The sequence below is a fragment of the Tasmannia lanceolata genome, unplaced genomic scaffold, assembly GCF_043159265.1.
Source record: "Tasmannia lanceolata isolate RefF3 unplaced genomic scaffold, GAP_Taslan_0.1 ptg000013l, whole genome shotgun sequence".
Classification (NCBI taxonomy): domain Eukaryota; kingdom Viridiplantae; phylum Streptophyta; class Magnoliopsida; order Canellales; family Winteraceae; genus Tasmannia; species Tasmannia lanceolata.
In genome coordinates this window covers 7,185,517-7,292,938 of record NW_027518690.1, presented here as the reverse complement: position 1 = coordinate 7,292,938, position 107,422 = coordinate 7,185,517, and the positions used below count along the sequence as shown (strand labels likewise).

The following is a 107,422-nucleotide window of genomic DNA, read 5'->3' as shown; positions in this document are numbered from 1 at the left end:
ATCTCATTGGACCACATCATGAAGGCCAAAGTCATCGAAGTCCAAGACGAATGAAGACTTGAAGAATTGCATTGAAGATCGAAGTTAATTTAGATTGTAAAATATCCAATCTTAAATTAGATTTTAGAGGCATAAATTAGTAATCTCACACACCCCTAAAATGTATAAGTGATTGTACTTGTGGTGTTCCAACACTTTGGAACCCTCATAACAATCCCAAGTTGGTGAAATATTGGAAGCCCAGAAACAAGAGTTGAAAATCTGCTGCTGATAGGCTTCTCGGATCTCGGAGCTCCGAGATTTTTTCTTGGAACTCCGAGAATTTCTCCGAACTCCGAGAAATATTCTTGGAACTCCGAGAACACTATAACGGCCAGAATTATAGCCGTTGGGAATTTTTGCAGGAATTACCACAATGCCCCTGAACGGTCATATTTGGGTTTTTCTATAAATATGGGCATTCTAAACTTCAAGACTATCAATCCTAACACTCTTAAACTCTACTTGAACATCCTAAGAGTGAATCAAAAGCTTATTTATGCCTCTCATCATCCAAGATTAGGATTTGGATCATAAGCTCTATTTGTACATCTTCTACAAAGTTGTAAACCCTTGTGAGGAATTTTTTGTTCTTTCTTTCTTACTCAAAGAACTTGTATTGGGTGAGTGTTCGGAGAAGCGTAGCCCACTCTCCGTGGTGAAGATTGCCACCAAAGTTAAAGAGAATCGGATTTGTAATCGGCATTGATCTTCGCCGAAGTTAAGAAGATCACATAGTGAAGCCATCAACGGGTTTGGTTGGTGGAGTGGAGTAGGCCTCGCGTTTTGAGGACCGAATCACTTTAAATCTCGGGTGCACTCTCTCTCGAACTCTAGCTCTTTATTTTGCATTGCACCTTTAGATTTAACTTGTGTGCTTGAATTTCATTAATGATCTCTTAATTTCCAATTTAGGTTTGAGTTTTTCAAAAGGCTAAAACTTGCTAGCAACCTAATAATTTTCACTCCTCATAGTTGCCGTACTCGGGACCACCCTTGGAATTTCAATAGGGGAGAGTTCACAGAAAGGAACATACCCACACAATTTTAGCTCTTCTTCGGCTGACTAATGGACTTTCAGAGTGTTAGATTCAAAGACATCCGTGATTTAGCACTTGCAACTTGGTGTGCTAACATTCAAGCTCCTTCCAACTCTGCCACAACTGAAAGCATTTTTCGTTCCTTTGTGCAAAGTAACATGCACTAGAGATGCATTAATCATAGCCGCGAACACTGCAACTTGCTGCAACTATGCCAGCACAGACACCAACTGTATCATAGCTCCTTGACAAACACTTGCATTCACAACCTGCTCTGATCTGACACTTGATACCATCTGATATCAACTGTCACGGGCCAAATGTTTGAGCAGCGGAATAACCCATGCGGCGCCCCAACATTCACGAATGCTAAGGCAAGCCTTCAATCTTGAAAGGCTTTAAAGGCCTTACACGCCAACACCCCTTGATGTTTCGACTGTGCACACTAACTCTAAGCTATTTAACAGGCTACTTGGCTCAGATCTTGACATGCGCTTCTAGATACCCACACTCATGATCAGCCTGCATCACGAGTACATCAAATATAAGGCTTTGGAGCCCAATGCAAAGTCCATCGAGTACGAGGCATGACGATGCCACGCACCAATCCGCCAAGCGCTGGGGCTTGGTCATCCAAGGAGCAAGATGCCCCATGGACTGATCCACAAGGTGTACATCTCGCGAGGACAACCAAGGTCACCCCGGCACGAACTCATAAAAGGCCCAGAGATTGGCCTGCCCACAAGACGTACCGCGGTGTAGGAGGCAAACAGTATAGCTAGCCCCTTGCACCGGTCCGTACGCGCAATGCATGTGGAAACCCAACTCAACATGCACTGTCTTTGACCCTCATCCTCGACCAAAGAAACTGGAGCATCCCTGTAGATAGCTTGCAGTCCGCACCCAAAGCTCCCTTAGGGCACGCCTACGAGTTGAAGTATGATTTCCTGCTGTGTGCGTCCATGCACAAGCAAGTCCTCTTGCAACCCATAGGCAAACCGCTAAGGTTCCGGCCCACACCTTCTAGGGCTAACGGGGGAGGAGTCAACAGGTCACGGGGCCAACTCTCCCTATAGAGTTTGGCCAAACAACCCTCTCAACCACCAGTGGCAACCAAAGGTGTTGTAAATGACGACTTCCCAAAACACAATGAGACAAGGTAAGTTTGGATTTTAATACCGATTGTGGCTTGAACTGTTTTCCCGTGACACTAGTCTATTCTCCTTGTAAATCTTTCCACAACCCCTTCTTGATTTCCTCTTGTAGTCTTTACACTCAATTTTGGGTTTAGTCGGTCATAGAAAGACCGAGTTATTGACTATCAGATCATTTGGACTTGGTCAACGAAACTATCTGCCACGCTGGCATTTGATGGACGTGAAGAGCAACATGGATATACTGAAGCCTAGAAGGGTGGGCAGCTTTTGAAGATTTTCCCATCAGAGCATGCTTATTTTTAAAGTCAATCGGTGGAGTGGGACCGAATTATCAAAATACCATATGGTTGGACTGATTCAAGGATGTGGCACTACAGGTGCCAATCGTGGGAAGGTGGATGATAACCACTTGGAAAATGGAAGATGTGAGAATAAAGTAGCCCAGCATGTAGACCTAGCAAACGGGTGGGTTGGGTCGGGTTGACCCGCAGGTTTGCGGGTCAAAATGACCCGCATTCCTACGGGTCAGCAGCCGGTGACCCGTACCCAGTGCGGGTGGGTCGGGTCGACCCACGGGTTGACCCGCAATATTTTCTAAAACAATATTTTTCCAAAAGTATGAATTCACCCCCTAATTTTCAAAATGGACGGTACATAGTACACCATAGGATGATCCAAACCGTCCATTTGATGTCCCTGGAGGATTGCTTAGGTTGGTTTTTATAGAGAAGGAAAAATAGACGTTAGGGCGTATCAATCAAAGGGGATTTTGGGTTTTCTTTTATGGAAAATCAGGTTGTAAATATGATATTTCTTGAGGGGTGACAAGGGATTTGGGGTCTTTGGCGAGATTCGGCCATTTGCGGAAGGAATTTGAGGGAAAAATGGGTTCTTGGAAATTTTGGGGAAAAAATACAGTGGAAAGAAGAAGAGCTCGTTTTAGGGCTCAATGGCATGCATTTATAAATATGGAGGTATTCAAGTATATTCTCATACTTAAATGAGGCAGATGTTGTAAATATGAAGGAAATAAGGGCATTCTTTATTTGACTTGTCAGATGAGTTCAAACGTGAAAAAAAGGCATCCTTACACTCATTTTCTCTTTTAAAATTAAAAAACGTTAAATAAATCCAAAAACATGTGGGTTGACCCGACCCGACTAGGGGTGGTTATTCGGTTATAACTGAACCGAATAAACCAAAATTTGATAACCGAAATAATTTCGGTTATCAAATTTCGATAACCGAAATAATTTCGGTTATCAAATTTCGATAACCGAAACCGAACCGAAATTCCTAAAACTGAACCGATTAACAATTCGGTTATAACCAAATAACCGGATTGTGGGAGAAAAAGAGGGAAAAAGGAAAATGTTGGTTTGGATCGGAGGGCTAGGATCATCCGATCGAAATGATTTTTGAGCACAACCTAATTAAGTTGTGATCAATCAAATGGACGGTTTTGATCATCCTACGGAGTGCACGTATAGCACTTTTTTTGGGAAAAAAATGGTTTTCATACATAATTTCGGTTATTCGGTTAACCGATTTTTTTTTGAGATAACAGAAAACCGAAACTGAATAACTGAATTTCCAAAAAAAAAACGAAACTGAACCGAAAAGAAAAAAAAACCGAACCGAACCAACCGAACCAAATCTGTTCGGTTCGATTTTTCGGTTATAACCGAATAATGAACACCCCTAGACCCGACCAGTGTTTTTGCGGGTTGGGTCACCCGCGGATCGGTTTTGACGGGTCACTAAAAACCCCACCCATACCCGCAAATTTGCTGGTGGGTTGGGTCGACCCGCGGGTACAGGTCGCATTTGCCAGGTCTACTAGCATGGGCTGTAATACCCGGCCCTACCATTGGGAAGTTATTTTCTTCTAAATGGGTGTCCGTATAAAAAAAATGGTAATAAATTAAAAACCCAGTATGGACTATGGAGTAGGGGTGCAACTCGGGTCGGGTTGAGGCCAACCCTAACCCAACCCGAGATAGCATTCCCTCAACCCCAACCCGACCCGACCCGAGCCTCGGGTTGAGGATGGTGAACCCTAACCCAACCCACCTCCAAATTGGGTCGAGTTGAGTCGGGTTGGGATCGGTTTCATGTAAGGTCAAACAGAAAAATACAAAAAAGAAAACATAATCCTTAGAAAATCATGATAAAATTAGAAGACGGAGGTCAGGTTCGGGTTGGGTTGGGTTGCCAAGGCCTCAACCCTAACCCAACCCGAATTTAAACCGGGTTGGTTTTTCCCAACCCAACCCCAGAAAATGCCAACCCAACTTGAGCCAAAATCAGGTTGAACCCGAACCAAGTTGCATCCCTACTATGGAGTGCCATTTTCAAACCGAGCTTAAGTTTATAAAACTTGTAAGAGGTGTCGTTATCAAAAAGGGCTTTTGACTATTTTGGGTTTTTGGAGATAAGTAGTAAGGATTTAAGCTTTTGAGAAGTTTCCTCTAATTAGCATACATCACAAACATCAACAAAGCCTTCGTCCCAAACTAGTTGGGGTCGGCTAAGTGAATTTCCTTCAATTAGCATATCTTTCAAAATTCAAATCCTTCAACTAAATTATATCCATCTAAAACGAAATGGGTGGGGGAATAAGAGATTCAGAAACTTGGTAAACTCTCTTGTGTTTTGATGTTAGAGAGAAGGAGGTTTTAGTTTAAAAGAAATTGAGGACTTTAGTTTTCCAAAATCAAGGGGCCATTCACAATATTTTAGGTGGTAACCCAAAAGACGAGAACGAAGGACGAAGAGACAAGAACGAAAGACTAGTCTGTTCTGGTGTAGAACTCGTTGGAATGTCAATAGGAGGCGAATTGGAATTGGAATTCGAATGGGGCACTTTGGCCATTTTCGCTGCCGGAGATGACGTGAGTTAAGGTAAATACCATGATGGCCGCCTAGCATTCGCGGGAGATGGGAAAGGGAGAGCTTGATGCCTCTCCTTGTGTTTGTGAAGCATCTGATCTTTTGAGCCTTTTTGTGGTTGATTTTTGCTTGTATCTGAGTAGTGCTTACGCGGAGGGCTCTATGTGCAGTGTTATCCTACGCGGCCATGCACGTGTTTTTAGTGGGGGAGAGTATTCAAGATGGCGTTTTGAACGTTTTTTTAGGGTCCCTTTGGAGTTTGGACTACGGATTTTTTGTCCGAGTAATCTATTCCTTTGTTTGGAGGATAACGTAAGCAGTGTGAGGACCAACAAAGTGGTAGTTTTGGACGTTGTAGCTACTGATATTGACGCTACCATGTTTTAAAGGATTTGCTAGCGTCCATGGCATAATGCATTTCGCGGAGCGTCTGTTGAATGAAAGAGACAAAATCTGGGACTATTTTGCTGCTCTCTTATGCAACCCTCATGTTTTAATAATTGCACAAATTTAGCGTAACTTTTCTTAATTAATTGGGAACCTTGACAGCTCTTTAAATAATAAAAGAGAAGATGAGTTAGTACAATTAAGAAAAACATGGTTGTGTTGATATCATTTCCCTTTATATTGGGTTCTTGGGTTCTTGACTAAGGGTGCAACTCGGGTCGGGTTGAGGCCAACCCGCCCGAGCAACCATTTGGTGAACCCGAACCAGACCCGACCCAAGTTCCAACCCGACAAGGTTCAACCCGACTTCAACCTGAGATTTTTAGCTTAAAAAATTTTAAAAAATATTAAAAATGTAGGGTTCACTCGGGTCGGGTCGGGTTGCCCAAGCCCTCAACCCGAACTCAACCCGGGTTGAGAAAACCCAACCTGAACCCGACCCAAACTCAACCCAACCCGACTTTTTCCCGGGTTGAACCTGTCGGGTTTGGGTTGAGCCCGCCCAAGTTGCACCCCTAATTAATCTTGACGTCATATTTTTGTCTCCCTTTTCTTCCCTGAGTAAGCCCCACTTTATTGTATTCATGAGAATCATGACTACACATTTAGACTACAATTGGGTCACCCAAGCAAGAAAAAGCGTGCCTTTGTGAACTTAAATGACTAAAAAAAAGGGCTTTGTACTGACTATGACATGGCAGGAAGGGTGTTTTCTAAATTACCAATTTGAAGTGATGTTGACAGGTTTGGGTGGGTTTCGAACGAAAATGCTCTCAATTTGAAAACTCAAACGTCTAAACGTTAAACTTAACGTATATGGCGTGTTTCCCAACCTCTCTCTCTCTCTCTCTCTCTCACCAACGGGAACAGTTGGTGGGCCCAATAGGAAACCGGAAACGTGCCATGCCCATACTTTTCAAAATGAACGCCACACCATAGGACGATCAAACCGTCCATTTGATGGCGTACAACGTAAATAGGTTGTGTCCCAACATATAATTTTTATAGGCTGATCCTACCCCTCTGATCTAAATAGAAACTACATATAATGCAACCTCTATAGATTGGAGGGTTGCGATCATCCTATGGAAATGATTTTTGGGGCACAACCTATTTACATTGTGGCCCATCAAAGGGAGTTTGGATCATCCTATGGAGTTGGTCGTATAGTAACATTATGGCCCAATCGTAGACCCCACCCATATTTTTCAAATGAAGTGTACGGTCCACACCATAGGATGATCCAACCCGTCCATGGTTTGGATCATCCTATAGTGTGGTTCGTGCAATAACATTAAGGTCCAATTGTAGGCCCCACCCATATTTTTGAAAATGAAGTGTATGGTCTTGTAGACACCCCATTTTGACTGTGCCCTAAACCATCCAATTTTGTGCAAAATTCAATCAAATGAATGAATTAGGGTCCCAAACTTCACCCTAAGCTAGGTTAGGGTCCCAGCTAGGTCCCTGCAAAATTTTGTCGAAATCCATGCGTGTTTGCATAGCGAACGAGTTGAGCAAAGTCGTAGTGCAAATTCAGAAAAAGGGGGGTGAATTATCCTGGAACGGTGTATATCAGGGTTCGAATAGGACACGATTTGGTTGTGTGTTTATCAAAAATTCGCGCAAAAACCACGCGCCCATCAATTAGTTGTGCCAATATCATTTTCCCTTTTTGCCTATAAATATGAACTTAAGTTTATTTTTATTTTTTTTAAAATTTCAGAAAGAGAGAGGGAGAGAAAACCGAACCGAAACCCTAACTCTTATCCCTTCTTCTCCGGCCAGATTCTATGTTTTCCGCCAAGATCGATTTCTGATCAGCCTATTTTCTTTGTGCTCATGTTTATCCTTCTCACATACTTTGATTTTCCAATCCTATTTGATTCTCTTGAAGTTTTTTTTTTAATTCAGCCATAGAACCATGAATTGGTTTAGAAACCCTAACTTGTGCTCCGATCAAGTCTTTTCTTCTCCGTTTTGTTAGATCCAAGAGATTGCAACAGTTCAAGAGCTTTTATAGGAGATTTCAAGCATAATCCTAATCAGATCCAAAAGGAATTGCAGAGAGAGTTTTGGATTTGGAAAGATCCAAGAGGAATAAATAATTCATCACCTCACAGCTTCAGATCTGTGCTTTGTCTTCTCAATTTCCACTATTTCATCTCCATTAGCAACCCTAACCTTTTCCCTTAGCTTTACCCTATTTCTTCATTTTCCTTGGAGGATTACACGATTTTGTGGTGGATCATTATTCTGTAATAATCAAATTGAAGAGAGTAGAGGAAGGAAGGAGAAGAGGTCTAGAAGTATGATTTCTTATCTCACCAGAATTTCAGCAAGGTTTTGAAGGAGAATTGGCAGATTTGTTGGCTTATAAGCAAGTATACAAGGTTCAAGGTGGAATCAGTTGTTCTTCTGATCTACAATCAGCGGCGAAAAAAAAAGGAAAAAAGAAAAAGAGGATCAAACATTCGGAGGACTTTTGGTGCCAATTTCATCATCTACGGTGTATTTGAGTTAGTCCTTTGCTCTATCACTCTGAAAAGAAAGGTAAGTACTCTGCTTTTCTGCTTTTTCTCAGAAATTCTACTGGATTCTTATTATTTCTCAGGTTTAATGGTAATTTCTGAATAATGCTTGTTTGATAAAATAAGATCCTGATCTTGTTGGAACTTATGATGATTTTCTTAAACAAGATGATTATGATTTGCTTGAATTTTGTTATAATTTTCAAAAGATCTATGCAGGTTTATGATCTCCACTTGCAATTTGTCAATAATCATCCTTGGTCAGTTCATAAATTATAATTTTGATTGTATAGGTTAGGTGTTTAATGATACTATTGGTTCTTGCAAAAAAGGGAGGGAAGGGCATATAAATTGGATATTTGTCTCACAATGTAGTGATAAATCATTCTCAAGTTCAATTCCTGTTTTTGTGCATTTTATGAATTGGGATAGCATTTTGGTCATTAGTGTTTGCACTGTCAGGCTTAGTTGTTCATGAACAAGTCGTTTGCTTTAATTGCCATAACTACTATAAACTAGAATTTTCTTGTTAAAATGATAGCTATAAAGATAAAAAGGAGGGGGAAGAGGGGGAAAATACAGTTACCCCATTTTGGTCAAGCTTGTCCATTCAGCTCACCCTACAATAGATTCCTCATATCCCTAATTTACCATCTCTTTCGCCCTGCTAATATTTTCACTTCTACAATCATTCGATCCTCCTTAAAACATTCATCATTTCCTTCTCCATTTCAAACCCTTTACCATTATCAACCTAACTAGCACCATCTTCATTTCCTTCTAATAATTATAAGAGAACTGCTTTGAGATTTCAGTATGAAATGAGGTACGAGTTAATGAAAAATAGAATTATTGTATCTGACTATGGTTTCTTGGTCATGGTCGTACCTTTTGTGAGATGAAAATATATTGCTTCTGTAGAGCTGTGATTGTAGCTAAGGTTTGGATTATATTGGGGTTAGGTGTCAAGAAATTGAATTGCTATTCACTTTTCATCTGTTAGATAATACGCCATTCATATCTTTGACGAGTAGTATGCATTTGGAAAGACCAGGTGTAGAAATATTTATTTTGATATATTAATATTAACTGTTGCTGTTATCTAGTAGAGAGCATATAATTGTTTGAACATTTGCCAAATTACTTAAAAGCCTAAATGGATTGATGTGACTAGCAGGGTATGTGATTAGATTAACATAGTGATGGTTACATGATTGACTCTTTGTGAATTTTGATCTATAAAAAATATATTAGTAAGAAGGTTTGCCTAGTCAAAGTATGAAGATGATTATAGTAGCTTCTTCATGGGTTTCTATGTACTGTTGAAGTTACATAAATGTAGTTTATTATTTTTGTATAAGGGAGTGGTACTGCAACTATATTTTTCCTTTACATGTTTTCTTAGTTTTCTTAGAATGTCTTAAATGGATAAAAGGCCAAAAGAATTAGAATGCTACGAAAGCTTGGTAGTAGACACATCCTTCTCTTGGATCAATTGTTGTAGATTAATATAACTGTGTTGTCTCTTACATTTGTGTGAGCATTGAAATTTAGGAGCCTGATGTTTAAACTGTATTCCTTTCATATTTCTTTTAAGAATTTTTTTTAGTGGTGATAGTAGAGTGGAGTAGAAATGGAATTTATGTATTTGAATTTATTAGAAAAGGGCGATGAAGGCGCTAGCCCAAGCCCATCCTTTAGAGAAACCTACATAGACATGGTAGTGCTCTCTTCCTTCTTCTTTTCTTTAGATAGAGACCCCTTATCCTCTTAGGTACCTTAGATTGTAAAAGCCTAGTCATTGCAAGGGCAATGAAGGCGATAGCCCAAGCCCATCATTAGGGGACTTGCTTAGTCCAAGTAGCACTCCCCTCTTCTATTGAAAAGACTTGCCCAGTCTTTTAGATGAGTATCCCCTAGACATTAGATCCCTTTGTTCATTGCAAGGGCGATGAAAGACTCATCTAGAGCTCTTTTTTAGGAGACACGCTATGTCTCGTGCAGAAAAGTTTACTCTCAGGGAGACAGGTTATGTCTCATGCAGAGAAAGTTGTATCCTTTAGAGACAAGCTGTGTCTCATTAGTGAGTCCTTTCCTATGAGACATGTCATGTCTCGTTAGCGCCTCTCTTAGAGTCACTAGTCTGAAAGTCAGTCCATTAGCATAGGAGTCTGTCCTTAGCTAGAGAGTCAATCTTTCAGGAGTCTGTCCTATCATCTTAGGAGTTAAGATTCTGTCCAACCTCTCACCAAGTCATGTGATTTTTATCCACTCCTGCAAGGTATAAGATGTTGTCCAACCCTTACAGAGTTGTGATTCTATTCCCCCGCAAAGCATAGGATGCTGTCCAACCTTTGCGGGATATTAGGAGTCTGTCCTACCCTTATGATGATAGGATTCTGTCATCTTGTGTCAAAAACACTTGAAAAGCATCTGAAAAACTAAAAATCTAAAAAATCTTGAGTCATTAAGAGAGTAGTTAGGAGAGTCTGAATCCGAACTACGTTGACTTGATCCCTTTCCACAGGGTACGTAGTGCAGCTTGGGATTTTTGTCCCAGGTCCAGCCAAACCTTTCAAAATAAACATTTCAAACCTTTAAAAAATAAACATTTCAAAACCCTAAAAAGTGAAAAACTCTTAAAAATCAAATATTTTTCAAAACGATCTTCCCCTAGAGTTAGGAGTCTGTCTTAGATGTTTGGGGTGTTTTATAGTTAGGTGGCTGTCCTATTTGTGTTGATATGCTGTGTCTTGTCGTGTGAGTATCCCTAGAGTTATGAGGCATCGAGTCCTGGTCGGTTAGACATTTACGCGAACCGATGGCTAGACTAGGAAGCATATAGTCAACCCATGGTTTTCTTTAGAATGCACAGCCTAGTTACACATAGGATGTAGGGCTCACCGGCATTATCTTAAGGCTAATCAACTTGCATTAGTTAGGGCATATAGAGAGTCCTAAAAGTTACAATTCACACGAACTTAAGCAATTATACAAAAAACTTTAAAAATCAGTCGAGTCTAGTGGATCGAGTCTAAGATAGCAGTTCTAGATGGTTAGGCATCGTAGTTTAGAATAGGTCATCGAACTATGTTGATCCTGATTCTTCCCGAGGCCGGGATACGTAGAGTAGCCAGGGTGGATGGCCATTCTGGTCCGAGTCAAGTATTGTATTAGAGTTTTAGGATTCGTCTTGTCAAGTCGTGTATAGAGTTGATTTGTGTTGTGTATTTTGTTGTGTTTTCTTACTTTCATGTACAGACCCTATACCTTTAGCTGTAGCATGCATGTGCTTGCACACCAGAACTTAGACACCAATTAGGTATGACACTCATAACCTAGCTATTTTTAGGTGATACTTTTTTCATTTCTTTTATGTGTCCTTACTTTTCATCTCCGAGACATGAATGATTAGGTAGACGTCTTCTCGGAGATATGTGTTCCAATTTCACATGACTTTCACCCAAAACTCTTCAAAATCAATAAGTAAATGGCATAAGAGACCAGGTGTTTGCTCTTCTGACCTTCCAAATTCGTAACTAGGCACGAACCTTATTTTATATCTCTGGTTATCCGTTGCAACAAAGCATAGTATGGGATCCAGGGCCCACTTCCTTGGATGACGACTCTTCTTCGTTTAAGGTACGCCTCAAATCTGGGCTGGTCCCCGAATCGAGAGGTATCTCATCTTACATCGCCACTCATGCTGTGAGAGGCATTCTTCTTTCGAGAGTTCCTTGGTAGAGCTCTCCATTCACGTGGATGATTCCAGAGAGACATTCTCGTGGAGGCTCATCCCCCACCTCTCTCGGATCGGGGTCCACAGGTCTAGACCATAGAATGATCCAAACCATCCATGTGAGATCCCACATCGGTTTTGTTTTTCAGCAGAAAATGCGTCTACACAGGGAATGGGGGCCTACACATATAACCCAGGAACTTTCTCTCTCCGCTTCCGATGTGGGACTATTACAATCCATTTGATGGGCCACAATGTAAATAGGTACCCCAAAATATCATTTGCATAGGATGATCGCAACCCTCCAATCTATAGAGGTTTCCATAATAAACAGTTTCCCTTTATATCAGAGGGTTATGATCATCATATGGAAATGGTTTTTTGGGACACAACCTATTTAAGATGTGGCCTATCAAATGGACGGCTTGGATCATCCTATGGTGTGGGCCATAGTTCATTTTGAGAAAAACTGGAGAGAGAGAGAGAGAGAGAGAGAGAGAGAGAGAGAGAGAGAGAGAGAGAGGAGTTGCATAATATGTAGTTGCTATTTAGATTGAAGGGCTAGGATCAGCCTATGGAAATGATATTTTGAGATATATGTGTAGACACCCCATTTTGACCGAACCCTTATAACTTTGTTTTAGATAAAATCCAAGTAAATTAGTGAACTAGAGTCCCAAATTTTAATATAGAGTAGGTTTGGATCCCAGGTAGGTCCTTATAAAATTTTAGAAAGATCGGATTAGAGACGGATGTAGTTTGTAGTGTAGTTTAGTGTAGTGCAACAGGGGGTTGATATATCCAACAGGGATGTGCCCATACCAATTTTAGGAGGCAACAATAAGAGTCAAATGACCTTCTCATATTTTTTTAACTCAAGCCATCACCCCTGTAGTGAAAAGAAGTGGTTAAGTTGTACAAGAGTGTGCCCGTACCAAATTTCTATTTACATCTAACAAAGAGAGGGATGGGGTAAAATTATCAAGGTGAGTGGTGTTAATAATACGGACGTGCCAATATGGAATGAGAAAGAGTGGGTGCCATTACCATTTGACCGCCGAAAGGCAAAATAGTAGTACAAAGTACACATCAAGCTGGCTGTCCATGGTGTAAAAAGGGGTGAATTGACTAGATGGAGGGGTTGACTAAGGAAGAAAAGAAAGCCATTATATCTTTGATTTTTACTTACCCTTGTATTTTGCTAAAACCCCCTTTATAGTGTAAAATGGGTAGCTAAGATTTATTTAAGGTGGCTATACATGGAGGGAACAAGGGGGTGCCAATTTAGCACTTCCTGTAAAGCCATCCGATTAGAGTTGATACGAGGGAAAGAGGTTTTCATTTGGAGATTAAAAAAAAAAAAAAGGGAAAATTATCAATGGGGGACAAACATTAGACAGAATTATCAACTGGACCCAGGCTTTTCAGAAATTACAAATGGGGGACAAATCTGTCTTTTCAGTAAAAGCTGGACGAAAATACCCTTTGGCATATAAAACACGTTTTGACTTTGGAAGGGGGTTTTCAAGTTTCTACGATTGGGGTTATTAGGTATCAAAATGGGGTTACCAATTTCAGAACGGGGTTTTCAAGTCCCTGAAAATTGACCGAGAGTTCTGGAGTTTTGGAAGAGGGTTTTCAAGTCTTTAGGATTGGGGTTATCTAGTATAAAAAAGGGGGTTACCAATTTCTGAATGGGCTTATCAAGTCCTTGAAAATTGGCCGAGGGTATTGGAGTTTTGGAATGGGGTTTTCAAATCTCTAGGATTGGGGTTTTCAAATCTCTAGGATTGGGGTTATCAAGTATCAAAATGGGGTTACCAATAATCCCAATCGTAGAGACTTGAAAACCCCATTCTGAAATTGGTAACCCCATTTTGATACCTAATAACCCCAATCGTAGAGACTTGAAAACCCCCTTCCAAAGTCAAAACGTGTTTTATATGCCAAAGGGTATTTTCGTCCAGCTTTTACTGAAAAGACGGATTTTGTCCCCCATTGGTAATTTATGAAAAGCCTGGTCCAGTTGATAATTCTGTCTAATGTTTGTCCCCCATTTGTAATTGGTCCAAAAAAAAAAGTTGAACGAGAAAAAAGCAGTAAAGCACGTATGTATACTGGAGGGATACATTTCAGCTATACACCCTATTTTGTGAAAAAGAGTAGTCCATCAATATAATAGGAAGGGCTGTCCAATAAAGAAAGAAGGGGACCAATACATCATTTCTTTTTAGCTACTCCTTCCATTACCGAGCCACCTTTTTGCAGGTGAAATAAGTAGTGTCAAACATGTAGAAGGGGGTTGAATTAGGTAGATTGGGATGACTCTTGGCTACAATAATACATGATAAAACAGGGGTATGCTAACATCAGCCCCCATCTATAATCTTACTCGATTAGAGATTGAAAAAGAAGAAATATTTTTTAGTCTCTCATTTGGGCGAATTACATAGAGAAAGAAAAGGGGAGTGAATTATTCATAGAGGGAGTTGTCCAAGTGGAAAATGGGGTGCAAATATGTCATCTCCCTATAAAAGAAGGGTTGAGGAACTCATCAGGGGGATTTTTTTTGTTTAAAAGAGATGAACGGGGTGCAATTACCAGTGTATGGGGGTGCTAATATTAGCACACCCCTCTTGCCTATAAATAGCCAAACGATCAGGCATAAAAAGGGAGTTTTCATTTCAGATTTTTAGAAACAAGGAGGAGGGAGAGAGTAAGAGAGATCTCATTAAAACCCTAACTTTTACTCCTTCTTCTCCGGCAATCCGGTCAGGTTCCGGCCAATCTCCGGCAACATTTCTATTGTGGTTGTTATCTGTGCTTTCATCTCTACTACAGATCCGCATTGAAGCTCGTTTCCATTATTTGTTTCAATTTTAAAACCCTAACAGAGCTTGAGAGAGAGAGAGAGAGAGAGAGAGAGAGAGAGAGAGAGAGTTGAGCTCTAGATACTAAGTTTTTGGACAAAAGGCATCTTCTCCGGCAAATTGTCCGGCCAGATCTTCCATTTTTAACCCCTGTTATTGTAATTTTAGTCTTTTACACCATTTGTATCTCTAAAACCCTAAGTTTACCCTATTCTCATGCTATTTTCACACAAGCCATTGAGCGGACCTAGATCTAGCAAATTTTGAAGAAACAAACCCTAGCTAAGGTTTTAACATCGTCCAACCTCAGATCAAATCCTTATAATCATAGACTTTTCTGAGATCGGAGGCTTCTCTGCAATTTGGATAGCCGAGTAAGATAAGAAGGGGAATAAAAGCGGAGAAAGAGGATCTTTGTTCTTCAATTCAAATTCTGCCTGTGGTTGCTAGTTCAGTTGAAGTGAATATAGGAAATTCCTCCACTTTCATTCCCATCCAATCCTCAAATTCGTCCATCCCAGGAAACTCATTCTCTAGCTGGCTTTCAAGTATTACCGGTGCCTGTAATACTTCAAGATTAGGATGTTCATAAGGCAATCGCTATTGTTCTTGCTCTTGCTCTTCTTGATTATACTGTTCTTGTAGTGGGTTTTCGGGGAAAGGAAAATTGAGCTTCGGGGCCACGGAATTCGATCGCCGCATTATCATAAGACCTAGCGGCATCTTCCGCAGTGTCAAATGTGCCTAACCAGACTCGAACTGCTCTACGGGGGTCCCTAATCTCGGCAGCTCATTTACCCCACGGCCTCTGTCGAACGCCCGATACTTCTCATTTTCTGTGAATAATTGGCAACCCAGGCAACGATCGATACCGCAATATTGACAAGTCTCAGCTCCGCCAGAAAATGGCAAAAGACTAGTAGAACTTCCAGCATTGTCAGTGCCGGAGATAACCCGGGTGAATGTGGATATGATGTCTCTCCTTGTGGCTGTGAAGATTCTCATCTTTTGAGCCTTTTGGAGGTTAGAAGTTTCTATCTTAGAAACTTGCTAACCTTAGGTGTGGCCTTGCATTTAAGCAAGCCTTTAAGTTGGAAACTAATCATCTCGGTTTGGAATGAATCTTAGGCTCCAAAATTGCATTAAGTGGCTTGCTATTATTGTGCCTAAGATGCCAAATGAATTTGGCTAAGCTTAGAAAGTTCTATGGGAGCTCTCTTAGCCTATAAATATAGACTATCGGTCCCTCTTCCTCTTACCATGAAAAGTGTTTTTCTCTTTGATGAGAAAATACATAAAAGGAGGTTTCCCAGAAGCCTAATGGTAGGGATAATGAAGAGAAGAACAAGGGGCGTTTCTGGGCCCTTCGCCGTGCTCGGAAAAGCTACGATGATCCTTGGATTACACACCAAGGAGGAGCGACAATGGCTCAAGGAATTTTTAACCCATCTCGTTTAATTCGGATTTTTCTTTGTTTTTCATTGCCCAAGATCCAATGGGATCATTAAGTTAATGTTTAAAATAACATTTGGTATCAGAGTCACAGGTTGTAGGTTTTGAATTTCAAAGAAAATCAAGTTTTGGGTTATTTGTGCTCGTTTGGAGGCTGCCGTAAATTCATTGCCGCCAGCTAACGGCGATATTTTCCTGTGATCGGCCTATAGTTTTGTATTCCTCTCCCACCAATGATTCTCCCACTAAAGTTTCGCATAGATCTGACATTCATAGAGTGAGAACTGAGCTTCCAAAGTCGATGGCATTTTTGGTAATTTTCAAAATTAGTTTCAGGTTTAAAACTGGATAGTGAAGAAGACGACTAATTTATGAATTTTAATATTAATAAGTAATTTGCTAGCCAACTTCTCTAAAAGCTATTAAGGCATGGTTTTGAATATGTTGAAAGCATGTCAGTTGAATTAAAAGAATAAGACATGTGTAATGGCATATTTTGAAATTAAAGAAGTATAATGAACTGGTATTTTTAGTTACATACTTTTTTAATCGTAAGTGCGTCACCCGTGAGAACGGGTCATGTTTAGAATGGGGTGATTTATCTTAAAGAGAAAGAACGTTCATAATGGGGGTGATTTATCCTGAAGAGGAATGACGTCTAGAAGGGGTGAATTTATCCTGAACAGTTTTCTAAATTTTTTTTATGCGGCCAGTTCGGCCTTCTTCCGTCCAACTCTTGGCGAACTGAAACCGGTTCCGGGGCCCTCTAGGTCCCCTCTATCTTTGGTAAAAAGAAAATATTTAGGGCCGTAGCCTTTTATTTTCTATGAAATCTGAACCTTTTGGCATATTTAAGTTCCCCTAATACAAGATTTTTATGCCGTTTTTAGAAATTGTTTTACAAGATATGATTGTTTCCTAAGGTTTTCCGGCGTTCCGGATCCATTGGTGTAGGTTTCGAAGCCATCTGAGTATCGGATCTTATAGCTCATGTGTAAATATGCTTGTAGGCCTCCCTTTGTGAGTAGGTTTTGGACCCTTTAGAGTTGCAGTTTTTTGTTTCTCACAACTGATACTTATTTGGTCTTACTTAGATGCATTAATTGCAAATGTCTTTTTGTGATATGCATGTTTAGTTTACCTCAAACACATATTGTGGATGTTTTATATGCCCCTAGATCTTTTAACCCTTTTGATTCCTCGATCTTAAGCTTTTCAGGCATACTATTAATTGTGTGCATCTTGGTTTTATTATTGGATATGAATCTAATATGAAGATATGCTTTCAAGCTCCTTTTAATATCCAATTATATTTTATGTGTACTTTTGTGTTTGGATTTAGTTTGATTACTTAGAAATATTTGTGCATGCTTACTGAATGAACTTTGAATGGATTGAAATCTTGTGAGTTGCATTATTGGTTGGCCGTGGATTAACACTGTTGTTTCACGTGTATCTATTTAGTTTTCCTTGTGTACCCAACTATAGTTTATGCATGCTCATTATTCACATAAAAGATTTTTGTGCCTATATGTAAATGATTCTTTGGATTCACGCAACAAAGTTTTCAAAGGATCCTAATTGGACGTGAGGCACAAACTGAGAGGCTTACATATGTATTACACAGTGAGAGCTAGTTTGCAATCTTGCAAATTGCGTAAGGGTTTTGATCGGCCCAACGGAAGGTCATTGCTCATATGTAATTTTGTGTATGTGTTTGAAAATTTTCAGAATTATAGCCTCTAAGCATGTGAATGAGATGTTGTATTTTATAATATAAATACTTTGTTGGATCTTATATTTAGGGAGCTGATATTTCTGCTCCACTTTTAGACCAATCCACTCCAACTTGGAGTGGATTGGTCTAAAAGTGAGTTGGAGTGGATTGGTCTAAAAGTGGAGCGAAAATATCAATTCCCCTATGCTTTGGATATTTCCGCTCCCCTTTCAGACCAATCCACTCCAACTTGGAGTGGATTGGTCTAAAAGGGGAGCGGAAATATCAATTCCCTATATTTAATGGCCAACTTTAATTATGTAATCTCCTTAGATTGTTGTTTTGGGTGGTATAAGGAAGTTGCAAATAAATAATCAGGTTTGGAATTCTATTATGTCCAAAAGTGATGGAATTCCTAGTGCCAGGTTCATTTTCACTTGTCTCGTTGCGAGAGCTCACTGTGTGTTGTGGTTCGGCCCAATAGAAGTGCCACGATGATACTACGAGTGTCTCGACATAATCACATAAGGATATTTTGAGTGATCTTATAAAGATCTAAGAAATCATGGAATAATAGGTGTTAAAAGTAGACAACTTTAATGTTTTTTGACGACAAATGACGTTATAAAAGGGGCGAATGTGTACTGAAGGGGGGTGAAAATATCATCCCCTGGAATTTATCCTACAAGGAGTGATTCCGCCCAAAATGTTTGTCTGCCAAACGATAAAACAACGTAAATTCTTAATTTACTTTGTTGAAGAATTTAACTATTTGGTGGTCGGTTTAAAAAGGTAAGAGATCAAACTCATTTTTAAGCGTTCTATGTGTGGTGGGGTTGAGGAGCTTGGGAAACCAAGGTTAAAGTCCAAAAGAAAGAAGATCCTATTTATGAGATTTATCTCCCCTATTTATTGTGGACATGATAAGGTTGGGATATATGTGGAGTGTGGACCGATCAAAAACCAGAAAAGGATCTCTCAATGACATGGTAGGATATACGTGGACCATCAAAAGCCAGGAAAGGGTCTCTTGATGATGAGGACAAAGGGTGGTTCTTGGAGAAAATGTGTAAGCAAAAAGCAAGAGGGGAGGCTCTGGGCTTGATCGACAAGCAAGATTTTTGTCCTCCTTCTTGATCATGAGGGTATAGTATGTTTTCTTTCTCTCTTTTTGATCTATGGTTGGAATAGAAACCAAGCTAGTCTAGTCTAGGATGGTGATTTTGCTTTCATTTTTTATGTTTTGAATCTCTTAGCATGGTTAGATCGTTCATTTATTTTGGGTAAAACTAAGGAGAGGGATCACACCCATGATCCAGATTCTTAGGTTCCTTTCATTCGAAAGAAATCCCCTTTTTCTTCTGAAACTTAATTATCTTCCTGTACTTTGTTGACTTCATCTAGAAACTTGACTTTAAACAGAGAAAAGAGTAGAGAAGAAGCGAGCTGTGACTCCAACCATGGATAATTGTCAAAGAAACTCTTTTTAAAGCACGAAAAAAGACTAATTTATCATTGATTTAAAAAAAATAAAAAATAAACTCTTTTTATTATATAATGAATTAAAATATATTCCCATAAGTGAAACAGTTCTCATGCAGGCTAAAATAAATAAATAAATAACTTGTCATGGAGGGTGATGAACTATTAAAAATTTAAAAATGGAAGCTCTGTCATGCAGCCATTTTAGTACTATGTAGTTGCAGTAGTAGCAGCAGCAGCAGCAACAGTAGTAGCAGCAGCAGCAGCAGTAGCAGTGAATATAAGAAATTCTTCCACTTCCATTCTCATCCAATCCTCAATCCTCAAATTCATCTATCTCAGGAAACTCATTTTCTATCTGGCTATCAGGTATTACCGGTGCCGGCACCACTGGTTCTGGCACCGGAAAGTCGATCTGAAAAGGAAAAGATACTTCAATATTTGGATGTTCATTAGGCAATGTCTGATTATACAATTCTTGTGGTGGGTTTTCAGGGAAAGGAAAATTGAGCTTTGCACGTGGCCCACGGAATTCAATCGCGGCATTGTCATAAGCCCTAGCGGCATCTTCTGCGGTGTCAAATGTGCCCAACCAAACTCGTACCGCTCTTCGGGGGTCTCTAATCTCGGCAGCCCATTTGCCCCACGGCCTCTGTCGAACGCCCCGATACTTCTTCTTATTTTCTGCTTGGGCTGTGAAAAGATGGCACCCCAAGCAACCATTTATACCACATTGTTCACAAGTCTCGGCTATGCCGAAAAATGGCAAAAGACTAGTAGAACTTCCGGCATTATCTCCGTCGGAGATTACCCGTGTGAAGGCAAATACCATGATCTCTGCTTCACGCTCACTGGAGATTGGAAAGGGGGAGTTTGATGTTTCCCCTTGTGTTTCTGAAGATTCTGATGTTTTGAGCCTTTTGGTGGTTGATTTTGCTTTGCCTTTTGCTTTCCTCATTGCTCTCTTTCTTTCCTATGTTGGAGAGAGTGAGGTATTCTTATGTTGGAGAGCGAGCTATTGGAATAGGGTAATGAGGGGTATTTATAAGTAGAGAGTGCTTCGGCGTAGGATGACACCGCTTAGTTGGCACTTGGGGACTGCTTAGTCAGCCCTTTGAATTTTTGGTCTTACACCACTTAGTTCACTTGGGACTGCTTAGTTGGCCCTTTGCACTTTTTGTCTTAGTTACCTATTCCTTTTGTGGGAGGATTATGTGAACAGGGGGACCAAGGACGCGGTCCTTGACGTCATATTTTTGTCCCCCTCTTCTTCCTTGGGTAAGCCCCACTTTAGTGTATTTATGACTACACTTTAAGACTACAGATGGGTGATCCCACGAAGAAAAAGGGGACCTTCGTGAACTTTTATAATTTCAAGGTCGATTGCACTCAAGGATTGGTGGACTGGTCCTTGTTTTCGAAAGGCGAGCCTTCATTAACTTTTATTTGGAAAAAAGGGAAGTGATATTTCCCGCGCGCGCACGCTCCCCTACGAGGAAAAGGACTATTACCGACGTTCTTATTCCGGCGTTTTAGAAAAAAACGGCTATATGCACAGACGTTCGTACATGGAACGACAGTGACGAATTATTCCCGGGCCCCGGCCAAAAAGAATATGCCTCGGGTATTTTACCAACGTTCCGTGAACGTCACTAAAACTTTTTAATTACCGATGGTTTTCTAAGGCCCTGTTCGTTTAAGATTATTGGACAACTGATTGCAATTATTGCAACTGATTGTGACAATCTCTAATTATAAAAATAATCTCTTATAGTATAATTGTGTTCTGCTTCATCATTTTATAATAGATTATTTACATATCTTATAATGACAAAAATACCGTTTCATAAAAAATTACAGCTTTACAACCACTGTTGGCATACACGCTTTGGCTAAAGATATTGGCCCTACCATGTTTTGATAAGTGCACAAACTTATCTTGTCTTTTCTGTTTTATGTCCACTGATGGCGTGAACCCTTTGGCTAATAATATTAAATCCCTAATTTATGACAAGGAAGATTAATATTTAATTGTCTTTAGAAAGTTAATTATCTTCCTAAAAAGAGTAGAGAAGACCATGGATAAATGTCAAAGAAACTGTTTTTGAAGTGCGAAAAAGGAGGAATGACAGAATGAAGGGCGCCCTTTCAAAAATCAGTTTCAAGGGCGCTTCTGTTGGCGGTGTCCGCTTTTTTAGGCGCCACCATAAATGCACTTTTGTAGAAATTAACCAATAGGGGCACCCTTGAAGCTATTTTTGCAAGGACGCCCTTCATTCTATCATTCCTTCAAAAAAATATTTACTTAGGGTGACGATAAATTCGCACCCCTGTATGTATGTAGGATGATTCACACCAAGGTGAATGTGGCAGACTTTGACCCTTCTTTACTGGTAAAATATGTTCCCATAAGTGAAACAGTTCTCATGCTGGCTGAAATAAATAAATAAATAACTTGTCATGGAGGGTGATGGACCGTTAAGAAATTTAAAAATGGAAGCTCTGTCATGGAGGTGGAAAGCCCATTCCAGTACTACAACTAGAACTAGTAGTAGAAGTTGAAGTGAATATAGGGAATTCCTCCACTTCCATTCCCATCCAATCCTCAAATTCGTCCATCCCAGGAAACACATTCTCTAGCTGGCTTTCAAGTATTACCGGTGGCTGTAATACTTCAAGAATAGGATGTTCATAAGCCAATCGTTGTTGTTCTTGTTCTTGTTCTTCTTGATTATACTGTTCTTGTGGTGGGTTTTCAGGGAAAGGAAAATTGAGCCTCGGGGCCCACAGAATTCGATCGCCGCATTATCATTAGCCCTAGCGGCATCTTCCGCAGTGTCAAATGTGCCTAACCAGACTCGAACCGCTCTACGGGGTCCCTAATCTTTGCAGCCCATTTACCCCACGGCCTCTGTCGAACCCCCGATACTTCTTCTCATTTTCTGTGAATAATTGGCAACCCAAGCAACCGGTCGATACCGCAATATTGGCAAGTCTCAGCTCCGCCAGAAAATGGCAAATGACTAGTAGAACTTCCGGCATTGTCAGTGCCGGAGATAACCCGGGTGAAGGCGGATAACATGATCTCGGTCTCGCGCTCGCTGGAGATTGGGAAGAGGGAGTTTGATGTCTCTCCTTGTGGCTGTGAAGATTCTGATCTTTTGAGCCTTTTGGTGGTTTGAAGTTTCTATCTTAGAGACTTGCTAACCTTAGGTGTGGCCTTGCATTTAGGCAAGCCTTTAAGTTGGAAACTAATCATCTAGGTTTGGAATGAATCTTAGGCTCCAAAATTGCATTAAGTGGCTTGCTATTATTGTGCTTAAGATGCCAAACGAATTTGGCTAAGCTTAGAAAGTTCTATGAGAGCTCTCTTAGCCTATAAATATAGACTATTGGTCCCTCTTCCTCTTACCATGAAAAGTGTTTTTCTCTTTGATGAGAAAATACATAAAAGGAGGTTTCCGATAAGCCTAATGGTAGGGATAATGAAGAGAAGAACAAGGGGCGTTTCTGGGCCCTTCGCCGTGCTCGGAAAAGCTACGATGATCCTCGGATTACTGTTAGTGAAATAATTCTGTATCTGTTGGAAAGAAAAAGCAGTAACCAGTTTGCTTCAAGGCGCGAAATCGCTTTCCTTAAGACAGATTTCGCCCCCACTAGAAGTGTGCAAAGGGGATCCGCGAACTGCCTCCAAGATACAATGAAGCCAGTAGGAATGTCCTACTAATTTGACGACGCTATGCACAAGCGGAGTCAAATCCGAAATGCCCTTAGAATCTTACAAGCCTGAGAGAATCAGTCTAATTTCTGTTACTGCAGTATAACAGTAATTAGATAAACAATAAGAAAATAGTTTAGTAAAACGAATTTTGGTGGGAGCAAGAAAGAGAGTATAATGCACTAGAAGTCTTAAGAATTTATCCAGAAATGGGTAAATTCGATTGTTTTTTGAAATGGTTGGGTTCTGCAACTTTTATAGAGCCTCTGGTGTCTTTTCAGTGTGAAAAGCACCCCTGTATAGAGTCTTTCCAGATCGGTTTGAATTCTGGCCGTTAGATCGCGCCCATACGCGATTCAACGAACCAGATCAATCCTAGAGAGTCTGTTGGGATATTTAAATTCTCGTCTTCCCATCTAACCGTTAGATGATCCATCTATGGTACAGATCGCACCCCTTAGATCCTTGACCGTTGGGAAGGGACACAACTCAATGGATCGCACCCACTGACCGTTGGAGCACTGGGCCCGTTGGGCCGACCGTTGTGCTCGAATCAAAGCCCAACCCAATCGAACTATTCGACACTGGGCTTGGGCTTGATGGGCCTTTGAACTATTCGGCCCACCCACTAGACCGATCCACAATCGTCTAGATCCAACGGTCCAGATCAGATCTGGAAAAATTAAAGGCTCCAATCGCTCCTCGCTACGATGCGGCGTGCGAAGTGCAAAGTGCGCCTAAAAAAGTGCCAATAAAGCGCCACTATGCGCCCTATAGCCCATTGCCCACGCCGCACGTGCGCGTGCGCGTGCGCGAACGGTGCGTTGTACCGTCCCGCGGGTCCAACCATGGGTTCAACCCAATGTCCAATCAAACAAGTAATAGAAAAGTGTAGTGCTTTATAAGCCCTTCTCTTTCTTTTCTCTCATCCGATTTGGGACTATCTTTTCAACTACATTACACTATTCTCTTTCTCTTGCAAAAAGCAACTATTTCCAAAGAAAAGTTTTTCTTTTTCCAAAACACACTTAAAGAAAATATTTTCCAAAAATTGTTTTGACCAAAAACACTTGATTTTGAAAAATCTTTAACAATCCCCCACCATTTTCAAAATCAAAAAAGATTTTCTCATCAGGCTTGGAATTTGTATGCATAAATAAAGGTATCTTTCGATTTGAACCTTTACTTAGTGAAAACATATCAAAGTTAACCAGAATTGCATAGTAGACATGTCTTTGAACTAGCGATTCTATTTGGTTAACCGGACACATCTCACACATAAGAATTTATCTCTTTAGGCAATTTCTAAAAAACCGACACATGAATTGGCCTTGTGTCTATATCTTGGTTTCATGAGTGCTCTAGAAACTAGCCAGGTCTCATAGGAAGCGGCACCACTCCCACACTCACATAGGTAGACTTATCAAGAGTGCCCCTGTAACTATAACACTCCAACACTTTGTTATAAGTCTATTAAGAGCTCAAATGCTCAGCCTTTCCCTTTTATACATTACAGGTACCAAGCACTTTACCTTGGGATGGAAATATAATATATATTATAGTGCTTGCAATCACTCCATATGATGTACTTTGACTCATTGAACTCAAGACTTGATATTTATTCAAGTGTTGAGTCGAGGTTCCATCATTGGTGACTATTTGGTAATGGCTTTAACTCCATCCCTAATGATGTTTTACACACCATATCTCTCGCAAGAGCTTTAGTAAATGGATCAGCCAAATTTTGGCTTGATCTCACAAAATCAATAGTTACTACTCCATTAGTAAGTAACTCTCTCACAGTACTGTGTCTAAGTCCTATATGCCTGGACTTACCATTATAAACATGATTATATGCCCTTGATAGTGTGGCCTGACTATCACAGTGGACATAAATCGATAGCATAGGATTAGGCTATAACGGAATTTCCAATAACAAATTCCGAAGCCATTCCGCCTCTTTACAACATGCTGCCAGAGCTATAAACTCTGCTTCCATAGTGGATGTTGAAATGCATGTTTGTTTCTTAGAGGCCCAGGAGACTGCTCCCCCACCAAGGGTGAAAATCCACCCACTGGTTGATGTATGATCTATACGCTCAGTTATCCAACTAGCGTCAGTGTATCCTTCTATTACAGTTGGATACCCACCATAACATAAACCATAGTCTATAGTTTTCTTTAAATATTTTAATACTCTATAGACTGCATTCCAATGAGAGAAATTTGGATTACTGGTAAACCTACTAAGCTTACCCACAGCAAATGCTATGTCTGGCCTAGTACAGGTCATAGCATACATAAGGCTACCAATCACACTAGCATACCCTAGTTGAGAAATAGTCCTTCCAGAATTAAGATATAACTTCCCACTAGGATCAAAAGGAGTTGAAGCAGGTGAACAATCAAAATGATTAAACTTTTTAAGAACTTTTTCAATATAATGTGACTGGGTTAGAATCAAACTACTGTTATGTCTTATGATTCTTATACCCAAGATCACATCTGCTTCACCCATATCTTTCATATCAAAGTTTTGAGATAAAAATAATTTAGTACTTTGAATACATTCAAAATCTGTACTAAATATTAACATATCATCAACATATAAACATATAATAACACCACTACCACCTTTAAAGTTACTATATACACATTTATCTGACTCATGAATTCTATAACCATTAGAGACTAACACCTTATCAAATCTTTCATGCCATTGCTTAGGAGCTTGCTTTAGGCCATATAAAGATTTGACTAATTTACAGACTTTATGCTCTTGACCAGGTAAAATGAAACCTTCAGGTTGTTCCATATACACTTCTTCATCAAGTTCACCATTTAAGAATGTTGTTTTAACATCCATTTGGTGAATGTGAAGTTTGTATATGGAAGCAAGAGCAATCAAGACTCTAATGGTAGAAATCCTAGCAACGGGTGCATATGTATCAAAATAATCAATTCTGGGTTTTTGAGTAAACCCTTTGGCAACTAACCTAGCTTTAAACTTTTCTATAGTTCCATCTACTTTGATCTTCTTTTTGAAGATCCACTTACACCCAATAGGTTTAGATCCAGGTGGTAGATCAACTAAATACCAAGTCTTATTACCCATAATAGAATCCATTTCGTCATTAATTGCTTCTTTCCAAAAAGCGACATCCTGTGACTTTATGGCTTCCGTATAGGTTTGAGGGTCACTTTCTACATTTAAATCTAACATTATAGAAGATTTGAGTTTTTCTCTTGTCCCTTCTACTAGGTAAGTAACAAAGTCAGGACCAAAACTCTTTTCACTTCTATCTCTTTTACTTCTTCTTATTTCACTAGGTTCACCATCTTTTGTTTGTGGTTCTAAAGAAAGTTCCACAGTATTACTAGGCTGAACTTCTTTTGGAATTGAAGTGAACATATTCTCATAGAAGAAGGCATCTCTAGATTCAATTATTGTATTAATTTGTAGAAAATCATTAGGTTCTATAACTAGAAACCTATATGCCTTACTATGGCTAGCATATCCTAAAAAAAATACACTCTATACCCTTCTCACCTAATTTTCTTAATTTAGGTTTAGGAACTTTAACAATGGCTCTACAACCCCAAACTTTAAGATAATTCAAGTTTGGTTTTCTTTTCTTCCAAAGCTCATAAGGGGTTACATTATTCTTTTTACTTGGTACCCTATTCAATATGTAACAAGCAGTAAGTAATGCTTCACCCCAAAAACTTTTATTCAAACCAGAATTAACAAGCATAGCATTAACCATTTCAGTTAAAGTTCTATTTTTTCTTTCTGCTACACCATTTTGCTGTGGTGTATAAGGGGCAGAAGTTTCATGAACTATGCCCACTGATTCACAGAAAAGAGGGAAATGGTATTCACCACCCCTATCAGATCTAAGGCATTTAATGCATGTTTCACATTGGTTTTCTACTTCTGTTTTATAAACCTTAAACTTTTCCAACACTTCATCTTTATGACTAAGTAAATATACATAGCAAAATTTAGTAAAATCATCTATAAAAGTAACAAAATACTTTTTACCTCCCTTGGTAGGAACACTATGTATATCGCATACATCGCTATGTACAAGGTCTAACAGATTAGAAGTTCTATCTACTGAGGGAAATGGTTTAGTTATTAATTTAGTTTGCATACATATTTTGCATTTATCTACTAAATCAATTTCACATTTTGGAATTAAATCTAACTTAACCATATCATGCATTTTCCTAGTATTAACATGTCCTAAACGATTATGCCATAAAGATAAAGAGTCAACAACATAAGCAAAGACATTCACTTTATTGATATTGAGTTTAAACATCCCTTCATACATATATCCCTTTCCAACAAAGGTACCCCCCTTAGAAAGAATGAATTTGTCAGATTCAAATACGAGCTTGAAGCCATTCTTATTAAGAATGCTTCCAGAAACTAAATTCTTTCGCACTTCAGGTACATGAAAGACATCGGTAAGAGTGAGGCGCTTGCCGGATGTAAATTCCAGTTCTACTTTGCCTCTTCCTTTGACTTCTGCCGTCGACGAATTGCCCATGTAAAGGACACTTCCATCTTCAACCGTTTCATAGGTCGAAAACAGATTCATGTCTTTGCAGACATGCCTCGTCGCACCCGAGTCAATCCACCAATCATTGCCATCTTCAAGAATATTTGCTTCTGAAATCATGGCCACAAACTTGTTGTTGTCTGTTGGTGTTCCCGACTTCTTATCTTTAAGAAGTCGACATTCACTCTTGTAGTGGCCTGGTTTGCCACAATTGAAACAAGCACCCTTCCTTTTCTTATTCTTATTATTCTTCTTGTCAGGGTGTTTGTTTCTCTTCCGATTGCCTTTCCCTTGTTGGTTTGGTTTATTGACATTTTCCACCAAGTGTATCTTAGAGGAAGAATTCTCATGATCATCTTTATGATCTCTAATCCTTGACTCTTCCTCAATCCTGAGGCATAGAGCCAAGTCATCAAGAGAAATCTCCTCTTTCTTATGTTTAAGACTTTTTGTAAATTCTTTCCAACTTGGGGGAAGTTTGTCAATAATCGACGGAATTATAAAGGAATCATCAAGTAAAATGCCTTCCAAATGAATTTGACTCACCATGTGTTGGATTTCATGCAGTTGATCAATAACAGGTCTATCATCTACCATGCGATAATTCAGGAAACGACTCACAGAGAATTTTTTGCTGCTAGCATCCTCCGCCATGTACTTCGCTTCGAGTGCGTTCCAAATCTCACTTGCCGATCCCATTCCCTGATATATGTCGAACAAAGTATCCGACATAGCATTGAGGATGTGCCATTTGTAGATGTAATCATCTTCTTCCCATTTCATTCTTGCACGAGCCTGCGCTAATGTCTCATTTTCAACTGTTGTCGGCCTTGGGGATGTGAGAACTCGAACTACTTTGAGCGACGTAAGGATGAAGTGCAACTTCTTCTGCCATCGCTTGAAATTCCCTTTGTCAAATCGCTCAAGTTTGACAAAGTCTTGGGACATTTGACGGATTGAGTACAACGCCATTGAAGCAAAGAAAAATCTGTCTTAAGATTGTTAGTGAAATAATTCTGTATCTGTTGGAAAGAAAAAGCAGTAACCAGTTTGCTTCAAGGCGCGAAATTGCTTTCCTTAAGACAGATTTCGCCCCCACTAGAAGTGGGCAAAGGGGATCCGCGAACTGCCTCCAAGATACAATGAAGCCAGTAGGAATGTCCTACTAATTTGACGACGCTATGCACAAGCGGAGTCAAATCCGAAATGCCCTTAGAATCTTACAAGCCTGAGAGAATCAGTCTAATTTCTGTTACTGCAGTATAACAGTAATTAGATAAACAATAAGACAATAGTTTAGTAAAACGAATTTTGGTGGGAGCAAGAAAGAGAGTATAATGCACTAGAAGTCTTAAGAATTTATCCAGAAATGGGTAAATTCGATTGTTTTTTGAAATGGTTGGGTTCTGCAACTTTTATAGAGTCTCTGGTGTCTTTTCAGTGTGAAAAGCACCCCTGTATAGAGTCTTTCCAGATCGGTTTGAATTATGGCCGTTAGACCGCGCCCATACGCGATTCAACGAACCAGATCAATCCTAGAGAGTCTGTTGGGATATTTAAATTCCCGTCCTCCCATCTAACTGTTAGATGATCCATCTATGGTACAGATCGCACCCTTTAGATCCTTGACCGTTGGGAAGGGACACAACTCAATGGATCGCACCCACTGACCGTTGGAGCACTGGGCCCGTTGGGCCGACCGTTGTGCTCGAATCAAAGCCCAACCCAATCGAACTATTCGACACTGGGCTTGGGCTTGATGGGCCTTTGAACTATTCGGCCCACCCACTAGACCGATCCACAATCGTCTAGATCCAACGGTCCAGATCAGATCGGGTCGAGTTGAGTCGGGTTGGGATCGGTTTCATGTAAGGTCAAACAGAAAAATACAAAAAAGAAAACATAATCCTTAGAAAATCATGATAAAATTAGAAGACGGAGGTCAGGTTCGGGTTGGGTTGGGTTGCCAAGGCCTCAACCCTAACCCAACCCGAATTTAAACCGGGTTGGTTTTTCCCAACCCAACCCCAGAAAATGCCAACCCAACTTGAGCCAAAATCAGGTTGAACCCGAACCAAGTTGCATCCCTACTATGGAGTGCCATTTTCAAACTGAGCTTAAGTTTATAAAACTTGTAAGGGGTGTCGTTATCAAAAAGGGCTTTTGACTATTTGGGTTTTTGGAGATAAGTAGTAAGGATTTAAGCTTTTGAGAAGTTTCCTCTAATTAGCATACATCACAAACATCAACAAAGCCTTTGTCCCAAACTAGTTGGGGTCGGCTAAGTGAATTTCCTTCAATTAGCATATCTTTCAAAATTCAAATCCTTCAACTAAATTATATCCATCTAAAACGAAATGGGTGGGGGAATAAGAGATTCAGAAACTTGGTAAACACTCTTGTGTTTTGATGTTAGAGAGGAAGTAGGTTTTAGTTTAAAAGAAATTGAGGATTTTAGTTTTCCAAAATCAAGGGGCCATTCACAATATTTTAGGTGGTAACCCAAAAGACGAGAACGAAGGACGAAGAGACAAGAACGAAAGACTAGTCTGTTCTGGTGTAGAACTCGTTGGAATGTCAATAGGAGGCGAATTGGAATTGGAATTCGAATGGGGCACTTTGGCCATTTTCGCTGCCGGAGATGACGTGAGTTAAGGTAAATACCATGATGGCCGCCTAGCATTCGCGGGAGATGGGAAAGGGAGAGCTTGATGCCTCTCCTTGTGTTTGTGAAGCATCTGATCTTTTGAGCCTTTTTGTGGTTGATTTTTGCTTGTATCTGAGTAGTGCTTACGCGGAGGGCTCTATGTGCAGTGTTATCCTACGCGGCCATGCACGTGTTTTTAGTGGGGGAGAGTATTCAAGATGGCGTTTTGAACGTTTTTTTAGGGTCCCTTTGGAGTTTGGACTACGGATTTTTTGTCCGAGTAATCTATTCCTTTGTTTGGAGGATAACGTAAGCAGTGTGAGGACCAACAAAGTGGTAGTTTTGGACGTTGTAGCTACTGATATTGACGCTACCATGTTTTAAAGGATTTGCTAGCGTCCATGGCATAATGCATTTCGCGGAGCGTCTGTTGAATGAAAGAGACAAAATCTGGGACTATTTTGCTGCTCTCTTATGCAACTCTCATGTTTTAATAATTGCACAAATTTAGCGTAACTTTTCTTAATTAATTGGGAACCTTGACAGCTCTTTAAATAATAAAAGAGAAGATGAGTTAGTACAATTAAGAAAAACATGGTTGTGTTGATATCATTTCCCTTTATATTGGGTTCTTGGGTTCTTGACTAAGGGTGCAACTTGGGTCGGGTTGAGGCCAACCCGCCCGAGCAACCATTTGGTGAACCCGAACCAGACCCGACCCAAGTTCCAACCCGACAAGGTTCAACCCGAACCCAACCCGACTTCAACCTGAGATTTTTAGCTTAAAAAATTTTAAAAAATATTAAAAATGTAGGGTTCACTCGGGTCGGGTCGGGTTGCCCAAGCCCTCAACCCGAACTCAACCCGGGTTGAGAAAACCCAACCCGAACCCGACCCAAACTCAACCCAACCCGACTTTTTCCCGGGTTGAACCTATCGGGTTTGGGTTGAGCCCGCCCAAGTTGCACCCCTAATTAATCTTGACGTCATATTTTTGTCTCCCTTTTCTTCCCTGAGTAAGCCCCACTTTATTGTATTCATGAGAATCATGACTACACATTTAGACTACAATTGGGTCACCCAAGCAAGAAAAAGCGTGCCTTTGTGAACTTAAATGACTAAAAAAAAGGGCTTTGTACTGACTATGACATGGCAGGAGGGGTGTTTTCTAAATTACCAATTTGAAGTGATGTTGACAGGTTTGGGTGGGTTTCGAACGAAAATGCTCTCAATTTGAAAACTCAAACGTCTAAACGTTAGACTTAACGTATATGGCGTGTTTCCCAACCTCTCTCTCTCTCTCTCTCTCTCACCAACGGGAACAGTTGGTGGGCCCAACAGGAAACCGGAAACGTGCCATGCCCATACTTTTCAAAATGAACGCCACACCATAGGACGATCAAACCGTCCATTTGATGGCGTACAACGTAAATAGGTTGTGTCCCAACATATAATTTTTATAGGCTGATCCTACCCCTCTGATCTAAATAGAAACTACATATTATGCAACCTCTATAGATTGGAGGGTTGCGATCATCCTATGGAAATGATTTTTGGGGCACAACCTATTTACATTGTGGCCCATCAAAGGGATGGTTTGGATCATCCTATGGAGTTGGTCGTATAGTAACATTATGGCCCAATCGTAGACCCCACCCATATTTTTCAAATGAAGTGTACGGTCCACACCATAGGATGATCCAACCCGTCCATAGTTTGGATCATCCTATAGTGTGGTTCGTGCAATAACATTAAGGTCCAATTGTAGGCCCCACCCATATTTTTGAAAATGAAGTGTATGGTCTTGTAGACACCCCATTTTGACTGTGCCCTAAACCATCCAATTTTGTGCAAAATTCAATCAAATGAATGAATTAGGGTCCCAAACTTCACCCTAAGCTAGGTTAGGGTCCCAGCTAGGTCCCTGCAAAATTTCGTCGAAATCCATGCGTGTTTGCATAGCGAACGAGTCGAGCAAAGTCGTAGTGCAAATTCAGAAAAAGGGGGGTGAATTATCCTGGAACGGTGTATATCAGGGTTCGAATAGGACACGATTCGGTTGTGCGTTTATCAAAAATTCGCGGAAAAACCACGCGCCCATCAATTAGTTGTGCCAATATCATTTTCCCTTTTTGCCTATAAATATGAACTTAAGTTCATTTTTTTTTTTAAAAAAATTTCAGAAAGAGAGAGGGAGAGAAAACCGAACCGAAACCCTAACTCTTATCCCTTCTTCTCCGGCCAGATTCTATGTTTTCCGCCAAGATCGATTTCTGATCAGCCTATTTTCTTTGTGCTCATGTTTATCCTTCTCACATACTTTGATTTTCCAATCCTATTTGATTCTCTTGAAGTTTTTTTTTTAATTCAGCCATAGAACCATGAATTGGTTTAGAAACCCTAACTTGTGCTCCGATCAAGTCTTTTCTTCTCCGTTTTGTTAGATCCAAGAGATTGCAACAGTTCAAGAGCTTTTATAGGAGATTTCAAGCATAATCCTAATCAGATCCAAAAGGAATTGTAGAGAGAGTTTCGGATTTGGAAAGATCCAAGAGGAATAAATAATTCATCACCTCACAGCTTCATATCTGTGCTTTGTCTTCTCAATTTCCACTATTTCATCTCTATTAGCAACCCTAACCTTTTCCCTTAGCTTTACCCTATTTCTTCATTTTCCTTGGAGGATTACACGATTTTGTGGTGGATCATTATTCTGTAATAATCAAATTGAAGAGAGTAGAGGAAGGAAGGAGAAGAGGTCTAGAAGTATGATTTCTTATCTCACCAGAATTTCAGCAAGGTTTTGAAGGAGAATTGGCAGATTTGTTGGCTTATAAGCAAGTATACAAGGTTCAAGGTGGAATCAGTTGTTCTTCTGATCTACAATCAGCGGCGAAAAAAAAAGGAAAAAAGAAAAAGAGGATCAAACATTCGGAGGACTTTTGGTGCCAATTTCATCATCTACGGTGTATTTGAGTTAGTCCTTTGCTCTATCACTCTGAAAAGAAAGGTAAGTACTCTGCTTTTCTACTTTTTCTCAGAAATTCTACTGGATTCTTATTATTTCTCAGGTTTAATGGTAATTTCTGAATAATGCTTGTTTGATAAAATAAGATCCTAATCTTGTTGGAACTTATGATGATTTTCTTAAACAAGATGATTATGATTTGCTTGAATTTTGTTATAATTTTCAAAAGATCTATGCAGGTTTATGATCTCCACTTGAAATTTGTCAATAATCATCCTTGGTCAGTTCATAAATTATAATTTTGATTGTATAGGTTAGGTGTTTAATGATACTATTGGTTCTTGCAAAAAAGGGAGGGAAGGGCATATAAATTGGATATTTGTCTCACAATGTAGTGATAAATCATTCTCAAGTTCAATTCCTGTTTTTGTGCATTTTATGAATTGGGATAGCAAAGTGCAAAGTGCGCCTAAAAAAGCGCCAATAAAGCGCCACTATGCGCCCTATAGCCCATTGCCCACGCCGCACGTGCGCATGCGCGAACGGTGCGTTGCACCGTCCCGCGGGTCCAACCATGGGTTCAACCCAATGTGCAATCAAACAAGTAATAGAAAAGTGTAGTGCTTTATAAGCCCTTCTCTTTCTTTTCTCTCATCCGATTTGGGACTATCTTTTCAACTACATTACACTATTCTCTTTCTCTTGCAAAAAGCAACTATTTCCAAAGAAAAGTTTTTCTTTTTCCAAAACACACTTAAAGAAAATATTTTCCAATGACCAAAAACACTTGATTTTGAAAAATCTTTAACAATTACACACCAAGGAGGAGCGACAATGGCTCAAGGAATTTTTAACCCATCTCGTTTAATTAGGATTTTTCTTTGTTTTTAACTGCCCAAGATCCAAAGGGATCATTAAGTTAATGTTTAAAATAACATTTGGTATCAGAGTCATAGGTTGTAGGCTTTGAATTTCAAAGAAAATCAAGTTTTGGGTTATTTGTGGTCATTTGGAGGCTGCCGAAAATTCATTGCCGCTGGCTAACGGCGATATTTTCTGGCCATCCGCCGATAGTTTTGTATTCCTCTCCGACCAATGAATCTCCCATTAAAGTTTCGCATAGATCTGACGGTTGGAGAGTGAGAACTGAGTTTCCAAAGTCGATGGCATTTCTGGTAATTTCCAAAAATTAGTTTCAGGTTTAAAACTGGAAAGTGAAGAAGACGACTGATTTATGAATTTTAATACTAATAAATGATTTGCTAGCCAACTTCTCTAAAAGCTATTAAGGCATGGTTTTGCATATGATGAAAGCATGTCAGTTGAATTAAAAGAATAAGACAAGTGTAATGGCATATTTTGAAATTAAAGAAGTATAATGAACTGGTATTTTTAGTTACATACTTTTTTAATCGTCAGTGCGTCACCCGTGAGAACTGGTCATGGTTAGAATGGAGTGATTTATCTTAAAGAGAAATAACGTTCAGAATGGGGGTGATTTATCCTGAAGACGAATGAAGTCTAGCAAGGGGTGAATTTATCCTCAACAGTTTTCTAAAATTTATCCTGAACAGTGAACCATTCTCATAGAAGCCGTCAAACCGTTAAAGGTGGGGATTTTATCCATTTAGGTTTAAACCCTAAAAATCAGATTAAACTAAAATAATTGTGGAAGTTTAGAAAATTGACGGACAAAGGTCCGACCAAAACCCGAAATCAAGAGCAGGGTAAAACAAGCACACAATAGTAACCCACAGAGAACACACATTCGATTTACGTGATCTGACATAAAGTCCTATATCCAGGGGAGATCCAGATACATATTTCACTTATCAAGAAGTAAAGATTACAATAGGCACCTCAATCGATCCAACACTTGATCGATTTCCAAATCACTTCTTTACAACCATTTCAACAACCCCTTCTTGATTTCCTCTCTTGTAGTGTTAACACCCACTTTTGGGTTTAGTCGGTCATAAAAGACTGAGTTGTTGAGTATCAGTTCATTTGGGGTCAAAAACTATATGTCATGCTAGCATTTGATGGACGTGTAGAGCAACGTGCATATATTAGAGCCTAAAAGGATGGGCGGTTATTGAAGATTTTCCCATTAGAGCATGTTTATCTTTAATTCTAATCGATCGAGTTGGACCAAATTATCAAGACAGCCGAATTATCAAAACACCATCTGATTGGATTGATTCAAGGATGTGGCACTATAGGTGCCAATCGTGGGAAGGTGGATGATAACCAAGTGAAAAATGGAGGACATGAGAATAAGGGAGCTCATCATGGGCTGTTGTGGACCCCGATCAGAGAGAGGCAGGGGACGAGCCCCCAGAAAGTCTCTAGATCATCCACGTGAAGGAGAACTCCGCCAAGGAACTCTCGAAAGAGTGCCCCTCACAGTATGAGCGGCGATGTAAAGTGAGATACCTCTCAATTCGGGGACTAGCCCAGATTCGAGGCGTACCTTAAACAAAGAAATAGTCGACATCCAAGGAAGTGGGCCTTGGATCCCATACTATGCTCTGTCGCAACAAATAACCAGAGATACAAAATGCCCGTGCCTAATGAGGAATGAGGAAGGGGTTAGGCTCCCCCAATTCGCCTAAGTGCAAGCACCTGGTCTCTTATGCCATTTATTATTAACCTTGAAGAGTTTTGGGCGAAAATCATGTGAAATGGGAACGAATATCCCCGAGATAACGTCTAGCTAATCATGCATGTCTCGGAGAGAAATAATAAGCACACACAAAAAGAAATGAAAGACATGCCACCTAAGAATAGCTAGGTTATGAGTGTCATGCCTAATTGGTGTCTAAGTTCTGATGGGCAAACATATGCATGCTAAAGCTAAAGGTATAGGGTCTGTACATGAAAGTAAGAAAACACGGCAAAACACACAACACAACACGACTCCACACACGACTCAACACGACAACCCTAGACTCTAATGTGATACTTGACTCGGACCAGGATGTCCGTCTATCCCGGCTGCTCTACGTATCCCGGCCTCGGGAAGAATCAGAGTCAACGTAGTTCGGCGGCCTATTCTAAACTACAATGCCTAACCATCTAGGACCGCTATCCTAGACTCGATCAACTAAACTCGACTAGTTTTTAAAGTTTCTTGCGTGATTTCTTAAGTTCAAGGGAATGGTAATTTTTAGGACTCCCTATATGCCCTAACTAATGCAGGTGGGCCCTACACCTTATGTGTGACTAGGCTGTGTGTCCTAAGGAAAACCATGGGCTATCTAAGTGCTTTCTAGTCTAGCCATTGGATCGACTAAGTGTCCAACCGACCACGAGTCGAGGCCTCTTAACTCTAAGGACATTCACACGACAAGACACAGCAAATCAAAACATCCAGGACAGACTCCTAACTCTAAGACACCCCACACTTCTAGGACAGACTCCTAACTCTATGGGAAGATCTTTTGAAAAATGATTTGCAAGGTTATTTTGAAGAATTTTTTTATTTTTAGAAGGTTTGAAAGGTTTCGAAGCTATAGAAGTTTTTGAAGTTGTGACTGAACTCAGGATGCCAGCTGCAAGCCTGAGCTGCCTACGTACCCTTCAGCTAGGGATCAAGACATCCGTAGTTCAGAAATTTTCTAAACTACGAAACTTAGGAACATGCAAAGACTGACTCTGAAAGATGAAATTACAGAATCCTAAACTCTATGATGGTTGGACAGACTCCTAAATAATATAGAGGGATAGGACAGACTCCTAAACTCTATAGGGGTAGGGCAGACTCCTAAATTCTATATGTGGGGGGGGGACAGACTCCTAAACTGTATAGGGGTAGGACAGATTCCTAAACTCTATGGCGGCATGATAGATTCCTAAACTCTATAGAGGGTAGGATAGACTCCTAAACTCTATAGGGGTAGGACGGAATCCTATAGCTCTATGAAGGTTGGACAGACTCCTAAACTCTCTACGACAGACTCTAAAGAGGAAGAAATCCCTTAACCTGTGAAAACTCTAAGGCAGAAAGGGAACGAGTTGGCTCAAGAAGCATTCCGTCATAGCCGTAACCCGACAAGAAGAAGGTGTACGGAAATTGATAGAATTCTTGAGTTCACACACATCTGATATTAAAACAAAGTTCGGGAGAGAATAAAAGAGACAATGACATGGAGTAAAGATTTGAAACAATCTCATGCAGACCAAATAAAAGAGGGATAGTGGGATGAAAAATTCAGTTCATGTAATTGAAGATAACAATTATAGACTATATCATTAATTGACATGCCAGAATACCAACATAATTGCTATCATGCTCTAATTATTTCATCAAAACCATTTCTTCATGATCCATCTTATATTAAGTTCTAATAATGATCTTGAATTCTTTAACAGATCTACGCAAAGGACTGATGGCTAATCTTTACTATTCTAAAAGCCTAAACCTAGAAATTTTGTCAACCATCTTTAGTCAAAATTCCATCTACGTCCTGCCTTTCATTTTGTAAACTTCCAAATATGTCCCACTTTTGCAGGGTATTCTCGTCATACCAGCCTCCTTCTTTGCCCCTCCACATGCATCCAAAAAACTTTGGATGATGAAAATTCGTCAGGTGCTTTGTTCCTTCCTATTTCCGTGTGTATCCCATAATGAGTTTTCCTAAATCTTCCATATGTCCGATTTCAAGAGGGCATTTACGCCATTTTGCCTTCTGAAAGATTTGTGTAGAAATCCCGCCAGCTGTGTAGTCTCCCAATGTCACGCGTCATGTTATGTTTTTCATGTGCTTCCTTTGGTTTCTCCGGCAGCAGATACGTGTCCCACACTCCCACTTTCTCATTGAATGAATCCATTACAAACGGATTTTAACAAAACCTCCACCTGGGTGTAGTTCTTCTTCTCAAGCTCTCTTCCATCTTGCGAGGGTTTTTTAGCTTCCGAAGCTCTATTCCATCACGGTAGGATTTTTGAATGTTTGGCATTCTGTGTACACCGCCTGATCTCCTTGGCATTTGCAAGAGGGTCTATTTTTTAATTGGGGTGCTTGCCTTCTCCCTTTTTTCTGTTTTTCTTTCTTTTTCCTAACCTAATTTGATCTCTGTTTTGAATTTCTTTCTATGCAGATGATTTGGTGGAATATTTTGATTTTTTCCTTTTTATATTCTTCATGTGCCACTGCTGCTCCATCTCTCCAATCTGGAACTTTCGATGTAAACATCAAGGTTAGTCAAGTCTCTCTGCAACTGTAAGAGAATCAGAGATGAGATGGGAATGGAAATCTGTGTTGACCTTTTAATGAAGAGAACAATAAGTAAGGAGTGGAGAAAGCATACAGAGAGCATGAGAAATCCCACTAAATTTTTGCATTTTTCATTTTGTTGCTGGTTTTAATTTTGAGTTCTTTATCCCATTTATTTTGACGAATTTACCAAATTAAAAAATAATTTCAATGAAATTTGAAGTATCAGCCACCTGAAAAATGTATAAACTGAAATAATTTGATTTCTTTGTCTACAAGATCTTATCATTTTGAGTTATGTACATATGACAAATTCCTACACTTTAGTGGTTTTTTTTTTTTTTTTTGGCAAAAGACAGTTTTAGGATTCCTACACTTTTGTTTCTACGAAGGAGTTGCATATTTTATCTTTGAGGTTTTATGTAAATGTTGTTCTCCTTTCTGATATTTAGTTGACAAAATGTTTGTGAGATAGGAGCCGAGGAGGGGGGAGGGGGTCAAACTTGCGGAGGAAGGAGTGAAATTTGATATATTGTATCATACTATTCTGCAATTGGTTGATAGGAAGTTCTTTAATTTTTAATTTCTGCAGTTGGATTGTATCATATTATTCTGCAATTGAATTGTTTTGCCTTCCATGAGGGGTTTATGATTTTTGTTTACTAGCTTACAGACATGGTTGATGAACAATGTATTATATTTTCTAAAATGGCTCTTCAGTTCATTCCTTTGTATCAATTTTAACAAACTTATTTCAAAGTAAAGTAGCATAGTTTGCTTACATATTGTATGCTTTGTTTTTCAGGAAAGACAATCCGATAGAGTATGCACCGCCAGCATCCATGGACAAGGGATCATAAAGACCCAAGGAATTTCCATTCTGGTAGTTGATATTTGCATTTCGTAAATTCACATATATTGTCGAATAGTTAGGATAGCAGACACTATTATTTTCAAGACCTGACTTCATATTATAAATCTTCATCTTATTCTCATCTGGTTTATGATATTTAGTGGAGCTACTACATCTTCTGCAATTATTGGCAACTGTTTCCCATGAGATTAGAGCCATAATGAGTGGTGTTTTAGGCGAGTTATGAAAGCTCTGTATTGAACTATGATTATTTGACATCAAAGTTCTTAAGTTTGGAGGTTATGGATGAATTTGTTACTGTTATGATCATATGATGTTCGAAGTCCTTAATTTTGGAGATTATAATCAAATTTAGATTGATATTCGAACGCAAGTTTGGGAATACATAGCAGCTCTTCAACGAAGTGAAGTGTCCATTGTATACTAGTTATATTCCTAGGTATGTTACATTTCATATTTACAAGAAATATGAAATCAAAGTATCAGGACTAATTGGGTTGAATAAGTTTTCATTTCTTTGAAAACATATTTCTTTGAAAACATTCTTAGTGATGGACAGGTTAGCGTTATTGGCTTTTTACTAATCTATAATTCAGATGTAATAGAAATTTTGCAAATCGGTTATCAAACTCCTCATATTCATATTCAGCTACAATCTATAGGAGACCCTTGAATGATTCATGGCAGAAGAGAGAGAACAATTTGGGTTCTTGCCTTCTTTGCGGATTTCACTTCTGAGGATCAAATGAAGATTTCATTTCCATAAAAAAATCCATTTTTTGTTAGAGATATGTATGGTTGTTCGTTGGAGCTAAAGCAAAGTTAGCTCTATGGAGTGGGTTTTCTTCATTTGATTTATGTATGTAAAAGTGTTTGCTTCAATGTGAAACTGTATATAAGATGATTGGTGGGTGGCTTAAAAGAGGCCCTTTGCTGCAATGACAAGCTTGTTAGGTGTTTTTCCAATGGCTCCATGGGCAGCAGATTATTTTGGAGAACATATCTGCAGTTTTGGAAACTCTAGATAGAAATAGAAAATAAATCCATCATTTTAAATATTTTAAAATAAAACTTTTAACATTATTGGGAATCTTGCTGTCCTAGGAAAAATAAAAGGAAGAAAAATTAGTCTCGAGAACAACATATGCAATTTAGAATGAAGGTAGACCAGGACGTGCAGATTTCTGAAGCCTATCATATTTATGATTATGGAATCATTTCCTGTTTAGTACTTACATTAAATATAAAACATGTATTTTTAGCTCTTGACATGTTTTCTTATTCGGTTGTTTCCCTTTGTTCTCACAGCAGAAATAAGTTCAGCATGGATGATTATATCCTATTCGATGCAGCTTGCAACCTTGCCATTCTACAAGTATATATGTTTATATTTAGGGAATTGCTAGCGTCCATCGCAAAAGGTATTTCGTGGCTGGTCCGTTGCATGTCAGATCAGCCACCTCGTGAATGGAGACAAAAGCCGTTGTCTTCATTCATGAGATGGTTGTTTTGACATGCGATAGACCAGCTGTGAAATGCCTTTTGCGACGGACCCTAGCAAATTCCTTATATGTATGGTTTCCTAAAGCTGGTTCTATTCATCTTAAGGATATCTTAAGGATATTTGACACCAAAAAGCGATGTCTATACCTTTGACAATATATTAATGGACATTTTAACTGGTAGCAGAGCACTAGACCAGAACATGACACCAGAAGACAGGTCGTTGGTCAGATGGGCCACACCAATTTGGTCTAATATGAATAAGAGGTTCAGCATCATGGACAAGAGGCTTGGTGATCACTACTCAAAATCTTCCCCCTTTCTTCTCCATCTGTATCATTGTTATACCTCTTTCAAAGAGGGTTTTACACTATTTTCATCTGTCATTTTCTTCCATCTCTATCATTACGATGTTAATAAAACCCGCGAACCATGCCTGCTGACCTCACATTGGAATTTATTACACTACATTACAAGACAAAAGCTTTAGAAACTCCCACCATTTATGAAAAACTGTAAACACAATCAAATTCATGTGAAGCTCAGATTTCAATTTACATGATTGAAAAGTGGCTTCAACTGTCAAATAACCCCTTGTGCCCCTTTAATGCCATGCTTTTATGTATTTGCAGACCATATTGGACATGGTTTTTAAGACCTAAGGACAAGTGAATTCATAGAGCTTAGAAGATTAACTAGCTTTTAAGCAAGTTGTGGGCTGGACATTTTTCTTTTCATTTCTTTACTCTGCTTTGTTGGTCTCAGCTTTGTTCGTTAGTCCAAATCTCAGTTGTAGCTTTTAAGCAAGTTGTGGCCAGATACTTTGATCTCACAACAAATTTTTATAACATTGGATAATACCATGTTAATGTTGCTGTCACAGGTACATGCCTTTGACTAGTATGATTGCTTGAGGGATTGAGCAGAATTTAATTTTGTCTTTATTTAATTATCTGTTTGTTTTTTTAAGGGATTGATTTCTTATTTGGACGGTTTTAGGTTGTATTATGCTAAAATTGAAATAGGGACTCCTCCAAGCGGTGTCCAAAGAAGTGTGACCTCACTGCATGTTTCAATTTTGACTTCATTATATCTCGGTTCCCAAATTCTTCATCCATATCATGTGAGATTTGAGTCCGAAAAATATCCTTTCGAATGCAGATTTCAAAATGAAGATCTATGACTTTGGGATTGCACATGTATCTTTCAAAGATGCTCCTTTAGCTATCAACTATTTTCTGGATTGTATGTGTCTCTATTTCCTTTCTTAAATTTGCATTCACTATAACTTCCCCTCCATTTTGTTTCTTGTATTCTATTTAATTTTATTCTCTGTAACTTCAAACCTTTACTGAGTTAACTTTGCACAAGCTAATTAAAAAAGTTCAAGAAGCAGCAAATATGCCATTAAAGACAAAATGCATCTCCTTAATATCATATGACATTCGTCAAGAGGCTTGATGAATTCATAACTTGCCAAAGCCTCATCGTAAGAGTATCTACTTGAACTCTTATGGTAGTGTTGAATATGGTATTTTCTATGGATGGCAATGAACCGAAAATTGGCGCTCATTATAATTCAATTCTTGGTTCGATATTTGGAATTTGCTTCTTGATCCGCAGTCATGCCATTCTCTAATTATTTAAAATCAAGAAAATTTGAATTTCTTTTCACTTTATTTTTTGTTCATCGAGTTCCTACCCTTGGATAAACTTTGAAAAGAGTAAATCGTATGTTACATCCATTGACGGATTACACATGGTGTTTGAATTGAGATAAAAATTTTCATTACATGACCTTCACCTCATCCATTCCTTCAATTCAAAGTAAAACAGATATCAGAATAATGTTATGAATCATTTCACATTTGTTGTCTTTGTTGACCGTAGGGGATTATGTTGGTTGTTGGGGATTATGATCACCTATATTTCAAAGGAACCGATATGTTACCAATGATGTCACCTGTGTTTCTATTCTCTATCTTTACCTTGAATATCTCAAGATGAGAGATATGAAAATTAGAAGAGGAGCTACTACTAAAAGTTAATTTGTATAAATTCGCACTTGCAAAACATCGAGAATTTATATCACTAATATTCATATTTTCATAGAAGAACAGACATCGAACAAGCAAAATTTCGGTGTTTATGCTTTATGCAAAGTTCCATCTTTATGGAATCTCAAGGTTTATTAACTTGCTTGGTGACCACTGATACATGTGCAGGTTTGCTTGCAATCAGCTTCGCATATTTCCTAGAAGTATACATATGTATGATTTTCTTCTTTCTTTTTGATGTCTAAAACTTCTCTATTTGTTATATTGCCATCAGTCCCACGTGCAAGGCACATGCACTTTTAACTAGTAGTCTAAAGATTTCATCCCAAATACCCCCACACAAAGATGCAAGAGAGTACATTAGCATGACTTTAAAATTGAATATTTGCACTTTATTTCCAAAAGCCCACAACCCAGACAATGATATAAGCAAGGTTTCAAAACTCAACGATATAATCAAGGTTTCAAAACTCAACAGATTAAATGGATACACCTGTGGACCCCGATCCTGAGGACGATGCCGAGGGACGCGAGATCCCTCCTGCAATCCTCTAAGATCTCCACAAAGTGAAGGAGAGCTCTGCCAAGGAACTCTCGAAACTGATGCCACCCTCATAGCATAGCTCGAGTGGCGATATAAAAAGAAAGAGATATGTCTTGATCCGGAGCCAGGGCTCGAAACCGAGACATACCTAAAATAAACTCAGAGTCGCCATCCATGGACATGCCATGGAACCAAAACAAATGCTCTGTTTGCAATGGATAACCAGAGATACAAAGGGTCCGTGCCTGATGACGAATGGGGAAGGGGTTAGGCGCCCCCAATTCGCCCAAGTGCGAACACTTGGTCTCTTATGCCATTTTTCATTAACTTCGAAGAAGTTTGGGTAAAAATCATGTGAAATGGGAACAAATATCCCCGAGTGAACGTCTACCTAATCATGCATGACTCGGGGATGAAATAATAAACACACATAAAATAAAATGAAAGATGTGTCACCTAATGACAACTAGGTTATGAGTGACATGCCTAACAGGTGTCTAAGTTCTGATGTGCAAACACATGCAAGCTATAGCTAAAAGGTATAGGATCAGTACTAGAAAATAAGAAAAACACATCAAACACACAATAACAATACAACAAATCCTAAGATTCTAAATTATTAGCCCGAGTCCTCGGATGGTCTGGTATTCATCCAAAGAAGCCTACGTATCCCCGCCTCCACGAGAATCAAGGCAACGTAGTTCTTCGTACCTATTCTAAGCTAGGATGCCTAAGACACCTAGACCTCTATCCTAGACTCGATCTAAAAGACCGGACTAATTATTAAAGCTTCTTGAACGATTATTTAAATTCCAGTGAATTGTAGATTTTAGGACACCCTATATGTCCTAGCTAAATGCAGGTTAGCCCTAAGCTAATGCAGGTGGTTCCTACAACCTATGTGTAGCTAGGCTGTGTGTCCTAAGGAAAACCAAGGGATCGCTAACGTATCCAAGACCTAGTCATCAGTCGGCGATGTGAATCGCCAACTGACCGGACGGAGGCGCTCCTATAACTCTAGGACAGACCCCTAACTCTAAAACAAGCACACAGCAAACAAACAATCAAACAACCTATCAAAAGAAAAACCCTAACTCTAAAACTCTCTATCTAGGAGAAACTCCTAACTCTAGAGGAAGATCTTTTGAAAACAAGATTTTAAAGGTTTTTGAAGAAGGTTTAAAACATTTATTTACAAAAAAGTTTGGCTGGACTTGGGATGTAAATCCCAAGCTGCACTACGTACCTCGGAAGAGGATCAAGCCAACGTAGTTCGAAAATCGAACTCGCCTACTACGCTTCTAAAAGAAACACTCAACACTTAAGATTTTTTAAAGGTTTTTTATGTTTTTCAAATGTTTTTGATATTTTTAAAGTTTTCAAATGTTTTTGAGATTTAAATTTCTAATGTTTTTGGATTTTAAAGCTTTTCCAATGCTCAAGACCTTTAAATGTTTTCAATCTTAAAGGGGACACGCAAGTAATACCATAAACTAAGGCAAAGCCTTAAAGCAAAAAGGGGAAACCCCAAACAAGCAACAAAGGTCTCAAAGAGACGATCCACAACAAGAAACTGGCGTCTCAAAGAGACAAACCACAACAAGAAAGATAGCGCCCCAAGAACAGAGAAAACAATCTAAGATCCTAAGCAAGGAAGGCTCTATATGACTGAGTTAGTCTCTAATGGAAAAACTCCTAACTAATAACACTAGGGAGGAAGTACAAATGAGTCAGAGACTGTAATAACACTACAAATGATGAATGAGTCAAAGACTCTCTAGTCAGGGCTGACTCCTATGCGAATGGACTATCGAATAAGGAGAAGCTCACAAGTAAAAAGAATAAAAGACCATGTGCATAGTTGGCAAAGGTGAAACACCCAGCCGGGCCGGACAGCTACCTAGCCCTAGGGTGCAACAAATGTGCAACCAGATACCCATATAGGATAGGGGTATGAAGCCAAGCCGAGTAGGGTGTTCTCCCAAAACCAAACGACGCACAAAGAGGAGGGTTAGCAAGAGAATGAGACTGGGCAAGTCTCCTATATACAAAGGAGGGGTATGCAACTTGGACTGAGCAAGTCCCCTAAGGATGGGCTTGGGCTAGCGCCTTCATCGCCCTCGCAATGAGAGGGGATTCTAGTATCTAAAGAAATTTAACAGAAATCTATAAGACTGTGTTAGTCTATCAAAGAGAGAAGAAAAGGCTACTAGATGATCACAAATTCCATTCTATTCTTATAAAAATAAATCAAGTGCTAAGCAAAGAAGAATTTTCAATAGAAAAAATACACAATCTATAGCAATCGTAAAATGATAAACAACATTAGTTAGTCCAGACCAGCCGCTGGATAGCCTAATAAAGCAAAAAAAAAACAATATCAAACACTTCTATGCCCAACCACAAACACCACCCCAATATGGGGATGAAATCAGATGATGCTAAAGTAATCATCTGATATCATAATACACATGATAATATTTCTACAAACCGCCTTGAAATCAAACAGTACTCATGTCGATAACATCGAATAGAGTAGTCATCTGATTTCCTTCTTCAATTAAACCATTTATTCAAATAAAAAAATAAGTATGATAAGCTTCAAGATAACCTCACCTGAACAGTCCATTCATTATTGTCTTCAGAACCTAACTCAATGCTTAAGATAAGAAGAGTATTAGAAATATCAAAAGATTATGATAATTCCAATTAGTAAAAATTTCAGTGCATACAGGGGACATCAACTTGTGCAGATTCAAGTGCAAAAAAAAAAATGGTGAGCCACAAAGCACAAAGATGGGCTCCAAGTAACCTTATCATTGCCCAGAGAAGCATTAGAATCAATATAGGCTCAAACAATCTAAAAAAAAAAAAAAAAAAAAAAAAAAAAGAAAAGGTGAAATTTTCACCCAACATGTAATTTTCACCACAAATGGTCAAAAATATCGAACAAATCATGGGAATGATTCAATATATGATTTAAAACTTCCTACCAAGCTCTAAACATCCAAAACAATCATTAAAATTGAATTGAGCTCAAGTTATTCATGATTTTCAAGAAATAGCACAATTATGACATATAGTGTGAAAAATGCAACTTTACACCGACTTTTAGACCCCTCAAACATCAAAACCATCAAAAACTCTACTAATCAAAATTGTAGATCTCAGCATAAGAAACATTCTCTCAGTTGACCATTTCGCTTGGATCTGGCCAGAAGCGGCCGGAAAATGGCCTCTTCCGATCCATCGCCATTAAAAGACATATTAGCGTTTTTAGTGAAAGTCCGGGCTCAGTTTTGACACTTAAAACATCGTTTCTGGAAAAGTTCACTCATTGACAAAGTATTAGAAAATCTTGTGAAGAACACTTTTTCTTTGTATGGTTTAGGACGAAACAGACCTGGAATAGCCTAAAAATGGCCCACAAGCTGCTATTGCAGAAATGACAATTTTTTCAGAAAAACCGAAGCTTGTAAGTATTTTTTGACATATTAAAAAGCCTTTATGGAAACATTTGCTCAAGAAGACAGTTTTAGGAAACATTATAACAAACACTTTTCCAGTTGACAATTTTGAACAATCCCGATCAAAAGCAGCCCGAAAATTACCCGACACGATAATTTCTAAAAAACTTGGACCAAAAACATCATTATGAACTGAAAACTTTAAACGAGCATAACTCTCTCGTCTTTTGGCGAAATTTGGGCCGCCATATGTCGAACTGACCGGCTCGACGAGATCTACAAGATTGAAATGTATATTTTTGAAAGTTTTGAGTATTTGAGGTCGAAAAATGAAAAATTCATAACTGGACAGTGTAAGGATCACCATACCTAGGAGAATACACACATACACTCACTCACACTCGCATACACACACACACACACACACACACACACACACATGTATACGCATAGACATATGTTCACAGACATACACAACTCACTCACACACACAGACACACATACATTAGTCACTGAGAAAAACGAATTGCTAAATGCATGCAAAACCATTCCACAATTCTCTATTAAAGGCAAAGCATGAGACCAAAACTCATTTGACAACACCGTGGAAATCACAAAGTGAATCACTCAAGGACAAGCACAATATAATTTTCTAGATGGACCGACCTTGATTTTGATTTTCAGTTCAAGCACAATGGAAAGGAGATACAGTACTTGTCAGTTTAAGATAATGAAGATGAACGATAACAGTTTTCCTTTCAAACACAATAAAAACGAACTTCCAGTGGGTTAACAAACAGCTCTTACACCAGTGTAGTAAACTAAATATGTAAACGAATGCATTACCAGTGACTTATTCACCCCTTGGACATAAAACTGAATTGGTGGAATAAAATGAGATGAGTTTGGTTGATGGGCTAAATAGTGCTTAAGACAGGGGTTGAAATGTGTTTAGGAATGTGCATAAAACCGAGGCTGAACTATGGGACAGATTTGTGCCAAAACTGGGACAGCAACATGGAATGAATTTATCCCAAAACAAGGGCAGCAACATGGACTGAAGTGGGGACATAATTTGTGCTAAAACAAGGGTGAGTTGTGAACAGATTTTTGTGCTAAACATGGCTGAATATAGGGACAGATTTGTGCCAAAACTGGGACAGCAGCATGGACCGAACTGTGGGCAGAATCGTGCCTCAAATTGGGGCAGAGATGCGCTTAAAAATGGGGTGAATCATGGGTGAAAACTGTGCTGAAACAGGGAGCAGCAGTATGGACAGCATTTATGCTAAAACAAGGGCAGCAATGGGGCTGAAATAGAGGTGAATCTGTGCTGAAACGGAGGTAGCAATAGGGTGCAAACCTGGGGCAGCAACATGGACCGGGTTGTGAAAGAACTGGGACTGATTCGGGAGGGGAACCATGGACAGAATTGTGCTAAAACAGTGGGGCTGAAATGAAGTGAATAAACTGATTTTTATACACAGAAATAGGAGCTGAAATGATGTGCAAACAACTAGTCCTCCCTATAGATCTGCTATACACAGTTCACACGTATGAGAACAAATAATGCACAAGTACCCTACAAACCAGTACATGCAGCAGAAATCTGTTATAAACAGTCCATACATATGAGAATAACTCATGCACAAGTACCCTACATACCCCAATATGTGCAGCAGACTAAACGATGAAGTAGTCGCTGTGAATAGAGATTACCAGATGCACGGAGTCTCGCCGGAGTTAGATCGGGTTGTGAATTTTTTGCCGGATTCAATCAGCCCCCTAGTGATGACAAAATGGTGGAGGACCGGAGGTAGGAGTCGGAAGTAGAAGAAGAAGAGGCACGGTTATGGGTTGGGGCAGATTTCCAAATTAGAGGGTAGCTCAGGTGGCTGTTATGGAATAAAGTAGAAGAAGAGGGTTTTGGTGTTAGAGATGAAGGTGGAAGAGATGGTGGTAGAGGGTTTAATGGATATCGGTTGAGATAGTGGGTTTCGGGCTATGCTAAGGAATGGAAGGGAGCCCAGTTAGGCCATATGCAAGTGGGAAGGGGATCAAATTTTTCTAAGGTAGGAAGGAGTGGGAATTCCTTTGTTTTTTTTTTATCTCCTTCCCTCTGTTTTCTCCCTACGAGAATGAGTTCTCTCTTCTGTGTTCTATCCCTCTCCTCCATCCTTCAATTAAGGGTAGGTTCAATTAAGAATCAAAGCCTCTTTCCATAAAATATTAGTTGTTCCCTAAATAGTGTATAGAAGATGCCATCCACATTTTGCAAAGCAATTTTTTATTTTAGCAAATGTGATGCAATCATTTTAAAATTGATATTTTAAGCATGCACTCATCATTATACTATTTCTCAAATTGAAAACCGTATGGCTCCATGCAAGGGAAGAAAAAAAATACTACCTTTCCAATCACCATGCTTCTCTTTTCTTTCTTTTCTTTTTTTTAAATTGCTATTTTAAACAACACCACACCCATTCCCATGTTCAAAACCATGTGGCTCCATGCAAGGGAAAAGAAAAAATGCTACCTTTTCAATCACAACATGCTTCCCTTTTCTTTCTTTTTTCCTTTTTTTTTTTAATTGCTATTTTAAACAACACCACACCCATTCCCATGTTCAAAACCGTGTGCCCTCTTTCAACAAATTTTTTTTTTTATATTTAGCTTTAATTAATAAAATACCCCTCCATGAAGTGTTGTACAAGCAACCCTTTTCTTCTCTTAAATCATTTGCCATATGATCTAGACCGTCCAAGCAATATGCCATTGCCTATATGGATTGCGCCCCCTTAAATCATTCCTCTATGACGATCCAGACCATCCAATTGATGGGTCCCAACCTAGGCAGGTTGTGTCCTCCTAAATTATTTCAATGGGCTGATCTGATCTGTACAATTGATGGGCTGAAATGTAAGTTGGTTGCACCCTCGAAAATCTCTTCTATGGGATGATCTGAAGCATTCAAATAATTGGCTATCAAGTGATAGGCTTGGATCACTCATAATGTGGGCCCCCTGAGTCTCTCCCATTGGATGATCTAAACCATCCATTTGGATGATCCATATTGCAAATTAGTTGTGCCACAAAATTAATTCTAATTAGAATAATTTCAACCATCAATTTGACGATCCATAGCTTCAAAAATCATTTTCAAGAATGGTTCGGATCGTTTGGTGGGCCTCAACATGGAATAGATGTGGACCCAAATTATTTCGATAGAATGGTCTGAGCTGGTTCATTTGATGCAACATAATGTAGATTGGCTGCGCCCCTCTAAATCATTTCTGTAGGCTTATCTGAATAACTCAACTTGATGATCGTAACAAAATTGGTTGTTAAAACGACTTCTCTGAGATTTTGACCGTTCTCTTGATGGTCATCTTTAGGCGTTGGATCGAAGTAGTTCAAAACTCATTTTTCACTAAAACAATATGCGGGCCCCCCTGTTTGATCCAAATCTAAACAAATGCTCAAGGCGGGCCCACCAAACGGATCCAAATTCTCTTTTGCTCGGATTCTTATGAATAATCTCTCTCAACACTTAACGGAAAAAATGCGAAACATGGCGGAGATGATTGGATGGGGTTTTGCCCAAGCATAGCGAACTTGGGTCCGATCAAAATGGGGTGTCTACAACACCCAACATGTTACCAAAGCATGCAAATGTAGAATAAACATCCTTTCCAAGCATGTGACCATAGAATTCAGTAGAATTATGCAAATGGCTCAAAGATTAATAATTTTTCATAGGCATTCCAGCAGCCATCAAAGAGCCTTTTCTTAGAATTTAATAAGGCTAAATATATTGAACTAGGCATTACCCATTTTAATAAAACTGCTCTAGATTCGTCGTGCTCTCTTTCTGTTTCAGTAGACTTTTTCTTTTTAAAAAAAACACTTCAATTGCAATCATCTTTTTTTTTTTTGGTAAGTAATTGGGGTTAGGCAAGACCCCGACCAGATGCATTAAAAAAAAAGAAAAGTACAAGAGTTAAGGAGGCTCAAAGGCCAGCAAGAAGGGAACAAGCTCCCAACAATACAAAAGCCAATAAATCAAAAGAGCAGCAAAATAATAGCTAACACTGTGGTCTATGAGTCTGACTACCTCAGAAGAGGAGAACAAGCTAGGCAGCAAGCACACAATGAAACAGGAGAGCCACAACATTATTTTCGAGGGTAAAGGACTCCCAGGGAATCTTCCACAGCAATGTCAAGGAAGGGTTTAGGAAGAAGATGCACAGGAAAGTTTTCCCCCTTGACCGGGCATTCTATCTTGGAGAAAGCAGCTGTAATCTTGCCGGAGCCTTCTCTAATTAATCCTCCTAAACCTCCCCCAACATCAGAAAGAGATGCGTCTGTGTTAAGCTTAGCAACGTGGGTGGCTGGAGGGACCCAGGAACAGAACTTAGCTGGTTTTGTGGCCTTTAAACAGGAGAGGTGAAGATTACTGGCTAGGCATTTCCCTCTGAAAGATGGAGCTTCATCTAGATGGAGGTGAATACATCTGGTTCTAATGGAGAAGAGAATATCAGAGAGTATACTCTGCTTGTGAGTGGATTTCAATTCGTGGATTCGAGAATTCCTTTCGAGCCATATATGGTAAATGGCTGCATTGAAAGCAATTCTGAGAGTAGTGGTAGCTTGCAGCTTACCTTTGAAGTTATTCCTTATCCAGTCCTCTTCATCTTTCAGGGATTTGAAGGGTTTTCGACGAATAGAGAATCTCCAAAGCACGGATCTCCATATCCAAGCTGAGAATGAGCATCGGAAGAACAGGTGATCAGTGCTTTCACTCTTGGAATTGCAGAGAACACATCTTGTCTCTCTGTTTGGGCCAAGAAAAACCAATATGTCTCGAGAAGTAAGCTTATTTTGGATAGCAAGCCAACCTATGAAACTATGTTTGGGGATGAACCAGATGGATGAGAACCATTGGACCCTTTGGGATTTGGAGCGAAGGAGATTCCAGGCGCTTTTCAAAGTAAATTTGCCATTCGAGGTGGGTTTCCAAACCGCTTTATTGCCTGAACCTGGAATAAGAATGGATTTTTTAAGAATACTGTGAATACCTGGGAGACTTTGGATGAGAGTTTGATCCCATGAGCAATTAGAGAATATCTGATCAACACTAATATTGGTAGGGGTAGCTCTCAAGGTATGGCCTTCAGGTATTGTTGAAGTATTGGTCCATCTGGGTGCCAAGGCTGAGTCTAGAAGTCAATTCCCTTACCATCATCAACAATGTAGCAGATACTGTTTTTGGCCATGTCTCTGTGCTTGAAAGCAGTTCTGGCTCCCCAAGACATGATCGAAGGGGCTTTGATGGTCCAGAAATTTCAATTTCTAACATATTTTTCATTGAACCAGCGGGACCAGAGAGTGTTGTTGCCTTTGATAAGGTTCCACAGTTGCTTGAACTTGCAGGCCAGGTTGATATCTTGCAGTTTTCGGAGGCCCATTCCTCCTTCAGCTTTAGGCATGCACATTACATCCCATCCCACATTGTGGTAGGATCTCTGTTGACTATTCCCAGCCCAAATGTAATTTCTGAGAATCCTTTCGATTCGATTAAGCACTTCAGAGGGGATGTGAAAGGAGGCAGACCACTAGAGTTGGAAAGCATTAAGGACAGAATTTGTGAGCTCGATTCTACCAGATCTTGATAAGAGCTTGTTAGACCACATAGCAATTTTCTTTTGAATTTTTCCAAGGAGAGGCTGGCAGTCAGCAGTGGAGAACCTTGTAGTGATTAAGGAGAGCCCAAGGTATTTGATAGGAAGTTTTCCCTCCGGGTAACCCAGGGTTGAGACTATTTGATTTTTGAAGCGTAAATCTCCAGCTGTGAAGTAAATTTCACTTTTGTTGACATTAACACTCAGACCAGAGCAGGAGTTAAACATATTGATGTACTCTTTTATGCCTCTAGAGTTCTCAAGATTAGCATCAGCAAACACCGGAACATCATCTGCAAATAAAATGTGGGAGATAGAGACGGTTCCCCGAGAGAATGGGGTTGAGAATTTTCCAGAGAGAAGAGCAGAATCAAAGATGAGAGAAAACATTTCCATACAAATGCAAAACAGCAAGGGAAAAGAGGGTCTCCTTGCCTTAGGCCTTTAGAGGAAGGAAAGAATCCATGGGGAGAGCCATTTATCAAAACAGAGAAGTAAGCAGTTTGGATGCATTGCCTTATCCATCTACACCAAATCTCATTGAAACCAAGCTTTTCCATGAAGAGGACGAGGGACTTGTGATGAAACTTGTGGACAAGATCTTGGGCTAGAAGGATGTTGTCTTGGATAAGCCTACCCTTTATGAATGCAGATTGGTTGGGGCTGATGAGGTAATTCATAACATTTCGAAGGCGGTTAGCAAGGACCTTTGTTGTGGTTTTATAAAGAAAATTACACAAGGATATGGGTCTGAAGCTTTCAAGAGAGGAAGCATTGATGGTTTTAGGAATAAGGGATATGAATGTAGCATTAACTTCAGAGAGGAGGTTACTGGTGTTAAAGAAGTACTGGATAGCTCTAATGAAGTCTTCACCAATAAGATACCAAAAGCTCTGGAAAAACTTCCCGTTGAAACCATCAGGACCAGGGGCTTTGTCCCCATCACTAGATTTCACAACATATTCAATTTCATCTTTAGAGATTTTTCTGGATAGGAGGGATGCTTGTTCAGGGCTCAGCTTGCGAATAGGATCAAGGATGTTTATGGGATGAGAATTAGTATTCTGAGAGTTTAGCAAATGTTGATAATAGGACACAAGAGTTTCAGAGATCCGGTCAGGGTTTGATGTTAAATTTCCATCAGGGAGAGTGAGGCCCATTATGCAGTTAAGATTTCTTCGGGTTTTCATAGCAGAGTGGAAGAAGGCTGAGTTACAGTCTTCAGAGTTAAGCCAGTTTATTCTGGCTTTTTGACGGCTTTGAAAACAACAGCAGACCAAACAATCAATGACTTTGCCAAAGTATGATTGTGATGACATCACTTTTGTGTTTTAAACCAACACCATATTACCATAATTGGAATTGCTATTCCTATCATCCACTAAATGAATGCCAACAAAGTTATCGTAGTTTCCAAAAGTTGACAGGGAGTATCCAAAATACAAAAGGGTAAGGTGGGTCTAAACAACTTTTGGAAATACAAAGCATCAGCTTCCACCTATGAAGAAGCTAATGAACTCATCAATCAGTTCTGACGATTGTATTAAACAACAGCCTCAACCGTCTTAGTCCATGAGAGAGAAACAATTTAGTTCTGTACAGTTATTAAAATTAGGCAATGCCTCTTCAATAATATGCAAAATATCATTACCCAAAACCAGTAATGCAAAATATCTCTTGCCTAATGAAAACAACATCACAACAACCATGGTTTCAAAAATTACACTAACTCATCTTATCTCTTATTGCCGAGATGGCTTCCTAAGATTACGAAAGTTCCAATGAAAACTTTATTAATTTGAACAATATGGAAGATACAAAGAGCCATCGAGCTTATCCAAAACAATTTTATCAAATGGAAACCATCAAGATTATTTTGTATAACCATCAAGGCATAACTGGGTTGATATCAAAACAACGTACGAGAAACAACTTTAATACTATCATCAGAATATGAGTAGTGCTAATATCATATCCAACATAAGACAAACACATCAGGTACAGTGCCCAGATTCATGGTAATACCAATAGCAGATTCAGTGCAGCAACCCATTCATAGTAATGCGAAGATTAAATCTGGTATGGGATCAACACAATTAGCAAAATATCCAATTCAAGATAGTTCCAATGTCATATTTGCAACAACCCATGTAGCGCCAATACCAAATTTGTAATGAAATGAAAGATTACCTGAATTTGGGCAGAAAAACTAAGCAGAGGAACCTCGGATGGTGCAAGCGATGCCGTGAGAAGATGATCGGCACTGGCAAGGCTTCTGGAAGAGGAACCTGAACCTCTCTTTCTTCCTCTTTCTATCTCTGATTTTGCAAAAAAAAAAAAGAAGAAAGAAATCAAATGGAAGAGGGTTTGACGAGGGTTTTAGGTAGCAGAAATGGTGAATAGGAGAAGGTGAGGAAAACAGGGGTAGTGATGGTGATAATGAGGGGATGGGATCACGCAATGGTGTGAGATTGAAAGAGGAGATGGAGTGGGTTTAAATGGAATGAAGGTTGGGGTTTAGATTTAGGGTCTTACGGATCAGTAGAAAAAGGGGTTTGAGAGGGAGCTCATTAGGGTAGATGGGAAGGAGATGGTGGTTCGAAGGTGGCCAGATTTGGGGTTTCTCACCGGAGAATACGAAGACCGAAGGTGGTAGCGGCGAAGGTCAGCGGAGATGAGAGCTCCTCCCTCTGCAAATCGCCCTCTGCGGTTTTTCAAATCGAAAATGGGTTTAATGGGGGCTGATTTGGGTAGAGGTGGAAGATGGTTGGGCTGAGTTGGTTTACCCTCTCCTCTGCAATTTCTACTCCCCCTCGGTGGCTGAGATTTGGTGGTGGAGGGTGGAAGAAAAGGATGAAGATGGAAGGAGGGTTCGATGTTGTAGAAAATGATGGAGATGAATGGAGGAAAAGCTGGTAGGGGACACTTGCCGACAGCCAAAAGAGATGGCCGGAGAAGACGACCGGCCTCTCTCCTTTTCTCTCTGCTGGGGAGCTAAAACAATGAAGAAGAAAACCGCCTCTTCCTCTTTTTTTCTTTTTTTCTTTGCCCCAGCCTGATGGTCTATTTAACGGGAAATGATGAATTCCCCCCCCCCCCCCCCCCCACTCTTCTTTACTTGAACAGCCCCTTCCTATGCATTTATCATTATGTTTTTCATACTAGCAGGGGGTGGCTCGGGAAACAAAAGGGAGAAATAAAAAGGAAGATTCCTTTCCTGCTACACAATCCTAGCCTTCTAATTTGATCCAAATATTCTTAGAGATTGCTCACAACAGAAGCAATAACAGAATTACCAAATTACCCTTGTAACAAATGGCAAATCCCCTCTTTTTGAGTATTGTCTTTTATAGAAAAAGGAGGGTGATATCTACACAACCAAGCTTTGATAATTCATATCCTAACACAACCCAGCTTTGATTACTGCACAAACTCCGCTTGTCTTATTTTACATTTTCCGTCCGATTGCAATGAAATTTTGCAGGAGTATCCCTGAGAACACTAACAATCTCCTGGGGAATTTGTACCAACGAATGCACGCAATAAGATGCTCAGAAACTCAAGCCTTCTTCTCATTTTGGGTCCATTCTTCAGGAATTTTTTCAACTCCGAGACCTCGACTTTATTTTAGGGACTTTAGGGCCCGGTCAAAATGGGGTGTCTACAGTTGTAATACCCAGCCCCACCACTAGGAATTATATTTTTTTTTTACTAAATGGGTGTCCTTATAAAAAAAATGGGTATAAAATTTAAAAACCGTGTATAGAGTGCCATTATCAAACTGAGCTTAAGTTTATAAAACTTGTATGGGGTGTCATTATAAAAAAGGACTTTAGATTACTTTGGGCTTTTGGAGATAAGTAGCAAGGATTTAAGCTTTTGAGAAGTTTCCTCCAATTAGAATATCTTTTAAATCCTTCAACTAAATTATATCCATCTAAAATGAATTTTGGGGGGGGAGGGGGGGGATATGAGATTAGTAAACTTGGTAAACTCTTGTGTTTTGATGTGACAAAGGAAGGAGGTTTTAGTTGTAAAGAAATTGACGACTTTAGTTTTCCAAGATATGGGGCCATTCACAATATTTTAGGTGGTAACCCAAAAAACAAGAACGGAGGAGGAAGTGAAAAGAACGAAAGACTAGTCTGTTCTCCTTGCAAATCTTTCCACAACCCCTTCTTGATTTCCTCTTGTAGCCTTTACAGTCAATTTTGGGTTTAGGCGCGCGGTCATAGAAAGACCGAGTTGTTGACTATCAGTTCATTTGGACTTGGTCCACGAAACTATCTGCCATGCTGGCATTTGATGGACGTGAAGAGCAACATGGACAAACTGAAGCCTAGGAGGATGGGCAGCTATTGAAGATTTTCCCATCAAAGCATGCTTATTTTTAAAGTCAATCGGTGGAGTGGGACCGAATTATCAAAATACCATCTGGTCGGATTGATTCAAGGATGTGGCACTACGGGTGCCACTCGTGGGAAGGTTGATGATAACCACTTAGAAAATGAAAGATGTGAGAATAAAGTAGCCCAACATGTAGACCTGTCAAACGGGTGGGTCGGGTCGGGTTGACCCACATTCCTACCGGTGACCCGTACCCAGTGCGGGCGGGTCGACCCGACCCGTGGGTTGACCCTCAATTTTTTCTAAAACAGTGTTTTCTATGTATGAATTCACCCCCTAATTTTCAAAAGGGACGGTACATACTACACCATAGGATGATCCAAACCGTCCATTTGATGTCCCTAGAGGATTGCTTAGGTCGGTTTTTATAGAGAAGGAAAAAAAAGACGTCAGGGCGTATCAATCAAAGGGGATTTTCGGTTTTCTTTTATGGAAAATCAGGTTGTAAATATGATATTTCTTGAGGGGTGACAAGGGATTTGGCGTCTTTGGTGAGATTCGGCCATTTGCGGAAGGAATTTGAGGGAAAAATGGGTTCTTGGAGTTTTTGGGGAAAAAAGACAAATGGAAAGAAGAAGAGCTCGTTTTAGGGCTCAATGGCATGCATTTCTAAATATAGAGGTATTCAAGGATATTCTCATACTTAAATGAGGCAGATGTTTTAAATATGAAGGAAATAAGGGCATTCTTTATTTGACTTGTCAAATGAGTTCAAACATGAAAAAAGGCATGCTTACACGCATTTTCTCTTTTAAAATAAAAACGTTAAAAAAATCAAAAAACCCGCGGGATGCTCGCGTGTTGACCCGACCCGACCCGTGTTTTTGCGGGTTGGGTCACCTGCGGATCGGTTTTGGTAGGTCACTAAAAACCCCACCCGTACCCGCAAATTTGCGGGTGGGTTGGGTCGACCCGCAAGCACGGGTCACATTTGCCAGGTCTACCAGCATGGGCTGTAATACCCGGTCCTACTATTGGGAAGTTATTTTTTTCTAGATGGGTGTCCGTATAAAAAAAAATTGGTAATAAATTTAAAACCCTGTATGGACTATGGAGTAGGGGTGCAACTTGTGTCAGGTTGGGTCGGGTTGAGGCCAACCCTAACCCAACCTGAGATAGCATTCCCTCAACCCCAACCCGACCCGACCCGAGCCTCGGGTTGAGGATGGTGAACCCTAATCCAACCTGCCTCCAAATCGGGTCGGGTTGAGTCGGGTTGGGATCGGTTTCATGTAAGGCCTAACAGAAAAATACAAGAAAGAAAACATAATCCGTAGAAAATCATGATAAAATTAGAAGACAAAGGTCGGGTTGCCAAGGCCTCAACCCTAACCCAACCTAAATTTAAATAGGGTTGGTTTTTCCCAACGCAACCCGAGAAAATGCCAACCCAACTTGAGCCAAAATCGGGTTGAACCCGAACCAAGTTGCACCCCTACTATGGAGTGGGATTTTCAAACCGAGCTTAAGTTTATAAAACTTGTAAGGGGTGTCGTTATCAAAAAGGGCTTTTGACTATTTTGTGTTTTTGGAGATAAGTAGTAAGGATTTAAGCTTTTGAGAAGTTTCCTCCAATTAGCATACATCACAAACATCAACAAAGCCTTTGTCCCAAACTAGTTGGGGTCGGCTAAGTGAATTTCCTCCAATTAGCATATCTTTCAAAATTCAAATCCTTCAACTAAATTATATCCATCTAAAACGAAATGGGTGGGGGAATAAGAGATTCAGAAACTTGGTAAACTCTCTAGTGTTTTGATGTTAGAGAGGGAAGGAGGTTTTAGTTTAAAAGAAATTGAGAACTTTAGTTTTCCAAAATCAAGGGGCCATTCACAATATTTTAGGTGGCAACCCAAAAGACAAGAACGAAGGACGAAGAGACAAGAACAAAAGACTAGTCTGTTCTGTTGTAGAGCTCGTTGGAATGTCAATAGGAGGCGATTGGAATTCGAATGGGGCACTTTGGCCATTTTCGCTGCCGGAGATGACATGAGTTAAAGAAAATACCATGATGGCCGCCTAGCATTCACCAGAGATGGGAAAGGGAGAGCTAGATGTCTCTCCTTGTGTTTGTGAAGCTTATGATCTTTTGAGCCTTTTGGTGGTTGATTTTTGCTTTGCCTTTTGCTTCCTCCACTACTGTCTCTTTCTGTCTTTCTTATGTTGGAGAGAGTGGTATTTAAGAGTAGGGGACTGAGTGTATCTGAGTAGTGCTAACACGGAGGGACATATGTGCAGTGTTATCCTAAGCGGCCATGCACGTGTTTTTAGTTTTTAGTGGGGGAGACTATTCAAGATGGCGTTTTGAACGTGTTTTTAGTGGGGTAGACTATTCAAGATGGCGTGTTTTGAACGTGTTTTTAGTGGGGGAGACTATTCAAGAAGGCGTTTTGAACGTGTTTTTAGTGGGGGAGACTATTCAATATGGCGTTTTGAACGTTTTTGAGGGTCCCCTTCGAGTTTGGACTACGGATTTTTTGTCCGAGTAATCTATTCCTTTGTTTGGAGGATAACATAAGCAGTGTGAGGACCAACAAAGCGGTAGTTTTGGACGGTGTGGCTACTGATATTGACGCTACCATGTTTTAAACGATTTGCTAGCGTCCATGGCTTCGCGGAGCGTCTGTTGAATGAATGAGACAAAATCTGGGACTATTTTGCTGCTCTCTTATGCAACTCTCATGTTTTAATAATTGCACAAATTTAGCTTAACTTTTCTTAATTAATTGGGAACCTTTGACAGCTCTTTAAATAATAAAAGAGAAGATGAGTTAGTACAATTAAGAAAAAATCATGGTTGTGTTGATATCATTTCCCTTTATATTGGGTTCTTGACTAGGGGTGCAACTCGGGTAGGGTTGGGTCAGGTTGAGGCCAACCCGCCCGAGCAACCATTTGGTCAACCCGAACCTGACCCGACCCAAGTTCCAACCCGACAAGGTTCAACCCGACCCGACCCGAGGAATCCTTTTTGTCAATCTGAACCTGACCCCAACCCGACTTGAACCCGAGATTTTTAGCTTAAAAAATTAAAAAAATTATTAAAAAAGTAGGGTTCACTCGGGTCGGGTCGGGTTGCCCAAGCCCTCAACCCGAACCTGACCCGAACTCAACCCGGGTTGAGAAAACCCAACCCGAACCCTACGCAAACTCAACCCAACCCGACTTTTTCCCGAGTTGAACCTGTCGGGTTTCGGTTGAGCCCGCCCAAGTTGCACCCCTAATTAATCTTGACGTCATATTTTTTGTCTCCCTTTTCTTCCCTGAGTAAGCCCCACTTTATTGTATTCATGAGAATCATGACTACACATTTAGACTACAATTGGGTGACCCAAGGAAGAAAAAGCGTGCCTTTGTGAACTTAAATGACTAAAAAAAAAGGCTTTGTACTGACTATGGCGTGGCAAGGGGGTGTTTTCCAAATTACCAATTTAAAGTGATGCTGACAGGTTTGGGTGGGTTTCGGACGAAAACGTCCTCAATTTGAAAACTCAAACATCTAAACGTTAGACTTAACATATATGGCGCATTTCCCAACCTCTCTCTCTCTCTCTCTCTCTCTCACCAACGAGAACAGTTGGTGGGCCCAACAGGAAACTGAAAACGTTGCCATACTTTTCAAAATGAACGCCACACCATAGGACGATCCAAACCGTCCATTTGATGGCCTACAACGTATATAGGTTGTGTCCCAAGATATAATTTTCATAGGCTGATCCTAGCCCTTTGATCTATATAGAAACTACATATTATGCAACCTCTATAGATTGGAGGGTTGCGATCATCCTATGGAAATGATTTTTGGGGCACAACCTATTTACACTGTGGCCCATCAAATGGATGGTTTGGATCATCCTATGGAGTTGGTCGTATAGTAACTTTGAGGCCCAATCGTAGGCCCCACCCATATTTTTCAAAATGAAGTGTATAGTCCACACCATAGGATGATCCAACCCGTCCATGGTTTGGATCATTCTATAGTGTGGTTCGTACAGTAACATTAAGGTCCAATTGTAGGCCCCACCCATATTTTTGAAAATGAAGTGTATGGTCTAGACCATAGGATGATTCAAACCATCCATATGAGATCCCACATCGGTTTTGTTTTTCAGCAGAAAACACGTCTACACAAGAAATGGGGGTCTACACATATAACCCAGGAACTTTCTCTCTCTGCTTCCTATGTGCGACTATTACAATCCATTTGATGGGCCACAATGTAAATAGGTAGTGCCCCAAAATATCATTTGCCTAGGATGATCGCAACCCTCCAATCTATAGAGGTTTCCATAATAAACAGTTTCTCTTTATATCAGAGGGTTAGGATCATCATATGGTATTGGCTTTTTGGGACACAACCTATTTAAGATGTGGCCTATCAAATGGACGGCTTGGATCATCTTATGGTGTGGGCCATAGTTCATTTTGAAAAAACTGGATGGAGAGAGAGAGAGGGGAGTTGCATAATATGTAGTTGCTATTTAGATTGAAGGGCTACGATCAGCCTATGGAAATGATATTTGGAGATATATATGCAACCTTTGTGGCCCATCAAATGGATGGTTTGGATCATTCTATGGTGTTGCGTTCATTTTAAAAACTATATTAAACACTTATAAACACTCTAAGCCACTGGTTACACTATATTAAACACTTATAAACACTCTAAACCACTGCTTACCTATATAAAACACTTATAAAAACTCTAAACCACTGCTAGGCTTATATAAATCACTTATAAACACTCTAAACCACTGTTAGGCTTATATAAACCACTTATAAACACTTTAAACCATTGTTTACCCTATATAAATCACTTATAAACATACTAAACCACTGTTTACCATATATAAACCACTTGTAAATAATCTAAACAACTGCTTACCCTATATAAACCACTGCTTACCTATTTAAACCACTGCTTAGCATGTATAAACAACTTATAAACACTTTAAACCACTGTTAAGCATATATAAACCACTTATAATCACTTTAAACCACTGCTTATCTTATATTAAATACTTATAAATACTCTAAACAACTGCTTACCCTATATAAATCACTTATAAACACTCTAAACCACTACTAGCTTATCTAAACCACTTCTAAACACTCTAAACCACTGTTTACCCTATATTAAACACTTATAAACACTCTAAACCACTGTTTACCCTGTATAAACCACTTATAAACACTCTAAACCACTGCTAGGCTTATATAAATCACTTATAAACACTCTAAACCACTATTTACCCTATATAAATCACTTATAAACACTCTAAACCACTGCTTACCCGATATAAACTACTTATAAATACTATAACTACTTCTTACCCTATATAAACCACTGCTTACCCGGTGTAAAGCGCTTCTAACACTCGAAACCACTGTTAACCTATATAAACAACTAATAAACACTCTAAACCACTGCTAAGCCTAAATAAACCACTATGGACGATTATAAACCACTATCGACGATTATAAACCACTACTGAGGATTCTTAACCACTACTCAGGACTATAAACAACTACTCATTTAGTGGTTTATAATCGTCAGTAGTGGTTTAGGTTACATAAACCGCAGAAGCTATATAAACCACTTATAAACACTCATTTAGTGGCCGTTCAATAGTGATTTATCGTAGTGAAATAGTGGTTTATCTTACAAAAATAGTGGTTTGGAGAATAATAACAATGATTAGAAAGTGTTTAAAGCAATTTAAATGCGATTAAATTGTGATTGAAGGCTTTGTGCAATGGAAGACAGTGGTTTAACATGAGAAAAACAGAACAAAAACAAGAAAAATGATATGAGTAATGCTTATGCAGACGGCCATATGTGCAGTGTTATCCTAAGTGGTGGCGGCCATGCACTTGGTTTATTTTTTATTTTATTTTTTGGGAGGGGAGGGGAGGGGGGGGGGAGGGAGGGGGGGAGGGGTATTCAAGACGGCCTTCTGAATTTTTTTAGGGTGGTTTGGACTCTACTTAAGGATTATTTGTCCGAGTAATCTATTAATTTTTTACGAGGATAACTTACGTAAGCAGTGTGGACCAACAACATGGTAGTTTTGGAGGACTTGGCTATTGATATTGACACTACCATATTTTAAGGGATTTGCTAGCTTCCATCACAAAGGGCATTTCGTGGAGTGTCTATCGCATGAGAGAGCACCCACCTCATATGAATTAAATGAATGAGGCAAAATCTGGGACTATGTGGCTGCTCTCATGCAACAGACGCTATGCGAAATGCCTTAGCAACTCCCATGTTTTAATAATTGCACAAATTTAGCTTGTCTTTTCTTAATTAATTGGCTTTTAGAGCTTTTGAGGTACCGTAATAGCATCTGACAGGTTTTTTCTGGGGAACCTTTCCTATAGCCATCCTTCGGCTTCTTATTTTTCTGTCACTTTCGCTTGCTATTCAACGCAAGCACTTCCTTACTTTCTCTTGGTTAATGAAGAGATTCTTCAGCTCCAGGAGAGATGGTTGCGTTGGCCAACCACGTATAACGGTGATAAATCCACTAAACTCGGGCCTCAGGCCACAGATCATCATTCTCCGCATCCGGCTTTCACTAATCTTAGACTTCTCATCTAATTGAGATATCTCATTACATAAGTTTTTAGCTTTCATAAAATAATCAAAGATTGATAAATTACCTTGTGTTAATGAACCGATCTCATTCTCCAAGAACTGCAACCCTGCATCGTTCGCCCGTGAAAAGAGAGATGAGAATTCCTCCCACGCTTCTTTCAGAGTTTTCGCATCTCTAATCTGCTCGGTCAACTCCTTCTGTATTGACGCCTTCAATACGTACAATGTTTTTTCGGCACGGACTTCCACTTCCGTAGCATATCCACTTCCTCTTCTGGTGCCTCGGTGTCATTGTCATTCACTCTCTCTCATAGATCTTGGCCTCGAAGATATGGCACAGCTTCTAATAGATGTAATTGGTATTGTTGAGATTTTCAATTCCCGGCAACATACCAACACTGTCCGCCATCTCTTCTTCGACCTCGATATCACCTCGAAGCAACCAAAGAACAAATCCGTATTTCCGCCTCGATATCCCCTCGAAGCAAATCCAAGAACAAACCAGTATTCAGACCGAACACCTCGCTCTGATACCAAATGTGAACCTAGAAGAGGGAAATTATTTGCAAAAGAGAAACATCAGATCCAACAAAAAATTTAAACGTTAAAGAAGCACTCTAAAAATTTTATTCACAAGTACTTTATTATATACATCAAGTCTGCCAGCTCGGTTGGATAACTTCAACCAAGTTTAGATAAAATCAAACTCTAAGTTTCTCCTAATAACAAACTCTTCTATACGAATCTAGATAAAACAAACTAGTATTCTAGATAAACTCAACCTCTACCTAATGGCTAACCAACTCTAAACATATAACAAAAATACAAGGACTCTAAAGAGATTCGGTGGTGATTACACATTCACAAAGGGATAAATCCCTCAAGCCGCGAAGGACCAAGGTCCCTCAACACACTCAGATATTCCCCTACCATCCAAAAAAAAATCAATTAAAGCTAAGAGAACGAGATCTGAGCAGACCAAACAGAAATTTTAACATCCTCCTTCCACAACCCTTCCCACAACAATCTCTGATCCCATGAAACCAGAAAACACTAACCCCCTCTCAAAACACCTGCCAATCAACCCCAAAAGTCCTACACCACAAACCATTTACAAACTGGAAGACCCCTCATCATGTTACTATGGGGGTGGGGCATAACAATTTTTAAATGTTACGAGACAAGATGCGGGCTACAAGCGGGGTCTTCATCACCACAACAAAGTTTAGCTCCTCCGTCAGATCTTGCAGTTGACCGTCAACAGCACTTGACTAGCAAAAACATTGACCACATTAGCAACGGCAAAGGGAACTTGAATCTTAGCCAACTCCATTCCTGCACAAACTCTCATCCCTCCACCAAAGGGAACAAACCCTTTCTCCAACCCTCCCTTACTTTCTCCACCATTGCCCCAAAACCTCTCGGGCCAAAAACGGTAGGGTCCCACAACTTGGGGTCATGGTACACTGCGTAAATGTTCACCATCACTTCCGTGCCGACCCCCATCGTCTCTCCCATCAACTTGGTCTCCTTCGCCACCATGTGAGGCACAGCCAATGGCGCTATCGGTTTCATCCTCATTGTCTCCTTCACCACGGCTTGTAGATAGTGCAACTTTCTCATCTCTTCAATCCTCACCACCCTCTCGTGGTTGCCACTTTCAATGTTTATATTTGTAATCTCTTTATAGATCTTGTCTTGGATTTGAGGATTGTGAATTAGGAATGCAAGTGCCCATAGAGTAGTGGAAGCGGTACTATCCACGCCAAGAAGGAACATTTCGAACAAGCTGAAGATCGTGACTTGTTCCGGAAAGTTTTGTGACAGGAGGAAGTGCAGCTAGGAATTCGGAGGTGGCGATGAGAGGTGTGGGCGTATCAATTTTTCAATGTTTAGCTTCACTTCGATGACCTGTTTGAAGGTTCGGTTGAGAAAAGGTATGTGCCGAGCAAACGGAAATGCATCCACGACATGACCATGGCTGCCTAATCTGATAGCATCTTCCACTGCTTTATCCATCCCAACCAAGAACAATTCATCTTTGAACGGATCCAAAACAAAGGCGACTCAGTAGTCGGATCGTCATTAGCCTTATACGACGAAACGGCTTGACAACGCCGGAATTCCGGCCAGCTTGCTCTTTCATGTTCCGGATCATGAGGCGTATGTCGCTTTCTTGCAACTGGGTTTGGGATGAGATGTTGAGAGGGCCGAGAGGGCCGTTCTGAAGGTCTCGCCAGAGTGCCAGCCAGTGAGAGCCAGCGTTGGAGGAAGCAATTGTGTTCCCATTTGCAGTGAAAAGTTTATTGGTGAATAGCACGCTACGAGCAGCATAGTCGTTCGATTTGTTGACTAGCACTTCCCAAGCGAGATCGATATTGCTTACTATGATCATCGGCCACCAACTTCCTAACCAAATTGTCATCACATCACCATGGATTCGGGCTAGTTTGGCCAATGTGACATGGATCAAATCTCCACCATTGGATAGCTGGTGCATATTTCCGATTATCGGCAATTTTGTGGGCCCTTTTGGCCATTTCATTGTGTTTTTCGCCAGTGATCTAAATAATAATCTTGTCAACAACAGGGAGATTGCCACGGTTGTGGACAGGACTGCAACCCATTTCTTCATGTCTTCTTGCTTTCTTGATCTTTCTTTAGTCCATCTCCTCACAACTTTCTTTTATATTGCCTAAACTTACTTAACATGTTGTCCAGGCATCCAAAATTTTGCTAAGCAATTTTGGGGAAAGCTACTTGGAGGCTCACTTTTTGCGGGAGAGAAAAGCGACCTCAGATGAATTCAAATGAATAAGACAAAATCTACTTTAAAATGAGTCTGTGTGGCTGTTCTATCCTTGTTTAAATGACCAATTGGAGAAGATTTTAATTTTAAAAAGGAGGGTTGCTAATAGCAAAACATTCTAGACTTTAGTTTGGTGAATTGCTAGGATATTTTACTGAAAGCCATTTCCAGGCTCACTTTTTAGCAGATTTTGTCTTGTTCATTTAATTCACCTGAGGTGGCTCTTCTGTCATGCGATTAGAGCTTAAGCAAAGGTTGTTGGTGGATTTAATGAAGAGAATGACTACCCAAAAGTTACTACTATTATCAATGGAAGAAGGGTGTTTTGGGTCCCACAAGGGGGCATGATGACCGTTGATCCTGTGGAAGATAAATAAGGTGACCAACAAGATCTTGGTCATATCCTAAAAGGACATCCCTTGCGTAAGATAATGGATTACATAATACTTTCTTGGTTGAACCCTAAATGGTATTTGTTGGATCAAGGGCCATCCGATCAAGTTGTTCTCGATGGCATTTTGGCGGTACCTAACCTGTCTTGTACACTTGCAAAGTTCATTAGTACAGTTAGTCAATTTGGGTTTGTGAATCATTTGGTAAATGTTGAATCCTTGTGCTCACACTGATCTAATACGACGACACCAATATATGAATCTCTATGAATCAAAGAGTTAATATCATCGCAGGAAGATGATTTTCAGGGCAAGGCCTATTTACATTGTGTTAAACAAATGTACGGTTTGGGTCTTCAAATAAAGTGAACCCAAGTGATTTTTATTAAAAAAAAAAAACACTTTTAATGGCGTAAACCTTCAAAAATCTTAACTATTCAGTGTTGGACCCCACTAAGGGCTCATGTTCAAAGAGAGAAGAGAAAGGGAGTACTGGCTGACTGGCTCTAGGAAGAAGTAGGGGCTGGGCATAACTTCTTCAAAGATTTAAATAATTCCATTCTTGGGCCCCACCAACAGGGAGAGAGAGAGAGAGAGAGAGAGAGAGTAGTGGTTGTATCAAAGTTGTACCGGAGAGAGAGTAGTGGAGAAAGAGAGAGAGTAGTGGTTGTATCAATGTTGTACCGGTTAACAACCGGTAAAAGGGGGTGAATTTATCGCAACCCTAAAAATATTATAAGTGACAGATTTCAAAATTCGTCCCTTAAAATATAAATTTTTGAATATTAAAATATTTTAAAAATATTATTAGCTTCTGAAATCCATCCCTAAAAATGTACGCTAATACTATATTTTTAGGGATAGATTTCAGAAGCCACTAAATTTCTATCATTGTGATTGATTTTTGGGGAAGGTTATAAATCCATCCCTAAAACGGGTTTAACGGGTTTTCTTTTAGCAGAATTTTTTTGGTTCTTGGGATTTCTATGGAACAAAAAACTCCCTGGGAGATTGGTGGCAAAAAAAACTCCCTGGAAGTATCCCTGTAAAATATCCCATGTTTGGTTGACTGGACTTGGTGGGAAAAAAACACTTTGTTTGGTTGCTTGAACTGTTGGGAAGAAAAAAATTCTTCTGCAAGCTTATTTTTGGTTCCTGGGAGTATTATTTTTTTCCATGGTAGGGTTTCGTGCGGGGTTATTTTGGTTCCTGGGATTCTTTTGGGCCCAGCAACCAAACATGGCCTGTAGAAATTCCACAAAAGTCCCAAGAACCAAAAAAATTCCGGCAACCAAACGAAGAAGTGGGTAGATTTTTTTTCAGAATCAAGCCAAAGAGAGAAATGAATGAAAAATAAAGGGCATTTTTACTCTTCACTTTTTGTTTTTGCTTGATAAAGGCTACTAATACTGGCACTACCCTATTTTAATAATTGCACAAGCTCATCTTGTCTTTTCTTCTTTAAACCAAAAAGCTTTCAAAAGCCAATTTAAAAAGAAAAGACAATCTGACTGTGCACCAATATTAAAGCATGGTAGTGCCAATCATGGTTTTAAATTTCGGTTTCGTTACGAATTTCATACCTCACTGAAATTTCGGCCGAAATTTCAGGAAAATAATAATAATAATTTAAAAATGAGATTTTTTGTTGAATTTCCTAAAATTTAAGATGAAATTTCGAGAAAAAAAATGAAATTTCGACTGAAATTTCAAAATTGCGGTCGAAATAAACTAATATTTCAATTATGTGTGATTTCAGTTTCGGTTTCTACTGAAACCTGAAACCTAAACCTGAAATTTCGGATTTCAGTCAAAATTTAAAACCATGGTGCCCATATCAATAACCTTCTGTAAATTATGTCATTTAACTTATACCTATGTCTCCTCAACTTTCATCCAAATGGAGTAGTTGTTACTTGTTAATTATCACCGAATGACTCCCACTCACCAATAGTTTATATAGTTTATTTATATTTATATTGAAAATGATATTTCCATCACTTTCCCAACATTTTAGCCCCTCTTTCTTACAAAACTTAAAAGTCTGTGGAGGTGGGCATATCATTTCTAAATGTTACGAGGCAAGATCCGGGCTACAAGCGGGGTCTTCATCACCACAACAAAGTTTAGCACTTCTGTCTTATCTGGCAGTTGACCGTCAGAAACTCTTATCCCTCCTCCAAAGGGAAGAAACCCCTTCTCCAACCCTACATTGCTTTCCCCACCATTCCCCCAAAACCTCTCCGGCCAAAAACTATAGGGCTCCTCCCACAACTTGGGGTCATGGTGCACTGCATAAATGTTCACCATCACTTCTGTGCCGACCCTCACCGTCTCTCCCATCAACTTTGTCTCTTTCGCCACCATGTGAGGCACAGCCAATGGCGCTATCGATTTCATCCTCCTTGTCTCCTTCACCACGGCTTGTAGATAGTGCAACTTACTCATGTTGGGTATATAGTATAACCTAAATATGTTCTAATATAAGCCCAATAAGATAATGAACCGGTGTAGTGGGCTTACATGGGCTAGAGTCCATTAACCAGTCAATAACCCTAGTGTATCTCTATATAGAGGGGCTGGAGGCAACAAACTAGTTATTCCAAACTAGATACCTAGGGTGTAATGCTTCAAGCAACCTTGCTTGACTCTAACAACTCATCTCTTCAATCCTCACCACCCTCTCGTGGTTGCTAAGCAATTTTGGGGAAAGCCACTTGGCAGCTCACTTTTTGCGGGAGAGAAAAGCCACCTTAGATGAATTCAAATGAATTAGACAAAATCTACTTAAAAATGATTTTGTGTGGCTGTTCTATCCTTGTTTAATTGACCAATTGTAGAAGGTTTTAATTTAAAAAATGAGGGTTTCTAGTTCAAAACATTCTAGACTTTAGTTTAGTGAATTGCTACGCAATTTCACGGAAAGCCATTTCCCGGCTCACTTTTTAGCAGATTTTGTCTTGTTCATTTAATTCGCAGAAAGCTATTAGAGCTTAAGCAACTGTTGTTGATTTAGGATTTAATGAAAATAATGATTACGCAAAAAGTTACTTCTAATATCAATGGTCTAAGGATGTTTTGGGTCCCACAAGGGGGCATGATGACCATTGATCCTGTGGAAGATAAATAAGATCTTGGTCATATCCTAAACGGACATCCCTTGCGTAAGATAATGGACTACATAATCCTTTCTTGGTTGAACCCTGAATGGTATTTGTTGGATCAAGGGCCTAGTCCATCCGATCAAGTTGTTCTCAATGGCATTTTGGCACTACTTATGCTTGTAGTTAAGATCAACGGATTAGATCATATACAAGAAGCTGAGGTGGGCCCATGGGTATCTTTTATGAAGGTTGGTAACAATTGCGGCAACATGATTTTTTTTTTACTGCAGGACATTTACCGACAGTCCCTAAAATGTGTTGGTATGATTTTTACCGGCGGATTTTATGGACTGCCGGTATAAATTCGCCGGTAAAAAAAAAGTAGGTTTATACCGATGGTCCCTAAAAATAGGTGGTATGTAGTGTTTTTATAGGCAGACAATAAGAGCCACCGGTATATGTCCTCGGAAATACTACAAGAAAAAAGCATAGAAATTTAGTAATTTTATTCACTGGAGATCTATTTATGAGTAATTTCAATTACCGGCAGTCTATTTTGTGTGTGTGTGTGTGTGTGTGTGTGTGTGTGTGTGTGTGTGTGTGTGTGTGAGAGAGAGAGAGAGAGAGAGAGAGACTAGTTGTACCAATGTAGTACCGGTCAACTGGCAAATGTGGGGGATCAATTTATCCTGGAAGGGGCAAATTTATCACAGCCCTAAAAATATTTTAAAAATATTATAAGCGTATATCAAAATTTGTTCCTAAAATTATAATTTTTGGTATATTAAAATATTTTAGAAATATTGTTAGTGACGGATTTCTAAATCCATCCCTAAAAATGTAATTTTTGTATATTAAAAATACTATAAAAATATAAAAATATATTGTTAGCGACGTCGCTAATACTATATTTTTTGTGACAGATTTCAAAAGCCGTCCCTAGATGTCTACTAATGGAGACAGTATTAATTTCCTACACAGTAAATCTTTTAGGGAAATGATAAATGCGTCAGTTTTCATCAGCAGGGACACCCAACAACAGTGTATCAATGACTGCAGAGGGGCTGATGTACTTCACGTCAGAGGATTCAGTGGATTTGATTTCCACGTACACTGCAGTTAGGTATCCCTGGTGATGAAAAGGGGTGCATTTATCATTTCCCATCTTTTATTGTGATTGATTTTGGGGGAAGGTTATAAATCCGTCCCTAAAACGGGTTCAAGGGTTTTTCTTTTAGTGGTTAGATTTTCCTTAGAATCAAGCCAAGAGAAAAACAAACGAAAAGTAAAGGGCAGTTTTTACTCTCACCCTTTTTTTTTAGCTTGGTATAGGCTACTGATATTGGCACTACCCTATTTTAATAATTGCACAAGCTCAGTATGTCTTTTCTTCTTTAAAATAGCTGTCAATTCCCAAAAAGCTTTCAAAAGCAAATTTAAAAAGAAAAGACAATCTGACTGTGTGCCATTATTAAAACATGGTACTGCCAATCATGGTTTTAACATGATTTGACGTCAAAAAGCATTAAGTTGCCCACTGTTCACGTTATAAGGGGCGCAAATGCGTACTCCAGGGGGAGTGAAAATATCATTGCCCTTTATTTATTACAAAATTTTGTCCGAAATTTCAGTCATTTCGAAATTTCGGTAATTTCGGTTGAAATTTTGGGGAAATAATAAAAAATAAAAAGAGAGATTTTTTTGTTGAATTTCATAAAATTTCGGATGAAATTTTGGAAAAAATGAAATTTGACCAAAATTTCAAATTTTCAATCAAAATAAAGTACTATTTCGGGTATGTTTGATTTCGGTTTCAGTCTCGACCGAAACCCGAAATTTCGGACTAAATTTCAGATTTCGGTCGAAACTTAAAACCATCGTGCTAATATCAATAGCCTTCTTTAAATTTTGTCATTTAACTTATAGCTACATCTACTCAACTTTCATCCAAACAGAGTTGTTGTTAGTTATCACCTAATGACTCCCATGTTGGAAACAATCCATGTTGGAAACAATCCATGTTCTGGAAAAATTCCTTGCTATATTTATTAATGTTAAATGAAAAATTAAAAGGGACATGTTTCCGCTATGTCATGAGTACAAGATTACAACTTTCTCTCATCACCCTTTCTCTCTCCTAATACCAATCCATATCCAACTAAATCAATCTAAACAATAATTGGAATACATCAATTTGTAAATATCTTCTGATGTTCTTCAAGTACCTTCGATGTTCCCTTGTGTCGCTTCGGCTCATGATTCTGACCATCGGGAACCTGTTCATTGCCAAGGGATATAAAGGAAGAGATGGGATCTCTAGAGGGATCCATTAGCACAAGTATATATGTAATACACTGAATCAAAAGAATAAAATAAGATTAAATGATAACATGAAAATGTCTTGAACCAAATAGAGCCATTTACCAAACAAAAGATGCATGAAAGCACCCTCTACGAATCATCCACAAGCGATTCACCTGCTCCGCTGACTTTGGAGATACACAGGAGAGGATCAGGAGTCTTCTGCAATCTTCAACTTCACAACACTTGAGTGTCTCTCCAAAGCTTGGACACCAAGTATTCCTACGAAGTTCTAAGGAATAAGAGACCTGACTTGCTTGAGAAAACTAAAAGAAACCTTTTGAAAAACTTTAATTGGAATCATTCAAGAGAACTTAGAAAGAGAACCAACAAGAGCACGTAAGAGAATACCAAATGAGGCTTGGGGGTGTGCTATTTATAGAGTTCCAAATATGTCTCTTGAGTTAAGAAACAATGAATGTTAGTTAAGGGTGAGTCATCTTCACACGGGTTAATGGTGAGTTTATTGATAGAGAAAATGAACCATGCACATGTCCATTCGTGTAATAATTACGTTGAACAAAAATCCAACATGTACTCTATATATGCATATGCAATAAGTGCATACATTGAACATAAAATATAATCCGTGGTTTACATGTGCACAATGCTCTCTAAATAAATACCATTAACCAATTACCTTTTAACCCTTAATTTTTGTCATTTATGCCCCTTCTCTTGATTCTAATTCCCAAGTTTGCTCTTCATTAATTTTTGACAAATTCAAACATGTTTGACTTTAAGAATATTAAATTATATCAATTCTAATTTATATACTTAATATATATATATATATATATATATATATATATATATATATATATATATAATCTTTTATATGAGGGCAAACTTAGGATAAAATAAACATTTTTGAAACCAAATATTTGTTACAAAAAACATGGCTTTAATAACCAAGGCTCCGGGACTTTCTCAAGCTTGTTAGGTCATATCCCAAAGTTCTTCACTATGTCTTGCTCATAGCGTGCACAGGGGTGCATTAGAAGTATGACAGCATACTGATTCACACATGGGCTGCACTGGCCTGTCACTAAGGGAGTTAATCCTATCACTCCCATAAGCCTGAGCTCATTTAGGGCATGCCTAATGTGTCCACACTTTACCCTAGGATCTCTATCCCAGTGTGGTAGGTGGTCCATGGGTAAGTAACATGCACACTTGCTACTAACGGCTCTATTGTCATCAAGCATTTTCATGCTTGGTTAGAACTTGTTCTTTAAATATCACAAATATTGAATTGCCAAACTATTATTTTATTAATAAGAGCAAGTAAGGCGACTAAATCTTACATCCCACCCACCAATAGTTTATATAGTTTATTTATATTTATATTGAAAATGGCATTTCCACCACTTTCTCAACATTTTAGCCCCTCTTTTCTTACTAAGCTTAAAAGCCTTTGTGGGTGAGCACATCATTTTTAGTTGTTGGAGGCAAGATGCGGGCTACTAGCAGGGTCTTCATCACCGCAACAAAGTTTAGAACCTCGGTCATATTTGGCAGTTGACTGTCAACAGCATTTAACCAGCTAAAAGCGTTGACCAAATTAGCAACGACAAAGGGAACTTGAAGCTTAGCCAACTCCATTCCTGCACAAACTCTCATCCCTCCTCCAAAGGGAAGAAACCCCTTCTCCAATCCTCCCTTACTCTCTCGTCCATTACCCCAAAACCTCTCGGGCCAAAAACGGTAGGGCTCCTCCCACAACTTGGGGTCATGGTGTACCGCGTAAATGTTCACCATCACATCATTGGGGTACCCCCACCGTCTCTCCCATCAACTTCGTCTCCTTCGCTACCTTGTGAGGCACCCCCAATGGCGCTATCGGTTTCATCCTCATTGTATCCATCACCACGGCTTATAGATAGTGCAACTTACTCATATCTTCAATCCTCACCACCCTCTCTTGGTTGCCGCTTTCGTTGTTTATATTTTTAATCTCTTTGTAGAGCTTGTCTTGGATTTGTGGATTGTGAATTAGGAATGTGAGTGCCCATAGAGTAGTGGAAGCGGTGCTATCCACGCCAAGAAGGAACAGGTAGAACAAGCTGAAGATCGTGACTTGTTCCGGAAAGCTTTTTGACAGGAGGAAGTGCTGGTAGGAATTCGGAGGTGGCGAGGAGAGGTGTGGGCGTATCAGTTTTTCAATGTTTAGCTTCACTTCGGTGAGCTGTTTGGAGGTTCGGTTGAGAAAAGGGATGTGCCGAGCGATTGGAAATGCATCCACGATATGACCATGGCTGCTTAATTTGATAACATCTTCCACTGCTTTATCCATCCCAACCAAGAATGATTCATCTTTGAAATCAGATCCAAAACAAAGGCGACTCAGTAGTCGGACCGTCGTTAGCCTTATATGATGGAACGGCTTGATGATGCCCGAATTCCGGTCGGCTTCGTCTTTCATGTTCTAGATCATGAGGCGTATGTCGCTTTCTTGCAACTGGGTTTGGGATGAGATGTTGAGAGGGCCAAGAGGGCCGTTTTGAAGGCCTCGTCGGAGTGCCTGCCAATGAGAGAGCCGGCGTCGGAGGAAGAAATTATGTTCCCATTTGCACTGAGAAGTCTAATGGTGAATGGAATGCTACGAGCGGCATAGTCACCCGATTAGTTGACTAGCACTTCCCAAGCGAGCTCGATATCACTTACTATGATCATCGGCCACCAACTTCCTAACCAAATTGCCATCACATCGCCATGGATTTTAGCTAGTTTGGCTAGTGTGACATGGATCAAATCTCCACCATTGGATAGCTGGTGAATATTTTCGATTATCGGCAATTTCTTCAACCCTCCCGGCCATTTCGTTGCGTTTCTCGCAGGCGATCTGAACAGTAATCTTGTCAACAAGAGGGAGATTGCCACAGTTGTGGTTAGGACTCCAATCCATTTCTCCATGTTTTCATGCTTTCTTGATCTTTCGCTAGATCATCTCCTTACAACTTTCTTTTATAATAAGTAAGCTTACCTAACATGTTGTCCAGACATCAAACTTTTGCTAGGCAATTTTGGGGAAAGCCACCTCAGATGAATTCAAATGAACAAGACAAAATCTACCTAAAAATGACTGTGTGGCTGTTCTCTCCTTCTTTTAAATGACCAATTGTAGAATATTTTAATTTAAAAAGGGATATTTTAAAAATCTATATTAGCAACCCTCCTTTTTTAAATGACCAATTGTAGAATATTTTAATTTAAAAAAATATTTTTAAAATCTATATTACAACCCTCGTTTTTTAGATGACCAATTGTAGAATATTTTAATTTAAAAAAGGAGGGGGTTGGAATGTCAAAACATTGGAGACTTTAGTGTTAGAAATTTGCCTTATTTCCCACCCACCGTAGTTGGCTTGGGTGGAAAGGCAAGAGGCAAAGATAGAAACCCTCTTATTTGGGTTTCTTGGAAACAATTAAAAAGAGGAAGTGGCTTTCTTCTTTGGAGTATGGCAAAATCAAGAGAGAGAGAGAGAGAGAGAGGAGAAATAGGGTTTTTCTCTTTGGTTTCTTCTTGGGTTCCTTCTTGGGTTCCTCTTTGGTTTCTTCTAGGGGCTTTCTCTTGGGTTTTTCTCGGGTTATCTCTTGGATACGATCTTGGTTTTGAGAAGCAAGGAAAGGGTTGTGGGTTTTGGTTTAAATCCATTGTAATCCTTGTATATAGTTTTTTCTAATAGTAGAAGATCGTGTTTCTCGCCCGTGGAGTAGGCTTTGCCAAACCACGTAAATCTTCGTGTTTGTTGAATTGCTAGGCAATTTACGAAAAAGCCATCCCTCGGCTCACTTTTTAGCAGGTTTTTTCTTCATTTAATTCACCTGAGGTGGCTCTTCTGTCATGCGATTAGAGCTTAAGCAAAGGTTGTTGATTTAGGATTTAATGAAGAGAATGGTCTAAGGCTGTTTTGGGTCCCACAAGGGGTAATGATGACCATTGATCCTGTGGAAGATAAATAAGGTGACGAACAAGATCTTGGTCATATCCTAAACGGACATCCCTTGCGTAAGATGACGGACTACATAATCCTTTCTTGGTTGAACCCTAAATGGTATTTGTTGGACCAAGGGCCTAGGCCATCCGATCAAGTTGTTCTCAATGGCATTTGGCACTACCTATGCCTGTAGTAAGATCAACGGATTAGATCATATACAAGAGACTGAGGTGGGCCCATGGGTATCTTTTACGAAGGTTGGTAACAATTGCGGCAACAGGATTTATTTATTTTTACTGCCGGACATGTACCGACGGTGCCTAAAATTTGCTAGTATGATTTTAACCTTCGAATTTTATGGACTGCCGATATATATTCGCCGGTAAAAAAAACAGTAGGTTTATACCTATGGTCCCTAAAAACAGGGGGTATATAGTGTTTTTACAGGCAGACAATAAGAGCCACCGGCATATGTCACTGGAAAATACTACAAGAAAAAAGCATAGAAATTTAGTAATTTTATTCACTGGCGGTCTATTTATGAGTAATTTCAATTACCGGCGGTCTATTTTTGAGAGAGAGAGAGTAGTTGTACCAATGTAGTACCCGTCAACAACTGGTAAATGGGGGGGGGGGGGGGATCAATTTATCCTGGAAGCGGTGAATTTATCACAGCCCTAAAAATATTATAAGCGTATATCAAAATTCATTCCTAAAATTATAATTTTTTGTATATTAAAATATGAGGAAGTCTAACGTCAAGCGGTTAAAAGCCGCTTGAAGCAACGCGGGTTTTCTACTGGCAGTAAAACACCTTGCTGTCATCCCCTGCTTTTCAGTACGATTAATACATTGGCAAAGAATCGGCCCTTTCCTCTTAATATAGCAATAAAATCTGCCATCAATAAAATCCTTAAATACAAAGGTTTTTTTTTTTAATTAGATTTTTTTTTTCCCTTGAGAGCATGTTAGATTAGCTTATTAAAATATATAGAAATGGCTATAGAAATACTTCTCTTCACTATGGAGATGTGGACACGTCACCTAGGATCTCTATCCCAGGGTGGCAGGTGGTCCATGGGTAAGTAGCATACACACTTGCTACCAATGGCTCTATTGTCATCAAGCTTTTTCATACTTGTTTAGAACATGTTCTTTAAATACAACAAATATTGAATTGCCAAAATATTATTTTATTAATAAGAGCAAGTAAGGCCACTAAATCTTACATCCCACCCACCAATAGTTTATATAGTTTATTTATATTTATATTGAAAATGACATTTCCACCACTTTCTCAACATTTTAGCCCCTCTTTCTTACTAAGCTTTAAAGCCTTTGGGGGTGAGCACATCATTTTTAATTGTTACGAGGCAAGATGCTGGCTACTAGTGCATATTGCCGACTATCGGCAATTTCTTCGGCCCTTTTGGCCATTTCATTGCCTTTTTCGCCAGTGATCTGAATAGTAATCTTGTCAACAATAGGGAGATAGTAATCTTGTCAACAATAGGGAGATTGCCATAGTTGTGGCCAGGACTGCAATCCATTTCTCCATGTCTTGTTGGTTTCTTGACCTTCTCTATTGCATCTTCTCCCCACCTTCATTTATATTACCTATTCTACGAAAATGGCATCACCCATATTGGTGGGCCCGATGCCACTTGCATGAAGAATGCCACTGGGTGAGATGGTCTCCAAGTGCGAGTCACGCCTTCTCTAGAAAGTCTTGGCTGGCCTCAGCCTAAAATCTTTTGCTAGGCAATTTCGAGGAAAGCCACGTGGCAGCTTACTTTTGCAGGAGATAACAGCCACATCTGATGAATTCAAATGAATAAGACAAAATCTACTTAAAAGTAAGCATGGCTCTTCTCTCTCTCTTTAAATGGCCAATTATAGAAGCATTTAAGCTAATAAAGAGGGTTGGGTATATCAAAACATGGGATTTGCTAGCGTTCATCACAGAAGGCATTTCGCTGATGGTCTGTTGCATCTAACAGCAGCCACAGAGGCTCATTTTTCAGCAGATTTTGTTTTCTCTCACGAGGTGGCTACGGTCAGATGCAACAGTCCATCCGCAAAATGCCTTCTGCGATGGATGCTAGTAAATTCTCTCTTGCAAAAGTGAGCCGCGTAGCTTAAACAAAGGTTATTTTAGGTAACATGTGTGTAGTATATATTTTTCTATACTCAAGGGCTGTAGGTCAAAGCATGTATAGTTATAAACTTATAATACACTAAGTGAAGGTTCTTAGTCACAGAGGCCTTCATTATACATGATGCTTTGTTGATTGCCTATCACCGACTTTTTACAATTTTTTTTAAGTGAACTAATAAGTATTTCATTGTTGGCATTTTGAAGAAGAAAACAATTAAAAGTTGTTTCTTAATTCTAATTATTTATAATTTTTCCGTCAAGTTTCAAAGAGTGTGTTTTTATTTTCTTACCTTCAAAACAAAAAGACCCACATTAGAACTCTTTTAGAACTCTTAAAACAAAACCTTGTGAGGAGGAGAAATTACCAAACGTCTAGCATTCCCTCACACTTGGCGCGAATGAGTTTTTTTATTTGAGAAAAAGAAAAGAAGACTATGCCGAAGCCAAAGAAAAAGAAAAATTGTAAGGTATCCAAAGAATTAGAGCAAAATCACCTTAAAGAGAGCGTGCCACATCTCACCACATCCAAGTGTTATCCTAAACTCATCAACTTTCATTATTTACAGTTAAGTACTCTTATGATTAAGGACAACCAACAACAATACTTAGTGGCCAAAAATACATAGAATTGTCCATGGGAGATCCAAGGTCGCAAACCCACTCAATTAAAATGAAAGTAAAATCCAAGAAATTGAGCAAGAACAAGACATACTATTCTGTTGAACTCAATACACTTTCCAAGAGCTTAGCAAACCAACATTAGTACAGTTTTTTCTTCTCCTACTTGCTCTCTATCCTAAAAACTTTCTGTATAGCATCCTTAACTCGTTCTGCGACTTCAGGACTGAATAATCTAGGCAAGTTGGCAGAAATATCCATTTCCACAGCATTCCTCTTAAGCAAATCATCTCTCCTAACCAAAATCTCCCTCTCCATCTCTCCAATTTCTCTTTTTCCACCACAACTCTCCAACCAGATCCTCAACATTTCTTTAACAACATCCCCCACATGGTCCCTCACCATCTCTTCCATGTTTTCGCAGTTTATACTCACCGAAATGGAGGTGGGCGAAAGAATGCCTCGGAGATAAAGATTTGAAGAGAGGTAAGGTTGAGTCTCAGGGAGTTTGTCTAACTTCTGCCTCTGATTTTCAATTAGGGTGTTTTGGTAGAAGGTCTGGAGGTAGTCTGGGTGAAGAACGAGGTCTTTACGTGGGAGCAAATCCATGTAGAGAATAAGAGAATTGGGGCTGCTTTGGATGAATTCCAAGAGGAGATGTGGGGCGTCGGTTGTGGATTTGAGGAACGCGAAAAGGGTGGTTATGTCGAGAGAAGACCCAGATGGGAGCTGGCAATGGAGCCAACATCCCACCATGAAATCGATCTGTAAAAAAGTAGACAGAGAAATGAAATCAAAAAACTTCTCTTGAGCGAAAGATTACTATATTAAAAGAGAGAAGAGTACATGGGCAAATCAAAGGGCAATGATTACCCAACATAAAAGGAACCCCGCAAGGCCCCTGATTTAGCCAATCAATCTAGCACTCAGGAATATGGACAAAAGAAATAAATCTATCATCACACGTAGAAAGAAAAATATGAAAACTTGTTTTTGTTCTCTGGGTTGCCCCTTCTCAGGTGCTCCCTTATCATTTAATACAAATCGCTATTTCAAAAAAAAAAACGAAAAATATGAAAACTTGATGATGAAAACTGATGTCTAAAAAATCAGATAGAGGAACAGGAAAAAAATTACTTGAATTGGGGTTTTTTTTTTCTTTGATAACATTGCGTCCCGTCACGGCCCCCACCCCAAATTTTAGGGCAGGACTATTCCCTACAGATGGCGAATCAGGCAAGCTGGGGGATTCGAACTCGCGACAATGGGGAGCATACCCATGACTTTAAGCCAACGAGCCACACCCTTACTGGTTTGAATTGGATATTTGATTTGACTAGACAGAGAAACAAAATCAGAAAATTATGCTCTGTTTGGATGCCAATTGCAAGGGAGCCTTAAGCAATCCTCAAGCAAAATAATGCACTTTGGTGTTTGTTTGCCAATAGCATCACAATCCATGGAGACTACTTGACAAAAATCATAGCTAATTATTGCTTGTCTGGTAATGTGGCACCCATGAGCTCTCCTTATACCCTCCATGCCTCATTTCTCCAAAATGGTAAAATTCTTCAAGTAGAATTTTGCCTTTTCTCTCTTTCTCTCACTTCCCTCTCTCTCTCTTCTCTTTCTATATATTGGTAATGTCATCCTTTCCCACTACTAACAAGATTGGCAACCAAACACTACTTATCACTATTTTACCAAGTAAACCCTTGGTAGATCAAACATTACAAAAGTTTGTCTCCTCCCGAGTGACTACTTATACTACCAGTCTACATGGTAACCATCTGCATCCAAACAGAGCCAGTCCACAAAAGCAAAATAAATCTGAAATCAGAAAAATGAAAAGATGTAGAAGTGCTTAAAAGGATTTGGGCACCGTCCCCTTAATGGGTAGTTTTACTGGCGAGTTCTGTCCAGGTCTCAACAAAAACTTACTTGAACTGAATTTTAAAGGAAAAAGTAAAAAATCAGACAAGAGAACAGAAATTAAAAAAAAAAAAAAAAATTGAATTTGATTTTTGTTTGGATGGTGGATAGAATATAAATACCGTGGATTCGTCTTGGCCTAGTCTGATGTCAAGGGAGCCTTGGGAAGTTCTTGTCTCGTTCTCGAAGGAGGCAACGTTGGGGGCAATAGAAGAAGGGAGGAGTTGTGAGCCAAGATGGGTATCAATTGAGGAGAAAAGATCGAGCATTAGATTGCGGTGTGAGGTGGAGAGATGTGGGAATTCAAGGAGTTTTGATCTCCATTTGAGGGGATTAGATGATGAAGTCATAGAGCAAGAGATAGAGGTTCTAAGCCTCGATCTTGTCCTGGGAGGAGATGGAGGGGTTGGGAGAGGGAAATGAGGGGCGTGGTGGAAGAGGGAGACCATCTCTACATAGTTCAGAGACTTAATAAGCGACGACAAGAAGATATTTATGTTAGTTTGAGAGCAAGATAATATAATGTGTAGAAAAGGAAATAAAAGTTGTGGTGTTGGATTATTGTTTAATATCTAACAATAAAAATGAAGCGTTCTTATTTGGCTACACGTGCATAAAGAGACAATGGGAGGGAGCACCAAATAAGTTTGGTCAAAATTTGGGTTCTTTTGAAATGACCAAAAACCCCTTAAGTCAGGGGTCAATTATCAAAGTAATAGCTAACAGCTAGGGTTGCAACTTGGGTTGGGTATCACCGGATTTGAAAATAACATGGGTCGGGTTTAGAAATCATGGATCTTGAGTTAGGTCAGGTTTCATGTTGAGAAACCCGACCCAATCCGAGGAGTTCTCGGCAAGAGGACTTACTAGACAAAGGCAAGAGGACTTACTAGACAAAGAAGCTAGCATGGAAGAAGATCCATGACCAATAATCATGAATCCGAGTTCGGTGGCCGGGCATCAAAATACACGCATATCCGAGTGCGTTTGGTACATCGGGGCACCAGAGTTTGTTAGGTCTGTTTTGAAAATTTACCCACGAACTAAGGTGGTGTTTTGGTCATTTCATTAGAGCCAAAATTTTGCCCAACATTTGGTGCTTCCTCTGTCTCTTTTTGTGTTATGGTTCCCGTTTTGCTAGAAATTCTCTGATTATTAACACTAACTAATACTATTACAAATTCTCTGCCTCATTCCCCAACCTCCCCATTTGCCTTCCTTCCAAAACAAGATGAGTCTTACGAGCTGTAACTCTTGCATGACCTCCTCCTATGATCTCCAAAAATGGAGTTCAAAACTCATTGAATTCCCCCATGTCTCCACCTCTCACCGCAATCTAATGCTCGATATCTTATCCTCAATTGATACCCATCTCGGCCCACAACTCCTCCCTTCTTCCATTCCCCCCGATCTCGCCTATTTCGAGAATGACTCAACAACTTCCCAAGGCGCCCTCGACATCAGACTCGGCCAAAAGGACTCCACGGTATTTATATTCCATCACCCATAAAAAAACCCAATTAAATATTTTTTATTTTTGTTCCTCTTATCTGATTTTTTTTTTTCCATTGGAAGAAAAATCAATCCAGTACGAGTTTTCTGATTTGTTTCTCTGGGTAAGCAAATCAGAACCCCAATTCAAGTTTTTTTTTTTTTTTCTGTTCCTCTATCTGATTGTTTACACTGATTTTCAACATGTTCAAGTTTTCTGATTTTGCTTCTCTATTTATATTCTATCCACCATCAAAACAAAAACCCAATTCAAGTTTTTTTCCCCTCTTATCTGAGCTTATACAGAGTGGTTTCCATCAGAAGAAAAACCCACTTCAAGTTCTCTGATTTTACAATCATTTTACATATGTTTTCATACTTTTAGATGAGTTTTGAGAGTGGTTGCATGTAGTTACCTCGTAGAGTACTGGTGAATTATAACTGAATTAGTCAACATGTATAGCAAGTAATGAAGTAGTCTCCTCGTAGAGTAGTGACAAGTAGCGTTTGGTGTTCAATTGAATTAGTTTCCTAGTGTGGAGTGTCATTGCCAAAATAAGGGGGAGTAGAAGTGTCATTACCAACATAGGGAGAGGAGAGAGGTGCAAAATCCCAAGACTCTACTAGCAAAAAACGACTTGCATGGGTAGACAAGGAGACAAAGGGGAGACAAAACAAATAGTCTCCAGGTAGTTTAAATTTAAACATGCCACCAAACACAACTCGTAGATGATGCGACACCCCAAAACCAGTCAAAACACCTAGTAAACCCCAGAAATTGTGTAACAATACAGACCCTAATAACGAGTTAGCAAATCCCTTTTGCGTAATCAATTTTTTTAATGAAGATACCAATTTCATTAAAAAATGGATTACAAGTTCACTTGGGGCAGTAAAGATTGCCCCAAGTAAAGTCAGTTGTTAGACGCTGCTGATTTGGCAAGATGATGAGCCAAATTGTTGGCGATTCAAGGAATGACGAAAAAAGAAAAACACCATACATGCACATATCTTTAATCTTGTCCATGAGATTGGCTAGTCTCCATGGGCCGTCGCAAAGTCCTTTGGCAATCTCTGTCGAAACAAAAAGGGCGGTCCAATGCACGAGACTCCCGCCCAATGTATGGCAATCTCTGTCAAATCAAATAAAAAACATAATTCAATTTTTTTTCTTTCTTTCTGTTCCTCTATAGTTGGTGATTCAAGGAATGAGAAAAAATGAAAAAACACCATACAAACACATATCTTTAATCTTGTCCATGAGATTGGGCACTCGCAAATCCATTTGGCGATCTCTCTCTAATCAAATAAAAATTCTAATTCAAGTTTTTTTTATTCTGCTCCTCTATCTGATTTTTAACAAATCGATTTCCATTCAGTTCAAGTTTTCTGATTTTGTGTCTCTTATCTAATTTATTACAGATCGATTTCATGGTGGGATATTGGACACATTGTGAGTTCCCATCTGAGTCTGCTTTTCTCAACTTCTTTTCCGATTGCGAGTCCCCATTTGAGTCTGAGTTCCCATCTGATTCTGTTTCCCTCCCATCTGAATCTGTTTATCTCAACATGACCACCCTGTTCGCGATCCTGAAACCCACCACCGATGCCCCACACCTCATCGTGGAATTCATCCAATACCATCCCAATTCTCTCATTCTCATCATGGATTTGATCCCACGGAAAGACCTTGTTCTTCATCCAGAATACCTCCAGATCTTCTACGAAGACACCCTGCTTGAAAAACATAGGCAGAAGTTAGAGAAGCTCCCCGAAAGCCAACCTTTCCTCTCTGCATCTCTTTATAACCGAAGCCATATGTCTCCCACTGCCATTTTAGTGCGCATAGACTGCGATGGAGACATGAAAGAGATGTTGAGGGACCATGTTGGGGTTGTTGTGAAGGATGTGCTAAGGATTTGGTTGGAGAATTGTGTTGGGAGAAGAGAAATTGGAGAGATTGAGAGGGAGATTTTGGTTAGGAGAGATAATTTTCTGAAGAGGTACCCGGTGTATATGGACATTGCTGACAACTTGCCGTTATTATTCAGCCCTGAAATTGCAAGACGGGTTACGGATGCTCTACTCAAAGTCTTCAGGAAATGCGGTAAGTAGGAGAAGAAATAACTCTAATAATGTTAGTTTGCTAAATGTACTGAGTTCTACATAATAATATCTATTGTTCTTTTTTTACTTCCATTTTAACTGACTGGGTTTGCGACACTGGATCTCCCATGGACAATTGTAAATATTTTTGGCTGTTCAATGCAGAATTATCCGTTTTTAGTTGTGATTGTTAGAATCATCTTTGGAGAGCCAACTATAGAATCATGTACTACAATTCATCTCATTATCGAGTATAGATATAGATCAAACTCTAGAAGAATGTGGCAGCCTATAAATTGTTTTTGATTATCCTTCACCATTAGGGTACTTTAATTTCTGCAAATAAAGAAAATTTATGAGCTTAGGGTAACCTGTTGATGCGGCAAAATGAGGCATACTCACATTATGTTATGTAACTCTTGAGCAGCTCGGGTTCTTTTACCCTGATGCTTTCCCTTCTAATCCCGTAGGGCCGTAGGGCTTTGTTGAATGATGTAAAAGGCTAATGGGGTAGGATGTAGAGAGGTTGAAGATAGAAAGATTGAAATAACAGAGAAAGCTATGAACAGGTTTGCTTTGCGGGAAAATTACCTCCAAAGACTTTTCATTCATTAATTCACACATTACTCAAAATACATAGTGATCCCACCTATAAAGGCTTTAAAATCTCAACATAACGAACTTCCTAAAGTCAAGCAACACTCAAAGACTTCTGATAACTCACTATACGGGCTTTAAAATCTCAACATAACTACTTCCTAAAGTCAAGCTACACTCGTAAGGCATCTATATCTAGACAAAGGATTATTGCCAATGCCACAGGTTTTTCCCATAAGGACGGTCCCATCTATTATCTTGGAGCTCCCATTTTCAAGGGAAGAATGAAGATAGAATACTTTGATAAGTTGATAGGAAAAGTTCAGAAAGAAGTGGAGGGATGGAACGCCAAACTTCTATCCAATGGAGGAATGCTCGTTCTTATCAACCATGTTCTGTCTAGTGTGCCCTTGTACATTTTGGCAGCATTAAGCTCACCTAAAACAGTCATCAAAAGAATAAATAGTATCATGGCCAATTTTTGGTGGGGTCATTCAGAATTTGGAAGAAAGCATCATTGGGTATCTTGGAGTGACATATGCAAACCTAAGAAGGAAGGAGGCCTAGGAACAAAATCGTTGTATGATTATTGTATTGCTTACAAGCTAAAATCATTTCATAAGCTCCATGAGAACACTACCCTTTGGAGCAAATTCATGAACTCTATCTACACCAAAGATAGTCATCTAAATGTTGTGCCTATTAGAAAGACAACATCTAGGCAATGGAGAGACATACTAGGAATCAGAGGAAAATGGCTAGAAAATAGTAGATGGCTTGTAGGGCATGGACAAATTCTTTTTTGGGCTAATAAATGGATAGGACATCAGCCCCTCATTGAATATATAGACAACAGAATAGGGATCAATATTAATACCAAGGTTTTGGAACTTCTTGATAATAATAAAAAACTGGAATTTGAGCCAAGTGAGGAACCTCCTTCCTCCCCAGGTATGCACACATATTCTCAGCACTCATATTCCTTTAAATGGTAGCAAAGATATGTTGGTATGGAGCCCATCCAAATGTGGAAAATTTCAGACTAAGACGGCATGGAAAGTTGTGCGTGAGTCAAGCTCAACTATCAATTGGGCGACTTATATATGGGATGAAATCCCTACCAAAATTAGTGTTCATATCTGGAAGACATTCAAGGAAGCAATAAGTGTAGATGCCAGAGTAAAAAGTGCTCATATCCCTTTCGCATCTATGTGTAATTGTTGCAAGCACCCAAAGAAGAAGACACAAATCACTTGTTTGTATGCGGTGACATGGCAACTGAAGTATGGAAGGCTTTTGCGTTAATATTTCAGATCGATTGTGATATTTGCTATACAGCACTTCATAGAGCCATGATATGGTTTCGCATGGCAAAGAAAAAAAAGATACAAGAACATGGGAGTCATTGTGAGAAGCATTCCCATGTTCATCATGTGGGAGCTACGGAAAGAAAGGTGCGTAAGGAGAGATGGGAAGGGAAAGCCAAGAGTGCTAATTACATTATTTGGAAAGTCAAAGAATGGATCACAGCATATGTAAGAAATTTACATTACATCCCAATAACAGTTTTGAATGTGAAGTTCTAAGATGGTTGGATATTACTCCCCAATGTCACAAAGGCAATAAAATTAGTCTTATTCAGTGGAGGAGGCCAGAAATAGGAAGGTTCAAGCTAAATGTTGATGGAGCATCTAAAAGTAATCTAGAAAAGTCGTGCGGAGGGGGCATTATTAGAAGTGATAAAGCAAAGATGTGTATGGCATTCTCACATTTTTATGGTGAAGGATCCAATATGCAAGCAGAAGGCAGGGCCCTTCTCCGGGGCGGAGCTAGGAATTTGCTCTAGGGTGGGCAGAGAATGATGGTTATATGATGATTAATACATTATTATAAAAAAAGATAAAAAATTGACATAAATTTCAATTCAAATTGTTTTTTATTTTTATTTTTAAAAAATATCATTCATATTTATTTGACCACCCCATTTAGTAATGAAAACACTCTAATTTTCTTTTGTTTAGCTTGGTATTGTAATAATTACTTTGAGTTTTTAGTTATGACATTTAAAAAAAAAAGAAAATTGGAACATGGAAATAGGATTCATGAATAGGAAAGGGGAGATTTTATGTGTTGTGTGGGCCGTGGGGTTAAAGTCCAGTATTTTTCAAGAAGTACGGTCAGGCGCACTTCATAAGATGATTCAAACCGCTTTTTTTGTTGAGTTAGGCCACAAAGTAAATAGGGTGTACCCCATATCCTAACTCTCCAATTTATAAAGTTTTCCATAATGGGCAGTCCCTCTACAAATGGGAGGGTTAGGGTATCCTATGGAGATTCTGTACGGGGACAACCTATTTATGTTGTGGCCTGACAAATGAACGGTTTAGTCCGTTTGGATCATCCTATGAAGCGTGCCCACTGTACTTTTTGTATCATCTTAATCTATGTGGCAGCAAAAAACAATATAAATGCCTCAAAAATAGGCAGTTAAATGCCTCCCAATCAAACATGTGAACCTAGCGAATGGGTTAAATGCCTCAAAAAAGCCTAGTTAGAGAGAATGCCGTAAACATGCCTTAAAAATAGGCATTTGAAAATAGAGGCGAAAGTTGTTATAAGGGATGCATTAAAGAAGAACTTAAATGCTTTAAAAATGCCTTAAAAGTAGCGATTTTGGAAACAATTGTGGTTAGCGATAAACTCGAATGGATAGCACTTTAAAGACGGGATTTTGATATTAAAGAGGGGCAAACTTTTAGGAAAAAAAATCAAAGAAAAAATATTCGGTAAAAATCCCCGCGGGGGGGGGGTGGTTACAATTACCCCCTGGCTCCGCCACTGGCCCTTCTAGAAGGATTAAGACTTGCTAAGTCTCTGGATATAAAACAACTTCAGATTGAATTTGATAGCAAAGTGCTAGTAGACATGGAATTCCTCCCTCATGCAAGAGCTTACCCCCACTATTTCTCATGAATATCGAAAGGGCAATCAAGTTGTAGATGCTTTGGCCAATGAAGCATTCCAAATTCAGACCAATCAATAATTCTTCTTTTGGAGTGATTTCCCTAAAGAGGCAAAAGGAGCAATGAGATGCGATACAGTGGGGATCCCTAGTCTCCATCTTAAGGGTTGATCTCGTTTCTTGCTTTTAAGTAAGCTTTAGACGTACATGTCCTCATTGTTTTGTAAGCATGTTTGGGCCTTGTTCTTTGGATTTTTCTAATAAAATTATCGGGTCCGTCCCAGGACCTCAGTGCAAAATTCCAGGTTAAAAAAAAAACAGAAGTCAAGCTACACTTAAAGACTTATGATAACTCACTATATCCATTTTTTATGTAGTGACACCCGGTGCTACTGACGATGGAATTGCTGAAGAACACCAGCGTCAAATGGACCGCCCGAAGAGAGTCCGGCGCTCCGAGCGGCTTCAAAAACAAGGCAAGAGAGCAATATAAAGACCCTAGTTCCGATTTGGCATGTGACTTGTCATTGCAGGCTAGAGTGATAGCTTTTTGACTAATCTCCTACATATGTTCTTACATCTGTTCTTGTGATCAGTGAGTGTTTTTCTTTATCCTTGTGGAATTTATGCAATTTCTTAATGTATAAAATTGATATGTAGGGAATTACATAGATTGATGCAGTGCCTTTCCGTTCAATTCATTTCCATTGAGTATAATGGAGCCTAGTCTGTGGTAGGTCCTTCACTGCTCCACATTAATCCTCAAGATAATGCGAATTTCATAGACCCAGATTTAAATAGTGCTATTATATCTGAGAGTGGAATTCCAATTAATCTGGCACCAACGAATTTCATTGCAATTGTTTTGATCTTGGGTTGAACCCAAGGAGATTCAAAGGAAGGTATCCCCACCATTGCAAATAACCGAACATCATTCCCATAAGAGGCAGGTCATTCTCTCCCCTCGCTTGTTTTGTGGTCATCTATTGAAGACAAAGTGTTCGTTTAAATGCTCTTCTCAGCCCACACTCTATTCAGGCCTGAGAACAACCATATTCCCATCCCACACAAGTCCTCTCTTTCAACTAGGAGAGCCACTCCAGAACCTTAAATTGGCAAAACAATTTCAGTATAGTCGAAGGGTTCTTGAAATAGTGGGTGTTTGGGTAATCAAGCTCCTTGACCGAGAGTTACCTAAGCCCTAAATTCAATTTAGTGGGAAAACCTGTTCTCTGAGCTCAACCCATGGCAGCCTAATACAAGCAGTTGGAAATCCCTTTTCGCAGAATTTTCTTTTCAACTCACAGAGAGTATCACAGCCATCCAAGATTGATAGATGCATACCTATTGAATTGGTAGCCAGGGTGTATGTGAGGCACATTTTCGGGTTAGTCCAGAGCTAATTCAGACCCTGTTATCTCTGACCCTGGAGTTGTTACCAAATTAACCCAATTTTATCATCTCAAGAATCATCAGTTGTTTGTACTTCGTTTGTTTCTTTGGTACAGCTTTTTTCCCCCTTTGAAAATCTTTTGGAACAGCTTCCCCACGTCTCATTATTACAACACACCTGGCTTCTGCCCCTACACTAATTGTTCAAAACTACTCCAATAAAATAACCAAGTAATCTCTAAAATCATACCAACTAGTAACCTGGCTACTAATCCACCCACATAAAATCCCTAGAATTACTCCAACTAATAACTTGGGTAAGTCATAGCCTTATTAAGATATGCACATGTGGATATCTAAGAGGATAACCTGTGCCCGTAACAAGTCCACCCATCTAAAGTTTACCCTTGCCCTCAAGGGCCAAATCTGTCGAACGTAGCCGCATTTCTTCCATATTTTCCAATGTGGCATCAGCAGGAGAGAGTCATTGCCAATGGATCGACACCTCTTGTTTATGCTTTCTTGTTCGTTGATCTAGAAACTCTTGCGGAATGATCACACTCATCGTGCAAAACCGGAAGAGATGCTTGAACTTGATCCTTCGTACCGAGTTGCTCCTTAATGTAAGACAGATGAAAAACTGGATGGATGACGACACCAAGTGGTAAATAAACTTATATGCTACAGCCCCAGTACATTGTAAAACTTGGAAAGGCCCATAAAAACATGGTGACAGTTTGGCATTCTTCCGGAAGGCGATAGATGATCGCCTATAAGTCTTTATGAGAGTTAGGGCATGTAGAAAAATAGATCTGATGAGGCTCTGAATCAAAATGCAACGGATAGGCTGTTTGGAGGCTGCTAAATGATCGGTACGATGTTTGGGGCTGAGATCAGAATCGAGAAAGGAGATTTTATTGGTCAAACTGTGGGTGGGGCACTTTCACAAAAAAGTGATATTATTCCCCTTGTTCTTACCTAGATGCATTGAATTGAAACAAAATTATTTTTATTGTTGTTCTAGTAGCAGTAGTTTCTTTGACTGCTTATCCAGTAATTGGTAAGACAGTACATGCCAAAGTTGGTCATGTTGTTCAAGTAGCTCTAGTTCTTCTTCCTTTTCTTTCTTAACTTAGGCATCCTCCTCATAATCATGTTCTACGAAGTTCTTTTAGTATTTGGTCCTTTTCTAGAGTTCTTTGTGAGCATTCTCAACTTTGTGTCATGCCAGAAATGTATGATAACAATGTTTGTGGGTATCTCCTAGATTCTGACTAGGGACTTCTTGGTAGAAGAGTGGATCAGCACATGGACCCATTTCACTCATTCCTTAGGACAGGAACTGGTGAAACACCGTAAATACATTTCGACCATTGATTTACTACCTCCGTTTGACCAACGGTTTGCAGATGGTGTGGAGAATTGAAGTTGAAATCAGTCCCTTTCAACCAACCGAAATATCTCATTCCAAAAGGCACTTGTGAACGTTGGATCACGATCATACACAATGGATTGCGACATAATGTAAGTTGTTTAAGGGTGTAAAATGAGAATGAAATGAGCATATTCAGAGAATCGGTCGACCACAACCTAAATTGTTGACCTTCCCATGGATATCTGTCAATAAAGTCCACAGATATACCCGCCCAAACCTGCGTGGGAATTGGCAATGGTTGTAACAGTCCTCCTTGGAACACATTCTCGGTCTTATGTTGTTGGCATGTGTCACAACAACGAATAAACTCCCTGATCTGTTATCTTATCACATTCTAGTAGAAGGTCGATCAAACCCTGTAGTGCCCTATAATTTATTTCTGAGTCTCGAAACTGATTACATCAAGAAGCACTTTGGCCATGACACTAGATCCAATTTTGAAAGATAAGAAGCACTCCTGTACTTTCCAATTTTGAAAGATAAGAATGCATCGAGTCACAGATATCAGTGTCTTGGTCAGGATGAACTAGACCAATGCCACCTTCAACAATCTTCACAACAGCAAGATCATTCATTGTGCCATCAAGACTAGGAGAGATGGTGATTGGGATTACCTTTGAATTGAGATGGGCAGTACCTGGCCTAACACCACTCCAAGCACTACATAAAGCATGCCACACTTAGATATCATCCAAGCCATAGTGACCCCATCTTGTATTGCCTTGTCGCAATCCTTCTCAGCTTGCTCAAGCTCAGTGGCTTTGGAGATTAGTATCTTCAGTCTCTTGGGATCAAATGATCGGGCCTAGGGACCCAACATAGTTCCCCCTCTGTACCTCCTGAACTTCTCACATTCCTCAAACCTATAAAACCTAGAAGTCATCTGTGTTACTCCCAAGACAAAGTTCTTCGTATCTTCAAATGGACTCTCACTATCTAGACTGATACTCCATGTGCACCAACCAAGCTTGTCTATCAGAGAAGGGGCTGAATTCTCTTCTAATAGCATAAATGTCTTGAGAGGGACCCTAACAGCACTATAAGCTTTCCTTCATTGAGTTGTAAGGATTGTCACCTATGTGAACTTAATCAATTTTTTTGAAAGATGTGTCTCTTACTTAACACTAGACGCTTTCAGCACATAGCATGACATGCCCATCAGTACCTAGAAGAAGGGAAGACCTGAACTTCCCTTCAATTAAGGGAAGGATCAGAACAGATGACCTTAATTAGAGGACATCTAGAAGCACCCATTGTGTCTCCATTTGCAAATCTGACCGACAATTCCCTACGCACATTGTAGACCACCTGTCTTAAATCTGATGACACTCACAAAGTTTCTACTGCTAAACTTACCCAAGGAGTTCATCAACCTATCAGATGGCTCCTCCTGACTGAATCCGAGGAACACACCCTAGTGTGATCTAGAGTTAACTGTCTGAAAGTGGGGAACTGGTGCGTCAGAACTTTGACAGAGAAGAAAAGCTACTAAAGGAAACATTGTCAGGAACTTCAGAGAGCAATACAATTCCATTGACACTAAATTTCCCACCTGATAATTCAAAAAAAACTATTCATATTTTTACTATTCATATTTTCAGCTTGGACAGTATCAAAAGCCAAATTCAACACCGAATTTGGAGGTGCCTTGGACAGAGGAAACAGAGGAATTACAGAGAGATGATAACATTAGAGTCCCAAATTCAATTCCAAAACTCAGAAACTTTTGTTGCTCCCTAGAACTAAGTGGAAAATGGATATGAGATTGCAAAGATACTTGAAATGAAATCCAAAATCCAATAATGCAAGCTATAGAAGTTGCCACCACTTAATTCAAAACAGAAGATTTTTCGATATAACTGTTCACAAACTTATGGTTTAACTATCACTTCCAAATCTGAGGTTGCAGAGAGGAATTGAAACATTAACTGAAGCATGCACTACAATGCAAATTTTGCCACAAGATAAGTGCAACACAAGTGACCCTTTTCAGATGTAACATAAGAATTCTTCTCACAAAGAACAAAAACTTTTCGTCCAGAAAAATTGACAATTAGGATAAAATTCCCACACAACTCCAGCCTAAAGTAAGCCTATTCCTTGTTTGAATGAGATTGAAGGTCTCAAACACATGACAGCAGAGTTAAGAATTGTGAACCTGCTACCATACCCATCTTGGTCGACCATCTCAACCTCCAGCCTAAAGTAAACCTACTCCTCATTTGAAACATCCTACTGATAAATCTATAAATATCTCTAAGTAATCCAGTGGAAATGTTATTTGGTCGAATCCTCAGAGATCTTAACTTCGATTGAAGGGATTGTGCTTGAGGAAAATGAATTCCAAATCTGAGGATTTTATGAATTTCTCTCAGATTTTGTTTGTTGCTTAGGTTCCCTATGTTAATGTGGACGAGATTCAGCTTTAAAAACTAGTTCAATTGAAGTTTTATGGCCCTCTGAAAGACCAAAATTCCTGCAATTCTTGAAGACTGGTCTGAGAATTAAATCCAGTTATGAGCCTGCTGATTAATAAAGAGTACTGAATCCAAAGACAATGATAACAGAATTTTGCTACAAAGGCTCTTGTATTTCCCTAGTGTTCTTGGCTGTTTGAAATCTAAGAATTCCCAGCTTCACAAAAGTTTCAGCAAGATCTGGGATTAAGGAGTGAATATTTGTGAATTTGCTACTTAATTTATCCCTGGACTTCAGCAAACCTAGAGCTTTAGAGGTTTGTGAATTTCCTGAGAGTTTACAGCAGAAACTTCCCTGTATCTTTTAATTTTCGGACACACTAGACCCTGAGAATTTCTTGTTTTAACCCAAACCCGCAAGCTTCACCTTTTCCCCTAAATGTAGGGGACTTTCATCTTCATATTAAAACAATCTTTAACTACTCCACAACCTTTAACCACCTCAACAAACCAAGAACCTCCATATTCCTTAACCACCCCAAGAAACCTCTTCTACCTTCACTAATTCCCCATTAATTCAATCAAATCCTTTCCTAATTCAGCCACCTTACCCTCCATCATAAGATTGATAAAAATTGTGCCCTTTTCATAGCCCTTTTAACGCTGGGGCAGATAGTGGAAAATAGGGATGTAACCGTTGATCTTTGTGATCGTGCGACATGCACCTCCATCACCTTTCAACCATTCTAACTACCCTCTTCCTTTCCTTTCTCTCTATTAACACCTTTAAACTTATGCTTCGCATCATTACTCTCAGGGCTGTGCATTATTCGGTTACAACCGAAATAACCGACCGAACCGAATTCGTTCGGTTATTTCGGTTCGGTTGGAATATCAATCGGTTTGGTTTCGGTTTTCATGGATGCCAAATTTCGGTTTTCGGTTTCGGTTTCGGTTTTGAGTGGAAACAATTCGGTTAACCGAAATAACCGAAATAATGATAAAAATCATTATTTTTTCAAAAAAAAGTGTGATACGGGCACTCCAAAGGATGATCAAAACCGTCCATTTGATTGATCACAACTTAATTAGGTTGTGCTCCAAAGATCACTTCGATTGGATGATCCTAGCCCTCCCATCGAAACCAAGATTTTGCATTTTCCCTCTTTTTTCCCACTATTCGGGTTATTCGGTTTATTCGGTTATACCTGAATAACCGAATTTTTAATCGGTTCGGTTTCGGTTCGGTTTTGAAATTTTTCGGTTCGGTTTCGGTTACCGAAATTTGATAACCGAAATAATTTCGGTTATCAAATTTCGGTTATTTCGGTTCGGTTATAACCGAATAACCACCCCTAATTACTCTGTGTTATTTGGTATCAAAGCTTCTGCTTCGCATGACTTCCCTACATTGTTTGGTGTCAGAGCTTCCTCTACCCATGCTACTCTTCATTATAACTTCATCGAATAGTGTAAAGGAATTTGGCATTGATTGACGACATTAATGTATGCTAATAATAAAGATCTGGGATTTAAGACCTAAGCGGGCCATGTGGGCAAAAGTTTTAAACTCGCTGTTTCTTATGGCCTTGCAAAAAAGGCCTTAAATCTCTTTGGCTTAGCAAGTGGTGCAAGACCCAATGACCTTTGGGGGTTTGTGAATTCTTATGATTTCTGATGTTAGCAGGATTCATGAAGCTAGAATAGAGAGCAATGAACTCTAATTCCCTTGCAGCTCAACTGATTAGAGAAAAAATATTTTCATAAGTAGTCGATATGGAAAGATCCTCCCCTGCATCAAGGATAAAAAAATTGGTGATATATGTATGATCATATCTTTTAGATCATATCTTTGAGATTGCTCATTGGTTAATCAGTAATGGTTATAGAACTGGGTTGGTCAGTCTTCTAGAGCTTGCACTCGAACGCCTCCACCTTGAAATTCTCTGCTTTGATCTCCTTGTTTGGTCTAATGCTCAAGGAGATACCTTATTTGTTCAGCAAACTTATAACTTAATGAGGTTCCAAGCATCTAAACTTTGGTGGCATGAGTTCGTTTGGAGCAGTTTCATCCCCATTAGGGGCTTCATTTATTGGGGAGCTCTTCTCAATCATTCCCTTACAGATCTCAGGCTCAAATCAAAGAATTCCAAGCTGGCCCCAAGATACTCATTCTTTAAAAGTAATAAAGAAACTGAATTCCATCTTTTCTACTCCTAGCCAATTTTGGAGTCTATCTAGACAAGCCTATTTTGGGATTAAGCCCCTTCCTCTCGAAAACTTACAAAGTGTCCTTGGTTCCAGGTTTTCTACTTGCAAATCCAACCAACAGGTAAAGCATTCGGATCTGCGATGCTCTGTTATCTTTGAAAAAAGAACATGGGTAGGAGTAGAAAAGATGGAATCCAGTTTCTTCATTCCTTAATATAGAGTGAGCATCTCATGGCTAGGATTGAGGCCAAATTCAGGGTATTAACCTATCTCTGTTACCATTCCAAAAAAAAAAAAACCCATCTCTGTTCAAGAACATCAAGAAGGTTAATTCTCAAGGGAGTTTCTTGATCACTTCCCATCATGGGATCCAAGGACTCAACTTGGCCTTCTTTGCAATTATAATTCAATGAAATGACCATCAGATATTTCATAGTTGGAAGATGAATAAATAAGGAATATTATATATGGCCATTGAAGAGAGTGGGCATAGCAAAACCAAGAAAACGCGATACATGACCAAGGCATGCTTAAAATCACAAAACTGAATATGAAGATGGCTTAAACCAATTGATAGTGAGTAGAGAGAGTTTCTGGGAATCACTGAGTTTTCTCCCAAACACAGTAATCGTTCCCAGACATAGCGATGTGGAAGTTGGAGGGAACAAGGTTGCCAACAGAATACCTTGGCCCGATCTTGGCAATGATTTTCTCATCGATCGCAGCCAAATAGAGGTCAGGATCGGAGGCTATGATGCGCAATGAGCTATTTGGTCGAATGCCATTTCTGGATCTGATTGAAACTAACATACTGATCTGATCCTTAAGCCCCCAATCGAAGAAGTGATCGTAGAACTGCAGAAGAGAAGATATCAAAGCTTTTTAGTTAATAGCTATAGCATTTTTCCTTCTTGATAAGAAATTAACAGAAAAGAAAGACCATGGATCCTCTATGACTAAAGGTTTTGAGAGAATCTCATCTTTTTTCTAAAGTGTAAGACAAATGAGCCATTTTGAAATGTAAAAGTGGGCATAAAGTCTGTTTTACGCCCATTTTATGTCGAAAGAAACAAAGCCTAAAGGAAACTCTTGTATCAGAAACATTCTGAGAACTTTGGATGAAATTTTTTGAGACTTTATACGAACTTAGATGTTTACTATGTAAGATGTTTACTATGTAAGACTATTATGTCTTTATGCATTTTCTTATCCGATGTTTCCAGCTAAAATGACAAGAGGCCCTATTTCATAAGCAAAAATGACCAGAACAACAAGGGCAATTCAATCCAGTGTCTTTTAACTCACTGAGTCAATCATCAACTCGCTTGAGTCAACCTCGGTTTTAATTATCCATGTTCTCTTAAGTGTCTAAGTTTTGACATATTAAGCCGATTGAAACTCCTTTGACTCATCCGAGTAAATGAAAAATTGTCTGCATCAATCCTCGACTCGCTCGAGTTGACTCCCTTTTACCTTGGCCCAAGTTAAGAGTCCAAGTTTTTAAACACTACTATGTTGGCAGAAAATCACAATAGAAGCAATAAAACCTTACTATGGAGGGAATTCCCGGATGAGTGAGGATATATACATATCCTTGCATGACTTTGTCCGATGGAAACGGCCAAATCTTTTGTGTTGACCCGGTGTCATGGTTGTCCACAAATGTGACACTCTTTTCGGGCCACAACCCGATCATTCCGGGCGCCCTTGCAGCCGAGTCGTTCATCCTCCACAGCTCCCCTACCACCGCAGCTTGGAGGATACCCTTTGTTGTAAAATCAAAGGCGGTCGGTGCACCACCAGCTGCTCGAACCCACTCCATGAGCTCACGCCGGTGCGAGTCCTGGTCATATTCCAGCTTCCCATCTTTATCATAAGCAAGAGAAGTCCAAATCTCCCCAACCACGAATTCAGGTTTGCCCCGCTCGATATAAACCTGTTTAAGTATAAATGATTAAATAACACCAACTCTTAGAGCTAAAGCTTTTGGAGTAATTGGTTCTTTCACATGGTATTTGAATTTTGAGCTAAGGTCCTGGGTTCAAAAATCATTAACTCCTTGATATTAAAAAAAGTGGAAATGATATCAGCACAACCACATTTTGTTATTTTCACTAACCAATCTATCTTGTCTTTTAGTATTTAAAGAGCTATTAAAAGGTTATTGCATTTCAAAAGCTCTCAAAAACCAAATAAAGAAAAAGACAGTTGGATCGATGCAAATATCAAAATATGATTGTGCTGATAACATTTCCCTCAAAAAATCTACCAGCACGGCGAACCAAAAAGAGGGGCCACACGTGAGGAGAGTGTTATAGATGATTAAATGGAGGAAATCTAGGCTCCCGGTGCCCTTGCAAAAAAGGGGGCAAACAGCGCCTACAATGATCAAATCACATTTAAGATGGAATTTAAAGTTAGATAAATTACTTTAGTGGAATTTGACCGACAGGGACGCCCTTGCAATTTGCTCCTTTTTTGCAAGGGCGCCTTTGAATCTAGCATTCCTCGATTAAATAACACCAACTCCAAGCCTTATTCTTTTAAGATTATGCCAACCGATAGCAGCCTAAAACCAGTAATTGGACTCAAATTAACGTTTAATTTTGAATCGAATAATTGGTTTTGGACTCACAATCCGTTGGCATGATCTCAAACGAACAAGGCCTAAGAGTTTTAGCTTTTGGAGTAATTGGATGTTTCACAAAACCTTTGCAATATCGGCGGAATAGCCCCTGGCAAAATCTAAGCGCCACCCTTTGAAACCGATTTCATTCTTTAGCCAATTCAGCCAATCTGATAGTTCTCTCTGGACCCTTGGATTGATATGGTCTATGTCCGGAGCGCCATCAAATCTGGCGCCAGTGTCGGGATTTCCGGTGCCGTCGGAATAAGCGGTGTCATCACTGCAAATCATGGTTGGCCCCCAGTCTAGACGATCATCTTGAGTTCCTCCTTCAAAAATGCACCATATCCCTCTCCCATCCTTCTTCTCTGCAGTTCTATGGTTTATTACTACATCTGCAATGCATTTGATTCCCTTTTGGTTGAATGCCATTATCAATCTCTTCAATTCCTCCTCATTTCCATAGCTTGATGCATTGAGATCATACAGTCTTCCTGGAAGATAGCCTGAGGAATAGAAGTAATAATGTTTAGTATTACGTTTTTTTTTTTTTGGTTTAAGGGGGTCATGGCTAATATGCTGCACTTTGTTTTCTATCCAACAACATTAATATAAATACCTTAGCTAAATCTAATTAGGGTTTAGGTTATTTTGCATGAGTACGGGTACGAATGTCAGAATTCGACATGGGTATCAAGTGTCGGAATCGGCAAAGCTCAAAAAGAAAGATCCGTGTATTCACCAAAATATTTTAATTAATTTTGAAATTTTAATTATAGTAAATAATAGATTAAAATTTTTAGTACGTTTGAGTAAATATAATATTTTATTTTCATATAAAAAATATTAAAAACATACTATTATGATGTATAAAACTTAAAACATGCAGTAATTGCAAGATTGTGGTAGTAAGGGAAAAAAAAAGAGATAATGAATCCTAAAATATTGGAATCCGAGACGTGTCCGATACTGATTCTTCGCCCATTCTGAGGAATCCCTGTAACAGCTATCTTCTTCACCCAAGACAATACTATCTCAGGTAGAGAAGAAAAAAACATGCCACAAATAGATACAGTATTACAATGAATTGCATCTTTCACCTCTCAAATGGGGGGAGCAAAAACCTAAATTATAAGTTCAATCATAATTTAAAAATCTTTATCTTTTTTCTTCTTTTTTTTCGAAAAATCTTTACCTTTATCTTAAGAAAGCATGATAGTTAGACATTGGGGTGGCGAAACATGACACCATACACTTATTCTTCACCATTAGAACCATAATTTATTAATTTGGGTTAATTTTCGAGTTGCGATTTGGTTGAGTTGATTAATTACAAATATAAAATACTACACCCTAAAAAGTCATTAATCATAATGTAATATGTGAGGACCTCTTCGGTCATGGACTCATTGTGATACAATGTGGCGCGCCCACCGTGGATGGCCCTATATTTCGTTCATTCGGACCGATGATCGCAGATATGTCGAATGACGATGATCCGGAAGTCCTTATTAGTAAATTTTGTCCGCTCACGGACCGTGTTCAAAGACTAAAAATACATTTAATTAGATGTTAAGATTTAAGAATAACATATTAGCCTTCTCAGGCAACATTGGGATTGTGGATCGACTCCAATGAGGTGGAGATAATTAATAGGCACTCGTCAAGAATTAAAGTTGATTGATCATAACATCCTTGATCAGATTACAGCGGAAAGAATCCACTTTATGCGATAAAATGGTTGAAGGGTACTCTCCTACATCCTTGGCGGTTCGCACAATGGATTAATGAGATTATAGATCGAGTAGAGGGATCCTCCATTTCTTTCCATCACGTAAGAAGATCGGCGAACAGCAATGTGGATAGAGATCCTAGCGAGGCATTGGTAATGTTTGATTTTCTCTCTCTTGATGTGTGTTGTCTAGTACTTTCTATCACCTGGTTCTTATTTTATTTTAACCTAACTCTTTATCATTAAAAAGTATCAAATTAGCATGCTCTCAGGCTGCTAGAGATTCAACATAGGGCTTATTAAATGGACGGTCCTGATCAACCAACGGTGGGGAAAATTATAATATAAGAAGGATAACAGCCCTAGAGACATTGATCCTCTAATTATTTTTCTATATGGGGTTGTTTGGATGTACGGAAAATTTTCATTGGATCATTGTTTTTTTCATGGTAGATAAATTTTCTAGCATTTGGTAAACACATCTTTCATGTATTTTTTTCCAAAATCAGAAGATTTAAAGGAAAGTTGAAAACCTACAAGAAATATTTTCCATGGAAAAAAAAATTTGGGTTTTTCAGCAGAAGAAGTCTTCTACTTTGCTTTATTTTAAAAAAAAAATCTTCTAGTTTGAAAATTTGTAAATATAGTCATCAAGTTTGACTCAATTTTGCAAATCGCGTCATGCCATCAATTTGTGACCAAAATACCCGTGTAGATATTTTTCCCTGAGAAAAAGACCAAAATGCCCATGATGGTCAGTGATAAGTTTTAAATCATAAGAGTGGGAATATCATCTCCATATATACTAGCATTCTTGGTCCATTCTATAAACAAATTAATGAGCCCACCCTCTCAAAACCGAAAACATGATATGTAAAATTGTGGGGCCCAATCTATACATGGGTTCTGGTGGAGATTGTGGGACCTAGTCAGGCAAAACATGAGGCAAAATGATGGGCCCCAATTAATGCATGAGTTTGAGTCAAGTTGGTGGGATCCACCTTATCAAAACATATCACTCAGCATTACATGTATTTTACTCTTTTTACATGGTAATTTTCTTCTTTAATTTCACATATAAGGGTATTTTAGTCTTTTGCAAAAAAAATCTAACATGGGTATTTTGGTCACCAGACCTGATTGGCAAAATTGACTCCAAGTTGAAGAATCTTTTTGCAAATAAAGCAAAGTGGAAGACTTCTTTAGTAAAAACCTTCAAAATAATTTCCAAGACTCTTCTTCATGATCTCTTTTATCCTGCATACTGGCTATCAGAGACTTCAATCTAAATTGTAATTCTCATTGGGGCACAGTGTAAATAGGTTGTGCCCCAAAAGTCATATCCATAGGATGATTCAAACCGTCCATAATGTGCAGTCCTAACCCTCCATAAGATCGGAGGGTCAGGATCATCCTATTGATATGATTTTTGGGACACAGCCTATTTGCGTTGTGGCCATACAAATGGACCGTTTGGATCATCCTATGAAGTGGGCCGTACCGTACTTTTCGAAAAAATACAGGTTTATATTGGAGTGTTAGGATCATGCTATGGATATTTATTTTGGGGCACAACCTATTTAAGCAGTGGCCGAACAAATGGACGGTTTGGATCATCCTATGGAATGGGCCTACCGTACATTTAAAAAAAGCCACCCATCATATAATTTCTCAATCTTTCGGTTTTCCAAAACACAAGCAATAATCAGAAACTGACCTTGGGGTGCAGCAGAATGTGAGGAAGGAGGCAACCAAACATGTGTAATCCCAGCCTGATCTAGTTCTGAGACATGTTTTCCAAGAAATTCATACAATTTCTCTTCCTTGTTCCATGACTCCCAATTAAAACCCTGAAAGCAAAAGGTCATGAACCTTAAAAAAAGACCCAAGAAATAAGAAACACGGATAAAGGCAAATGAATGGGTTTTTTACATACCTGAAATAAGATCTGTGATAGTGTGAAGGTGGATTGGAGTGAGAAGAAAACTATCAAGACAAGAAGCTTCATCTCCTTGTTGAAGGGCTTAAAAATATATTTTCCTCTCTCAATTTCAGAAGGCTTTCTCGATTTAACATATTTAGGAAGGAATTCATTGACTGGATGACATTTATATGAGACAGGTTTTTGTACATGTCTGTACATAGGACAAGCAAACGTATAACACATTGCTTGGACTTTATTCAAAGGAAGAAAACTAAGGTGTTTGGATTCTCATTTTCTAGAGAAAAGTAAGGATAGGCACAAGTGCAAGTGGGAACCACTTAGGTCATGTTCATTGGATTTTGTGAATTGATTTTGAGTCCAAGACTGATTATTAGTATAAAATTAAACTCTATAATGGGATTATTAGGATTCTACCGAGGGGTGGTATTCTGATTCCGCCCCAATTGGAATGAATTTTTTTGTTTAAAATTTTTTGAATTAATTTTTGTTAGGAAAATGGTATGGTAACCGAGAGTAAGAATGAGATAAACCAACAAAGAAAATGTGCCCGAGTGTGCAAAAGAAATCATTTTTTTTCTTTTTTTCCATTCTGATTGAATGGGAATCGTAATATGATGCCGATTCTGATTCATAATTCCAAAATCTGCACAAATAAAATGGTTAGAATTGTTCAATGTACAGAATTTTCAATGGGAAACCCAATGTAGAGACTGGCGGTAATGGATGGCCCAACAATTTATTCATACGTGGGCATGTATTTCCACGAATTTTGTATAATCCAAATCATTCATTTCTTAGTCCCGGTGTAGAGAGGCCCTGCCCCATAGGATGATCCCTTGCTCAAAAAGTTCACAATACAATGGTATAGAAGCCTCAACAAATCGAAGGGTTAGGATCATCCTTTGGAGAAGATTTTGGGACTGCGATGTGCACACTTATTTCTTCATGTAATAGATTAGGAGACAAAAGCATATGCATGAGCCACACTTGTTTGGTGATCCAAACCGTACACTTCTTCAACCTCGCCATAGGCCATGATCCAAAATTCTAGTACATCAAGCTACCCGAACCCTTCACCGTCAATTTTACATTTCATAATCGACAAATGGATATAAGAAAAACTTTAAGGGGCCGTTTGGATACGTGGATTTTAGAATCCATGTTTTTAGTTTGAAAACAGTGTAAAAGAGAGTTCATGATCAAGCTACTGTATGCTGTCCTAATAGTGTTTCTTGGATTTTAAGTGAGAAATCCAAGTTGTAGAAATCTCTCCCGCATCCTGAGATTTCTAAAACCTGGAAACATGGGATGATCTGCTACTCTCTTGCTAACGGAAAGAAGGGCGGGAAGTCAGAAAATGATGGCTGGTTCGCTTCTTCTCTTGTCTCTTATCTAAAATTTTGAAGAAATCCCGGATTCTAAAATCCGCGTATGGATACATGAATTTCAGAATCCAGGTTTTAGTTAGAAAGTTGTGTAAGATTCTGGATTTTACAATGGAAGTAGGTTGTGGATGTGAGGGATGTAGGTTGCAGATGAAGGGTTTAAGTAAGAGATCCAGTCTCCCCCATCCTGACATTTGTAAAACCTGGAAACACGGGATGATCTCCTATTATCTCGCTCAACGGAAAGAAGGGCGAGAAATCAGAAAACGAGAGACGGTGTCGTTCTGTATCGGACGATCTTCTTGCAAATGCCTTTCAAATCTTACATTTTGTGTCTGTGTCTGGATGATGTGTTAGTGTTCAACACAACAGGAACACAAGCGACGGATCTTTGGCGGTCCAACTTTGAGAAAAACACAATTAACAATATGGATTGAATTGAAATAGAAAATAAACATACCGGAAGCCATGCATGTTGTTTTCTTATTATGTCGGAAGAATTCCTCTTTGAGTTTCTCCTTGCTCCACAACCGACGGTGATGGGGACCGGCTTCCTCTTCCTTTTGTCGTGGATTGCAAAGGATAGGCTGCGATAATGGATGTGTGCAAGGAGGGACCCATGGAGAGTTTTATAGATGTTTAAGGGAAGGGACGCAACTCCTCATCACGCTGGCTCATCCCTCAAACAACCTTTCAATACATTTACATCTCTTCTCTATATGGTTATGTCTTTTCATATAACCATAACTAACCAACAAATATGATCTCGGCCGTCAATCTTGCTAAGGCCACAACCATGGTTAGGATTATTTCCTAACATTCTCCCACTTGGCCAGCAAGAATCTTTGTGCCATACATAATGATCATCACTTAAGGTTGGTAAGTAACAAACATAACATTCCGTTCAGCAAAAACTACTAACAATAAACCATGTAACCATTGGGTCACCAACTCTACCCAATAGCCTACCCCATGATTATATCATTAGTAATACTTACCAACATGAATGTAAACGCATACATACATAAGATGTAAACATGGTCCAAAACAGTCTACAGACAGTCTACCTCTTACTAACTATCCGTTTACATAATGTGCACAAAATGGAGCGGTAGTAAATGATAATATATCAGAATCAGAAATTAAATATGTGATCACATCAGTGTATCTCAATACCTAATGTAGACTCTCACTGGTATATGCTATCAAAAATGTCAACCAATCTTATGCGTTATTTGCTCTCTAAAGAGCTTTGGTGACAAGCCTTTAGTCAAAGGATCCGCCAATATAACTGCGGTGCTTATGCATTCCATAGATACACAATGTATCTGAACTCACTTCCTCACGACAATTTGTTAATACATTGACCCTTTACTTGATTTGTCGTTCTTGAAATTATAAAACCGCAGCGGAATTATCATAATACATTCTCAGTAACTTGTCGACTATCAACATGATAAAACCCTAAGACAAAATTCTGCAACTACAAGACATAACACAAGGCCTTGAAATACACAATTAACTCCATACCCAAGGTGGAAGCAACTGGTGTCAATTTGAAATTCTTCCACGATTTAGGACTTTCTGCAAAATATACTAAAGCAGAACTCTAAGTGTTCCGACAACAGTCAGAATCAGATTAACCAATCACACTAGGGTTATCTGATCTACTAGATGTGAGCATTAAACCTTTAGTCCCTTACAGACAATGTATAACCTTTTGACAAATTTCCAATGATCCATACATAAATAACATTGGTACTTTCTAAATTTTCCCTCCATATAGGTTATACCCAGATAGGTGCAGATTTAAACATTCAATAGACCCCCAATTGCGAAACTATTAGGGAACCTCTTTATCTGCTCCTATGATAGATCGATCCAGGGACCTTGGAACTGACTGAATATATCATCCTTAACTATAAGAACACTAGAAATGGAGTAATTTATCCATGTTCAATACTTAAGACTTTACCAATATAGGCTTTCTACAATGTCAGCAATCCTCGAGTCCCAACTAGGTGAACCTAGACTCATATCATGTAGGATGCTTCACCTGAATTCTTTTGTATGAATATCACTAAACATGGCCAAGTACTACTAGCAAGTAGTATAACATCAACACATAACACGAGGAAGATAATATTACTCCCACTGACTTTAAGATATATCCATTATTCTGTGACAATTCCTTACAATCTAACATAGAGTACTAAATGAAACTTTATGTACTATTGGCAAGAAATCTGCTCTAACCCTTAAGCAGAATCTCTAAGTCTACAGACTATGTGCCTCTTTCTTTAGCCTCAAAACCTTCAGGTTATAAATAGCCTCAAATTGGTCACCTTTTAAGAAAGTCACTTTTATAATCATGTATTGTAACTCTAGATCACAACAAGTCACAAACTTCATGACCATTCCAAAAGAATATTTCTTAAAGCATGAGAGAAAGTATTCTTATTGTTTCTTTCCGAGTGAAGACTTTGCAATCAAATTTTCTTTATATCTCTTAATTCCACTTATGGAGTCTCTCCTAGTCGTAAAGACCCATATACAGCCAAATGGCTTGACTCTTAAGTCTTCAACAAGGTTTCATTGAGAGAAACTCTTCTTTCATGGCTTTGAGCCTTTGAGTTTCTTGATTGCTCATTAGTGCTTGACTGAAAGAAATGAAATAAAATTTTCATTTTCAATATGGAACTGCATTTTTACCGATTCAAAATTGTATTTTATGCAGTTCCATATTCTTTTTTCCATTCTGATTGAATGGGAATCGTAATATGATGCCGATTCTGATTCATAATTCCAAAATCTGGACAAATAAAATGGTTAGAATTGTTCGATGCACAGAATTTTCAATGAGAAACCCAATGTAGAGACTGGCGGTAATGGATGGCCCAACAATTTATTCATACGTGGGCATGTATTTCCACCTATTTTGGATAATCCAAACCATTCATTTGTTAGTCCCGATGTAGAGAGGCCCTGCCCCAAAAAATTTATCCATAGGATGATCCCTTGCTCAAAAAGTTAACAATACAATGGTATAGAAGCCTCAACAAATCGAAGGGTTAGGATCATCCTTTGGAGAACATTTTGGGACTGCGATGTGCACACTTATTTCTTCATGTAATAGATTAGGAGACAAAAGCATATGCATGAGCCACACTTGTTTGGTGTTCCAAACCATACACTTCTTGAACCTCACCATAGGCCATGATCCAAAGTTCTAGTACATCAAGCTACCCGAACCCTCCACCGCCAATTTTACATTTCATAATCGACAAATGGATACAAGAAAAACATTAAGGGGCCGTTTGGATATGTGGATTTTAGAATCCAGGTTTTTAGTTTGAAAACAGAGTAAAAGAGGGTTCATAATCAAGCTGTTGTATGTTGTCCTGATAGCGTTTATTGGATTTTAAGTGAGAAATCCAGGTTTTAGAAATCTCCTGTATCCTAAGATTTCTAAAACCTGGAAACATGGGATGATCTGCTACTCTCTTGCTGACGGAAAGAAGGGCGGGAAGTCAGAAAACGATGGCCGGTTCGCTTCTTCTCTTGTCTCTTATCTAAAATTTTGAAGAAATCCCGGATTCTAAAATCCGTGCATGGATACATGAATTTCAGAATCCGGGTTTTAGTTAGAAAGTTGTGTAAGATTCTGGATTTTACAATGGAAGTAGGTTGTAGATGTGAGGGAAGTAGGTTGCAGATGAAGGGTTTAAGTAAGGAATCCAGTCTCCCCCATCCTGACATTTGTAAAACCTGGAAACACGGGACAATCTCCAATTCTCTCGCTCAACGGAAAGAAGGGCTATAAATCAAAAAACGAGAGACGGTATCCTTCTGTCTCAGACGATCTTCTTGCAAATGCCTTTCAAATCATACATTCTATGTCTGTGTTTGGATGATGATCCATTTTGTATCGGACCATTCATCAAAGTGTCATAGGTCCTACTTCCGTTGTACATAGTTTGGGCTTGAGAGAGAGAGAGAGAGAGAGTTCATGGGGATAAAATTAAAGTAAAAAATATAAAATGTTGTTTATCGTTTTGGTAGGGGCCTTTTCACCTGTTTGGTGAACTCTTTTATCATGGATTCTTTTCCAAAATAAAAAGAATTCCTTGATTTCAAGGAAAACTACAAACTTAGAGGACCCAGGAATTTTTTTCAACGAATTTT

The 107,422-nt window shown here is 39.2% G+C and overlaps 3 protein-coding genes, 1 long non-coding RNA gene and 4 pseudogenes across 21 annotated transcripts; 2 read left to right on the top strand and 6 right to left on the bottom strand.

The window, feature by feature from the left end:
- The first annotated feature begins 18,721 nt into the window (after positions 1–18,721).
- Positions 18,722–43,232, top strand: LOC143889651 (uncharacterized). Of its 18 annotated transcripts, none has more exons than XR_013254879.1 (4): positions 18,722–19,029; positions 38,374–38,472; positions 39,295–39,372; positions 42,757–43,232. It is a non-coding gene; the product is annotated as an uncharacterized LOC143889651 (long non-coding RNA). The 18 variants fall into 18 exon arrangements; XR_013254886.1 differs by lacking the exon at positions 38,374–38,472 and adding an exon at positions 42,028–42,111 and having other exon boundaries at positions 18,722–19,034; XR_013254894.1 differs by lacking the exon at positions 42,757–43,232 and adding an exon at positions 42,028–42,747.
- Positions 43,233–65,658: 22,426 nt separating this feature from the next.
- On the bottom strand, positions 65,659–66,168 carry LOC143890648 ((S)-canadine synthase pseudogene; annotated as a pseudogene).
- A 2,723-nt stretch (positions 66,169–68,891) lies between these two features.
- Positions 68,892–69,272, bottom strand: LOC143890647 (pluviatolide synthase pseudogene; annotated as a pseudogene).
- A 4,893-nt stretch (positions 69,273–74,165) lies between these two features.
- LOC143890646 (piperic acid synthase CYP719A37 pseudogene) lies at positions 74,166–74,714 on the bottom strand (annotated as a pseudogene).
- Positions 74,715–78,902: 4,188 nt separating this feature from the next.
- LOC143890751 (red chlorophyll catabolite reductase-like) lies at positions 78,903–81,415 on the bottom strand. The gene is made up of 2 exons (XM_077395434.1): positions 81,061–81,415; positions 78,903–79,771 (listed from the first exon to the last, which is right to left on the bottom strand). The coding sequence occupies exons 1-2, from the start codon at positions 81,385–81,387 to the stop codon at positions 79,169–79,171; spliced, it is 930 nt and encodes a 309-aa protein (XP_077251549.1). The 5' UTR covers positions 81,388–81,415; the 3' UTR covers positions 78,903–79,168.
- A 676-nt stretch (positions 81,416–82,091) lies between these two features.
- LOC143889650 (red chlorophyll catabolite reductase-like) lies at positions 82,092–88,775 on the top strand. Its single transcript, XM_077393932.1, has 3 exons — positions 82,092–82,424; positions 83,852–84,536; positions 88,472–88,775. Exons 1-3 carry the CDS (start codon positions 82,170–82,172, stop codon positions 88,585–88,587), a joined length of 1,056 nt encoding a protein of 351 aa, XP_077250047.1. The 5' UTR covers positions 82,092–82,169; the 3' UTR covers positions 88,588–88,775.
- A 2,571-nt stretch (positions 88,776–91,346) lies between these two features.
- On the bottom strand, positions 91,347–94,165 carry LOC143890645 (stachyose synthase pseudogene; annotated as a pseudogene).
- A 1,828-nt stretch (positions 94,166–95,993) lies between these two features.
- On the bottom strand, positions 95,994–102,057 carry LOC143890750 (alpha-amylase-like). The gene is made up of 5 exons (XM_077395433.1): positions 101,844–102,057; positions 101,625–101,757; positions 98,260–98,681; positions 97,102–97,485; positions 95,994–96,404 (listed from the first exon to the last, which is right to left on the bottom strand). Exons 1-5 carry the CDS (start codon positions 102,048–102,050, stop codon positions 96,150–96,152), a joined length of 1,401 nt encoding a protein of 466 aa, XP_077251548.1. The 5' UTR covers positions 102,051–102,057; the 3' UTR covers positions 95,994–96,149.
- Positions 102,058–107,422: the final 5,365 nt, after the last annotated feature.

Bases quoted from the DNA above. Each gene is read 5' to 3' on its own strand.
- LOC143890751 (XM_077395434.1), bottom strand. From the start codon at position 81,387: ATGGTCTCCCTCTTCCACCACGCCCCTCATTTCCCTCTCCCAACCCCT. The intron at 79,772-81,060 runs GTATTTATATTC...ACTTTTTTACAG, and splicing joins TAGGCCAAGACGAATCCACG to ATCGATTTCATGGTGGGATG.
- LOC143889650 (XM_077393932.1), top strand. From the start codon at position 82,170: ATGAGTCTTACGAGCTGTAACTCTTGCATGACCTCCTCCTATGATCTC. The intron at 82,425-83,851 runs GTATTTATATTC...AATTTATTACAG, and splicing joins TCGGCCAAAAGGACTCCACG to ATCGATTTCATGGTGGGATA. The intron at 84,537-88,471 runs GTAAGTAGGAGA...TTTTTTATGTAG, and splicing joins CAAAGTCTTCAGGAAATGCG to TGACACCCGGTGCTACTGAC.
- LOC143890750 (XM_077395433.1), bottom strand. From the start codon at position 102,050: ATGTACAGACATGTACAAAAACCTGTCTCATATAAATGTCATCCAGTC. The intron at 97,486-98,259 runs GTTTTGTGAAAC...ATACTTAAACAG, and splicing joins ATTCCGCCGATATTGCAAAG to GTTTATATCGAGCGGGGCAA. The intron at 96,405-97,101 runs GTAAGGTTTTAT...TCTCTTCTGCAG, and splicing joins ATCCGGGAATTCCCTCCATA to TTCTACGATCACTTCTTCGA.